Source organism: Sciurus carolinensis, chromosome 7, assembly GCF_902686445.1.
Source record: "Sciurus carolinensis chromosome 7, mSciCar1.2, whole genome shotgun sequence".
Taxonomy (NCBI): domain Eukaryota; kingdom Metazoa; phylum Chordata; class Mammalia; order Rodentia; family Sciuridae; genus Sciurus; species Sciurus carolinensis.
Genome location: NC_062219.1, coordinates 103,156,511 through 103,300,689, shown reverse-complemented (window position 1 = coordinate 103,300,689; position 144,179 = coordinate 103,156,511). Strand labels below are relative to the sequence as shown.

The window sequence follows — 144,179 nt, the reverse complement described above, 5'->3', positions numbered from 1 at the left end:
GTTGTAATCATTAAAATTGACAGTCTATCTTTGACTTTACTTGTGGATTAACTATTGTGTTCTGATGTTTTTATCATTATGGAACAGTTGACCATGTTTTCTAAGAAATCAGATAATGAAAATGAAAACAATTATAGTATCAACAAAAGTATGATCCCATCACAGAAACAGAAGACTAAAAAACTGTGGCATTGTAATAATATATGAAAGGACACATTTGGCTGTATTAGGGAAGTCAACCAAAACAGAGCATGCTGCATGGTAGGCAGAAACAAATTTGAAATCAGGCATGGGGGAGAAGTGAGTGTGAGAGCACATATGGAGACTGAATCTCACAAGCCAAGGATGAGAAAGGCAAATATTTCTAACCCAATCAAAAATACTTTTGGTTCCAGAAAGACACCAATGTTCAAAATTAACAGCTGCTGAATTAGCATGGGTGTACCACACAAACGGACATGCATAATTGTATTGCTCCTTGATTGGTCTAAAAAACTGAATAAAGTTACATTTCCTTATTCAGGAAGGGTTGCAACAAAAATGTCCTGTGGGTGAACAACAGGGCAAATTGATAATAGATGTATTGGCCCCTTATTGTGTAGAGCTGATTTTGTCACATCTCACCATCGATCATGCTTTATACAGTATATCCATTTCAAGTGCTGCATGCATTATTGCAATTTAAAATATTCCTTCTAACTTTTGGTATTTTGATTAGAAAAGTGAAATTTCAGATTGTCTTCTTGATTTCTATGAGGATTTTAATGAAACCACTGAAGTCATAAAATAAAATACTATTGATATTTTTAATACATACTATGCTTAGCTCATCTATTTGCATGTTTATCAGAGAGTGCTGGCATAAATTTTGGGAAATTGCATTCAAATCTGTAAAGTTCTTACCAAAGGAAATGGAAAGATCTTACCTGTTTAATATCCTATATATCTCGTATACAGCACTGTTAAAAAGGTGTGAAATTTCACTTACATATGATATTGACTTTTTAATGATTACTTTAATTTCCTCAAAAATGTGTGGAATTGCTTGATGAGATTTCTGACCTTATAGAAATAGATGTACCTACATGATGGCTATCATTGCTGCCCATCATGGAAAAGATGCTACAATGTTGGCTTAACATAAAGACCAAAGTATGGGAAAAGATGAATGTCCTTTGATTTGGAAACATATTGAGAATGAGAATTGAGGGAAGAATGATAGTAAAACATAAATTTACATGTTGTTTCTGCAAAACATTTTGGCGATCTTTGAAGAAGCCAGAAGGAGCCTAGAAAAGGATGGACTAACCTGAGTTGCTCATTGTCACAGATGGTTGAGACAGAAGCTCATACAATAGAAAATGATTCCTCCTTTAAGACTGCTTTGGAACTAAACAGCCCAGACAAAATAGGACTTTCTCAATTTCCTTACTAAGGCTATAATTTATTTGGAATACAACTCTGATTTCACCAGTTCAAATTACCTCTGGGCTTTAAAACCACTCTCCCTAAAAAAAAAAATGTTTAATTTATGATGACATTCACTGTGCTTTAGAGTGTTTAAAAATAATGGGCATGATAAAGACATGGATAGCCTCAATGATGGGTTTGTAATTGCAAAGGACCTGATTGACAAACAGCTATCTATTGAAGCAAGCCTGTGGATACAAAGTGGGTGGACATATTTACAGAAATGGAAACTTAATCCCAGTGTAAAACTTGCTGATGCTAGTAAGTAAGATCATAGGTCTTCCATGCTTGAACACTTTTGTTGAGGAAATATTTAGTCTTCCATAATGTCATCATGTTGAACTGACACTAGGAATCAGTGAAATGTGGTCTTGAGAAGAGTAGAGCTGTAGGTCAGAGTGAACTTCACATTTGACTGTATTCAGTTTTACCACAACATGAGAAAAGACAGATAATTTAAGGACTGTGATCAGTTCAGAGAAATTTTATTGGAAAAGGGGAAAGGCTAAAAATATTCTTCTGTATCTTGGGACAGAAAAAATATTGTTATTTGTATTAAATATAGAAAATATCTGTTTAGTCCTATTATATTCATGTTCTGTTTAGATGTTACTTTGATGTGTATATTTGTATTCATAATATCCATAGCATATTAGTATACCAATTATGTATCAAAACTAGAAATAAATTGTACATACAATGTGTATATGTATGTATATATATATATATTCATATATATATGCATAATACAGGAGATTTTAGGAGGACACCTCATATCCAAACTACAACAGATGGAGCTCAGACTAGATGTATGTATGTATATATATAAAATGTTTGTTCAGAGCATCCTTTACCGAAGAGCAGAATTTTAAATGATAAGTAGCCATATGGGATCTGAAAGAGAGAATTAAGAATCTGAAGTGGGCTTAAAAAAATCAATAAACCCCTTGCAACTTTTTGTTTTGTTTTGTTTTGTTTCTTTTTTCTTTTTTCTTTTTTTTTTTTTTTTTTTAGAATCAATCTCCCCAGAGTGCTTCTGGGAGAGCTGAGAAAAACTGAGTTTCTGAACATCTGACAATGAATCAGGCTCAGGATCCCAGAGCACTCACCAAGGTGTAAACATTCTGGGAAGACTTGCCTGATCAGTCAATCCATCAGGCGGGGCTCCTGACCTTGCACTCTCTTTCTTTGTTTCCACCTCTATACAACCTATGAAAACTTACATTACTGTTAGGTTTGGAGTTCTCAATTTGGGATCAACAAATCCAAAGGAGTCCATGATAGAAATCAGGAGATATGAAAACTTGAACCCTTAACTGAAATTTTACATTTCTTCGTTAGGAAAATAGGCAACCAACCAAAGCAGCATTAGTACCTGTATCTGTCATCAATATGAATCACAGGTATTCATATATTACAGATGTCTTAAAATATGGTTTATGTGTAGCACTACTTTGAAATCATGGTAATAATTAGACCTACCCATAGATCTGTCATCCTTAATATGTTCATAAAGAAGCACATCTATGACAGCACAAGATTTACATGTTACTAATTTGATCCCTGTATTTCAATAAAATTGGTTTCTTTTGCATTGCTATGTATTTTATTCTGTGCATTTCTCCAGAATGCCAAAGTGGTTGATATCATGTTGGAAGCTCAGTTTCTACTGTGGATCATGAATAGAAAGGCTTCCAGGCAGGCAGAAGTGAACAGACTTTGCTGCTGCCTTACTTTGTACTACAGTCTTACCATTAGCTGAAGTAGATGGCAGCTGATGACCTATGAGTTGAGAAAACATGGTCCCTTTGCCCAAGAATGATTGTTTCCACATGTCTGAGAATGTAGAATTCCCATGGTAGACAGAGTTGTTCTTTGAGGTTTAGGTGAAATGCCTTTAATAGGAATATCTTGAAGTGGTTTCCAGCTTCTGATACTTTAGTGGCAAGGTGGGAAGGATCTCAGAGCATCTAGTCTGAGCCCCATCTGTTGTGTCTCCCAAACCTCTATATTAATGCATACAGGAATATTCAGAAGTAAAATGATGAATTATGAGAACTGTAACCTAATCAGTCCATCCTCGTTTGAATGGACTGACTGGGAGGTAATTAGGCAGGAGTGGCTGGAGGTGGTGGGTCACTGGGTGGCATACCTTGGAAGGATGCATCTTCCCTGGTGCTCCACTCCTCTGCTTTCTTGATGCCAAAGGGGGAGCAACTTCCCTCTACCACAACCTTCCCCCATGGTGTGCCGCCTCATCTGGGGCCCAGAGCAACGGAGTTGGCCATCTATGAACTGAGACCTCTGAAACTGAGCCAAAATAAACTCTTCCTCCTCTAAGTTGTTCTTGTTGGGTATTTTGGACACAATGATGCAACATCTGACTAAAACACCATCTTGGTACTGAGATCCAGGGAAGTTATTTATCTAGATCACATTGTTGGAATAATGAGAGATTTCAAGAGGGTTTTATTTATTTAAAAAAAATTATGTATTTATAGATCAACCAGGGGTGATCTATTACCTTTTTAAATTTTTATTTTGAGACAGGGTCTTGCTAAGTTGCCAGGTTGGGCTCCCACTTGTGATCTTCCTGCCCAGCCTCCTGAGTAGCTGGGATTGTAGGTGAGGGCCAATGGGCTTGGGGAGGATTTTATTTTTATTCTGAAAAGAGAAAGGGAGTCTGAGGAGAGGGGGTAGGGGAGTGAGATAAGGATGGGCATAAAGGCAACGGGAAGGACATTGGCACAACTCAGAATCAAACTTGAGAATACCACTTCCTCCACACTCTAGTGTCTTGCCATCAACTCTCCCATGAATCTCTGGGGATCCCATTAGTTCCCTAGGACCAATAGACTTCTCATGAGTTAGATACAGTCACATTACTTCCCTGAAATACTTTGATGTGCAAGGACAGATTCAGTAAATTTCGCAAGATTTAATATGTATCTTAGCCTCTCTTCTTTCCTTCCTCAAATTCTGCTGTTATTCCAGCCCCACAGAATCCTAGAGCTGCTTGGGCTCCTAAAGGAAAAACCTTCCTCAAATCCCTGAAGGGCTGTGGATAAGCAAGAGGGTAAGAGTTACTGCATTCAGTCTAGAAGGCTAAATGGTGGAGTGAGATGAGTATTTACTGAGAAGCACAATTTCAAATCAATTTAAGGTTTATTCCTGGGACCGGACTATTCTGAACTAGAAAAGTTTTAAAGTGCTTTCCGGCTCTAGGATTCTTACTATTCCTCCTACATATTTAAACCCAGCAATTCCCGGTCTGAAGTGTAAAACCAGACTCTTGATCTCCCAAACACATTTTATGACCCAATAGATGATGTAATGAAATCAAACTTGGGTTCTTATTTTAGACATCTTAATCACTTCATCTCTTGAGCTTTAGCTCCTTCCACTGAAAATGGGGGCAATCTGCTAGACAGTGTATAAAATGCTTGGGTTTCATAAAGGTCCCTCGAATGATGAATGACCTTCTCTGTTAATCTTTCGCCCTCCGGGATCCTTGGGGCACCCAGGCAGGTTTCCTGCGAGTGCCTGCCAGTCTGGCAGGAGACAGCGGACTTCAACTGGAGACTCCAGGCGGGGATTTAAGCCTGGAAGACGTAGCAAATGACCGGGACCGGCCGCCGTCTGGGGTGTTACCGGAGCTCCGGGGCTGGGCTGCAACGGGCTCAGGCCAGGGAGGGAGGGGCGCAGCGCGTGCGCGAGGCAGGGAAGGCGGCGCCCGGAAGGAGCAGCTTTGGCTCGGAGTGAAGGCAGCTCGGAGGTAGGAAGGTGCTGGCGTAGAGGCTGCTTCCGGATCCCAGGTATGGCTCTTGCCAGCGTCTGGTCTTCTGCTTCTCTCTTTTCATCTACCGGGAGGGTTCAGGGCTGCAGCTCCACTGCGCATCCCACAGTGGAGATTTACCTGCCCTGGATTTTCTTGCAAAGGCACAGAAATAAAAGGGCCTTTGCTGACCGCTGCCCACATTTCCAATCCCTGCAGCAAACAAGGATGCGGAAGAGGTGGGGCGGGGCGGGGAGACTGGGAGGATTGTGTGGAGGGCGGGGTCTGCCCTCTTTGCGATGTTTTCTTTTCTCCTGGGAATTTCCTGAATTTCTGCTTTCTGGAGGCATTAAATCTCCTACCCATTCTGCCTTCTACCCTTCTGGAGCTGGGCTATTGGTTAGGGTGGTGGGATGAATTCATGGGCTCTTTCTGAATCGCTTGATAGGTCTTAACCTTCCCAGCACCACCCAGATTTCACTGGAAAATGTCATGTCCAAGGAGCCCAAGGATAGGTCATTGTTATATTATTAGCATGTGAAAATGCTTTGTATATAATAGTTTACAGAAAACCTCTTAGTTTTCCAAATTTTGGAGGACTTGGCGCTGGGAGGAAGGCATGGCCTTGTTACCTGGTTCTGTACGGCAGTGCAGTAAACCGTTTTGCTGCATTGCAGCACCCAAGATGCTTTCTGGCCTTTCACAAGTATTGAGGATGTCCTTTAAAACGGGAGCATGTGAGCTTGTGATGGGCTGCCCCGGGCCATGCCTCATCCTTTTTATGTTAACACAGCCTCTGGCTTTAATGTGTGCTTGGCTCTGCCATGGAAAAGGAGCGAGAGGGGGTGCTTATTGTTTGTCCAAATTTTTTCCTTAAGAAAAACTTTTTGCAAGGATTAGGAATTGATTTATTTTGCCTCCTTAGAATAGCACTCAGTTCACTAAGGAGATGAAGGAGCAGTTTGATTCCTGGCAATATAGCTAAATGTGGGGGTAGGGAGCAGATCAATTACAGGTTATCAGACAGAAGCTGATCATTTGACCCATTCATTCATTCTTAGCACCTACCTTGTGCAGGGCAGTGTGCTTGGTGCTGTAAAAACAAAGAAGTGAACCTGGGTTTGCCCTCAAGGAAAGAAAAGAATAGTGGCTTCCAATGCTTGGAGAGGGTGTGTGGGCAGGGAAGAGGGGGGACATGAAAAGAGGAAGAGGATCCCAACCTAAGGAACTCTACACCAGATAAATGTGAATGTGTCCCCAAGAGAGGGTCACAGGAACGGCTGGGGGATGAAGCCTTTCACATTGCTGCTTGGCTTTAGGAGAAAATTAAATCCTCAAATTACTACTACCTGATGATGAATGATCTCTCTCATGAGCTTCTGATCTGAAGTAGGAGTATTTTCCTGACTCAGAATATAAAAACAAGTTCCATTATTCCTGGCTACCTCCCTCCTTCCCCTCCACACCAGCTGCTACTGTAGCGTTCTTTGTCTCAGGGAAGAGCATCAAGGCCTGTCACCCCTACTTCTCCCAATAGTTTAAGCCAGAGACCTAGGGGCTGAGTCATTCTGACTCATCCCTGCCTCTCCCACCCCACATCCAGGCCTGTGGATTCTACCTCCTTCACCTCTCTTAAGTTCATCCGGTTCACTTCATCTAAGCCATTTTTTTAGGCCAGGTTACCATCATCAACTAAGTTCTTGCTTAGTTTACTGCGGCCATCTCTCAGCTTTACTTTAATTTATCTTCCATTGCCATTGCTGGAGTTTAAATCTGATTGTGAGACTCACTTCATTAATCACTCACTGCCCTTAGGACAGAAGGCAGACTCCCTTTGAGAGTTCCGTATTTCTTGTCAGGCCCTCTCTTTTCACAGATAATATTCATTTCTTTTTATTTTGAGATCTTGTCATGCTGTTCTCACACCAGGAAACTTTTTAAGAAATTATTTATTTTTAAACTTTTTACAGACTGCGTTTTGATTCATTGTACACAAATGAGGTACATCATTTCATTTCTATGGTTGTACACGATGTGGATTCATACCATTCGTGTAATCATACATGTACACAGGGTAATGATGTCTGTCTCATTCCACCATTTTTCATACCCCCTCCCTCTCATTTCCCTCTATGTAATCTAAAATTCCTCCATTCTTCTCTCATCCTCCAACTCCCCACCCCCATTATATATCATCATCCACTTCTCAGAGAAAACATTTGGCCTTTGGTTTTTTGGAATTGGTTTATTTCACTTAGCGTGATAATCTCCAATTCCATCCATTTATCTGAAAATGCCATAATATTATTATTCTTTATGACTGAATAATATTCCATTGTGTGTATATGCCATGGTTTCTTTATCCATTTATCTGTTGAAGGGCATCTAGGTTGGTTCCACAATCTAGCTATTGTGAATTGAGCTTCTGTAAACATTGATGTGACTACATTACTGTAGTATGCTAATTTCAAATCCTTTGTGTATAAACCGAGGCGTGGGATAACAGAGTCAAAAGGTGGTTCCATTCCAGGTTTTCTGAGGATTCTCCACACTGCTTACCAGAGTGGCTACACCAATTTGCAACTCCACCAGCAATGTACAAGTGTGCCTTTTCCCCCACATCCATGCCAACATCTATTTTTGTTTATGTTCTTGATAATAGCCATTCTAATTAGAGTAAGATGAAATCCTAGAGTTGTTTTAATTTGCATTTCTCTAATTAGTAGAGATGTTGAACACTTTTTCATTTATTTATTAATTGCCTGTGTGTCTTCTGTAAAATGTCCAGTTCCTTGGCCCATTTATTGATTGGGTTCTTTGTATTTTTGGTGTAAAGTTTTGTAAGTTTGTTATAAATTTTGGAGATTAGTGCTCTACCTGAAGTGTGTGTGGAAAAGATTTTCTCCCACTCTCTAGGCTCTCTCTTCACATTCTTGATTGTATCCCTTGCTGAGAAAGCTTTTTAGTTTGAGTTCATTCCATTTATTGATTCTTGCTTTGATTTCTTGTGCTTTGGGAGTCTTGTTGAGGAAGTGTGGTCCTAAGCCAACATGATGAAGAGTTGGGCCTACTTTGTCTTCTATTTGGTACAGGGTCTGTGGTCTGATTCCTGTGTCCTTGATCCATTTTGAGTTGAGTTTTGTGCAGGGTGAGAGATAGAGGTTTAATTTCATTTTACTGCATGAATTTCCAGTTTTCCCAGCACCATTTGTTGAACAGGCTATCTTTTCCCCATTGTATGTTTTTGTCTCCTTTGCCTAGTATGAGGTGACTGTATTTATGTGGTTTTGTCTCTGTGTCTTCTATTCTGTACCATTGGTCTGCCTGTGTATTTTGGTGCCAGTACCATGACATTTTTGTTACTATTGCTCTGTAGTACAGTTTTAATGTCGCATGTTGTGATACCTCCTGTTTCACTTTTTCTACTCAGGATTGTTTTGGCTATTCGAGGTCTCATGTTCTTCCAGATGAAGTTCATGATTGCTTTCTCTATTTCTATGAGGAATGTCATTGGGATTTTAATTGGATTTGCATTGAATCTGTATAGTGCCTTTAGTAGAATGGCCATTTTGACAATGTTAATTCTGCCTATCCAAGAACATGGGAGATCTTTCCATCTTCTAAGGTTTTCTTCAATTTCTTTCTTTAATATTCTGTAGTTTTCATTGTATAGGTCTTTCACCTCTTTTGTCAGATTAATTCCCAAGTATTTTATTTTTTTTTTTGAGGCTATTGTGAATGGAGTAGTTTTCCTAATTTCTCTTTCAGAGGATTCATCACTTATGAATAGAAATGCATTAGATTTACATGTATTGATTTTATATCCTGCTACTTTGCTGATTTCATTTATTCTAGAAGTTTTCTAGTGGAGTTTTTTGGATCTTCTAAATATAGGATCATGTCATCAGCAAATAGAGACAACTTATGTTCTTCTTTTCCTATTTGTATCCCTTTAATTATTTGATCTGTCTAATTGCTCTGGCAAGTGTTTCAAGGACGATGTTAAATAGAAGTGGTGAAAGAGGGCATCCCTATCTTTTTCCAGTTTTTAGGGGGAATGCTTTCAGTTTTTCTCCATTAAGAATGGTGTTGGCTGTGGGCTTAGCATAGATAGCCTTTACAATATTGAGGTATGTTCCTATTATTCCTATTTTTTCTAGTGTTTTAAGCATGAAGGAGTGCTGTATTTTATACACCAGGAAACTTTTGCACATGTTCCTTCTTCTGCCTGGAGCACCTCTTCATCCTACTCTCCCCAAGGTGCCATCTGGTACCTTGCATCCTCTGGGCATCTTTCTCTAGGCCCCCTAGCCGTGTCAGATGCCTGCCCTCTTAAGGTTCATTTAGCATCTCCCTCTTTTTGCTGTGCTATACTCTAGGTCCTGGAGGACTAAAGCCCTGCCTGAGGGCTTCTTATTGCTCCCAACTGCTTTGCACAAAGAAGATACTCAATAGATAGCTGTCAACTGGAAATGAGTTAAAATAGTAGTTGTGATATGGCATGAGTCATATGAAAAATTCACCCTACCTCAGTTTTCTTAGCATGCTGAAGTAGTAATGGACTTATGTACATCAAACTGGAAAATAGGTGTAAGAGTGAAAGAGAAGAATAAATATTATTAGAGCAGCTAATATTTGTTTTTAGATGTATTTTTTATTTTAATCAACCCATAGTAATTGTGCATATTTATGGGTCACAATGGAATTTCAATACATGTATAAACACATAATAATTGTATATATTATGGGTGTGGCCTTTCAGTAATTCTCACAATAACCCTGTGAGTTAGGTATTTTTATTATCCTTATTTAAAAGATGGAGAAACTGAGTCACAGAGCGATTAAGGAACATATCAGTTTTACACAGCTAATATGTAAGGGTATAAATTTAAAGCCAAATGTACATTGTAATATGTAATATGATTGGCTCCTTTCATAGTAGTAAATAGGATTGGTTGTGAGATGCTCATAGGGATGAAGAAACTGAGTCACTAGAGGGAAGACAGTGTACTCTGGTCATGACTTTAAGATTGTAGGCCAAGCACGAGATTGATCCATAATCAAAAATTCTGAAGAGCATCAGCTTTGTTTGCACACTCATCCAGCTAACTTAGTTCTCAGAGGTGTTGTTGCATAGTGGTTAGAAGTGAGACTTTCTTGAATCTGAAATCTTGGCTCTGCTCTGTGGCCTTCAGGCATTGCTTGCCTTTTCTATGCTTCAGTTTCCTTATCTGGAAAATGGGGATAATAGTGTAGCATTCAACCATAGGGTTGTGGCGATAATTACATGACATGATATATGTGAGACCTTAGGTGCAATCACATGTTAATTGCTCACAACATTATTGTTATTGCTAGTTTATACATCATTTAGTCAGCAAAGGTTTTTGAACCCAGGGCCTTCCTACCTGTCACATCCCAGTGTGCCACCTCCTGGGCACTTCTTGTAGGTGCTGAGGGCTTTTCATTGCCATCTTCTGCTCCCACGTCCCTCTGCAGACCCTCCCTCGCAGTAAGTTCTGAATGACTCTCTGAGATAAGCTCAACACTTCTTTTCTGTTCTTCTAAGTCAGTTTATTGTCAGTTAGTAGAGGGAATAAAAGACTCGCAGTGAGAAACTTTGAAAAAATACATAAGAAATCCCGCATATCACTCCTTCTATTTACAAAGCTAATTATTTTCCCCATGGAAGAAATGTAGATGTAAGAAAGTTCAGATATAAAAGCACCACCAGGATTCTTAGAATTTAAAAAAGCGTAAGAACTTCAGAGCTCCTCTCATTTGTTTCTCACACTTGGAGGACTTGGGGGAAGGAAAGAGCATGGTCTCAGGACCAACAGCCAGCAAGTGACCAGACCCACATCTCTAACCTGTGACCAGTACACTTTCTATAGCATCTTAAAGAATGGAGAAACCAGGCACCAGGGTTCATGCCTGTAATCCCGGTGACTCAGGAGACTGAGGCAGGAGGATAACAAGTTTGAGCCAGCCTCAGCAACTTAGTGAGGCCCTGAGCAACTTAGCAAGACCCTGTCTCAAAATAAAACACAGAAAGGTGTTGGGGAAGGGACTCAGTAGGTTAAGCACTCCTGGGGTTCAATTCCCAGTACCAAAAAAAAGGGTGGGCAGGGTCTCCAGGGGACTTCTCACCCCTGGATATGCTTGACTGGTGCTGTGATGCATGATAGGATGTCATTGTCATTCAGTTAACTTTGTGCCCGGCCTTCACCTTCATTTATCGTTTAGTGATTTGTCATCACTGAAGTGTGGATGTCTTTGCCACCACAGAACTGTCTAGTGATACAGCACATGTTTAAAGTGAATCTCTGGTTCAGTCACTAAGCAAACACCCATGTGCTATGCATGGGTGTCCCCCTTTTCTGTTCTGCAGTGTGGAGAGCATGGAAGGATGAATGTCTGCACAAATATGAAAGAATTGTATGATGGAGTTTCAGAAGCATTTAGAGGAAGAAGAAGCTAGAATGGTTAAGGGGTTCCAGGGTAGTTAAGGGCAGAGGTCAGGGAGAAGGTGTAGAGTGTGTTTGAGGTCCTGTAGGTGGAGGAGAGAGAGGGCATTGTAGACATTGTAGACATGGAGGTAGATTGTAGTGTTTCCCTGCATCAGGAGACCCATCTTGCAGAGTAGAAGCCTTATAACAAGTAGAAAGCCCAAAATAGCTGAGGGTATAACTTGAAGACAGGCATAGGAGAGTCAACCTCCAGTGTCCCCCAAGTATGCCAGAGAGAGAGGGTAGCAGGACAGTGGTGTGTGTTGGTAGTAGGCTTGACCCTTTAGGGACCATAGAAATTAATTTCTATGATTCTGTGGGATGCCTTTCATTTTACTATGTATTTGTTCCCCAGAACTCTTTATTTTGCATCATTTATCCCTTCTTCCTTGCTTTAGAATCACAGCCTCACCAATGGACCTGATTGGTTTTGGTTATGCAGCCCTTGTGACATTTGGAAGCATTTTAGGATATAAGCGGAGAGGTAAGACTAAAACAAATTTTTCATCAAAGGAATTTACTGGGGAAATGCTGATTTTGCTAGGCTCATCTGATGGTCTGCTAGCAAGACAAGAAATTAATGATATCTGAGAGGGAGCTGAGGACCAGGATGTCATGGAAGGGATTCACAGAGGAAAGGGTTCCGTGGGACTGAGCATGACAGAGCATGCCAACGTGGGGCTCTCACCTGCCATTATGAATTGCATAGTTAATTGATTTAACCTTCAGCGCTTACTTATTATTAAATAAAGTTTCTTGTGTTTTACATAATTGTGTCAAAAACTGAGTTATATTGCTATGAGTTGCAAAGGAAAAGATTTGTTCAGAACTAAGATATAATATCCAAAGTCACCTCTTCATCTGTATCTAAAAGAGGAAGAAGAGACCACTTGATTACTTAAAGGGTTTTCATGGAGAAAAGTGAAATGTCAAGATTTTATATTTTACTTTGTTCTAAGTAGATACATGTACAGTCATGGTGTCTTGTGTTTCTGTTTTTTATATTTTAGTGAATTTTTTAAAAATAAAGTTGTATTTCAAAGGGTGTTAAACTTGTGACATTGGTATATTTGAATTTGCGTGAAAATGCTAAATCTACACAGTTGGAAGTTAGGAACTTCCTCCCTTAGAGGTGTCTCAGAAACCACAGTCAGAAGAACAATTCTGTTTCATAGCAGAGCAGCTAGCAGATTAGAATAGATTCCCTTCTAAGATTCCTTACAGATTGTAATTCACCTTACATTTTTGTTTGTTGTTTCTCTCTGAATATGTGTATTGTAGATATCTTTGGAAGGACAAACAATGATGCCACCAAAGTGATACCTGCCAATAACTACTCGAGAGTTGATGTTTTATTAACTACTTCAGAGGAGTCAGTGTAAAACCCTGATAGTATTGTTATTGAAGAAACAATTTTTTTTTTGTCAAAGACATATCTGAAGAATTTCTATTATAGAACAGAAAAGAACATCTAAACATTTTAATTATTTATTTATTTTTGCTATCAAGAATTGAACCCAGGGTGTTTAACCACTGAACTACTTCTCAGCCCTTTTTTTATTTTGAGATAGGGTCTTCTAAGTTGCTTAAGGCCTCACTAAGTTACTGAGGCTGGCATTGAACTTGTAACCCTCCTGCTTCAGCCTCCCAAGTTGCTGGGATTACAGGTGTGCACCACTGTGCCAGTCTTAAATATTATTTTTGCTTGCCTTTTTTAGGGATGTGAAGAATTGTGTGTGTGTGTGTGTGTGTGTGTATGCAAGCACGTGTGCACATATGTGCATTTCCTGCAGTGGTTCTTATGCCTGGCTAAACATCTGAATTCCCTATGAATATTTAAAAAATAGAAATACCTCAGCTCTACCCCCATGGATTCTAATTCAACAGATTCTAAATGAAAGCAAGTTCTGTGAAGCAAGGATCTTGTGTGCCTTGATCACAGTGTCACCAGCATGACCTCCCTGCCCAATGCACAGGAAGTGTTTAGTATTTATCATGGTGTCCTGGGCTGGAGACTAGCTGGCTGGGTCAGCGCCCTGCATCTTCCCCTTTCTTGGTGTAGTCGCCTCTGATATGAATTCTGACATCTTAGGGCTTAATGATTTGTTAATTATTCAGGACAAAACCATTGCCTGGTTTGCATAGCACTTCTCTCTTTACCTCTGTGAGCTAAAAATATCTTTGGACTCATTTTCCATTATCACAACTTCATAGTAAAAATGTGCATCCAAGAGAAAAAAAAGCAGCGTGGGGAGAAGAGGACATCAAAGTGAAGTGACTGCCCAAGATCATGCAATCAGGTCAACACCAGTACTACAGTGCAGGCTTTCTTTATTCCTTCCAGGGACCCCTGACCCCTGCATTACCCTGTGTTCAGAGTTCCTCTGCCTTGTGTTTTGGGGTTCAGCATCACTGTCTCTGAAGAGGCCCATACTTAATTTGACTCTGCCCAGTTAAGATGCTCAAGTAGGAACATGTTTGAAGGTACCTGTGTTGCACCTGAGCTGACAAATGAATTCCTTTCACTTTGAGATTCTCTTTGTGAGCCCATACTTTTCTTCCTAGGTGGTGTTCCATCTTTGATTGCTGGTCTTTTTGTTGGATTTTTGGCGGGCTATGGAGCTTACCGTGTCTCCATCGACAAACGAGATGTTAAACTATCGCTGTGTAAGTATGGCACTTTCCCCCCCAGTCACAGAGCATCAAACCTTGGAGTGGCCTGCTTGATACCCTGTGCTAGGTTTACTAGAAAATATATTGTCAGGTGTTGAGTGGCTACACACTGTGTCGAGACTGAACATAACCCTTGTTCCTTTCTAGACAGACCTGATCAAAAATAATGGTACTGTACCTTGCCTTCTGACTCAGTTTTCTGTAAAACTTGTTACTAGAAATACTAGAAAAATTAAATAAGAAAAAGAAAGGAAGTGTTCCTAGGTTTTCTGCTAATTCTCCTAAATACATATTAAGAATGTTTTTTTATGTTGCTGTGAAAATGTCTAAAAAGAGACAGCCTTGTATTATTTTATTTAATTCACAAACAGTTCTGATTTTGTTCTTCCTTAGGAAAGCAGGACTGACCGCTTCTTAGCTTTTTTGTTTATTGGCCTTAGTGAAAGAATGTCCACAGAAAAAATGGAAACCTGAATATTTAAGCCCCTGGGATACTTGACTTTCTTTTGTCTAGCTGGAAAGAGAAATACAGCAAAGTTCTAGAAAACTTCACCAAGAAAATTGTCTTTATTTGATTTATTCAAAATGCCATGGCGAGTATGGAGGAAAATATAAATAAAAACAAAATTTTATTTTGTTTATATTTGAAGAAGAAAAAAGACATTAGTTGGGATTTTCTTCCCTTATTTTATTTCCTTTATTTTTTTCTTCCATTATTTTAAATACAGAGTGGGGATATTTCTAATAATGAAGATTGTGTCAGAAGCTGAATCTGTATTAGCAGGGTATAGATATATTGGACCTTTTTTTCATATACACTTAAGTAATTCTCATGTTTACTCTCAATCATATTTTATAAGAATATGTGATTTTTCTTTGAAAGCTGTTCTTAAGTTGTTTTATTGACATCCTGAAGTCTCACACAGAAACATCCTTCCCTCCCATTGGTTCAGCTCCTAACCTGATGCTTCTGCATATAATTTTATAACTTAGTCTCCAGGCATTAAATCTCCCAAATGGAATGCTACAAAGAAAACAGTCCACCTTCTAGTATTAGTTTATAATCAGATCTTTTAAAAGAAACACTGGTTATTTTCCTTACGTTTAATTAACCAGCATTTATTCAGTAGCTCCTGTGGGTTCAAGTATGTCTGTTGCCTTGTGTTTTTGAGGAAAGTTGAATAAGACATAGTCCTAGCCTTTGAGGAGTGTCCTGTGAATGGAAATTTAGGTTAGAAAAAAAATTTGAAGATATTTCAGGAATGGATCTTAACATGTTTATTTACTCAAATTTTTGATGGACTGTTTTATAAAGCATTTTAATAGAGGCCTTTATTTTTTCAAGAAATAGCAACTCAGTGCTTATACATTATAGTTGTTATATTGAAAACTTTGAAACAATATTGTTTTCCTTTTTTTTTTTTAATTTTTAAAATTTTTTTGTCCACAAGCAAGTACCGATAATGTGTTTGAAACTAGTTCATGGATTGGTTTGATTTTCAGTTACAGCTTTCTTCCTGGCCACCATAATGGGTGTGAGGTTTAAGCGTTCTAAGAAAGTAATGCCTGCTGGACTGGTTGCAGGTTTAAGGTAAGAAGAACTATTTTGAACTATACTTTCCTCTGCCATCATTTTGAAGGGCTGATTTTTGTTCAAAATCAATTTTAATTTGAAAAGTCAAAGTAGTTTCTATTACAGTGAGCATGACTGGAAAAACCTTAAACCATGGTGAAATTAGTTACTTTTTGGCACTGATGTTCACATGGGCATTCTTCCCAGCAGCACTTAGTGTCACTGTTATTTGATCACACATACACAGTTACCTTTTCTGTAATTCAGAACTAAATTCAGCCTTATTTCCCCACAAGATTCACCCTCCTAAAGTAGTAAGTTTTTTCATTCTCTTTTAGAGAATCGGACAGTGATAGTGTGATGCAGTTTATTTTGAATTTTTAAAGGGAGATTAATTTTAGTATTTTTTAAAAAGACAGGTTGAGGAGTCCCAAATTTTTTAATTTGATCTGGTAATTCTGTCCATGAGTTGAAGCATATTACCAAATAAAAATTTAGAGATAATATTTTTTCATTCCTCCTAGAAGCTGCCTAGGAGTGTTAAAAGCCATAAACATGTCCATTCCCTTCGATATGCATTTTCGCTCTTGAGAATTTATTTCAAAGAAGTGAGATGTACACAAAGATTGATTGTTCATTGAAACTTTAATTCTAATGAAAAATATGTTAAACTCAGAAATTAGGAACAGCCTAAAAATTCATAGGTAAGGAAATATTTCAATAAATATTTTGCGCATTTAATGGAGTATTGAGTAGGCATTTGTACATCATGTTTTCAAAACCTATTTATTGGCATTAGAAAATCTTGATGACATAATAAGATATAAAAATAGGATCAAAATCCACAGAGCATAATGTGACCTATTCTTTAAAATGTCTGTGTGTAAACAAAACAAGATAAGAAGGAAACACCTCTGACTATTAGTAGTGTTTTTCTCTGGGTCATAGCATAGTGAATAACTTCCATATTATTCTTTCCACTTTTCTGTAGAATTTTCTAGTGTAGCAATGTGTTATGTTTCTAGGGAGGGGAAAATTTGATTACAAAGGACTGCTTTCCAGTTATAAAAATGACGCTTGGTGTTAGAAAGAGTCAGTAGTAGGGCTTACTAACAAGAGGACAAGACCCAGATAGTGGAAAGTAGCTGAGATTGTCACAGTTGCCCCCCTCCAGTTGCTCCTTGATTATTTTTCCAAGTTGCTTTACTTTACTTGACTAGCTGTTGAAGGTTTTTGTTTCTTCCCAGATCTTTCTTTCATAAACCCTCATGACAGACTTTTGGAACAGCAAGTTCTTATTTTTCTCATTCATTCAGTGAACATTTTTATGTCCTGTCTGGGAAGTTAGAACCCAGGATGATGTGTTCTCCCTGTTCCAAGGAGAGGAGCTGGGAGAAAGCCCTAGAAGCCAAGGCTTAGTAATGTGTCTGCACATAGCATATGACCTTTCTATCTTTGCCAGGTAAAAATGACCTCCCTTTGCCTCTATTTTATTTTAATTCAGCCTCATGATGATCCTGAGACTTGTCTTACTGTTGCTGTGAGCATCCAGAAGACTGAAAACTAAATTCCTATCATTCTACTGTAATGGGCAGAGTCTATACTTTATACTTAAAAGAAAAATTTCAATATAGAATGTCGAGTCTCTTATTTTATGTCAAAAGCAAAAGTAATACTGTCTCCTCTAAGGTGAACAACAGTTTGACATTTTTTTTGTTTTTGTTTTTATTTTTAACAGCAAAAGCTTAAACTGTTTCTAATTGTCAAGCAATATTTTCATTAAAGTTGATCAATGAATCCTGATATACTCTTTTCATATGCTGTGGCTATTTTTATATATGTGGTATTGTTTTTGACAGTTCCAAATACTAATGACTTAAGTAAGTTTAAATTAAACTACAACTTACCCAATAAAGGAATTCCTTATGTAGACTTCACAGAATACTAACATAGCTGTTTGTTACTTGTGTTATATCAGAAATTTTATTTTTTTCCATTTTAATTGCTTTGCTGCCAATGTTATTTTTCCTTTAAAAGAATTCCTTTGTCAACATTCTCAAACAGAATGTATCAGTATTCAAATGAAAAAATAAAAATGTCTTAAACCAGTTTCTTTCGTTTTGGTGTCTTGATAGATTCAAATCATCTTTGACATTTAAATGTTCATTTATTAGTGAAAGGGATTGGGAAAAGGGGTTATTTAAGCCAACATTCTGTACTTCCTTAGGAACAGAACTTCTTTCTCCCTCAAACAATAATAACACTGAAAAAAAAAAGTGATATTTATTTCCCCCTCAAATCACCACCTCAAATTTGGACATGGTTATAACTTTTAATGTCCAAGGCACTTTTGGGAGACGTAAATCCCAGCCTAGACCTACTGCCGGGTAATGTGCTCTATGGGAGGTCACTCCCTGTCTCTGGGAATCAATACCTCATCCTCAAAGAGGACTTTTACTTAATGGTCAACAAGACCCCTCAGAGGCCTAAAAGCCTGCTATTTTAGTCCTGTCGGTTTCCATACCCTTTGTTTAAGTGAGGGTGTGCAGAGTCCTCAGTCCATAGCAGCAGAATAGATCTGGTTGTGTTAGGTTGGTTTCCTTTGACAGTTGACTTTCGTGTAGGTTGTTAAACTTTCAGTGACAAGGAATTCAATTAAGGAAAAAAAAAAAACCCTATTGGTTGAACCAAAAAGAAAACCTAAACAAAAGTCCTTGATATACTTTAAAAAAGAACCCCCTCCCAAATAAAATCTCATCCATTCTTATGGTGCTGAGGAGATGATTAAACACAAGCAAGGCTGGAACTCTCATAACTGAGCTACTTCTCTTTACTTCTACCTGTCAAAGATGAAGGAAAGAGCCTACAGGTTCAGATTGAAAACAGCTTCTACTCAGACTTTGATTATGACACTGATAGAGAAACTAAGTGTGAAATTGATCACAGAAATGTGTACGATAGCCATGAGGTACTTAAGTGACTCAAAGTTTTAGGAACTAGTTGAAGCTATGCAGAGTCCTGAATTGTTCCCAAAAGATGGTAGAAGTGAATGATGTTGTTATATGTGCTTCTTGTGTTCTGTTTTTTTTGTTTGTTTGTTTGTTTTTGTTTTTAAAAGAAATCCTTGACATCCATTTGCTTCCTTGTGATTTTACGTGTTTGCACATGGAGAATCCAGGAGAATTCTTTTTTTTTTTAAGAATTCTTATTTGGATCATTCTAAGTGGTGCCAGAATATTTTAGGAAAAATAGAAAAGGAGTTTTCTAATTTGTAGGCAAGTCTTAGGGAGTTTATTTCTTTATGCATTTATTTCTTTATTAACATATCTTTTTAGAATATTTTACTGGGCCTTGCTATAAATATAGTGTACAGTACTTATTGCATTGCTTAGACCTCTTTAATTATTAATACTCAGCTACTATAGTGCTCATGTTTTTGAGAAATATGCCACGTTCAAATTTGAATATGTTCTTCACCTTTCTAATGGATTCTTCATCCAGCGGAGGCTTCCTCTGGCTTCCAGGCTGGAGAAATTTGTTAATTGTGGGGATGCAGCTGATTCTGACCTTGAATTCCTAAAATGTAAAATGTCAAAATTCATGAGAGAAGAGTATAATAAAATAAACAAAGTAAAATACTGCTGATTTGTAAGGAGAAGTCCTCATTTTTCCTATGCCATAAACATATCTCATGTTCTTACATAATCTTTGAAAACATTTTAAGTGGTTGCATAAAATTCTATGCAGCAGATGTATCCTCATTTATGTAGACATTTTTTCAGGTATTAGACATTTAGGTTTTGATTTTCATTAAACACAATGGAATATTATGTATTAGAAATTTCAAAAAGCATTCAACAGATAACATTGTGTAAAAATGAGGTAGACTAAATAGCAAAACATTTATAGTGTAATATGAAGTGGAAAATTGAGGCTGCAGAATTGTCATAATTCATGTTACAAATATTTTAATTGTTTTGCATGAGTTTGGTGCTAGGAATTGAACCCAGGGCCTTGCATATGCTAGATAAGTACTCTACCAACTGAGCTACACCCCCAGCCTTCATGTTACCTGTGTTTTAAATATTTTAAAGTTTATCAAGGAAGCCACTAATGTAGCAAATTTAGAACTTGTGCTGTGGAATCAGACAGAGGTTTGAGTCAGGGTCCTGTCTCATACTAAATGTATGAAAATGAGTCTCATTTTCTGTCTACCTTGAGGATGGAATAAAATAAGGTAAAGTACATTTGATTCTTAATTCAATGCATGACATAAACAAACTTAACCAATGATTATGGTTATTGTTGAGTAATGGCCATGCTGGGATATTAAATTTTTCCCCCTACTTCTTCTAGAAAATGAAACAACTTTTTTTGAGATTCTACTACATCCCAGGATTTCTCTGAGGTTCAATCCCACAAGAAGCCTGCGTCAGATTCTCTGTGCTGGTGCAGGTGACTCTCATCTGCTTTCCCGTGTTTTGTTTTTAAATTTATCACACTGTATTGAAGGTACATGTTTTTGTCTCCCTGACTAGGTATATTTCTGGAAGGCATCTTTATATTTCTAGTACAGGTCTTGGCATAAAGAAGTTAGAAGGTTCTTAAGTGAATGACTGAATGAAAGAAAAAAAGGAGTGATATATATTCTTTCTCTGCAATTCTTGGGGACTGTGGATAGCATTACCTGTAGCAGAGGGAAGCCCAAGAGGACACTGGGTTTGCACTCTTCAGCCATTAAGATGACTTCAAGGAGCTGTATGTCAGCCCAGCTCAGCTGACTGCCCACAAGAAAGTCTTGCCCATGGTCTCTTAGTGCCTGCATGATAGTTGAGAAGGAGAAGGTAAAGGACTAAGGGCATACCTCACACATAAAGTAGTGATCTTGATTTGGTGAAAAGTCTTCTAGAAGTTGAGACCTGGTTTCTAATCTCTTCTCTGCCCCCAGGTAGCTCTATGAGCTTGAGCCAACCCCATCTGTCTTGGTGCTTCAGTTCACCTGAAAGAGGTCAGCAGCTCAAATCCTCCTGACCTGACCTTAGGAAACGGCTTGCTCCCACGCACTTTGTCTTCTTTCATCTTATTTCCCTGCATCTGCCTTGTGAACTTCTATATAAGGATTTTAGCACAGCACCCTGGCATGGTGGCTCTTCCAGAACTATCTTTGTAGCACCTCTGGGCAGTTTCCTTAGTTAGGCTGTTTTTGGAGGGAACTTTGTTTGCAGGGAGTTTTTACAAGCCTCATTTTTATAAGCGGGTTTCCTTGTAATAAGGCTGTCATTTATTAGCCACTTTGAGTTAAAATTGATCGAATACAAAATAAAAGATTAGATAGTCACCAAAGTATATTCTAGCCCCCAAACTTTACGATCTTCTGGTGCTTGGACATGCGATCAGAAGTCAGAGAGACTCGAGTACAGGGGTCAGCTTTGTTGTATGACATTGGGCAAGTCACTTTCAGCTGTTGTTGCCTCAGCTGTAAATGGGACAATCATTGTACCTCTTTTCATGGACATATGAAGATGAAACGGGTAAAGTATGTCAAATACACAGCACAGTACTTGTCTCAGTGGAGGTGAGCCATCATCATGATTAGTACTGTGGTAAGTGATATGGTCATTGTCACTATTTTGAGCCATGAGAGAAGTGTCTATGCTTTATGACACTGTATGACAAAAACTTCAGTCATGAGGAAGAATGGTGTCAGACATCCCTTCCATTGCCAATATTTATAAAATTATAAGATAAAAATCTCTTAAATTATGTGCTGATTACAAATTTATATATTAAATTGTCTTTTATATATTTCTGAAGGAAATGATGCAGAGAAAGTATAGGGTATAGAATATTTAGTTTGATCCAACTTGGAGCAAAGAGACTGAGAATTCACTAAATGTGATTAAGAGAAAAGTATGGTTTGGGAAGTTAGGGTACTTGTAATCTATGCTGAATTCTTAAGTATTAATTAAATAATCCAATCACATGATTTGATTGTGATAAATACATTAAATATATGTATTAAATCATTCTTTTAAAACTATTATTATTGAACCCAGAAAGGGTGGACTAAACCAGCATTGCCAGCAGGTTTGGAAAACTCTTTTTTTCTTTCTTTTTTTTGTTTTTGTTTTTGTTTTTATCAAAACCCTGACATTTTTAATCTTTCTCTCCTGCACTTACAAATATAATGAGTGTGCCTAGAGATGAAGAGTGTGGATAGCTAAAGAAGGTGTTAGAGATGCAGTCCAAATGTTTGCTTAAGGTATGAACTTTTCAGGCATTATTTTACAGATGCTAAAAGTAGAGACACAAGAAACAGTATTATCTGAAAACAATTTTTTAAAGTTTTGAACTGTTACATAAAATTCTGCTAACCTGATAAATTGCTCTGAGCCCTACTATTAGCCGAAAAAATAGAAATAATATTATCCTCCCCCACAATTCTTTAAGTAGTGTGGGACCACAAATCCAGTTTTAAAGTTTTATTTTACTCTAGAATTGAATCAGGTAACTGAAATTCTGTCAGCATCAGAACCATAAATAGTGCTGGAGTTATGTGTGAAATCCTTAAATAAAATTTAGAAAACCCAAGTGAGAGGAAAGCAGATTTGTTTAATGACTGCAAGTTAGGGAAGAATTTTGAGTTTTCACAAAGGATTTGGCCACCTTTCATCCAACAATAAATTTTTAGTTTAGTTAATTTTTCTTCTCCTGAACCAAGTCATAAAGCAAGACAGAAGTCTGTCATTTACCTTCTCATAGACAGGGAAGAATCTCATGGTGGCTCGCTGGAGAATGTACTCAAGATTCATCTCTTTCTCTTCAGGCAGAGAGAGTGGAAAGTACATAATCATGTCACTCAGGTCCCTCAAGCCTTCTACGCACATGTCAATCCTAGAGGAGGACGATAGTTCAAAAAATGATTTAATACACACATTTAAATATGTTTATCACAGTTGAATCATGTAATATATATTATTTAATCAATATTTAAGTATTTAGCATAGATTACAGATACCCTAACTTGCCAGGTCATATTTTTCCAGAAGAAGGGAATATCATGTTATGGACCAAAAAAATATTTCAAGTAGTGCCTCAGTTTCATCTGCCTGACTCCCAGGGTTCCTCCTGGAATATCATTCCATGAGCTAATGCCAACTGTGATACTGGAATGCTGTTCCTTTGGGATATTAAGAAAGACCAATCTTGGAGATAGGAATAACTATAGAACCAAAATGTGTAGGCAGTTTGTGTGTGTGTGTGTGTGTGTGTGATGTCAATTATATAACACTAATATTTATCACACACACACACATACATACACAAAATATTAAAATGATACCATAGTAGTAAATTGGGCAAAGATTATATTTGGTATTTGAATGTAATAATAGTGTGATCAGCATGTTAGTACACGTGATGCATATGGAGGAAGAGGTACCTACAGACCTCTATCCTCCCCAAACCTCTCCATCTGGATCAGAGGTTCTCAAACATAGACAGTAGGGCAATTTAATAGAGCACAAAACTTGCCCCGCAAGTTCCCACTTTCCTCCACCTTCATCTCCATGCCTGAATGAATGGAAAGCGGGCCTTTCCATTGGAAAAGGAACCAAGGCATAGTGAGAAGACTCCTGGTATGGGTAAAATATCTGTCTTGGTCCAAGGAGAGTCTCTCTCTCTCTCTCTTTGGTACCTTTGTGCAACTACGATTTTAATATTATTTTTAAAAATTTTTAAATGCTTAAAATTTGTTTTAATTAGTTACACCTGATAGTAAAACGCACTTTGATATATATACTGGAGTATAATTTCTCATTCTTCTGGTTATACATGATGTGGAATCCCACTGGTCATATATATGTATGCAGGGTAATAATGTCTGATTCACTTTACTATCCTTCCTATCCCCATACCTCCTCCCCTCCCTTCAATTCCCTTTACCTAGTCTAAAGTAACTCTATTCTTCCCTAGCCCCCCACCACACCACTGGTAATTAGCATCCACATATCAGAGAAAACATTTGGCTTTTGGTTTTTTGGGATTGGTTTATTTCGCTTAGTATGATATTCTCCAGCTCCATCCATTTACTGGCAAATACCATAGTTTCATTTTTCTTTTAAGACTGAGTAATATTCCATCATATATACATAGTACATTTTTTTATCCTTTCATCTGTTGAAGGTTGGTTCCATAGTTTAGCTATTGTGAATTGAGCTGCTATAAACATTGATGTGGCTGCATCTCTGTAATATGCTGATTTGTCTCTTAATCTTTGTGAAACATAGGCCTTTAGTTTTAACCCAGAATAGTAATGGGCGTCTTGAAGATGGTCTCAAATTCTTTGCTCCTCCTGCCTTTGGATTAAGTTTCATTCTCCCCTTGGATACGACTGGCCCTTGGGCACATTCTGGACCAGTGTAGAGAAGTAATGTTCTTGGATTTCCATTGGGTAGGTCATAAGAATCCTTCTGAATCCTATCTGGTTCTCTTTTATCATTTGCACTAAGGACATCCAGTTCTCTTTTTAAGAAGTCCAACCACACTGAGCACCTCCTTCTGTACATGTGAGCTAGCCACATGGGGGAGGCATGTGGGGGGAGAGAGAGACCTCAACCTGCTCTCCCAACCCAGGTGCCAGACAGGAGTGAAGTGCTGCATGAGAGACTCAGAGGACCAATCTGCTGAGCCTTGTCTACTCAGAACTGTGAGAGAGTATGCTGCAGCCATGGATTACCAGTAGGATTCCATTCTAAGCATTAGGGTTGTTGTGGGACTATGCAGTTGATTAAAGGAGTTTTAAAATCTAAACACAAGGCTTTATCTACTGATATACCAATGAAAGCATGTATAAGTAAATTATTAATTCATTTTCAATTTACAAACATTAGTTCTGTAAAATAACTACTTTGAAACTATTTTACATTAAAAAGAACCATAGCTCCTTAGAGAAATGACTGAGTCTAGCCCTGAAGCAAGAGATATGTAGGATTGATCTGAATCAACACATTTCACCAGAGAATAAAGAAGTTACCAGAGCCACTAGGGTAGGGTAAAAAATTCCCAGGAGTCACTTGGCTCCCATTGGCCAAGGGTAAAAACCATTTGAGCATAAATAAGAATAACAACTGAAATCCATTGAAACACATTAAAGATGTGTAAATTGATGAGTTCATATGCATAAAAGAATAACCACAAACAATAGGTCACTTTTGGAGGATGTCAGGGACCAAGAAGAAGTTCTCATTCTGAGAACGTCCTGACCTTTACGATAAGCAGCAACCCAGGGAACATTTTGCAGTTGCCTTGCCCTGCACAAACACCCTGCAACTGGCAACTGACAGATTCACAAGGCACGCCCCTCCCCGCTCCTGGCTGATAGTTCTGACAATATGGCGCCATGCGCCGTCCCTGCTTCTCTTCTGGGATTTCACCTTCCCGCCAGCGCTAACTTGCACCCTATCAGGAGCCCAATAGAAGAACACAGCCAACCAGCCTGCGTCTCGTCATACCCCTCATTCCCTCAGCATAAATACCCGTGTGAACAATAAAAATTTGCAGCTTGATCAGAATTTCTGTCTTGCTGTCACTCCCTGTGTCTCTTGTCCCTTCATTCCTTCTCTCTTAGGTTCGCCGTCCTCCGTTGATGTCCCGCGGGTCGGGACAGGAGGATGCATGTGAACCAGTTCATTATTTGGAAATCTGGTCAGTAAGGAGAAAGAACCAAGCATGAACTCTGTCTTCTCTATGGGAAACAGTACCTCCAAGCAACCAGGTAGTAGGTGAAGGGAGGTTTTTCTTTATGAAAGTATTCCAGATAATAAATGCAGCAGGAATAATAGCACTGAATGCTCAGAGCTATTAATATCATAAAAGATAAGTAGACATTTTGTTTGTTAGTAGAGGAACACAACAAAACCCATGAACTAGTCTTGCAAAACCCACTGGAACCTGCATCTAAATAACCTGAGTCTGATAAACCCTCTAAATCCAAGTAGCATTTTATAAAAATAGAGACAGAGGAACATGTTAAACTACACTGCAGCAATGCAGCAGCAGAAATTTAGCAGGAACTACTAGAAAGTAAGAGAATGCTTATGGTTAAGACTTAACACAAGGTCAATCTAAACATTTGTATTGCATTAAAATTTTAAATTAAGTTTCTAAATATATATTTTTGAAATGAAACAATGGCTTAATAGATGAGAAAACACATCTTAGTAAAAATGAACTCTTTGTTGTTTATGAAACAATGGTTTTCTAATTCAGTGCAATAATTTACAATTTAGGGTTGTTTTAAACTCCAGGTAAGATAAGACTATTTTGCTAGTTCGTGGATTGATCTGCCATCACCAATTGACTGGTTTGTGCATGTGAAAATTATCTAGAGTCTGGGGGGATAGCTGGTGTATTCAGAGACTGACAAGGTAGCTTCCAGGACTGTGTCCAGATTCAGTTTCACAGGGTTAGATGACTCCCCCACAAAATTTCAGTATTCTTTGGATTTACTCTTGAGTGCTACTCCCACATAGTGGAGGCAAACAAATTCATGAGAAATGACTGATTACCTCTAGTAATGACAGCTAAATATGGCATCTGAATGTTAAAGAAACTGTGTAGGGTTTGGCCATGAATTGGTAACTAGGAAGGTAAATGTTATGTAATAGGGGCTTTTATATTCTCTCTTCTGATATGTTAGATTTTTCCATGATAAAGTATTAAAAAACAAGAAGAAAAGTTTTCTATCAAGAATTACACTAAACATGGAAGCTAATAAGCCTCAATGTTAGCTTTTCATTCTATTTTAGAGTCAGAAGTGATTTCTGGGGGCTGGGATTGTGGATTGGTGGCAGAGCACTTGCCTTATGCATGTGAGGCACTGGGTTTGATCCTCAGCACTACACATAAATAAATAAATAAAACAAAGGTATTGTGTTCATCTACAACTAGAAATGTTAAAAAAAAAAAAAAAAGAAGAAGAAGAAGAAGAGGAAGAAGAAAAAGTGACTTCTGTACCAGGCTTGTTCCTTCAGGTTCCTTCCATACAAGCCATATTTTGCAGCGATGTATCTTAGAATGGCCCTGGTTTCCACCAAATTCATTCCATCAATTTCCACCATGGGGACTTGTTCATACATCAGGGTTCCACCTTGAAAAACAGAAGAGAAAGTTGAATTATGTATTGTTCTTGATAGTGGTAACTATGTTTTTCTTCTCTAAAGATGCTGCAAAATGGGACTATTATAATCAAATAATATTTATCAAAATATCTTTAGAGACTAAGTAAAAAGAAAAATATTTATGCAGTCACTTATACAAAAAAAATATGTGGAGGGCCAGACACAATGTTTAATATCCTGGAAGACATTACACACACACACACACACACACACACACGCACACACAAGCATGCTTTCTTTCCAAAGACTCCTCTTTCTAATTCCTTCGTCTCCTCTTTATGGCCACTCCACTCTTTTTACCTTTGAACTGCCACAATAATACCCTGAGTGTTAACTCAGCCTCCAGATGGGCCATTCTTGTCTACCCCTCCTTCTCTGCCTGTTTGTTTTCCTGAAGTCATGAGACTCTTTAACATATTTCCATCACTCCCTATCACTTATCAGTGAGTAAGCACAACAATTTAACCCCTGTATTACTCTCCGTAATAAAACAAACTAACAAACTAATAATAACTAGGGAGGGCAATAGTTTGATTAAACCATTAAAATGGATATTCTCTCTCTCCCCCCCCCCCCTCTCTCCTCTCTTTCTCTCTCTCTCTCTTTCTCTCAACTCTATGTGTCCATCTATCTGCCCCTGTTCCTCAGATGGGCAATAGTAAGTCTGTCCCTGCACTCTTCCCATTTAACACCTGGAGCTGGGTCAGTTCTCCTCACCAATGTCTCAGGGTGTAACTGGGAGACTGAGCCACACCAGTTACTATTGCAGAGAGAATTTAATATAAAGAAGTTAACTAGGTCCTGGAAAACTGAAAAGAAACAAAGGAGCAGTGTAGTATGGTGAAGCTGGAAACTGCAAAAAGTAGATATCCTCCCAAGAACAGGGGAATCAAAGGGAGAGAGCTGGAACATACAGTTTTCACTCCTCTCATTCAGCATAGTAAACAGAGGGGTGTGAGGTGGGGAGAGAGAGGGAGAGAGAGAGATAGATTCATAGTAATGGAGATACCATCTCATCTCTTTGATCTAATGTGACATCATAAGTAATAAGATTTTCATCTCACCTTGGATTAATTTTTCAAATTCTTCATGCGTTTCAAAAAGTTTTTCTTCAAACTAAAGAAAAAAATAAAGAATGTAAGAATACATTGTTATTAACATTTTTATTATTATTGCTGTTGATACCATGGAAAAGAGTTACATGGAAGTCAGAGGACTGGGTATGAAGTGACCCCAAAGACTCATGTGTTGAAGCCTTTTCCCAGTGGGCAACATTCAGAGGTGGGGCTTTTGGGAAGTGACAGGCCCCTTCTCTCTCTCTCTCTCTCTCTCTCTCCTTTCCAGCTGCCACAAGCCAAGCAGTTTTCCCCTGCCATGCCCTTTTGCCGTGAGGTTTCTGCCTTGGATTCAGCTGACCATAGACTGAAACTTCTGAAACCTTGAGTCAAAATAAATCTTTCCACCTTTACATTGTTTATGCAGATGTTTTGATCACAGGGATGAAAACTAACACAAGGCCTAATTACTGAGTAAAGCAATGTTTTGAGTATACCAATATATAGTTATTTTGTTGTCATTCCCAAATCCTTAAACCATAGGTAATTGAAGTGTCAGTTTACCTCATTCCTACATCTCAAATACCAGCATTAACTTGAACTCAATTTCAAAAGCAGGAAACACTGCAGTCTCCAGGGAATTCTACCATTTTTGTAAGACAACAAAGACTATAATCCCATGGATGGGGAGGCTGAGGCAATAGGATCTCAAGTTCAAAGCTAGCTCAGCAACTTAGAGAGGCCCTGTCTCAGAATAAAAAATCTAAAGGATTAAGGATGCGGCTCCATGGTTAGTGCCCCTGGGTTCAATTTCTGGTGCCAAAAAAGATACAAAAAGTCCTTATTTACTTAAAATATTATCAATATTATTATACAAATTACAGAACTCTTCCTAGAAGAATTAAAAAATATAGGTATGCTAAAATATTGTAAGTCATCCTTATTAGTCTTTCCTCTGGAAATGAGTAGACATATTCTTCAGTAGACATGTTCTTTTCCTATGACTATGTCAGCACAAATAAGGCATTCAGAAGGTAGAAGTCGGACACTTGCTACATTTAAAAAGAATCTTTGTGCAGGGGTAGAATGTGTACATATGTATGTGTCAGGGGTCTCTTTGTTCTCGTAGTTCTTTGATTTTACAAAATAAATTCTTTCTTGTTCTGCTTGATGATCCCTAGTACTAAGTACTAAGTACCTACTCTCTCCATCAGCTTCTATTCTTGGTTCAGATAGAGTTGGTGGTGTTCTCTCTTGTATTTTCATCAGTAAAAGAATCAAGAACCAAAATCCAAAAGAAACACAAAACAAAAATAAACAAAAAACAAGAAAGTAAACACTGCTGACAGCCGATATAACATTGGAACTCTTCTTCTCCAAGTTTTCATTTGATGCTCAGGAAGCCCTGAGAGGACAAGTGACTTGCGTGAAGTCCCGTGGCTAAAGAATGGAAGAACCAGGGCTAGCTTCCCTTCTTTCTAAGCCTTCTGCATTTCAGATATTGCCAGCTTGGTGACTCTGTAATTTTTATTTAAATAATCATTTCAATTTGAAGCCATATTCCACACTTGATACCAAGTCTGAGCATACAGAGAAAGACAATCAAGGTATAAAGCAAAATCCTCTTTCTTCCTTTTATTTATGTATTTATTTATTTATTAATTTATTTTGGGGGGATGTTTACTGGGAAATGAACCCAGGGGTGCTTTACCACTGTGCTACATCCCTATTCCTTTTTATTTTTTGTTTTTCCACCTGAACTTTTTTTTTTAAATGATGTATTTTCCATTTTGTGTTTTGCATAAAGTCTCTCTGGGTGGAGTGAGGGTCTGTGTTAGGCACTGTGGGGTTTCCAAAGATAAGCAAGGCACAGTCATTTTAGCAAACTGGTGTATCCAAGAGTATACTTATTAAGCTTTTGAAAGTTCGCTGTGACTCATATCGCAAAGAAAAGTTGGGCACAGAAGATGGATACTGAATGTAGAATTGTCTTCTAATTCTGACAAATTGCGATGGTGTCGACATGAATCTAAAAATCTGTGAGGAATCAGAAGGCCAAAGATAGAGATTCTTGTGGTTCAGAGAGAAGGACTGAACCATTACTGTTTTGTGAAATTTGATCTTTAGAAGGAAAAATGACAAGTTCAAGTTTTTTTAAAACTTTACTAAAAGTACTAAAAAATATTTAGTATCCCCAAAGAAGTCAGAGTGTTTTTGATAGGTAACCCTTGGCTTCACCTTGTCTCCTGTGCATGTTTTATCACGTCATATCCTTTCTTCTTGAATGTTAAAAAGCTTTATTGACCGTATCCTTTACTATTAAAAATATCATGTAGTATTATAAAGCAACAATATGTAAAATTGAAATTAAAAAAACAGTTATAAAAGAATGACCTCATCTTTCTTTTTCATCTTTATTATCCATCTGTCATCTATCCAACTGAGTTTAAAGAGAAAAATAAAGAATGAAACACAAATGGAGATGCTTAGGTAAACTTTTCCCAAAGTACACAAGTCAAAGTTTGGCAAAAACAGATATAAATGCAAAAATTTAAAAGCTAGACTTACTAAGCAGGTTGTTCAGGCAGAACTGAAGATGATGGTCCAACTGAATTTTAGCTTTATCTGTTAATGTTTTATTTTTAACAGAAGACTACCTGAATATATTACTTGTATTTTTTTAAAGACCGAAGGCCAATTATGACTAAATATTAACAATTGTTCATCCCAGGTAGCAGGGTCATGTTCATTTATAGTAGTCTTTGTATTTTGCTTAATCTTCTAAATCTTGATTTAAAATACACACACACATACACACACAAAAAAATTCCAGACAATACTTTTAGGGTTGGTGATATAGCTCAGTTGGTAGAGTGCTTCCCTTGCATGCACAAGGCCCTGGGTTCAATCCCCAGCACCAAATAGAATAAATAAATAAATAAATAAATAAATAAATAAATAAAGGTATTATCTATTTAAAAAAAAGACTTCTAGAAAAAATGAAACTTCTACAGATTTTTTTTTGCTTTATTCAAACACTACTGGATTACATGAAGTGGTACATTTCACAAAATATTCCAATTTAAACCATGTTCTGAGATGCATTCATATAAGGTGTTTTCATTTCTGGAGAACAGATGAACTCGAAACCTCTGTTAGGTCTCAGACAGAATATAGAATATCCTAGTGAAGGTCAAGTCACCAGTATTGCTTGCTAATTTTTCACTAAGTCACTGGGGGACAGGCCATAAGTTCAAAGAAAACTTGTGCCATAGTTCAAAGAAAATTTGTTCCTTCATCTGAGACCATTTAAGAGTAAATGAAAAATACTTTTTGAATGGATTCCAGAAGAGGCTAATTGCTTTATATACACAATGTGCATACAGACACAAAGATATATTTTGAAAGGGCTTTATAAACTTTAGTAAGCTACTTTTAAAATCTGTTGAGAAATTTTTAATAGTTGAAAAATTCACTGAAGTGTAGGACAGTTATAATTTTAGTAGTAAATGATAATGTTATGTCAGTACTGTTCTGTGCTTTTAAGAAAAGTACCATTTTCTTAAAATTCTTGATACAAATGTATTTACATGAATGCCACACTTGGCAGGTAATAATGGAATAAAAAGCTGTGAAGCAAAATGAGTCTCTTCCCTTTCTCCCTTTGTGCCTCCCTCCTTCATTCCTTCCTCTCACATCCTTCCTTCTTTTCTTTGTTAATTATTATAGAACACTGTAACATGTCTTTAGTATCAATAATCAATTACTACAATATTTAGGCACTTAAAGGACTAATTAATTTTTTCACAGCTCAACATTTAAAAAGCATGCGACAAAAACTGCTTTTTGTTTTCTAGCTGGGTGCAGTGGCTCAGGCCTGTAATCCTGGCAACTCAGGAAGCTGAGGCAGGAGGATTGAAAGTTTGAGGCCAGTCTCAGCCATTAGTTAGGCCCCAAATAACTTAGCAAGACTGTCTCAAAATAAAAAGAGCTGGGGATGTACTCAGTGGTGAAGCACTTCTGAGTTCAATCACGAGTACAAAAAATATATAAAATAGTTTTCTATAACTTTCCCCTAAGTAAGTGCTCAATGACCTGGAGACAAAAACAATAGCAATCAACCCAGTTATCTTACCTCCACTCCAGCTGCAGCCAACAGCCATCGGATGGACTCCATTCTACCCCTTCCGTTGAAGTAGTGAAGTATAGGCTTCCCCGCCATGCTGAAGGATTCCTGAAAATCAAGAGGGAGAGACTGAGATTCGTGTACAAAGAGAAACAGGAACATGCACAGCAGCACAAAGTTCATCAGCAAGATGTGGGTTTTACAATTTATGTTCCAGACCCAAGTTGCTCCTTAGCTCCAAGACTGCCTGTAATCTCGGTTCCTTCCTCACAAGTGGAGTTTACTTTCTCAAACTGGTGTTCTAGAGTTTTTATTGGAAAAAATAAAAAAACCTAATTAAATAATTGATTTAAAAAATAGAAAGAAGAAGATAAGTGTAATCAAGTCAGATGGATCAAAGGCATTCAGGACTAAGACTGACCAGTTTTTCTTCTTGTGCATTCTAATCTTTTCTCACTCTATTTTATACAGAGCCTCCTCCCTCCTCCTGCCCGGACAAGCCTAGGCTGGAGAAACTGAGTGAGAATGGAGGCCTGAGGAGGAAGTGGCATTTTTCATTTTCTAAATTCATTTTATCATTTTAGTCACAGCACACTCTGAAGCCCAGAACAGCATGCAAAAGGATTTTTGGTAATTGGGATTTTAAGCAAAAGAGCAGTTAGGCAAAGGATATTTTTTCATACCTTCGCATCTTTTCCCTTTGGAAAAAAATATTTTTAAGCAACACGATTCATTCTCATTTTGAAGAAATTTAAATAATGCAGAAGTATAGAAATTAAATGACCATCCCTATCACCCCAAGAAAATCAAGAGGGAGAGACTATGTGACTTGAGGGATGTGGGGGTTTGGCTTGATGGAGTGACATATTTTGGACATTCAAAGGTTGCTGGAGGTATCTTTGCAAAGGGGGTTCTGTAGTGAGGAAGAGAGTGACTTTAGGAGTAGGAGGGTCTTTGTGGTATAAAGGGGAGCTGATTTATTTTGCAGCATATCAACTGGCTCACATTCAAAACTGGCTCTTCTCCACATGAAGAACTCAGCCAAATAAATGAGGAAAGGATAGATGATAACTATTTTCAAACACAGAATGAAAAAAGTTGATCTACCAAATTACATTGCTATATTATGTGCATGTACAGACATGCAACAACAAATCCCACCATCATGTACAACTATAATGCACTAATAAAAATATGGGAAAATATCGGGGATTCCCCTGCCCGCAGGAAAGAACGCCCCGACAACATAGAGCTTTCCAAGATTCTTTATTGTTCTCTCCTCAGGGGAGCACACAAAGAATATATATAGTAAGGCAGTCAATCAGAAAGCTATACAGACAAGGCACGAGCTACATGCATGATCCCAATGTGTAAGTGTATGGGGCACGAGCAGATCATGCGCTGCACACGAGAAACAGGAGCCAATAGTTAAGTACTTCCTCATACGGCGTCAGCGCGACTCCTGCTTATCGCGTCATAAGTATGTGCCATGGACCGTATGTTGGCAAACTGCCAGCCGCCATCCTGCTTAGCCTGGGGCTAGGGGTCCCGGGTACCCTGACAGCTCCCCCTATTCTATTATTAAAAAGACAAAAGGGACCATGCCTGTCTTAGGTTGAGGGGTCGGCCAATACCCTTACCCGGCATCAAAGTCTGCAGATCATGCTGCAGCTCCTGTCTTAGGTTGGTGTATGGCCACCTCCTTCGTTACCCGTCATTGACTACCGGTCCAGCATAGATAACCAAGCATGAGGGGAGCTGCCGACTTCTAATGCAGTCATGGCTTGGCGGAAAATAATACGGTCTCGTTGTTGAGAGGCACGCAAACGTGTGATGACGCAGACAATGTAAAAGATACCAAATAGGAGTGCCCCTCCTAGAGCAGCTAATCTGGCCCATTGTTTCACAAAAGAAAAAACCGAAGAAATCCAGGAGGCAAATTCAGATACAGAAGCAATATGTACTCTAGTAGAATTCACTCGAACAATTTCCGCCCGAAGACGGGACGTAAGATTATCAAATTCAAAAGACCAAGTATTAGTAAGGTAAAGCGAAAGATTTCGAGACAAATCAGCTGCAGTACTAAGATTATCATACATTATGGGAGTTACACAGACTGCACGTAGAGAGTAAATACAAGTCCCAAAAGTTCTTGTAAAATGTCCACTTGTTCTTGCAGTAGGTCCACCCATTGGTTAACCAGCAGAATTCCAGCTTTAAGATGTTGATCAATGCTCTCTTGTGTTTGTAGGGCAGTGGCTGTATTTTCAGCTACGTTATTGAGTTCTTTTGCTGTGGGTATTGATGTAGCTAATGAAACCGCTGCTGCAGTCATGGCGGTTGCAGAGAGTGCCACTGCAGTGATTATTGCTGTGGTGATGCCAAAATCTCTTTTGTTTTTGGATAGTAGAACTGGTAGTTCTGTATCTGTAACAGAGACTGGGACTGGTAGGAAGGTAGGAATACGCATTAAGACTGCCCGTGAGAACCTAGAAGCATTCCAACATTGAGAGAGAAGTTTGGAGAATAGCAGCTTGATAAATACCCTGCTTTAAAACTTGTATACTTGGAAAATATGAATACATTTAATATACAAGGAGTGACCATTTCACAATTACCTTGACACTTTAATCTTACTAAATTTAGTTTTTAAAGAAAAATTTAGACTCTGTAACATAGTACAATACTCTTAACAGATGTTTAACCATAATTGTATAAACCCCAATTTTTAAGACTAATTGTTTTAAAGAATAAAACTTAATAGACACAAAGTTAAGAGTAAATTAGTGTTTCTAAGAAATCCTTGTTATTTTACCATGTCATTTTACCATATAGATTAAACTTTGGCTTATATCAGAACATTAGTATTTCACCTTAGGAAAACCCTTAAATAGCTTTAGCTGTTTCACATACATACAACCAACTTAGTTACACACAGACTTGTTGAAACTTGCCCTTCACTTACACACAGACTTTTTTAGCACTTACTTAGACCCTCAAGTATTTCATTATGTAACACTTTCTTATCCAGAAAGATTTTCTTCTTCACTAAATATAGTTGTATTTTTAGAACCTTTTATTTTTTCTTTTTTATGTGTTGACCCCCTTTTGTTCACATTCTGAAACAACTCTTATGAAATTTCTGAATTTAGATAAATTGCACCATTTTAACAAGATAAAATACTTTGTTGTTTATAGTACTCTAACTGAAACACAGTTGAAACCTTTAGAACCCTTTGTATATAGAATTGTACTTGTTAGGACATAACTCTTAGTAACCTTGTTTTTAGTCAAGATATTAGACAAGTGTCCTGAACAGTATTTGCTGTCTCTTTCCTGTTGAAGAAAAGTCCTAGAAACAATTGATATTAGACATTGTTTAACATCAACATTCCATTAGTTTGACCACCTAGAGACTTGCAAGTTATTTTTAAAGACATTTCACTTTTATTAGTTTACTCAATTTAAATTGAACCTTTTTAAATCACGTGAATAAATGTATTTGGATCCATTTTTAAATTTTAATTTTAGGAGCGCTCAGTTTTGATACAGACAAAACATGACATTAGACAGCACAACATACACATAACACAAAATCAAAGGCCTTGTAACTTTATAGGTGAATCTCCATTGCAATGTAACAGATGTTCAAAAACTTTAGTTGAATAAAAAATAGAACTGATCAAAAAGAAAAAAAAATCATTAACCTAGGTATGCAGGATCAAAATTATGAGCTCAAAAATACAGCATCAAAGAAAAACAAAACAAAACAAGAATCCTGGAAAATGAGTTAGTTCTGTGTAGCAACCCAGAAGTTTAAAACGGACACCTTTTTTTTTTTTTTTTTTTATCTTCAGGTTACCCCCCTTTCCCGCTGAGACTGCTGCAGCCTACATTCCAATGCAGGCCTCAGCAAGGCCAGGGAGGGGGGAGGGAGGATCACCCAGGACTTTTTAACCCTTTTTCTTCCTGGTTGAGAAATCAGGTTAGGTTTGAATGCAGAAAATCACAAAACATTATTTCTTACTACTTTTGAGGAATGGAGCTACTGAGATCTCTGCCTAGGGGGATTGGACTCGGGGGAGGACTGCTTCAAGGACACGGGTGTTCCCTCCCTAGGTGGCCATGGAGCTGCGTGGAAGGGATCAGGAGGGGGGCCTTTTTCTGTCTCTTGTGATAGTTTCTCTTGATCCAACAATCCCTCATCTAAAAACCGAGGGACTTTGTCTTCTACAGTTTTTAAAAACTTCCTAGCTGAGGAAACCTTTAAAGGTATTCCATTAGCCTTTAATAAAGCCTTTAATAGGCCTTCCATGCGAACTCTAGACACCTCAGAACCCATGATTAATTTACTGCGATCACTTTTTGTATACCAGTTTCAGTTCACTGGACCGCCTTCCGCTTGGTCCGGGTTGATTGATGGCCGCCTTTCGCGCACCACTTTCAGTTTAATGTCTCCAATGTGGACCGCTTTTCGCTTAGTCCAGGGTGTAGCCGCCTTTCGCGTGCCACTTTCACTTTAATACCTTTAATGTGGACCACTTTTCGCTTAGTCCAGGGTGTAGCCCCCTTTCGAGTGCCACTTTCACTTTAATACTTTTAATGTGGACCGCTTTTCGCTTAGTCCAGGGTGTAGCCGCCTTTCGCGTGCTACTTTCACTTTTTTTTTCCTTTTTTTTTTTTTTTTTTAACGTTTACATAGGATAATGATGTTTATTTTATTTTTCCCCTCCCCCCATCCCTCCCACCCCTCTTTTCCCTCTACACAGTCCTTCTTTCCTTCATTCTTACCGCTCTCCTTAGCCTTACTCTAAACCTAACCCTAAACCTAATGCTAGCCCCTCCCACCCCCCATTATATGTCCTCATCCGCTTATCAGCGAGATCATTCGTCCTTTAGTTTTTTGAGATTGGCTTATCTCACTTAGCATGATATTCTCCAATTTCGACCATTTGCCTACAAATGCCATAATTTTATCATTCTTCATTGCGGAGTAATATTCCATTGTATAAATATGCCACAGTTTCTTTATCCATTCATCAACTGAAGGGCATCTAGGTTGGTTCCACAATCTGGCTATGGTGAATTGAGCAGCAATGAACATTGATGTGGCTGTATCTCTGTAGTATGCTGATTTTAAGTCCTTTGGGTATAGGCCAAGGAGTGGGATAGCTGGGTCAAATGGTGTTTCCATTCCATGCTTTCTGAGGAATCTCCACACTGCTTTCCTGAGTGACTGCACTAATTTGCAACCCCACCAGCAATGTTTGAGTGTTCCTTTTTCACCACATCCTCGCCAACACCTATTGTTGCTTGTATTCTTGATAATCGCCATTCTAATTGGGGTGAGATGAAATCTTAGGGTAGTTTTGATTTGCATTTCCCTTATTACTAGGGATGTTGAACATTTTTTCATATATCTGGTGATTACTTGTACATCTTCTTCTGTGAAGTGTCTGTTCATTTCCTTAGCCCATTTGTTGATTGGATTATTTGTATTCTTCGTGTAGAGTTTTTTGAGTTCTTTATAGATTCTGGAAATTAGCGCTCTATCTGAGGTATGGTTGGCAAAGATATTCTCCCACTCTGTAGGCTCTCTCTTCACATTCTACTTTCACTTTAATACTTTTAAGGTGGACCGCTTTTCGCTTGGCTCTGTCTCCGGACTGCCTTTCGCTAGTCCACTCCGAGCAGCGTTTCGCTTGGCTCTGTCTCCGGACTGCCTTTCACTAGTCCACTCCGAGCCGCGTTTCACTTGGCTCTGTCTCCGGACTGCCTTCCGCTAGTCCAAATAGTCGCGTACCGCGAACTTTGAGGCTGCCTCCCACGTCACTCACCCTTATCCGGGTCCCGGATTTCGGCACCACTTATCGGGGATTCCCCTGCCCGCAGGAAAGAACGCCCCGACAACATAGAGCTTTCCAAGATTCTTTATTGTTCTCCCCTCAGGGGAGCACACAAAGAATATATATAGTAAGGCAGCCAATCAGAAAGCTATACAGACAAGGCACGAGCTACATGCATGATCCCAATGTGTAAGTGTATGGGGCACGAGCAGATCATGCGCTGCACACGAGAAACAGGAGCCAATAGTTAAGTACTTCCTCATACGGCGTCAGCGCGACTCCTACTTATCGTGTCATAAGTATGTGCCATGGACCGTACGTTGGCAAACTGCCAGCCGCCATCCTGCTTAGCCTGGGGCTAGGGGTCCCGGGTACCCCGACAGGAAAAAGCAAAATTCTGTATTCTATTTATTAAAAAGAAAGTTGGTCTAGGCCAATGGATTTTCAGTCCTACCAGCTGTCTGAGAGGCCTAAAACATGCCACAATTTCCTTCTCCAATCTTGCTTGTTTAATTTTGAGTCTCTCCTTCCTTAAAGAGAGAAGGTTCTTCACGATGAGAGGTTTTGGGGTGCATCTCTCTCCTCTGTGTAGTTGGTAGTCTGAGTGGTGAAGAGATGACTGACGGTGTCAAACCTTTTCTCTGGACCTTGGCAGGGGAATCAAAGGCTCCATCTGGCTTATTTGTACCATCTCAATGCTAGATGCTTGAATTCAGAAAAAGAGAGAGGAGCAGTGTTGAAGAAGGGAGAGTAGTGTTCTGGGACAGAGGATAGAGTGGAAACAGAGTGAGCCATGATTGTTAGTAGAATTTTCCAGTGCTGTGCTCAGAATGGTAGAGAATCCTGTTTCAGTCTCCTTTTGTTTTATCAAGTGTTTGTCCCTGTGCTTGTCAGTAGTAGCCTGAATTGTTGGTGAGCCATTACTACATGGAGATGTTTGGTCACGACTGTAGTTCTTCCTCACATCAGTTCCAAGTGCTGTTGCGATGGGTTGACATATTTAACTCCATGGAAATGTTATAGGCCAGGCTATATGGGCAATGACTAAATAGACTCCACTGTACCTTGAGACTCCATGTTATGTAGGAAAGGCTTCTCCCATGGGAGCGTCCCACCTCTGTACCCATCAACAGTTGCTTAGCGTGACTTGTTTGGCTATACAAAATGACGAAATGGAAATTCTTGTATAATGAAAAATTGTTCTCTTTTTTGATTCCTAGTTTCCTAAACAATGTTAACAGTGATGTCAACAGTGTTTGTTTAGACGTTAGTTACCATTCTTTAGTTTGTACCTAAGTAAGTCATTTTGACCCACTTCCCCCTCTGCTAATGATTTCAGATCCCATGATGTTAGTTTGTAATTTTGAATCATAGCAACAGACACTTATGATCGATATACTGATTTATGGTATAAAAACCCCTGCAACCCTATGGTTGGGGCTGTTCTCCCAGTAGCCATTCTTGGGGCATTGTGTGAGACAGTCAGCTGGCCAGTTTAATAAAGACTATGAAATTTGGACTTCTCAGTGGTGATCGGTCTGTTCTTAAGTTGTGCCCCGGAACACTCTTTGGGTGTTGCCCTGTTCATGCTTGCCTAAGTCATTAACGCCATTTGGCTTCAAGTCAGAGCTGGCCTAGCATTTGTGCTATCAGGGAAGACGCCTCAACCATTCCCATGTGTCAGCAAAATAATTGCTGACATACTCTTTTCAACCTTTTGCTGCAGGCTCTTTCCCTTATCTAGGGAATATTTGTAAGTTTCTTTCCCTCACATCATGTTGGTTAGCTGGTTAGTTTGCTGCATAAGTCCCTTTTCTGCTCACCATACTGATTTGAATACTGTTGGTTCAGTAAAGGAACTTAAATGCACCAGTAATTTTCAACATAAAATAATTGGCCTTTCTGCTTTGCAACTGGCTTGCCCTGGGCTTTTCTCAGCAATGCTGTTCTCATATATTATCAGTGGCTCCTCTTCTCTATCCTCTTTCCTTTATTCACCATCAGTGTCAATGAAGCAAAGACCCCGGAAAAGCAAACTTTTCCAGTTGCCACCTTTTCTCCTTGGTGATCTTCTTAAGCAATAAACTCTTCCACAAGACAGTTCACCTATAGTCTGCCCTGAGAAGTTCAACCTCTACAGAGAGGACCCCTTCATGTCATCCATCTCCTGCACAACTTAAGGCTATGCAGGTCACTGAGCCACCTACCATGCAAAGGGGAAGGTGAACTGGAAGGAAACAGAAGCAACTCTTTTCTCTGACCTCCCAGGCCAGGGAAGGCAGGATTCACTCTGCCAAGGGTCCTCTCGATATTCCCTTTCCTTTGAGGAATTGAAATTTTTATCTCTGAACCTTCCTCACACCAGTATATGAATTTTTAACATAACCATTAGTCTGAAAGGACTTTTTCTGCAGTTATTTTCTAGACTTTCCCTGCCCCTGTGCCTGGACTGATTTGAATACTTCATTTTTCTCCCTGTGCTATTCAGCCTCCCACCTTCCTGCCCCTCAGCATCTTTGGATGACTGGATCTTGTGATTCTAGCTGTCATATTTTATGGGATTGTTGTTTTTGTTGTTTTTCTGTGAAGCACATACATTGGCTGTGGGAGATGAAGAGTGTCTCAGGTGCTCCTGGCCATACTCTTTACAGTAATACTGTCTTTAAGTTTTGGTCTCATTTGCTCTTCCACAGAGAGAGAGAGAGGGAAGGAAGGAAGGAAGGAAGGAAGGAAGAGAGGGAGGGAGGGAGGGAGGAAGGCAGGCATATACTGGCTGCTCTGCAAAGCCATCTTTGCATTGTCCCAGGTCCAGCTTCCCCACCACAGACTCTAGCAGCTTTATCACCAGAGTCCCTGAATTCTAGTTTTCTTTTTAACTGGCTGCATGGGATCACTGACATGCCCCACCACGTCAGACATGGTGGACACCAGCTCAGAGATCACCACGTAGGGCTTAAAGGAGGAGGCAGAGAATGGAAGAGACACCCCCCCCAATGGAAATGCTAATGAAGAAAATGGGGAACAACAGGCTGACAGTGAGGTGGAGCAAGAGGGCGGTGAGGAAGTGAAGGAGTAGGAGGGTGATGAAGATGAGGAGGCAGCGACGGGCAAACGGGCAGTTGAAGCTGATGATGTTGGTTGGTACCAAGGAGAAGACGCACGAGGGTGACTAGACAGTGAGAGAATGAAGCAGGAATGTCGACCTCCCGTAGGCAGAGAGGGTAATGGCCTCAGAGAAGGAAAAGAGGGAATAAAACCATGCCGTCCTGGAAGGAGATGTCAGGCCTGGAGAATGTCCCGTCCTGTAACTGCTACTGACAGCTTCAACCACACTGGCTCTTCCTTAGCTACCCCTACTCCTCCCTAGCAACGGACTACCAATCTACCCTTGTCTGAAGCACTCCCTCTCCCGACTTGGACCCTCCTCTTAATTATGCACTTCTGATTGGCTTATTAAGCTGGGAGCTTGAGGAGCTTGATTGGTCCATGCCAGCATTCTCACACCACCAATCACCTGGGCCATCAGATATGCCTTTAAAAACCTCTAGACAACAGATGCCTGTTGGCATCCCTCTCTTGGAACTCATCCCTCTTCAGGATCTCTGCTTTCCTTCTCTGCCTCTAATAAATCATGTTACTTTGCTTTCACTCTTATGTCCAGGGATTTCATCTTTGAATTCCTGGGACAAACAACCCACCCATCCATGCTCTGTGTTAAAACAGCAAAAAAAATAAAAGACTGCCATGACCTATTTACCCTCCACTTCTGGTCTCAGAATGAGTGGTCACCTTGGAGTACAGAGGCCCACCTGCCTACCCTCCAGGTGCAGTGCCACCCACAAATGACATGTGCTGTCCACTGCCCCACCAAAACCGCAGCAGGAATTTGCAACAGGGAGGAAAAAAAGACCAAAACTTCCAGGGCCCTGCTCTTTTTCCTCAAAAGTACTTTAAAAAGGAAAATGTTCACAGTTTAATTTACATTTTATATTTTTGTACCAATTGTGAGGGGTCTGCCATTTTTAATGATCTCAGATGACTAAACCAGCCTTCAGAGCATTCTTTGTCCTACTTTTGATTTTACTTGTAACATGTCCATGTTGATTATAATCTCAAAAGAAAAAAAAAATCTTATAACAAAAAACAATGACAACAAAAAACTTACTCCAAACATTCCGGTAACTTTTTTGTGTATATGTACTTTAGCTGTACTATGAGTAGTTGGTTTGTATGAGGTCATTAAAAAGGCCAAAGATGAAAGGTTTCTCTTTTTTCTCCTTTTTGTCTATGAAGTTGCTGTTTGTTTTATTTTATTTTATTTTGGGCCTGTTTGACATATGTGGAAAATAAAGTTGTCCAACAATAAACCGAAATTTTATTTTGCTGAGTTGTTCTTTTTTATTTTTTTATTTTTATTTTTTATTATTTAAAAATTTTTCTAATTAGTTGTACACGACAGTAGAATGCATTTATGTATTTTGATAGATTCATAAATGGAATGTAATTTCTCATTTTTCTGGTTGTACATGTAAGGTCAGATATGGGTGACCAGATAGGAGTCGACTGAACAAGGTTTTATTGGGGTTTGGCTCTCGGGCAAGATTCACCAGTCCTCCATGGTGAAGGCCAGGGTAGAGCGCCAGGGAATCCGTGCTGTGGCCTGATGGGGTGGTGTTTTGTAGTCCGGAATTGATGGGGGAAGGCTTGAGGGTTTAGTGTTTCCCTGGGGTTGGCTGGGCACTCCATTGATTGATGGGTGGTTGAAAGACCCCACTAGCATTTATCTGCTGGTGTCTGATTAGTTGTTCTTTGGCACGTTCAAGCTGCCTGATCCCCACCCCCATCCAGTTGCTCAGATCTCCCTAATAGTACATATTGGTCATATGGAAAGCCCTATGGAGATTCCTCAGAAAACTTGGAATGGACCCACCATTTAACCCAGCTATCCCACTCCTCATTTTATACCCAAAGGACTTAAAATCAGCATAATATAGTGATGCAACCACATGTTTACAGCAACTCCACTCACAATAGTTAAACCATGGAATCAACCTAGGTACTGAGTTGTTCTAAAAAAAAAAGAAAGGAAGGAAGGAAGGAAGGAAGGAAAGGAAGGAGAGAGAGAGAGAGAGACAGAGACAGAGAGAGAGAGAGAGAGAGAGAGAGAGAGAGAGAGCTCAAAAGTATAGGACAGAAGGAAAAATCTTCAGAGACAGGTCACCTGGGTTTTGCGGAGTAGTTTTCTTCTTCCCCTTGAAGATGAAATAGGTTTTTCCACTGGTACATTTAAAGCTCCCAGCTCTGAGAGGTACCAACTCAAACCTGAACTTTTCAACTCTGGAGGGTGGGAATTTACTGTCGGCCACTGCTGGGTCTGACTGGTATTCAAAAGAATATTGGGTTATACAAAGAGGAACTAAAGTGGTCAACTTATTAACTCCATTAAACCTGTGATTGGTGATGTTTTCCTGTCATTTTACGAGACAAATATGAGTTGGGAGAGGATGTCGAAACACTTGTACAATTTTAAAATGTCACAAATGCAAGCTAATTTCCCACAAATAAAACATATGCCACCGTTTATTCATCTGTTAAATGGGAGTGGTAGTACCAATCTTGTAATTACTGAGATTTTAAAATGAGATAAAGCATATAATGTGTTTGGCCCTCAGTGAATGATGAGCAGTGGTAAATGGTTCATATCTATGGGTGGAGGGGAGGGAAAGAGACCCTGGGAGAGGGAGGAAGCTGAAAACAGCAGGCACCATCATCTTAGCAGTGGAGTAGCTGGAGCCTGGGAAGGACTCAATAGCAAAGAGATGAGCGTTCTTAGGGATCTCCAGGGATCCAAGGAACATGCAGGTGATTCACTGCCAGGCTAGGGAAGCAAGATGCCTGAAGATGGTCTTGATAGAGAAGAACTAGATGCCTGAGTTTGGTACGTATCTTTTCTGGTTGAGGTTAGGCAAAGCAGCCAAGTCATGGCAGCTATTCTTATGTATCCACTTGACTGGGCTAAGGGATGCCAAGTAGCTGGTCAGAAAACATTTTGGGGGTTCAGAAGATAGTGGATTAGAGGAAGGATGAAATTCCCAACATGACCTTAGCAACAGGCTTATAAAGCAGGAACATTGCTCCTCAGCAAGGTGGGTAATTAAGGGAACTCATTGAAATTTGATTTTTAACTGAACGGTAAAAGAAACCACAGAGACATAGAAAGTCAGAAACTTTGATCGTAATAGAAGAAATAACACATTAGAGGTGCACCGTCTTGGCTGGTGGCAGTAGTGGCAGCAGTGGCTGCTGAGGGGAGAGAGAAGTGCAAGCAGATAGAGAGGACAATGGTGTAAAAAAACAAAAAAATTAAATTGGCTTGAGAGAACCTGTGAAATAGAGAGGGACCCAGAGTCAGTGGGGGAAGTGGTTCAGAGAAATCCAAACAAAAATTGCTCAGTCCCCCAGGGCAGATAGTTCAGCTGGAACTAAGATCACTGGCATATGAAACAACCAAGGATGCAGCCTGGGAACTATCTGTAAACACAGGACAGCTGCAAGCAGTGAAAGATCAGGAACGCATAAGCAAAGATGGAGCAGTCACACATCATGACCCCCAGATTCTGCCTGAAACACAGAGACAGAATAGGAAAAAAAAAAAATTATACCTGGCCTAAACGGGCTCCAAACCAAGTGGGGAGAGCCCCCTTTGTTGCAGGTGCCCCATAATACCTGTTGGGAAGACACCTATATCAGTCACACAGGATGGTCCGCACTCTAGGGTGGATGCCTGGTCATTCACATTCATGGTGGTGAAGGTGAAATATGGGGAGGGTTAGAACCTATGCCCTACACTGGATTCTACCACAGGACCCAGAGCTCCAGATGTTCAGCAGAATCCTGCATCTCCCCAGCAACAGGGCACAACATGGTTCAAAACTTAAACACCTACCGATAGAGTTCCAAAAGTCAGTCAAGGCTAAACTCCAACTACTATAACTTCAAATTTAGAACTCTGTGTCACCCTCAATTCAGGATTTTGTTAGCATTTCTCAGTCTATCCCATTCTATACCTGGAAGACTGGGAGCTGAGGCTTACTATACGCAGCTTCAGCTCCTACCTACAGCAGCAGGCAGGTAGGTGAGGAATTTGAAGACTTTGGACTTAAAAACCCGCAGTCCATGATCCAAGGGTTACAGAGCTACAGATAAATATAAAAAAAGAAAATCCATCCCTGCCAACAATTTTGACCACCACTGCAGAAACATGTCCTTCGTTTCTCATTAAGATTTTTGCTATCTCTTCTCTTTTTCCTTCTTTTTTCCTCTCCAAATTACCCCCATTTATAAAAAATTCTTAACTCTTTTTAAATTTTAACTTTAAATTTTTTTTTATCAAACATCATTTCTTTTTTTTTTTTTTACATTTTTCCATTCTGCAAGATTTCCTGGGTGTGTATGTAGGTGTGTGTGTGATTGTGTGGATAGTTTATATATATACATATATAATTTTTGTATAAATTATTCATATAATTTTACTTTCATATTAATTGCTTTCTTCTGCCATTGTTTATTATTGGGTCTTGATTTACTTAGGTGAGGTATTATATGAGAGTTTGAGTTGTTTTATCTTACATTTGCTGGTTTGTCTGTGCCTTGCTTTTTGTCCCTCTTATGGCCCCATCTTCACTCTCTTCTCCCACTAACAGCCAATTTTTCATATTCCCTCTTCCTCTCTTATTTTTATTACTTTCAGTTAATTTTTTGTTTTTTCTTCTTTATAGCCAACATCAGCTACTTATCTCCTGCCCTTCCTCTGTTTGCTTTTTAATATATTTCAGACCTTCTCTCAAGTACCTACCCTATTTTCTCTTTAGTTAAGACTGTAACCCATTAAATAATAGAATTATGTACTTTATGAAGTTCCTACCCCATTCATGTTGTGATTATTAATACAGTGGATAATGTAGTAGATACCTGCTGTCTACTGCCTGATCTAGTTCATAGATTTTTATTGTTGGTACTGATGTTAATGACCCCACCATTCCTATATAGATTTCAATTAGTGACATAAATGTCAAAGTAGACACTCTGTGTTTATCTTATGGATGTACATCTGTTGCTAACATCAGAGCTATTCCTGGCTCCCGCTTCCTTTAGGAGAGGCTGGAAAGTGATTGGGATACTTCAAGTTCACAGAGTAGAGCTCCTGCTGCCAAGCAATACTCACAACTCAGTCAGGTAACAGTGAATCTCACCCCACACATGGATCTAGCTCCTCCTAAACCTAAACTAAAATTTAGGCTAAAATTCTACTCCAACTCGTAGAATTGGGGACAGAAAACCCCCAAACCAACAATCAGGTCCCAAGGATGAACAACTAGAGGGGGACCTCAGATCCTAGCCCTGGATATATATATATATAAAGGAGTCCCAGAACAAAAAGATAGTTTACATGAAAGGACATATATACATATAAAAGAGGAAGGGTAATCCATCTCAATTGATGAGCAAGTCCAAAAACCTCAGAAAATATGAGGAAACAGGCAAATAAATTCCCCCCATAATTCAAAATACTCCAATAAAGGATCCCACAGATATGGAAGTGGATGAAATTCAGAGAAAGATTATAAAAAATGAATTATTAAAATGTTCAATGAACTAAAAGATCTAAGTAATGAATTAAGAGAATAGATTCAATTACCTCAATAAAGAAGTAATGACATTGAAAAAAAAAAAACAATCAGAACTCCTGGAAACGAGACACAATGAATCGAATTAAAAACTCACTTGAAAGAATCACCAACAGATTAGATTATATAGAAAATAGAACTTCAGTCCTTGAAGATAGCATTTCAGATCTTGAAGACAGGATACATAAACTTGACTACTCAGTATGCAATAAAGGGGAACAAATAGAAGAACATTACCAGTATATATAAGAACTCTGGGACAACATCAGGAAGTCATTGGGATAGAAGAGAACATGGAGATAATAGGGTAAAATCATTAAGAACATTTTTCAATGAGATAGTAACAGAAAACTTTCCCCATATCAGAAATGAGATAGAGATCCATATGTAGTAGGTACACAGGACACCAAATAGACCATATCAGAAGATAAGCAGTTCAAGACACGTCATAATCAAAATGCTTAACATAGAATATAAGGAAAGAATATTCAAAGCTGCAAGAGAGAAACATTATGTCACATTTAGAGGCAAACTGACCTCATCTTAAAATCAAGGAGAACCTGGAATAAGATATTCCAAGTTCTAAAAGAAAACAATTGCTACCCAAGATTGCTATGTCCAGCAAAGTTCTACTTCATGTCTCTTTCCATGACAAGGATAAAGTAAAAGAATTCACCAGGCTGGCACTACAACAACTATTCAAAGATAAACTGCATAAGAGGAAAACAGACCCAAATGCTCTCAGATAGATGAAGATCACTAGAAGAACAACCAACTAAGTGAGAATCAAGACAGAATATATAGCAAGCAAACAAACCAAAATGGCAGGAAACAACAAACACATATCCATAATAAGGCTGAATGTAAATAGCTACAACATTCCAATTAAAAGGCATAGATTAGCAGAATGGATCAAAATATAAGATCCAACCCTATGCTGTTTGCAAGATATGCATCTCATATGCAAAAGTGCCCACAGGCTGAAGGAACAAGGATGGGGGAAAACATTCCTTATAATGGAGTCTGAAAATAAGCATGTATAGCTAGCTATTCTCATATCTGACAAAGCAGATTTCAAACAAAAATTAATCAGAAGAGACAGAGAAGGACACTATATCCTGCTAAAGGAAATAATCCAATGAGAAGATAACAACGGTAGTAAATATATATGCCCCAAATGTTAGAATACCTAATTACATAAAAATATTTCTTCACATTAAATCCAAGATAGGTCCCAATACAACAATAATGGGTGATTTCAATACACCCAAATCACCAATAGACATGTTGTCCAAACATAAAATCAATAAAGATATTTCTGACTTAAATAATACTATAAATCAAATGTACCGAATAGACATCTACAGAATATTTTACCCCAAAACAACTTAATTCATCTACTTCTCAGCAGCTTATGGAACATTGTCCATAAGGAAATGGCTATCATTTCCAAAATGGACTATAGTCTAGTTCACAGTGTAAGTCTTAGCAAGTACAGAAAGTCGATATAATCCTGTGAATCCTATCAGATCACAATAGAACAAAATTAGAAATTAACAGTAAGAAAAATGGTAGAAACCACATAAACACATGGAGATTGAAAAAATACTTTCAAATAAAGAATGAATTGGAAGATATGAGAGAAAAAAATCAAGAAATTCTTAGAAAAAATGAGAACAGAGGCACAACATCAAAATTTCTGTGACAGTATAAAAATAGTTCTAAAAGGAAAATTTCTTTTTTTAAGTTAATGTGTTTTTATTTGTCCTTTTACATATACATTACAGAAGAATGTATTTTGACATATACAAATGGAGTTTAACTTCCCATTCTTGTGGTTGTACAAGATGTGGAGTTACACTGGTTGTGCATTCATATATAAATTTAGGAAAATTATGTCTGTTTTCATTCTACTGCCTTTCTTATTTCCACCCTCCTCCATTTCCTTCATTCCCCTTTGTCTAATCCCATGAACTTCTATTCCTCCCTCCTTATTATGTGATAGCATCCACATATCAGACAGAACATTCGGCCTTTGGATTTTTGGGATTGGTTTATTTCAGTTAACATGATAGTCTCTGGTTCTATCCATTTACTAGCCAATGCCATAATTTCCTTCTTCTTTATGGATGGGTAATATTCCATTGTATATATACACGTCATTTTCTTCATCCATTTATCTGTTGAAGGTAACCTAGGTTGGTGCCTTAGCTTAGCCATTGTGGATTGAGTTGCTAAAAACTTTGATGTGGCTGCATCACTGTAGGGTCCTTTGAGTATACAATGAGGAGTGAGATAAGTGGGTCGAATGGTTGTTCCATTCCAAATTTTCTGAGGAGTCTCCATACTGCTTTCCATAGTGGTTACACCAATTGCTGTCCCACCAGCAATGTGTGAGCATTCATTTTCCCCACATCCTCACCAACAATTATTATTGCTTATATTCTTTTTTTAAATATTTTTAGTTGTCAACGGACCTTTATTTTTATTTATATGTGGTGGTGAGGATTGAACCAAGTGCCTCACACTTGCTAGGCAAGTGCTCTTCCACTGAGCCACGACCTCAGCCCTACTGCTTGTATTCTTAATAAATGCCATTCTGACTGGAGTGAGATGAAATCTTGGTGTAGTTTTAATTCGCATTTCTCTAATCACTAGAGATGTTGAACATTTTTACATTTATTTGTTGACCAATCATATTTCTTCTGTGAAGTGTCTTTTCAATTCCTTTGCCCATTTATTGATTTTTTTTTAGTGGTTTTTTGAGTTCTTTATATATTCTGGGGATTAATGCTTTATCTGAGGTGCATGTGGTAAAGATTCTTCAATTCTGGAGGTTCTCCCTTCACATCCTTGATTGTTTCCTTTGCTGTGAAGAAGCTTTTTAGTTTGATATCATCCCATTTATTGATTTTTTATTTTACTTCTTTCACTTTAGAAAGTTGAGAAAGTTGATTCCTAAGCTAACATGGTGGAGAGTTGAGACTACTTTTTCTCCTACTTGGGTCAATGGTCTCTGGTCCAATGCCTAGGTCCTTTATCCACTATGAGTTGAGCTTTGTGTAGGTTGAGGGATAGGGATTTAATTTCATTCTGCTACATATGGATTTTCAGTTTTTCCATCACCATTTGTAGAAGCGGATATCTTTTCTCCAATGTATGTTTATGGGGCCTTTTTAAAATGAGATAACTGTATTTATGTGGGTTTGTCTCTGTGTCTTCTATTCTGTTTCATTGGTCTTCATGTCTGTTTTGGTGCTAATAAAATGTATGTCATTTTTGTTACTATAGATCTGTAGTATAATTTAAGGTCTGGTATTGTGATGCTTCCTGCATTATTTTTCTCGCTAAGGATTGCTTTGGCTATTCTCTGTCTCTTATTTTTCCAAATGAATTTCATCACTGACTTTTCTATTTCTCTGAAGAATATCATTGGAATTTTAATAGGAATTGCATTGAATCTGTATAGTGCTTTTGGTAGTATGGTCATTTTGACAATATTAATTCTGCCTATCTAAGAACATGGAGATCTTTCCAACTTCTAAGGTCTTCTTCAGTTTATTTCTTTAGAGTTCAGTAGTTTTCATTGAAGAGGTCCTTCACCTCAATTGTTAGATTGATTCCCAAATATTTTATTTTTTTTTTCAAGGCTATTGTGAATGCAATAGTTTTTCTAATTTCTCTTTCAACTGATTCATCATTGATGTATAGGAATGCAGTTGATTTATGGTTGTTAATTGGTCCTTTACAGTTGGTCCTGTAAGCAGCAGGATGGTGGGGAGGAACAGAGCCAGGTGGGTTTCCACAATCAATATTCCCCTGTGTAAACCTCTCTCCAGATTTGATTTTCTCCTGGTCACTTAGGCACACTCTATGTCATGCAGTGTTGGTTTGCCAGGTCTATATTTCAGGCCAAATTTGGATTTGCCAGGAAGTGGTTTCCCTAGCTGCTGACCTCTGCACCATGGCTGCACAATGGTTCCTTCCTCTGTCCTCCACAGCCAGGAGAGAAGGGGCTTCTTTCCTGCACTAGGATATTGTGCAGCATGTCTGTCAGTTTAGTGGACAGTGTCTTTATTACTAAACTCTCCATACGCAGACATTCCTCAGGCCTCCTAAAAATGTGGGTTCCTTTAATTCCCTCCACTTTGCTCACGGAGGGACTGCTCTGGCTGGTGCCTCTTGCCATGGAAGCCGCTATGGCACTTGAGATTTCTACCTTATTTTATTATACCCAAACTTCTGAGTCCTTGATCTGCTTCGAATGTCTAGTATTAAATTTGAGTATACACCCCTCACAGTGTTTTTTTGTTGTTGTTCACTCACCTTGCTGAGAAACTGCCTATCTGCTTTCTTGGTTTCACGCTGTGGAGCAGCCAAGAAAGCAAACCTCTCTGTTCCACCATCTTCCTAAAAGGAAAATTTTTATAACTGAGTTCTTACATTAAAAAAAGAGAGAGAGAGATCCCAAATAAGAAGTGCTAATGAATTACCTCAAGGCCTTAGAAAAGGAAAAGCAAATTAATTCAAAAATCAGTGGAAGACTGGAAATTCTAAAGATTGGGGTAAAATTAAAGAAATTGAGAATAAAAAATACAAGACACAGGTTCAACACATCAAAGAGTTGGTTCTTTAAAAAGATAAATAAGATTGATAAGCCCTTAGCCAAGTTAACCAAAAGAAAGAGAGTGAAGACTGAAGTAAGCAAAATTAGTGATGAGAAAGAGATATCACCTCAATCACTTCTGAAATCCAGACGATTATTAGAAACTATTTTGAACAGTTATACTCCAACAAACTAGAAAATCTGCAAGACAGTCACAAATTTCAAGACACATAGGACGTGCCCAAATTGAACCAGAAGATATAGAAAACTTAAACAGACCAATATCAAATAATGAAATTGAAATAGCAATTAAAAGCCTTCCAAGTAAGAAAAGTCCAAGATCTGATGGATTCTGAGCTGAGTTCTACTAAGCCTTCAAAGAATATCTAGCATCTTAAATTATTTTATGAAATTTAAAGGAAGGAAAAACTCCCAAATACATTCTATGAAGCCAGTATAACTCTGATAGCAAAACCAAAGACACATCTAAGAAAAAAATTACAATCTCCCTGATAAACACAGATGCAAAAATATTTAATAAAATATTAGCAAACTGCATTTAAAAAATATGTCAGCAAGATGATACACTATGATCAAGTTTCATCCCAGGGATGCAAGTTTGGTTCAACATACATAAATCAATAAATGTGACTTACCACTTAAGAAGAATTAAGGACAAGAGTCATATGATCATCTCAATAGTTGCAGAAAAGGTTTTTGATAAAATCCAATACCAATACATGTTTAAAATGATAGAGAAGCAAGGGATAGAAGGAACCTACCTCAACATTATAAAAGCTATTTGTGACAAATCCAAAGGCAACATCATACTGAAAGGAGAAAAAGTGGCGCTCTCACCGCTTCTATTTAATATAGTTCTTGAAATACTAACCAGAGGAACTAGGCAAGAGAAGAAAATTAAAGGGATAGAAAGAGGAAAAGAAGAAGTCAAACTATCTCTATTTGCTGATGACATGATCCTCTATCTGAAAAATCCCAAAAACTCCACCAGAAGACTTGTAGATCTGATGAATGAATTCAGCAAAGTAGCAGGATACAAGATCAAGACTCATAAGAATCAATAGATTCACTACATTCTAACAGTGATTGAGCTCAGGAAAGCTATTTCATTCACATTAAAACTAAACAAACAAAGAAAACCTGGGAATTAATCTAAACAAGGAAGTGAAAGATTTCAACATTAAAAAAATGTAAAACATTGAAGAAAGAAATTGAAAAAGACCTTGAAGATGGAAAAATTTCCTATGTCCTTGGATATTAATATTTTCAAAATGTCCATACTACCAAAAGCAATATACAGATTCAATGCAGTATCCACAAAATACCAACAACGTTCTTCACGGAATTAGATAAATTCGTTTGGAAGAATAAGAGGCCCAGAATAACTAAAGCAATCCTGAGCAGAAAGAGCAATGCAGGAGGCATCACAACACCTGATCTCAGATCACACTACAGAGCTACCGTATCAAAAACAGCATGATACTAGTCATTCTTACTGGATTGAAATGATATCTCATTGTGGTTTTGATTTACAGTTCTCTGCTTATTAGTGACATTGAAGCATTTTTTTTTTCATATATCTGTTGACCATTTGTAGGTCTTCTTTTTGAAAGACAGAATTCTCAGATGCATATGTATACCTAGTCACATATATTTAGGGTGTCAACTATATTGCTATAACCTAAATAATAGTTATTTGTTTAACCAGTTACAAAGTAATAATTTAAGACTTTAAAACAGATACAAACCCTAATTCCTTTAAGACTTAGTTTCCCCAAGTAATAAAACCAAAAAATGGAAAAAAATCATCTCAATACATAAGAGCAGATCAATATCTCAGACTTTGCATCGTATCAGTACCTTAAAGTTCAAATAACTTTGTGCTAATTATAGCTGATTTAATCACAAACATAAACTTCTTGAGATTTACCTTCCACAAATCTGTGACTTAACTAAACATTCACAACTTTACATCCTTAGTTTTATCCTCTTTCATCTTTGACTTTAGACCAAGAATATTACTTTACCAGACAAAATATTTTCTCATTCAGAAACATTTTTTTACCTTCTAATTTTCCATACTAAAATATATTTGCATACTATAACTTCTTTTAACCTTTTCTAGTTTTGGACCCTTTCTTAAATTCATATTCTGAAATAGTCCTTATGAATATTTTCTGTGCATTTAATTTTCACAAAAACCTTCACCCCAGGAGAGGGTTGGACAATCCAACATATATAAAATCTATGCCATAATCTTTTTTCTCCCAGGTGGAATTCAAGGGATTGGAGCATAGGATATTTTTGAACCTGACCTGTCTTAATTATCATTATCACAATGCCAATCAACTTGAAGTGAGTTCCCCACTGTCAATAGTACACAGAGGCTCCTTTTGGGCCCTTTTCTTAAACTAAGTATATTGATATGCAATGAAGGAGACCCTTTCTAGCCTTTCCTTTAGGCTTCCTTAGGATCTCTTTGCAGAGGCTGCCAATAAAACACAGGTTTGCATTCATTTCTGTCTTTTCTTTTTTGGATGCAGTTATTTATTCTGCCAGTCTCCCCAGGCATTTAGTTTGATGGGATACTATTATAGCAAGAATTGCTTTGCCCCAGTGATGAATAGTCCCTGGCCAAATGGGGTTCCCTGTTAGATCATAAAAGGAGAGACCATTCCTGCCCCTCGGTCTTGAACTGACAGTGCTGGAAAGTACTACCACATCCTTTGAGGCCAGCAGCCTCCACCCACCAGGGGCAAAAGGGGCTGAAAGGCAGGAGAGAGGCCAGGTTCTCTTTGCCCATTTTTCTACACCTCAGGCAGCTTTTCTGGGATTATTTTCCCCTCAATTTAGGGCTAGTGTCCTTGACCACAGTGAAATGATCTGTAGCTGCCTGGGGCCAGGCTAAGAAACCCTGCGGGGAATACCAGCACTGGGTTTAAAAGATTGAAATCTTTTTTTTTTTTTTTTAACCTTTTATTCTGGTGTCCTGCTGTCCTTGCACACCAGAGGCAGTGCCTTTTGGCACCTTCAACTTAGTTCCTGACAGTTCAGACCCCTTATCATGCAACTGCATAAATGCCTTATGTACAGAATCTCTTTCATGTACTTTACCTCTGACAGAACAACATCAATGTCAAGGTTGTATAATAATGCAGAAAAACCTTTTAAGGTGCAGATTGTGTTACAGCAAACACTCTTTCTCTTAGACAGGTTTATCTCTATAGGTAGGCCATACAGTCAAGATCTCTCTGCTCAAGAGAATACTAGTAAGACCAACGCAGCATGGCCCATGTCTTTTTTTTAATTAAGTTTTAAAATTTTTTTTAGTTGTTAATGGACCTTTATTTTATTTTTTTATATGCCATGCTGAGAATTGAACCCAGTGCCTCACACATGCTGGGCAATTGCTCTACCACTGAGCCACAGCCTCAGCCCTTGGCCCATGTCTTAAAAAGCCAGTAACAGATTAAAAATAAAATTTAAAAAAGCACAGAGGAGAGAGTGCTAGCACAAAAAGACCAGGCAGGATGCAAACCTCACGAATCATCTCAGCTGTTTATTCAGAAATGAAGCTTCACCCAGGAACAGGGGATGCAGGGATGAAATGGCATCTGTGGACCCAATTCCTAGTGGAAAATGAATCATTGAACAAAGAAAGGGACTGGATTTATATAGGTTATTTTGAGGGGTGGTCTAGTGAGCACATCAGTTTTCTTCGACTATCAGAAGTTTGGAGTCAGGGATCGTGTCAGTGTGAGGGTTTAGGATTTCAACCCTCTGGGTTGAGAGTCTGTGGGTCTATCTTTGAAGTGAGTTAATGCCCTCTAGGGATTGTCACCTTGGGGGTGACGGAACACATATTCGCTCTCTGTAGTTGGCATCTGAACATCCTTTGTCTTGGGAGATGAAAACCATAGGCATATGGCCTTCGTTTTCACTCCCTTTTCCCAGGCCATATTATCTTGGGGATTTTTCATTTTCCATATCTAATAGAGAGAATCACTAAAATCAGGACTGACAAATGGGAACTTTTAAAACAGACAGACCTGCATGTACAAATTTCTTCCATTTACTTTACCTTTGACATACCAACTCCAACTGCAAGATTATACAGTAATCTAGAAAGCTATTTGAAAAAAAGATCATTACAGTAAAACATTATCTTAGACAGACTTATAGTGGTCCTTCCTTCAATTCACTTTAGCCCTGACAAACCAACTCCAATAGCAAGATTGTACAAAAAAGAAACACAGAGAGAGACAACCAAAGAGGAGACCCGAAACCATGACTGACAGATGGAAACCTTTAAATTGACCAGCCAAGATCTTTCCCAAGAGACTACCTGTAGAATCAATGAAGTACTGGCTGTTTCTTAAAAGGGGCAGTAGCGGATACAAACAAAACAACCAGAGGGAATTCCCAGACCCAAGGCCTAGGGATATGTACTCCCTAGGTTTTTGAGTCCTATTTAACTGTGACTCCTACATCAGTAGTACCACAGATGTCCCGAGAAATAGGGACCAGACATTCCCACAAAGAGGAACCAAGTGTGTGGAATCAAGGGTATCAGTGTGCACACCAGGGAACTTACCAAATGACCAAAGTTGTTGCAACTTTCCTGAATTCAGTTTCCTTTTTCTCAAAGTGGATCATAATGGAGAATCTGTATCATTTAGGGAGGAAAAGTAGGAGTTTCCTGAAGCAAAAGGAGCTTCAGCAGCTGCTGGGATGGTACCTCAGTTCTTCCCTTTACTCACAGAAATAGCTCCTCTAGTTCGGCCTGAGGCGAACTCACCATCTCCAAACTCTCCTGCAGTTGATTCTCAACAATTCAACAGCACTACAAATCCTCAGCATGGAAGTGGGGTTCTGTGGGAAGCCATTCTTATTTAGCAGAATTAGACTAGGTTGAGCCATGTGACGCACTGTCCTGACTTGTAGGAACTGCTGGGAGGCAAGTGCCACTGTGAGGGAGTGGTTCTCTGTCTCCTTCTAGAATTATCCCTTAAGAGAATGGCTCCCCTAACTTCACCTTACCCTGTCCGTCACAGAAGATGCTCCTCCCAGTCCTTGCCCCCTTTACCTGTGTGTCTATAAATAAGAGAGTTGGGTTACTCCGGGTCGAATGTTGTAAAGAACTGATATGGTCAGATCCGTCAAACCCCTTCTCTCATAAAAAAGAGTGTTGGCTCTCATGTGTTTACTGAGTAGGTAAGTTTCTTGGGTAATAGATAGAAAAACCGCCAACATCCTCCTCCAGCAGTCAACCCTTTCCTCCTCCAAGGGGATCATGGCAGAGAGGACCCCTAGGGGGTTCCTTGAAGATCCAGGCCTGCCTATTGCCAAAAGCTTGGTCCTCGTCCCCAATGCCAATCCAATAATGAGGATTTGAGAAAAAGGAAAAAGGTTTATTGCTTTGCTAGCAAATGAGAAACAGAGGACTCCTGTTCCAAAGGCTGTAATTCTGCCCATCAGCAGGAACAGGGGGCTTTAAAAGAGATGACTTAAAGGTTACATTCCTAGGGTTCTCTGTAGGAGTTGTAACTCACTTGTTAATTTGGGAGATAGTCATTTCCAAGATCTACTGGTATCATCCCCAAATATGGATTACTTCATTCCTATGATGGGTGTGTACTCAGGGACAGATAACTCTGCCTGGGATGGGGAAGAAAGGTAATACTGGTTTCCCCTGAGATTAGGTTCCCTTAAGCAGTATGAAATGTCCTTCTTTATCTCTTCTGACTAACTTTGGCTTAAAGTCCACTTTATCTGATATAAGGATGGAGACCCCTGCTTTTTTACTGAGTCCATGTGCGTGGTAGGGTTTTTCCCATCCTTTCACCTTAGTCTGTGGATGTCTTTTTCTATGAGATGAGTCTCTTGCAGGCAGCATATTGTTGGGTCTTTCTTTTTAATCCATTCTGCCAGTCTATGTCTTTTGATTCATGAGTTTAGGCCATTAACGTTCAGGGTTATTATTGAGATATGGTTTGTATTCCCAGTCATTTGGCTTATTTTTGGTTTTTAAATTGGCTTGGTTTCTCTTTTGAGAGGTTTTTCTCTAAGGTAGTTCCTCCCTTTGCTGACCTACATTGTTGTTTTTCATTTCCTCCTCATGGAATATTTTGTTGAGAACATTCTGTAGTGCAGGCTTTCTATTTGTAAATTCTTTTAATTTCTGTTTATCATGGAAGGATTTTATTTCATCTTCAAATCTGAAGGTTAGTTTTGCTGGGTATAGGATTCTTGGTTGGCAACCATGTTCTTTCAGAGCTTGAAATATGTTGTTCCAGGCCCTTCTAGCTTTTAGAATCTGGGCTGAGAAATCTGCTGATATCCATATTAGCTTCCCTCTATATGTAATCTGATGCTTTTCTCTCCCAACCTTCAAAATCCTGTCTTTATTTTGAATGTTAGGCATTTTCATTATAATGTGCCTTGGTGTGGATCTGTTGTGATTTTGTGCATTTGGTGTTCTGTAAGCCTCTTGTATGTGATTTTCCATTTCATTCTTCAGGTTTGGGAAATTTTCTGATATTATTTCATTGAATAGGTTGTTCATTCCTTTGGTTTGTATCTCTGTGCCTTCCTCAATCCTAATAATTCTTAAATTTGGTCTTTTCATGATGTCCCATAGTTCTTGGAGATTCTGTTCATGATTTCTTACCATCTTCTCTGTTTGGGCAACTTTATTTTCAATATTAAATATTTTGTCTTCATTGTCTGAGGTTCTGTCTTCCTAGTGGTCTAGACTTTTGGTGATGCTTTCCACTGAGTTTTTTGTTTGGTTTATTGTCTCCTTCATTTCAAGGATTTCCATTTGTTTTTTTTTGAGAATTTCTATCTCTTTGTTGAAATGATCTTTTGCTTCCTGCAGGTACTCTTTCAGCTTATTGGTATTATCATTCATTGTCTGCACTTGCTCTCTTATCTCATTCTTTGCTTCGTGAATCATCTTAATCATGTATAATCTGAAGTCCTTTTCTGACATTTCTTCTAACATATTGTCATTGGATTCTATTAATATAGAATCTAGATTTGTTTGGATCATTTTCTTCCCTTGTTTTTTCATGTTGTTCATGTATCTTCCCCTCTAGCAGTGCAGATCTGGGGTATTGCAGATTTCCCACTATAGGCTTATAGTGGCCCTATAGGTTTCCAAAACCCTTTCTTTAAGGGGAGATCCATATTAGCAGTGCCCAATTCAGACACTATGCAATCCTAGACCAAATAGCCCCTATGAGGACAATAACAAAATTGTCATAATAAACAGAATGAGTTCAAATATTATCTTTGGTAAAACAAACAGATTTGCAATAAGGTCTGCAGTTGCAAATGGAGGACAAAGAGGATGCAGAGGAATGTAGAATGTGGCTGTTAATGGGATAAGAAAAGATTATACAGATAATAGAAAGGGTGAGGGTGTAATCAAAAGAAATTGGATGTTAGCATGCAAAAAAGGGAGAAAGAGACTCTGAGGGAACAGGTAAACAAAAGGAAAAGAGAGCAAGAAAAGTAAAGAAAAAAAATTTTTTCTATAAGTGTAGAGAAAAAAGAAAATCTACAGTATAACAGTCATATAGTAATGAAACCTCCCAGTGTTCAGTAACCTGATGCATGAGAGGTACCTGACAATAAGCTTCAAGCCTCCAGCAGGCATCTCAGGATGGGATTTGCCCCACCTAAAGATCGGAGCTTCCAGGATATCCAAGATGGCCGTTCTGGATTCGAAATGTGTTGGCAAATGGTGAGCTGCAGCTCAGGGTGTGGACGAGGTCAGCTGGAGGTCCTGGAGGCGGGATGCGGTTGGTCAGGCATGGGTCCTGGAGGTCCAGTGTGTTTGGTGTGGTTGTGGGATCCTGGAGGCTGGGTGCAATCAGTTGGTCTGGGGTCCCGGTGATAGGGCACAGTCAGTTGGTCTGGGGGTCCTGGCGGCAGGGAGCAGTCAGTCAATGTGAGGGCCCCGGAGGCAGGGAGTGATCGGTCAGACTGAGGGATCCTGGAGACGGGGCTCAGTCAGTCGGCCAGGGGTCCTATGGGGCCTGACTGTTGTCTCAAAATGGCGGCAGCCACATGTAATCAAACCTGCAGGTACTGTAACAGTGAACTTCCAGGCAGCAGCACGCAGCTGGTGCTCCACGGGCGGTCGGCGATCAGTTTGCTGACTGTTGTCGGATGATCGGGAGGTGAACCTCGTGCGTTGGGTGATGGATAGGTGTAAGGCAGGCGATGGACAGGCGAGAGGCAGGCAAATGGCGGATGATAGGTGCCTGACAGTGAGCAATCTGCACTCAAAAAAGGCATCGATATGCTGGCAGACTGCAGGTGGTCACAGCAGACAAATGGGGTAACCAGCAGGGGATTGATAAGCAGCAAAAACTGCCTCACCAAGAAACAGATATCCTCTGCTTGAAACCAGAGTTACAGAGCGACAAGGAACGCAGCCTCCCTCTAGTCTGCCATCTTGGATTCCCCCGAAGGCATGGTTTTGAGAAGAAGGAAAAAGAAGTTTTATTGCTTTGCTAGCAAAGGAAAAACAGGGGACTCCTGTTCCTTGATTCTGCCCATCAGGGGAAACAGGGTGTTTTAAATGAGGTGACTCAAAGGCTACATTCCACGTGTTCTTCCCCTGAGATTAGGGATGGGGAGAGATTAAGGAGAAGAAGGGAGAGAGGAAGAGAAAGAAACATGTCCATTTTAAAAATAAGTTACAGTGGCAGAGCAGCAAGAGCTATATTCAAAGCATAAAGTGAACCACAGTTATATTTTCCACTGTTACAGGAGGAGAAGAGGAAGAGTTATGTAGAGAAGCCAAGATGGTAGGAGGCTGAAGTGAGGGAGATCAGATGGAAAGAGACCTGATGGACTGACAGGCTCTGATGGACTCACTGTGCAAAGACAAGGGCACACCTGGGATAAAGGGACTCCCAGAGGAATCATAAACAGAGCTCACGTGGAATAGGAGCTGAGGGGAGAGATGCAGGCACTGTGTCCTTCTTATTATGAAAGGTGATTTACCCTTCTTAGAATGCCATCCACCTCTAAGTTCTATGGCATAAGAGATTCTTCTCATGCTTCAGAACCAGGAAATCAGCTTGGAGAAGGTCAGAGGTCAGACATCATCAGACCAAGAGTCAGAATATTAGATTCATAATGGGAGATGTAGGACCTCTCTGAGGGCTGGAGGTAGATCGTCTTCAGCAGAGAGAATTTGATCATAATGCTGGAGTCGAGCTGTTCGGCATAGTAGAGAAATTCAGTGTCAGGGACCAAGAAGACGTTCTCATTCTGAGAACGTTCTGACCTTTATGATAAGCAGCAGCGCCGCTCCCCGCTCCTGGCTGATAATTCTGACAGTATGGCACCTATGGCGCTGTCTCTGCTTCTCTTCTGGGACTTCACCTTCCCGCTGGCATGAACTTCACCTTCCCGCTGGCGCGATCTTGCACCCTATCAGGAGCCCAATAGAAGAACACAGCCAACCAGCCTGCATCTCGTCATACCCCTCATTCCCTCAGCATAAATACCCGTGAGAACAATAAAAATTTGCAGCTTGATCAGAATTCCTGTCTTGCTGTCACTCCCTGTGTCTCTTGTCCCTTTCATTCCTTCTCTCTTAGGTTCGCCGTCCTGCGTTGATGTCCCGCGGGTCGGGACAATTCAGTGAGATGAATGTCAGCTCTACTCAGCCTGTCTCCCACAAGGTAGTCTTGTCTGTGGCTCTTCAATACCTGCGTAATTTGAGAGATGAGATTGTGAACATACACACAGCCAAGCTGGGTCCTCAGGTTCTACCCTATTCTCTCATTCCAACTCTCTCCCTCTGCTGCCTCCTGGACAGGTGTGGAGCTGCAGACCTTTCTCCAGGGTCCTGACTCGTGAGAGACAGTGAGAGGTGGGGCTCTGCTCCCTCTTCTCTAAAGCCCAGGGGACCTGATTCTCATTCCCACATTCCTGTGTTGTCCACACCACCCAGCCTGACAAGGTTCATGCCAAGGGCTGAACCTCTGGGGTGCCATGTTTCCATCTCCCCCACACTCTGAAGGGTGCAGTGGGAAAATCTGGGGAAGTGCTTCTCTCCTCTGCTTTCTCTCCCTAATCTCCAATGGGCAGTGGCTCCACCTTCATGGCAACACCTTTCACCTAGGACTGGAAGATCTCAGTGTCTACATTTCTCTTCTTGTTTGCTTTCCTATTTTCCTAGTCTCTCTCTTTGGGATTTGAAGTGAACTTGAGCAGGCCATATAGCCCATCTCGTAGAGTGCCTGCCTCTCATGCCAAAGACCCAGGTTCGAGTCCCCAGCCCTCTGGGATTGTGGAAATAACAAACAAATGAAGTGAACTTGAATTCATCATCTCCTTTGCTGCACTGGCTCTGGCTCCCTACTAATACATAATCTGCTACTTAAATGTCTGTGGGTGAACTGTATCAATGCTTGAAACTTTTAAATGCATAAAATAATAGTTTGATTCAATCTGGACATGTAGCTCAGTGGTAGAGTGCTTGCCTACCAAGAATGAGGCCCTGGGTTCAATCCCCAGTAACACACACATATGAAAAAGAAATTGTGACTGATGGAAAGAAGGATGGCTTAGACGACCACATAATAAGACATTAATTATGGTATCTACGTGGTGGGTATCTATAAATTTGTTAAGCATTTATTTCAACTTCTTTGGATGTATGGATTTTGTTTTTTTGTTTGTTTGGTGGGGGGAGGTACCTGGGATTGAACTCTGAAGAATATGGAAAATAGTCCCCAGGATATTTTCCCTATCTACAACTCTTCCCCCACCCACCTTGTCCCTGGTAAATTGGAGCTTTTGTCATTTAAAGGCCTAGGCCTCAGCCAGAAGGAAGGCAGGAAGGGAAAACAGGACACAAAAGAACTGGCACCTGACTGGCACTTGACTCCCCACCCTAATGGATCTGCTGACCCCAATAGAGTAAACCCCAGGAACTTTCCTCCTACCCCACCCTAATGAATCAGCTGGCTCTAATAAACCCCAGGAACTACCTTCCTGCGCCACCCAAAATGACACCTATAAAACTCAGACCCTTGACTTAGCCCTAGGTCATTTTCTGAATGAGCTTCTCCAGTGTTTGATGAACTCCTCTGCTGAATAAAGAAGAGCCTGCTGATCGCAGGTCACTTCCTGCCCTCTTTCTTTGTGCTTGCATTTTTGGTTCTCTGACTAGGAACCCACTTAAAGCTCCTTTTTGCTTGGAATTTCAGGGGCACTCAACCACTGAGCCATATCCCCAGTCCTATTTTGTATTTTATTTAGAGACAGAGTCTCACTGAGTTGCTTAGTCCTCCCAGTTGCTGAGGTTGGCTTTGTACTCGAGATTCTCCTATCACAGCCTCCCCAGCTGCTGGGATTACAGGCATGAACCACTGCACCCAGAGAGTTTTTTTATAATAAGATTTTAAGTAAAATACTACTAGTTACTAGTACTATTTAGTAAAATATCCCAGTGATATTGAAACAAAGAATAAGAAAAGTCACACATGGATACAGTATCTTTTATTGAACTGATTAAAAATAATATTTTTTGGCTAATACCCTTTCAGATGTAGACAGATAAAAGTATGGATGACTACTTGGTACAATAACAAAATGAGGCATCAAATACTATATTGTAATATACGCTGTTCATTTAAGTATGGGGCATTTTGATTTCTCAGTACTGATGAGTTGAACTGTAATGGCTGGAGAGCTTATCATCAGTGATGTGCCTTAAACTGTCAGCACCATGAGGGCCAGAGCGTGAACTTGAGGATCTCATTACTCTTAAAATCTTCATTCTTTACATTGGACCTCATGCATAAGCAATGAATTAACATTTGTTCATAGACGAATGAAAAAATGATACATTGCTCTGTAAGACAGGAGTTTAGCAATTAGTCTTTTATTTTTAAGTCTTTGGTCTTGCAATTTTTGCTTTGTTCTGTGATTTTCATTCAGCATGACTTCATATGGTTTTGATTTTGAAATATTCTTTTATCCTCAATGAGAAACCTTAGTTAAGTACTGTGTTTTTGACTTTGGAAGTTATTCTTTATTTTTGAATAATTTTCCTGAAATATCTGAGAACAACATGCTTAAATTCTATAGATTATTTTCTCTTATGGTTCCTTCATCTCCTCTTCCTCTCCATTGCTCTGCCACCTTCTCTGTGTGGATACTTCTCATCCATCCCTGAAACACTACAGTACCCTCCTGACAGGCAGCTGGTCTCTTGTCTCCTTTACACATGGCAACAGAAGATTTCCTGATGTGTTGTTTTCGTCATATTACTCTTAAGTCAGAATACTGTGGTTCTCTACATGACCTATTTCAGCTTCCAATATGCTCCGAACTTCCTATAGCCCAAGTGCTGATTATGACCATGAAATTCTGTCACTTAGAGAATTCTAATTTGAGTTTCAGTAAACTAAGATTTTATTAAACTAAAATTTTTAACTTTGGTATAACTAGTACAATCTTCTTCATAGTCTATATTTACACAATGCCTTGAGTGCCAGGGAGCTAAATTAATATGGAAGATCTTTTGGAAGTGAAGGTCAATGCCCCAGGATTGCCAGGCATGTTTTTCTGTTCCTGCCCTTTATAGACTGAATGTTTGTGTCGACCAAGTTGACATGTTGAGATACCAATCCTCCCTGTGTTGGTATTAGGAGTGGGGCCTTTGGGTGGTTATTAAGTCCTGTAGGGGGAGTGCTCATGAACAGCACAAAGGTTCTCATGAAGGGGGCTTCAGTGAACTCTCCTGGCCCTCCACCTTTGTTCTTTTGTTGTTAAGTCTTTTGAGTTCTTATAAATTCTGGATTTGAATCCTCTGTCAGAATAGCTGGTAAAACTTTTCACCCATTCTGTAGTTTGTTTCATCATTCTGTTGTTTCCTTTGCTGTGCAGAAGCTTTTTAATTTGATATAATCCCACTTTTCAATTATCATTTTTGTTTCCTGGGCTATTAGAGTCCTATTCAGGGAATCCTTGCCTGTGCCAATATCATAAATCTGCTGTTATTCTCATGGATTTGCTTTAAATGTGACTTGGTCCTTCTCTCTTGCAGGCTTTAAGGTTCTGTTTTTGGCAGTTTTTGGCTTTATTGTTCTGTTTTTGGCAGTTTAACTATTGTACATCTTAAAGAAGTTCTTTCCTAGCCATGTCCATTTGTCTGAATGTCTCCTGTACCTAGATACCTTTGTCTTTCCCAAGATTTGGGAAATGTTCTGCTATTATTTTGCTGAATTGGTTTTCTAGGCCTTCTACCTGTAGCTCCTGTCTTCTTATTTCTGATTATGCATACATTAGCTATTTTAATGATGTTCCAAAGATCTTATATATTTTGTTCATTTTCTTCTTCTTCTTCTTCTTCTTCTTTTTTTTTTTTTTCTCTATTACTGTCTGAATGTGAAAATTCCTTGCCTTTAAGCCCTGGTTTCTTTTTTCCGTCCGACCTTGTCTATTGATAAGGATTTCAACTGAGTTTTCCATTTCCATTTTCAGTTTGAGCTTCCTATTCCTAAGATATCTGTTTAGTTCTCTTTCAAAATTTCTCTTTATCAAATTGATGCCCTACATTGCTTTCTTTAATTCATTCAACTCTTCCTTTGTGTTCTCTTGGAATTCATTGAGCTGTTTAAAAATCATTCCTGTTCAGCATCAGAGGGCAGAGTCAGTAAATTGCTGATTTTAGAGAGAAGTGCATTGGGCTCTACTCCATGTCTCAGTCTATATTTCCCACTGAACAGATCTCTTAGTGGATTTGTATCAAAGTTGTCCCCCTCAATTCAAGATTCTCACAAGCTGACCACCTCCAATGGCAGAGCAGTGGAATGGCTGTGGAGTCCCATAAATGGGAAAATGCATGTATTTTTAACTCCCTGAGCAGTACAAACTCTTTCAACACAGAGATTCCTAGGAAGAAAATTGTTTTTATTATATTGAGAAGGATGCTTGGGTTACTTAAAAGAATTTTTAAAATGTGATTTTATATATTTTGTCATTCTAACAAGGTAAAGTGTGTGGTTGTACTTTATGACTTTCTGTTTTCCTCAAGACAAAATCTCAACTTGTTTCCATGGACTTTAACGTCTTTACTCCAAACCCTGAGCCCTGTTCCCTGATCTCCCCTCAGGGTCACTCTTCCCTGTCTCAAGCTTTAATACTCCACTGAGAGCAGCTGTGTTCTCTTTCCTTAAATACTTGACGTTTGGCCTCTCTTCTTTGCTATTGATTGTACTGATTTCTGTCTGGATCCACCCTGCTGACCAGTGGTGGTGCCACCCCCTCACTAATTGTCCCTCCTGCACATCTCACCTCAGATATGACTCCTCTCCTTGAGAAACCTTGTCTCACCCACAGATCCCAGAAGAGGTCTCCTGATGGTGCCCTCCCAGCATTTACTCATGGTGAGCAGGTGAAGTTCTGTCCACACAGAAGACTGTTTTTAAGTCCTAACCCTGACTACCTTTCAATGTGACCTTAACTGGAAAAAGGGTTCCTGCAGAAATAATCCAGGTGAGGTCATACTGTATTAGGGCAGTCCCTAATCCAACCGCTGGTGTGCTCATAAGATGGGGGTGATTTGGACAGACAACACACAGAGGGAGAATGTCCTGTGACTGTGGAGACAGAGATTAGAGGGTTGCAACAAAAAATCAAAAACTCTAAGAATGGCCAGCACCTATGAGATACTAAAAGAGGCTAATAAGGATCCTTTCCTAAAACCTTCAGAGAGACCATAGAATAGCCCATACCTTAAATTCAGACTTAGCTCCAGAAATGTGAGGGAATTAATTTTCATTATTTTAAACCTACAAGTTTGAAGGATTTCCTTGTAGCAGATTTAGGAATGTGATACACATGGTATGTATGAGTTCATATTAGAATTCTCATTTTTGTTTCTCTCACTTGAGTAACCTCCATGGGGACAGTGTATCTGGCTTATTCATCATTATTTACTAGCTCCCAGAGCACAGAATGTTCCATGTTAGATATAAATATGTAGATTGCATAATTGAACAAAAGATTGATAACTTGAAGGAAAATGATTATTTACAAAAATTTATTGATTTTGTTGAGAAAGAAAGCAAAACACAAAAGGGAAAGACCATTTTTGCATAGATCAGAATATGAGATGAAAATTTCTACTTAATTTTCTTTGACATAGTATATGACAAATGTTATATGACAATTTTTGAATATATCCTCTTTTTTATTTAAATTCAAGGAGATGTCCTAGGAAGTGATCATGATTTTGGACTTGACCAAAACCAAATAGACTACATTGCAAAGAAGTCTGCATAGCTCATTTCTAACTGAATTAGTACATAAACTTTGGAAAATCTTTTTAGATTCACAATAATCTGTATCAACATTTAGGCAAAACATTTCATTTTTGCAAAAATATAGACTATTTGTCTTGAATGTCCAGCCTTATTTAACCAAAACTCTTCTTTAATTCTTCAACAAATTTCTCGTCTTCAAAAGGCTTTCTCTGGCTGCCAGGCTGCAGAAACTTCTTCACTGTGGGTAGGTTGCTGATTCTGGTTTTCAGGGCCTGCAATGCAAAAGAACACAGCCTCAGGGTGGAGCCCAAACCAACTCCCATTAATTCAACCAGGAAATCTGCACCCCTCCTTGATAAAGACCAACTGAATCCCTTCATCAGCACAGCATGCTGTCTGGGAAATAGACAACCAATGAGAATAAAGATAAGAGTTAGAAAATAAAGCTCTATAGTAATTTCCTCAACTTCTCTTTAAAAACTGTATTCAGTTCCAGCCATCCTCTCTTCTGCCTTACACTTTAACTCTGTAGATTCGTTGCTATTGTATGATATAAAGAAAAACATCATGCCTGTCACATGTGGGTACAAAGAAGCACTCAAACAGGTGAGCTGAAGATACAGGGAAACTGAGTTAGAAATGATGATAGAAATAGACTGGAAAATGCAGGTGGCAGTCACTACAAATGGTCACACTGAGAGATAAAGATGGGACTTATGGAGTGGGTAGGGCGTGAGGGAGGGAGGTGTGCAGAAAGAAATATGATGTCTGTGGGTAGGAACCCAAACTGAGGGAAGAGATCAGATAGAAAGAGATTTGTATGGATAGACTCAGTGTGCAAAGACAAGGGCATATATGGGATATAGGGGATTCCAGAGAAACCATGATCAGAACCCAAATGGAATAGGGACCTGTGAGAAAGCTGGGCCCTGGGTATTTCTCATTAGACAAAGAAAAATTTACTTCTTGGGGTAGCATCCACCTCACATTTCCTTGTATAAGATGCTTTTCATTATTCAGAACCAGAGCTTAGAAAATCTTTTTTAGAGATCAGGTGAGAGAGGGTAAAGTCTGCGATGACAGAAAATCAGAACACCACCAGTCCTGGTGTTCAAATATTAGATTCAAGATGGGAGGTGTAGGCCTCTCTGACGGCTTGAGAGAGATCACCTTCAGCAGAGGGAAGTTGGCCAGAACGCTGGGGTCAAGCTCTTCTGTGTGGTAGAGAAGTTCAGTGAGGTGAATGTCGGCCTTGCTCAGCCTGTTCCCAACAAGGTAGTCTTGTCCGTGGCTCTTTAGCACCTGCAGAGTGGGAGGAGTCAGATCATGACCACACATAGCCAGGCCCGGGCCCCAGGTTGTCCCTGAGGCTCTCAGCCCAACTATCCCCATGTACTGCCCTCGGGGAAGGCATGGAGCTGCCCAGATGATCTTTCTCAAGGTCCCTGACTCCTGAGGGAGGGTAAAAAGTGGGGCTCTGTTCCTTCTTCTGCTCAAGCCCAGGGACCCTCCCACCCTGACCTGCATCTTCCTCACGCACCAAGGGCTGCACCATGTTTCTCTCTGCCCCACACCCTACAAGAGAAGAGCCCTGAAATTTGAGGATGTTCCTCTCCACTTTGTTCTATTTGTAACCTCCCAGGGGTAACTCTTCTATCTACAGGACAACACTTTCACACAGAAGCACATCATCTCAGTGTTTCCGTTTCTCCTCTCGTCTACTTTTTTGATGTTCTTCTGGTTCTATCTCTGGGATTTAATTACACTTCAATTTGTCACCTATCTTCTGACATTGGATCTGACCCTTAACATTATGTATAACCTGTGTGTGGAATTATCTAAGGATGAACTGAACTGATGTCCAGAACTTATTTTGAAATACATGAAAAATGATATTTTATTTGTGGAGAAAGAAATAGAGAAATGGATACATACGATAAAGCCAGCATCCGAGGGTATAAATTCTTCTCTTTGGAGTTTAATGAATCTTTGTCTTTTTTACCTATCAGTGTTTATGGATATATAAGGATATATAAGAGTTTGATAAAAATTTTCTGGGTAATATATGATTTGTTAAAATATCCCAGTAATACTGAGATCATGATGAATTAAGAGAAAATAACATACGGCACTTACTAATAAAAGATAGTATTTTGCCAAACATGCTATCAGACTATGTGTACAAAAAGTACAAATCTTTGATTGGTTCAAAACAAAACAATAACAAAACAATAAGATCAAATTCATAATGTCATTTGCACAATTCATTTATGTTCAAGGGACTCTTGGGTTTCATGGTATGAATGACTTTAAGTTATAATGGCTGGAAAGCTTGTCATGAGGTGATGTGCCCTAAACCATCAGCTCCACAAGGACCAGGAGGGTAAATTGGAGGGTTTTATCACACTTAAATTCTTACCTCCTTGCCTGGGATCTACATGCAAGAAATGATTTAACATTTATTGAATGAATGAATGACAGAATGATATAGTACTCTGAAAGTGGGAATTAAGCAGTTAGTCTTTGTTTATAAGTTTACTGTATCAATTATGATCAATTTTGTTTTATAATTTTTGTTCAGCATGATTTCAGGTAATTTTTATCTTGAAATAGTATTTTTTTCTTTTTTATAATAACTTTATTTTATTTATTCTGTGGTACTGAGGAATGAAACCAATGCCTCACACTTACTAGGCAAGTGTTCTACCACTAAACCAGAACTCCAGCCCACTAGGTTATTTTTATTTTCCTTACCACATATTCCATCTGGATTTTATCATTTTGCATTCTCATGAGCAAGATGCAAGAATGGGTATTACTAAAAGCCTTGCCAAAACAATACACTGTCATAGTTTTAAATGTTTGCCCATTAATAGGTGAATGGTAGCATATAAGTTAGTGATAATTGATGTATCTCTTATTCTGAGTGAGGTTAAAAATCTTTTGTTATATTTAATTATCAATTAAAAATTTTTTTTATTTTTACAGAGAGCATTTTGATTCATTCTACACAAATGGGGTACAACTTTTCATTTCTATGATTGCACATAATATAGATTCATACCATTTGTGTAATCATATGTTTACATAGGGTAACGATGTCTGTCTCATTCCACCATTTTTCATACCCTCCTCCCTCTCATTTCCCTCTATGTAATCTAAAATTCCTCCATTCTTCTCTCATCCTCCAACCCCCCACCCCCATTATATATCATCATCCACTTATCAGGGAAAACATTCGGCCTTTGGTTTTTTGGAATTGGCTTATTTCACTTAGCATGATAATCTCCAATTCCATCCTTTTATCTGAAAATGCCATAATATTATTCTTCTTTATGACTGAATAATATTCCATTGTGTATATATACCATGGTTTCTTTATCCATTTATCTGTTGAAGGGCATCTAGGTTGGTTCCACAATCTAGCTATTGTGAATTGAGCTTCTGTAAACATTGATGTGACTGCGTTACTGCAGTATGCTAATTTTAAGTCTGTGTATAAACCGAGGAGTGAGATAACAGGGTCAAAAGGTGGCTCCATTCCATGTTTTCTGAGGATTCGCCACACTGCTTACCAGAGTGGCTACACCAATTTGCAATTCCACCAGCAATGTACAAGTGTGCCTTTTCCCCCGCATCCACGCCAACATCTATTATTGTTTGTGTTCTTGATAATAGCCATTCTAATTGGAGTAAGATGAAATCTTAGAGTTGTTTTAATTTGCATTTCTCTAATTACTGGAGATGTTGAACACTTTTTCATTTATTTATTAATTGCCTGTATATCTTCTTCTGTAAAGTGTCTGTCCAGTTCCTTGGTCCATTTATTGATTGGGTTCTTTGTAGTTTTGGTGTAAAGTTTTGTAAGTTCTTTATAAATTTTGGAGATTAGTGCTCTATCTGAAGTGCATGTGGAAAAGATTTTCTCCCACTCTGTAGGCTCTCTTTTCAAATTCTTGATTGTATCCATTGCTGAGAAAAAGCTTTTAGTTTGAATCCATCCCATTTATTGATTATTGCTTTGATTTCTTGTGCTTTGGGAGTCTTGTTAAGGAAGTCTGGTCCTAAGCCAACATGATGAATATTTGGGCCTACTTTGTCTTCTATTTGGTGCAGGATCTCTGGTCTAATTCTTTAGTCCTTGATCCATTTTGAATTGAGTTTTGTGCAGGGTGAGAGATAGAGATTTAATTTCATTTTACTGCATATGGATTTCTAGTTTTTCTAGCACCATTTGTTGAAGAGGGTCTTTTCTCCATTGTATGTTTTTGTCTCCTTTGCCTAGTATGAGGTGACTGTATTTATGTGGTTTTGTCTCTGTGTCTTCTATTCTGTACCATTGGTCTGCCTGTCTATTTTGGTGTCAATACCACACCATTTTTGTTACTATTGCTCTGTAGTATAGTAGAAGGCCTGGTATTGAGATACCTCCTGCTTCACTTTTTCTGCTCAGGATTGTTTTGGTTATTCGAGGTCTCTTGTTCTTCCAGATGAAGTTCATGATTGCTTTCTCTAGTTCTATGAGGAATGTCATTGAGATTTTAATTGGATTTGCATTGAATCTGTATAGTGCCTTTGGTAGAATGGCCATTTTGACAATATTAATTTTGCTTATCCAAGAATACAGGAGATCTTTTCATCTTTGAAGGTTTTCTTCAATTTCTTTCTTTAGTTTTCTATAGTTTTCATTGTAGAGGTCTTTCACCTCTTTTGTTAGATTGATTCCCAAGTATTTTTTTTTTGAGGCTACTGTGAATGGAGTGGTTTTCCTAATTTCTCTTTCAGTGGATTCATCACTTATGAATAGAAATGCATTAGATTTATGTGTATTGATTTTATATCCTGTTACTTTGCTGAATTCATTTATTAGTTTTAGAAGTTTTCTAGTGGAGTTTTTTGGATTCTCTAAATATAGAATCATGTCATTGGCAAATAGTGATAACTTGAGTTCTTCTTTTCTCATTCATATCCCTTTAATTATTTGGTCTGTCTAATTGCTCTGGCTAGTGTTTCAAGGGCTATGTTGAATAAAAATGGTGAAAGAGGGCATCCCTGTCTTGTTCCAGTTTTTAGGGGGAAGGCTTTCAGTTTTTCTCCATTTAGAATGATGTTGGCCATGGGCTTAGCATAGTTAGCCTTTACAGTGTTCAGGTATGTTCCTACTATTACTATTTTTTTTTTTTTTTTTAGTGTTTTAAGCATAAAGGGGTGCTGTATTTTATCAAATGCTTTCTCAGCATCTATTGAAATAATCATATGATTCTTAATTTTAAGTCTATTGATGTGATTAATTACATTTACTGATTTCCAGATATTGAACCAAACTTGCATCCCTGGGATGAACCCCATTTGATCATGGTGCACTATCTTTTTAATGTTTTTGTATGCAATTTGCCAGAATTTTGTTAAGTATTTTTGCATCTATGTTCATCAGGGATATTAGTCTAAAGTTTTCTTTCCTTGTTGTATCTTTATCTGGGTTTGGTATCAGAGTGATACTAGCTTCATAGAATGAGTTTGAAAGGGTTCCCTTCTTTTCTCTTTCCTGGAATACTTTGAGGAGTATTGGTATTAGTTCTTCTTTAAAAGTCTTGTAGAATTCGGCTGAGAATCCATCTGGTCCTGGGCTTTTCTTGGTTGGTAGGCTTTTGATGGCTTCTTCTATTTTGGTGCTTGAAATTGATTTGTTTAAATTGTGTATGTCTTTCTGGTTCAGTTTGGGAGGATCATATGTCTAAAAATTTGTCAATGTCTTTGAAATTTTCTATTTTGTTGGAGTATAGATTTTCAAAGTAGCTTCTAATTATATTGTGTATTCAATGGTGTCTCTTGTGATCTTTCCTTTTTCATCACGAATTCTATTCTGTACTATTGGTTTACCTGCCTATTTTGGTGCCAATACCATGCCGTTTTCGTTAGAATGGCTCTGTAGTATAGTTTAAGTCTGGTATTGTGATGACTCCTGCTTCACTCTTCTTGCTAAAGATGGCTTTGGCTATTGGGTCTGTTATTTTTCCAAATGAATTTCATGATTGCTTTCTGTAGTTTTCATTGTAGAGGTCCTTCACCTCTTTTGTTAGGTTGATTCCCAAGTTTATTTTTTTTGAGGCTATTGTAAATGGGGTAGGTTTCTTAATTTCTCAGAGGATTCATCATTGATGTATTGAAATGCATTAGATTTATGGGTGTTGATTTTATATCCTGCTAGTTTGCTGAAATCATTTATTAGTTTTAGAAGTTTTCTAGTGGAATTTTTTGGATCCTCTAAATATAGAATCATGTCATTGGTAAATAGTTTTGAGTTCTTCTTTTCCATTTTCCTTTGTTTAATTGCTCTGGCTAGAGTTTCAAGGACTATGTTGAATAGAAGTGGTGAAAGAGGGTATCTCTGTCTTATTCCAGTTTTTCAAGGGAATGCTTTCAATTTTTCTCCATTTAGAATGATGTTGGCCTTGGTTCAGCGTTTATGGCTTTTATGATGTTGAGGTATGTTCCTACTATCCCTAGTTTTTCTAGTGTTTTGAACATGAAGGGGACTATATTTTGTCACATGCTTTTTCTGCTTATATTGAGAAAATCATGTGATTATTGACTTTAAGTCTACTGATGTGATGAATTATGTTTATTAATTTTTGTATGGTGAACCAACCCTTCACCCTGAGATGAACCCTACTCCATCATGGCGCACTATCTTTTTAACATGTTTTTGTATTTGATTTTCCAGTATTTTATTAAGAATTTTTTTGTCTATGTTCATCAGGGATATTGGTCTGAAGTTTTCTTTCCTTGATGTATCTTTGTCTGGTTTTGGTATCAGGGTAATAGTAGCCTCATATAATGAATTTGGAGGGGTTCCTTCCTTTTCTATTTCATGGAATACTTTGAGGAGTATTGGTTTTAGTTCTTCTTTGAAGTTCTTGTAGAACTCAGCTGAAAATCTGTCTGGTCCTGGACTTTTCTTGGTTGGTAGACTTTTGATGGTATCTTCTATTTCATTACTGGAAATTGATTTGTTTAAATTGTGTATGTCCTTTTGATTCAGTTTGGATAGATCATATGTCTCTAGAAATTTGTCAATGTCTTTGAAATATTCTATTTTGTTGGATTACAAGTTTACAAAATAGTTTCTGATTATCTTCTGTATTTTAATAGTGTCTGTTGTGATATTTCCTTTTTCAGCATGAATTTTAGTTATTTGAGTTTTCTCTCTCCTCTTCATTAGTGTGGCTAAGGGTTTATCAATTTTATTTCTTTTTCAAAGAAGCAACTTTTTGTTTTGTCCATTTTTCAATTGTTTCTTTTGTTTCAGATTCATTGATTTCAGCTCTGATTTTAATTATTTCCTGTCTTCTACTACTTTTTAGTGCTGATTTATTCTTCTTTTTTCTAGAGCTTTAAAATGTAATGTTAGGTCATTTATTTGTTTACTTTTATTTTCTTAAAAAATGAGGTCAATGCAATGAACTTTCCATTTAGCACTGCCTTCATAATGTCCCAGAGATTTTGATATGTTGTAATGGTATTCTCCTTTATCTCTAAGAATTTTTTTATCTCCTCCCTGATGTCTTCTGCTATCCATTCATCATTTTATAGCATATTGTTTAGTCTTCAGGTGTTGGAGTAGTTTCTATTTTTTATTTTATCATTGACTTCTAATTTCATTCCATTAAGATCTGATAGAATGCAGGGTAGTATCTCTATTTTTTTGTATTTGCTAAGAGTTGCTTTGAGGCATAACACACGGTCTATTTTAGAGAAGGATCCATGTGCTGCTGAGAAAAAAAGTGTATTTGCTCATTGATGGATGGAATATTCTATATATGTCTGTTAAGCTGAAGTTATTGATTGTGTTATTGGGTTCTATAGTTTCTTTGTTTAGTTTTTGTTTGGAAGATCTTCAGTGGTGATAGCAGTGTGTTAAAGTCACTCAGTATTATTGTGTTGTTGTCTATTTGATTCCTAAAATTGAGAAGGGTTTGTTTGATATACATAGATGCTCCATTGTTTGGGGCATAAATATTTATGATAGTTATGTATTGTTGATGTATGATTGCCTTAAGCAGTATGAAATATCCTTCTTCATCCCTTAAAACTCTGGCTTGAAGTCCACTTTATCTGATATAAGGATGGAAACCCCTGCTTTTTTATGCAGTCCATGAGAGTGATATTTTTTTTCCCATCCTTTCACTTTTAGTCTGTGGAAGTCTTTTCCTATGAGATGGGTCTCTTGAAGGCAGCATATTGTTGGGTCTTTTTTATAAATCCAATCTTCCAATCTTTGTCTTTTGATTAATGAGTGTAGATCATTAACAAGAGTTATTACTGAGATATTATTTGTATTCCAGGTCATTTTGTTTTATTTTTGGTTTTTAAATTGACTTAGTTTCTCCTTTGATTGGCCTTTCCTTTAGTGTAGATCCTCCCTTTTCTCTCTTTCATTGTTGTTTTTCATTTTCTCCTCATGGGATATTTTGCTGAGAATGTTTGTTAGTGCAGACTTTCTAATTGTAAATTCTTTTAACTTTATTTTTCATGGAAGGTTTTTATTTCATCATTAGATCTAAAACTTAATTTTGCTGGATATAAGATTCTTGGTTGGCATCCATTTTCTTTCAGAGCTTGGTATATATTGTTCCAGGGCCTCCTTAGCTTTGAGGGGCTGGGGCAAGAAATCTGCCGATATCCAAACTAGTCTCTCTGCGGCCTTTAAAATTCTATCCTTATTTTGTATGCTAGGCATTTTCATTATAATGTGCCTTGGTGTGGATCTGTTGTAGTTTTGTACATTTGGTGTCCCATAAGCATCTTGTATTTGATTTTCCATTTCATTCTTCAGGTTAGGGAAATTTTCTGGTATTATTTCATTGAAAAGATTGTGCATTCCTTTGGTTTGTATCTCTGTGCCTTCCTCTATCCTGATAATTCTTAAATTTGGTCTTTTCATGTTATCCCATAATTCTTGGAGGTTCTGTTCATGGTTTCTTACCATTGTCGCTGTATGGCCCACTTTATTTTCAAGATTATATATTTTGTCTTCATTGCCTGAGGTTCTATCTTCCAAGTGATCTAGTCTATTGGTGATGCTTTCCACTGATTTTTAAAATTTGGTTTATTGTTTCCTTCATTTCAAGGATTTCTGTTTTTTTTTTTTTCAGATTCTCTCATATCCCTTTATTGAAGTGATCTTTTGTTGCCTATATTTACTCTCTTATATCATCCTTTACTTTGGAGATCATTTTAACTATGTATATCTGAACTCTTTCTCTGACATTTCTTCTGTGCTATCAATGGATTCTATTATTGTGGCATCTTGATTTGTTTGAGGAGCTTTCTTCCCTTGTTTTTTCATGTTGTTTGCATGTCTTCCCCTCTAGCACTGAAGATCTGAGGTATCACAGCTTCTACACTAAAGATTTAGAGTGTCCCTGCAGGTTTCCAATATCTTGCCTTTAAGGGGGAGATCAATATTAACAGCACCCAATGCAAACAATATGCAGCCTTAAACCAAATAGCCCCTATTAAGACATTTAGAGTTTTGTCACAATAAACAGAAATGATGTGTTTGATTATTATCTACAATATAAACAGTAGGTTTGCAATAGGGTCTTTGGTTTCTAAAGGACAAAGAGAGAGGCTGGAGGGGGAAGTGTAGGATGTGATGGTTATGAGGTAGGAGGTGAGAGTATAGAGGTATTAGATTATAGGAAGTGTGAAAGAGGAATCAACAGAAGTTGGCTGTTAGTAGGAGAAAAGAGAAAAAGAGACTCTCAGGTGTAGTCAAGCCTTCAGGGACCTTGGTGATGTTCTTCCAGGTCCTGGCTGTTGTCCCCAGAAGGAAGTGGCCATCTCTAGTTAGCGGCAGTGGCAGTGTCAAACCTGTAGGTACCTTGATGTTGGGCTTCCAGGCCCTGGGCAGTGTTCCATGACAGAAGCTGCCCCAGTTAATGATGGTGGTGGTGGCAGCTGAAGTAACCCAAGATGGCAGCAGAGATGTCCCAGGATGGAGGCAAACTCTTTCAGGGATGGGGCTGCGAGGGCGAGCTGTGTGGAGGCATTGGGCAGCCTGTTTGGAGATGCAGCACTGTGGCAAGTGTTGTGGCAGGTAGTTGTCTCCAGGCCCTGTTCCATGTCTAATGTGGGGGCTACCACGTGGAGGGGTCTGCTGAGTCCCAAGATGGAGGCGAGCCTAGGGAGCCATGAGTTGGTAGATGGGGAGCTGCTGCAGCGTGTCCCTCCCTGTGGGCATGGTTGGTTCCTCTGTGCAGCATGGTGGGGTGGGACCAAAAAGAATTCTTAGATAGGTATATAATGATGGAGCTCAATTTCCTCCCTTTTGTGCAACTTTCCTCAAAAATTTGAGAGTCACAGTCCTAAATTTTGTAGATTATTTTCTGTTACAGTCCCTTCATCTCCTCTTCCTCTCCATCCCTCTGCCACCATGCCTATGTGAATACCTCTCATCCATCCCTGAAACACTACAGTACCCTCCTGATGGGCAGCTGGTCTCATGTCTCCTTACACATGGCAACAGATTTTCTGATATGTTGCTCTCATCATGTTGCTCTTGAGTCAGAAGACTTTGGTGCTTTGCACTACGTAGTCCAACCTCCAATGTGCTAAGATCTTCCCATAGCCCAAGCACTAACTCTGACCCTGAAATTCTGTCACATAAAAAATTCTAGATTGTATTATAGTAAAACAAAACTTTCTGAAAAATTTAACCTTAGTATAACTAGTGCAATGTTTGTTCAGAGTCTATGTTTGCACAATGTCTTGAGTGGCAAAGTGCTAAAGCAGCATGAAAGCAGGATTTTTGGAAGTTAAGGTCAATGACCAAGGAATCCCAGGCACTGTTTTTCTCCTGCTTCTGTTATGGAATGAATGTCTGTGTCCCCAAATTCATACGTTGAGATCCCAACACTCAATGTGATACTTTTAATAGCTGAGGACTTCGGAATGTAATAAAGTCCTATACAAAGAGCTCTCAGGAATGTCATTGGTGCTTTTATAATGGGAACTTGAGAGCTCCCTTGACCCATCTGCCATGTGAGGACGTAGCCAGAGGTCAGTCAGTCATGAACTAAGAAGCAGAGCTTGCCAGGTACCAATCATCCAGGGCCTTGATTTGATACTTCTCAACCTCCAGAACTATGAGAAATAAACATTTTTTTTTCCTTTTGGGGGTTTTATTGTATGTTTGTTTGTTTTGAGACAAGGTCTCACTATGTTGGTCAAACTGAACTCTAACTTGAGATGCTCCAGTTTCAACCTCCCAAGGAGATGGGACTACAGTCATGCACCTTCACATCTAGCAAAGATCTGTTGCATAAACCACCATTCACCTTATGTGCCACCATTCACACAGCAGCTCTAAGTGGTAAGACATCCTGTTGGGATTAAGACACCCGCTAAACTCTTAGTGCCCTCCAAGGGAAAACAGCTTCCATTTACCTTTTCAAAGGCAGGAAAATAACGGTTTCTCGATTTCTCTTTGATCTGAGTAAGGCTTTCATCTTTGTCCCCAGGTGGAAGGAACGGGTAATGAAGAATTATTTCATTCAAATCTGCCACACCTTCTGAATACATATCAATTCTGAAAACAAAACACAATAAAATACTTTGTCAAGTACCTCTTGCCCCATATTTTATAATTTAAAAATCTAAGAGAATATAGCATCAGGTGGAAGCAAAATAATTCACTTCCAGTGGACACCTTCCATAAGCCAGTTACTTATAGAACAAACTAAGGGTGGACATTTGTCTAAAATATGTTATACACATGATCAAACATGGGAAGAAATATCACTATTGACTTCTCAGACACAGTCTTGAGAAGACTTAGTGTCTGTAACCACTGGTACTATAAACAAGGGTTCTTCCTTGGCTGTGGTATGTTCTGCAAAACTTAGTGTGATTCCAGTAGCTAAACCCCTGCCTCCTGTGTAAGCTAAAGACAGTCCCTGGCCCAGCCTCTCAAAAAAGTCCCTCCCTCTCTCTCATCCTATTATACAGTTCAGGCTCACTTTTGTGTTCAATGTCATAAGTCTCCCAATTATTTCCCATAAGTCATGTTCCCTAACCCTTTCCATGTACTGTTGCCCAATGCTAATCATGTTTGCATTGCTTGGGACCCCACCCAAGACATACCCTGACTTGGTGCAATTCTTTATATGGTTATAGTAAGTGCACATTATAAGAGAGTTTTATTTCTTTTGCTTCAAACAGGCTTGCCAAAATTATTTTTTAAATAGCAGCTTTATTGACAAATGTTCACACCATAATTGTCATCCAATTAAAGTTACTATTCAGTGATTTTTTTTAGTACATTCACAGAATTCCACAAATATCAGCACTCTCCAGTTCCAGAACATTTTTACCAGGCTGAGTGAATTACAAAAACATGTATTCCACACCTTCCTCCAGCTCCAGAAAACCACCAATCTACTTTCTGTCCCTCTGCACATGAGTGTTCTGCACATTCATACTAAAGAAACCACACAATATGTGGCCTCCTGCATCTGGTTTCTTTTATGTGACATGATGCTGTCAAGGTTCATCCACATTGACACATGCATCAGTACTTCATCTCCTTGCACAGCAAAAGTATTCCATTGTATGACTAGAGAACCTTCCTTCATCCCTTCATCTGTTGCATGTTTAGTTTATTTCCACTTGTTGGGTATTATGAATAATGCAGCTATGAACATTTGTGCACAAATACTACTCAGGATGCATTTGTATTCCTCTTGGGTATATTCCTAGTACTGGAATTGCTGGGTTATTGGTAACTCTTTTTAACTTTTTGAGGAACTTTCCAGAGTCCATACAAGACTTTATTTTCAATAAAGCAGTTCCAGTTCAGGAGGGAGGAGACCTAAACCCCAGTGCTGAATCAGTTGTGCTTCTTGAAGTCTACATGAAATGTTTTGGGTCACTCTCGAGTCTTGACACCAGACTCTGCTAACCCTCATCAAGTTGACCCATCTGTAGAAGAAGAGGGGAGCTTAGGTTCCTGGCCATCAGTCTTATACTTTCTGGAACTGGAAAATCAGGTGCTTTAGATCCTTCTTTTACCAGGCCTTCGAGTCTAGCCACTCAAACCCTTCCCTGTCCCAAGCTACTGCATAGAATTTACCCTCTAAAGCCTAAGCAAATGGAATCAGGATTACACCACATTCCTGATTTCACAGTTCCTCAGGATTTGCAAGCCTCCATGAACAGCATCCTGTTCTACATGACACTGCCCTGAATCCAGGCCAAGCTTACTCTTCTGCATCTCCACAATACTCGCCCATTTTGACTCAGTGTTAATGCCCAGGTTCAGCCTGGTGCTCGTCATAGTTTGCCTGCCATAGTTTATCTCACTCAAAGAAGGACATCAAATCTTTCCATGTTATCTGTTGATGTAAGGATAGAAAATATACCGTACAGGGCTCTCTCCTTTACATCCTTCCCGTAGAGGTTGTATTTGGTGGCAATGTAGTTGAGAATGGCTCTGGTCTGCACCAGCTTCATGCCGTCAATCTCCACCATGGGCACCTGCTGGAACATCAAACTTCCATCTTGTGGAAGGAGATAATGAACAGAATGAAACCTCTATAGATCAGATGTGTTCACAATGTAAAACAGTGGTGAAAATGACTGAAGATACAAAAGGAAAAAAATTATCCATTGGTAAATTTTCCAGTAAGATAACACTTTATTTTTAGTTTTTTGTTTCTTTTTTACCCATCTTCTCTTCTTTTAATCTATTATTTCACTGATGTTTTAATTTCCCATCCATCTAGGTACACTGTGTTTCCCTGAATATTTGTGTGGTTAGCTCATGTATGTGGATATTTTAGGAAAAAAATGGGACCCTGTGATAGGGCAGAAGCCATTTGCATTCAAAATAGGAATTTCCCACAGTCTCATGGTGTTCATGACATCAAGGCCAGTTCAGAGAGATTTCTAAGTAGGCCCCTCTGTGTGCTTTCCAATGACAGCATTGGACAGTGTGTGCAGGCTATCCCTGTGTTCTTCACCCCACAGCTGGCAGCCCTTCCTGTTCTTCTCCCTCTCATTGTCTCAGCTGGACTTCCACATGATTCAGCACAGTCACATTAACAACCCTACAAAAAAGCTGAAGGAATTGCCTTATCAAACCCCTTAAAAGAAAGATCTGAAGTTAATCGCTGGAATCGTTTCTGCTCCTGTCATCTAGTGAATGCCCCCGAGTATTCTTGGATGGGGAGGGAAGTGTGGACTCCTGAGCTGATTGAAGCTCAATCATGGTGCAGAAAGCAGGAGAAAACAAGGAGAGGAATTTACAGGACCTGGGGAGTCATTCCTTAGCAAATACTCACACAATGGGTCTCGCCCTTTTTAACACTGAGAGTTGCCAACTCTTACATTTTTACCACTTTCTGCCCTTGCACCATCAGCACTACTATCCTTACAAACACACAGAAATGGTCTAGTATTTAAATCATCTTCTAGGAACCCTCTTAAGAGGCATTCACACATGTGTTCTTACCTTTTATTAACTTTTTCATGTCTTTTTGGGTTTTCACTAAGTTTTCTTCAAACTGGAAAGCAGAAACAGTAAATGAGTCTTTATTAGCATTCCATAGTATTGTATGCTGTTCAAATAGGATGGCTTCTTTCTCTACATAATATGAAGGGGGTAAGAGTTTTTAGCTTGGCAGTTATACCAACCACCTGATGATTGCTACTTGTAATTTGTTTTAGATCCATAAAAAAGGCATAGGAAAGAAAAAAGTAAAAAAGAAATGGAATCAGTCACAAAAACAGCTATTATTTCTTGTAGCTCACTTCACCTCCATTCTATGTCCATGAATAGGTCATAATTTGGAAGGAATCTCTCATTGGAAAAAAGACACTGAAAATCTTTTCATGTTATAGAGTTGTAAAATCTCAAGAAACCTGTCTCCAAGATCAGAACAAGGTCTTGTGCTTCTGCAGCATTAGATATGCCATAGACCAATAACCACCTGACATCCTGCCTCTGTCAAGTCTCTGCTATAATTAACATCACCACAGTCCCAGGAACCCCGTCATTGGTGAAACGGGTTCTAGTGTTTCTATAGCTTTCAAAATTGCCTCTTCTGGAAAATGTGGGGCACATTAGGATAAAAATCCCAATTTTAGGAAATAATTAGAATCCCCAAACTAATATTTTTTTCTCTAAAAATTTTGGTTTCTGATATGACTGTGTATGTTGAATGTCACTTCATTAACGACCCGCCATCTTGATCTTGGACGATCTTGGACACTTTACTGACTTTCCTTGTGCTTCAGTATCCTAGTTTATAAAATGGGCTTACCATTTTTTTTGTTTGTTTGTTTTGTTTTTTAATAAACTGGCCTATGTTTTGGTTGATTTGTGGAGTAAGTCACTAAGGACTACAAAGGACTTAAAAAAGTACCAAGTGTCTATTAAGTGCTTAATAAATCTAAGTCATCATTTGGATTTTGAAAGAGCTGCTATTTTACCATATGATCCTTTTAAAAAACTTTTAGCTCTTCTAATATAGATGAAAATGTACTTTATTTGTGATCTGCACCCTGTAAGGCTTAAATTTAAGCCTTATCTTGAGACAAGTCACTTAGGCTTGATATTTTTATTTTATCAGAAACTCTGAGCAGTAGCTAATATGTAATACAAATATGACAATCTGTTTTTTTAATACAGTGAAATTAGTTTAATAGGCAGAATCTGTCAACTTACAGTCCATGGAAGCAGTCATCATGATATCTGGATTTTGATGTTAATATGACTTGGTTCCAACAGTGGCTCCATCTTATATTAGCTGTGTGATCTGGGGATAATCACTTAACATTTTTAGGCCTCATTTAGCTCATCTGTAAAATGATGTTGTAGTATTGTCTTAAACAGAATATTGTAGTGTTTTCAAAACACATAATATAGACCTGACCCATATAAACCAAATAATAAAGAGTACTGGTGTTTGCAGTGGTTAATGTACTTTAATAGACTTCTTGATGGTGAAAGTCCAAATTTGGGGGTTTTCTAAAATGCTTTGTGGCATACTTTCATGTGGATCTATATAATCATATAGAATCATATTACAGAGACAGTGAGGAGGTGTGGGACAGCAATTTATCATCCAGTTCAAGGAAAACATAGAGTTGATGGGTAGTCATGGCAGGTGAACAAGGTGGACTGGGGTGGGGAGTGTGATGTTGACTATGAGGCTGATGGGAATGAATGGGGCTGCAATGAACAGCTTCTGGGTACAGAGAGTCCAGAAGGCCTGAGCAAGGATCTCTAACCAGTCCTGGCCCACTACTCTCTTCAGTCATCTGGGATAGAGAAAAGGAAGCTGTGCACTGTTGGCATCACCCCTTCCTCCCCTCCTGTACTTCCTCCTCCCCAGAGGGTTGGAACACATCTCTGGGACCAAAAGGTGGTACCTGGAAGATGGTGAAACCAGAGGGCTCCTTTACAGGAAGATACAACCTAGGATGACATTCAGTTTTTATTTCTTGTATCCTTGTTTCTTCAAGAAATTGAGAAAGGATAAGGTTAAAGTCCACAAGCTCTTAGAAGAATGGAGAAAGTGTCATCCCGAGACTTTGGTAACATATTGCTATGAAGTTGAAGGAATGCCCTAGAAATTCCTCTAAAGGGACATGACTGCACCCTGAAACCCTTGCTATCTGCTGCCACCTGAAGACAAGATTTCCTGATTTTATCCAGGACTTTCTCCCCAGGAAATCCCTGGTGCAGTTACTGGTTCCTCTACTCTGGACTACATCTTCTCAGTGTTGCCTCTAGAGGACAGCACTTAGCTGAGTCACAGAGAAACCTACCAGGGTTCTGCTTAAATACTAGGAAAAATGGTCTTTTAACCCTTCAAGATGCTTGATCTTGTCCCTTATGGATACACAGGTTGCCAGAAAGCAGGGCCTTGTCTGCTGTATTCATTGTGTATCCCTGGAACCTAATGCAGGACCTGGTTCTTAATAAGTACCCCACAAAATTATTGCTGAGTGAATGTGTTCCACGGTTAACTGGCAGTTGTTACTGTCTCCTGTCCATCCTTCATTTGTGGTATGTATTTTCACTTTAAATGCATTCCTTTTTCTTATATTGTACATTTAAATTCTATTATTATAGAAATTTCTGATATGCATAAAATAAACAGAAAATTTTAACATTGCTCCTTATACCTTTCAACATTTACCAATTTAAGCCAACAAGTTTTCATTTATTCACCTACCTACTGTCCTTCTATTAAATAATTTGGGAAAAAATTCAAGCTATCATACACAGTCAAGTACCACATAACAGTGTTTTGTTCAACCATGGACTGCTTATAGAAAGTAGTGTGATAGGATTATAACAAAACTGAACATTTCCTGTAATTTAGTGAATGCACAGCGAAATAATAAAAAACTATGGAAGAAAAAGAAATTCACAGGGAAGGGTTGAGTAGAAGTTTTGAGGCCTCAACAAACTCCTTTAAAAACTGAAAAGATGAACTCTCAATATGGGAAAGTTTTCATTAATAGAGAATAATTTTCATGGTATATCTGTTTCAAGCAAGTTTGTATGATGGAAAAAAGAAGTTAACCAAGCAAGGCACCATGAATATATTTCTGCACAGTGATACCTCCTTAGGAAGAGCATCAGGCAGGTCCTTAATGGCTAGTTACGGTGATCATAGGAGGTAACAGATCCCTGCATGTTACTGCTCTCGAAACCTTCCAATGGGACAAGATGCGGAGATGGAAGACAGTGATATTGATGATCCTAAAACTGGGTATATCTTGGCTAATGTGTGCATCTGTCTTAGTTTTTAACAAAAAAAAAATTTAAGTTAAAATAAAAATATTAAAATTTAAGAGGGAAAAAGCTTATAAAGATATAAAAAAATTTAGAGCTGTACAATATGTTTGTGTTTTAAACTTATTACAAGACTCAAAAGTTTGAAAAATTAAAATTTATAAGTAAAAATTACAGTACACTAAAGTTAATTTATTATTGAGGAAGGAAAAAATTAATACATATTATGTAATCTATATGTACAGCAGTGATAAAGTCTATAGTAGTGTACATTATGGGGAAGCTCTGGGTGGAATGGGAACTGTGGTAGTCTTCAAGCCAAAATTAATCAGAAGAGATAAAGTTACTTCATAATGGTAAGGAAAAATCAAACAAGAAGATATAACAATAGTAAATATTTATGCCCCAAATACGGGTGCACCTAGTTACATAAAACAAACACTACTCAACAAAAAGGCTGATAGGCCCCAATGCGATAATAGCGGGTGACTTCAAAAAGCCTTTCCCACTAGTAGATAGGTCATTCAGATATAAATTTTTTTTTAAATGCTACAGACTTAAACTATACTATTAATCAAATGAACTTATGAGACATCCACAGAATATTTCATCCAATAACGGATGAATACATTTTCTTTTCAGTTAGTCATGGAACTTTCTCCAAAATAAATTATATTTTAGACTACAAAGCAAGTATAAAAGTGCTGAAATAATTTCTTGCATTTTTTCAAATCATAATGATTGAAATTAGAAATCAACAACGAGAAGAACTACAGAGTACAAACACACAGAGGGATTGAACAGTACACTTTTGAATGATGAGTGGGTCATTTAAGATATCAGAAGAGAAATTTTAAAGTTCTTAGAATTGAGCATAATAAAATACAACATATCAAAGTCTCTGGACACACTGAAGGCAGATCTAAGAGAAAAATTTACAACTATGAGTGCCTACAAAAAAATCAGAAAGATCCCAAATAAATAACTTAATAACATCTCTCAAGGTCTTAAAAAATAATACCAAACCATTCTCAAAACCAGTAGAAGGAAAGAAATAATAAAGATCAGATCTGAAATTCCTGTAAGAGAGAATAAAACAATAGAAGGATCAATGAAGCAAAGAGTTGGTTCTTTGAGAAGATAAACTAGATTGATAAACCCCTAGTCAAAATAACCAAAAGAAAGACTCAAATTAATTCAATTATATATAAAAAGGAGATATTAAAGTGGACACCACTGAAATCCAGAGGATCTTTAGATACTAATTTATTGGAGTATGTTTTCATCTAAAGATGAAATAAATTAGAAAATCTAGAAGAAATGGATAAATTTCTAGACAAATATAATTTACCAAAATTGAACTAAGACTATATAGAAAACCTAAACATACCAAATAACAAGCAATGAAATTGAAACAGTAATAAAAAAAACCCTTCCAACAAATGAAAGTCCATAGCTGAATTTTAAAAAGAACCTTTCAAAAAGAACTAACACCAATGCTCCTAATAATACTACATAAAATGAAAGTAAGGTAATACATCCAAACTCTCATCTACAAAGCCAGTATAGCTCTCATACCAAATCCAGATAGAAATTCCAAAGGAAAAAAACAATACACCAATAACCTTGATGAACACAGATGCAAAAATACTTGATATTATCAAATCATATTCAACAATACATTAAAAAGATTTTACATCATAAGCAAGTTGGTTCCATTCCAATGATTCAAGGATGGCTCAGTATAATCAAATTAATAAACATAATACAGCACATAAATAGAATCAAGGACAAAAACCACATGATAATCTCAATAGATACAGAAAAAACTTCCGACAAAATTAAATATTCACTCATTATAAAAGTCCTGAAGTAATTAGGAACAGAGGGAACATACCTTAACATCATAAAGGCTACATAAAATGAAAACAAAACCAACATCATACTGAATGGGAAAAAGTTGAAAGTATTTCCTCTTTAAAGCAGGGACAAGACAAGGATGTCCACTCTGACCATTCCTATTCAACATAATACTTGAAACTTTAGACACAGCGAATAATAAAGAGAAAAAAATTAAAGGGATACAAATGGGAAAGGAAGAAGTCAAATTATTTCCTTTGCAGATGCTACAATTCCATTCTTAGAAAATTCTAAAAGCTTCACCAAAGGACTTCTATACCTGATAAATAAATTAAGTAAAGAAGGCAAATACAAAATCAATAGCTTTTTGTATACACCAATAATGAATCTGCTTAGAAATAAATCAGGAAGACAATTCCATAAACAGTAGCTCAAAAAATATAAAATTCTTAGAAATAAATCCAACCAAAAAGGTGAAACACCTCTGTAAGGAAAATTACAGAACACTGACAAAAGAAATGAAAGAAGACAAAATAAGATGGAAAGACATCCCATATTTATGGATAGGCAGAATTACTATTGTTAAAATGGCCATGCCACCAAAAGCAATCTAATCTATAGGTTCAAGACTATACCTATCAAGATGCCAATGATATTCTTCTCAGAACTAGGAAAAGCAATACTAAAACTGGATGGAAGAACAAAAGGCCCAGAATAGCCAAAGCAATTCTGAGAAAAAAAAAGTAAGGCTGGGATATCACAATACCCAATTTCAAATTATACTAGGGTCATAGTAACAAAAGTATTTTGGTATTGATATGAAATAGACACATAGACCGATGGAACAGATAGAAGACACAGACAAAGTTAAAGTCATCAGGTTATTGACAAAGGTGCCAAAAATTTACATGGGAAAAAAAATAAACTTTTAAACAAATAGAGCTGGGAAAACTGAATATCCATATGTAAAAACAAATAATAATATCTTGTACCTTTCAAAAAAGTCAATCACAAATGAATCAAAGACCTAGGAATAAGAAAATTTGCCTAGATGTGAACATAAGGACAACACATCAACATATAGGCATAGGCAGCTACTTCCTCATTAGTAATCCTATAGCTCAAAAAATAATACCAATAATCAATAAATGGGATAACATCAAACTAAAAATTTTCAGCACTGAAAATTAACAGTGTAAAGAGAGAATCTATAGAATAGGACAGAATCTTTGCCAGCTACTCTTCTGATAGAGGATTAATATCTGGACTACATAAAGAACTATAAGAACAAAGACCTCAGCACACACACACACACATGCACACACACACACACACTATATATGTGCATATATATATATATACATATACACACGTGTAATATATAGTACATATTCAATAAATAGGCAAATGAACTAAATAGACACTTCTCAAGAGAAGAACAAATGACCAACAATTATGTGAAAAAAATGTTCAACATTTCTAGCCATCAGGAAAAATGCAAATCAAAATTACACTGGTATTTCATCTCACACCAGTTAGAATGGCAATCATCAAGAGTACAAATAATAAATGTTGGCAAGTTTCCAGAGAAAAAGACTCCTATACACTCTTGGTGGGAACGTAAATTAGTGAAGTCACTATAGAAATCAGAATGCAGGTTCCTCAAAACACTAACAATTGAAGCACCATATGACCCAACTACACAATTTCTTTGTATTTAATCACAAGATCTCTATTGCTTCTGTTGTTAGATCTTTTGATGCTTCATTCCAACAACCCCCTTCATGGGCACACCCTCAGTGACATAACTCCTTCCACTAGGCTCCACCTCTAAACAATTCCATTACCTCCCAATAGCACCATGGGTTAGGGACCAACCTTTAAAAAATGGGCCTCTGGGAACATTACACATACAAATTATAGCAGTAGGTAGTGTCCTGGGCCTTCACTTTCACTCACCACTCACTCACTGACTCACTCGGAGCAATTACCAGACTTGCAAATTCTAGGCCTGGTAGAGTGCTGCATATAGATGTCTCATAGTTCATCTTTTGTACCATGTTTACTGTGCCTCTTTTATGTTTAGATACACAGATGCTTATCATTGTGCTACAATCGCCTACAGTATTCAGTACAGTATCAAGCCACACAGGCATGTGGCTAAGCAACAACAGGTCACACAATATAGCTGAGGGATGTAGTAGGCTACAGCCCCTGGTTCTGTGTTGGTACACTCTATAATGTTTGTACAACAAAACTGCCTAAAGACACGTTTCTCAGATGGTGTCTCCCTTGTTAAGGACACATGACTATGTTTCCTTCTTAAACAGTTTGATTAGTTTCTCTAAAATATAGGAACAATGTTTAAAAATAACTACATTATCCCACCAAAAACATTAATAATAATTTAATGCCATCAAATAATCAATATTTATGGTTCTAATTTTGAATATATACATAATTGTTTTACAGTTTTTTAAACCCAAGTCAAAAAACCATCACAAATTGTGATGTTTCTTAAATTATTTTTAATGTTTATGCTCTTTGATGAGAGGAAATATTAACAACTAGATCAAGTCTGTGAAGCTCTTAATAATTGGCAATTTTTATTTAAGGCACAATTCTGGATAGTTCATTCAGTAAGAAACATATGTAGCTTATATGAGAAAACTTTCTGATTCAGAAAATTTTCAGCCCAAATTAATACGTCCTAATTCAGAACCTACCTCCACTCCAGCTGCAGCCAAGAGCCAACGAATAGACTCCATTCTGCCCCGTGAATTGAAGTAGTAAAGCACAGGCTTGGCCATCACAATTGCTGTGTCTTGATTTCTCTAAACATGAATGAAATCATAATATCAAAAATGTACTTTAAGATGTATGATAGAATAGTACCAGTTATACTGAAGAAGTATCTGCTTGCTTTATGGCAGGTTTGGAGAAGTTCCTGGAATGTATTCCTTGATCCAGTGTGTTACCCTCAGATTGCACCAAACCAGGCTGATGACCACATTGGTTAAAATGTGACTGTTCTTGGCAGGTTCAAAGATCACAGTGGATAGCAGTAATTCCTGAATCTTAATGGGTGGAGGAAGAGCTAGAGAACTAAAACCGAATGAAGAATGAAATCTATCACATTATGCTATGTCTAGATATGAATATACCTCAATGAATTTCTTATAAAAATATACAACTATAATGCACTAATTAAAATAAAAATAAAATAATAGAGGGGAGAGTAGAGTAGAGTGGGGCAGGAGGAACATAGGGAAAGGGGAGTTACTGGAGAATGAGATTGATCAAATTATGTAATGCACATGTACAATTATGGCACAATGAATCTCACTGTTAGATATAACTATAATGCACCAATAAAAATTATTGAAAATCTAATCATCTTACCACAATACTAATCTCTTTTGATACATTGTATTGCTAATATTCACAATAGCTTTAGGCACCAGTTGGTTTTATTCTCATTTTTCAGTTAATGAAACTAAACATCATGGAATTGAAATGCAATGCCACAGTCACACCAAAGTCACCAGGGGCCATGGAAAATCACAACGTGAAACAAAAACAAGGAGGGACTAGAACCACACAGGTCAAGGCCTCGAGAACTTGCCAGGGCTCTGAAATCAGAGGACACCACCAACAGCTAGGACCAGGAGGAGCAAAGTCACTGTTCAGTCCTTGGGCAGTTAGGCTGCATTGCATCAAAAGTAGAAATCAGGCATCAGGATTTGTGTACTGGGAGCTCAAAAGGTTCAGGTTCCTCCCACGGACACAGTTTGCTGATTCCTTACTTCTCTGGAACTCCATGAAATACTCTACAGCTTGTATTTTGCTGTGTGGTCTAGCAGGAGGGATGGCACTATATTCACTTGACAGTAAATGAAGTGGAGCTGACATTCCTTCAGTGCCAGTCATACGCTGGGCACTCCATACATTTATCTTCAGTTTAACCTAAAAAGAGTAAATACTCAGAAAGCTTACTGTGCATATTTTGAAAATCACTAACAGAAAATCGAACCTAGACTTTGGTTTTGAACAGAGATGAGGTTGACCTCCTGGTCCATCACTTCATCTGGACAAGTTCCTCTAGAAACCACACTATCCCCAACTGTAAAATGATCATATTCTATGAAGTCCCCTGAAGATGTACTAAAGTTATTTTAGGCTGTTAACATAAACATTTTTAATTTCAGGCCCTCACAGCAGAGTCAGAACTGGGGAAAAATAATATAGGAGTCAACTAGAGTTGAGGGAGTCATGCTTAAATGCATATTGTAAAACAGGAAAAGCCAAAGTTCAGAAGATGGTTGAAAATTTTTCAAAAAGCAGATTTTAGAATTAAAAACCAAACCTCTTGCAATTCTTACTAAGAACAGATCACTATTTCAAGAAAACCCTACTGCTTTAAACATAGAGAACTTAATTTTGTTTTCAGGGTAGTATATGAATGCCTAACTTTTAGACAAACCTATAAAAATTTCCTTTTAATTATAGTCAACTTCATCTCATACAACTTTTCTTTAATAAGATTTGTCCTTTACAAACCTCCCATGACTTGCTTAAATCTTTAGTTTTATATTTTATGTATATTTTTCATCCTGGAGTACTCCAGCCATTCCACTTTCAGATAAAAATTTTACTCTATCACAAAATTCCTTCATGGACAAAAACAACAAAAAATTCTTTCTCTATTTTGAAGTTTCTATACCAGAAATATATCCTCATATTTTTAACATTCTTTGCATCTTTCCCCACTACTTACTAGTTTCTTTCTGTTTTTTATTCCTTTTATTAAATTTACTTAAAATCTCTGAATTTAGACAAACGTTGTCTTTTCAATGAAAGAAAGTATTCTATGCCTTTTTATCACACAACTTATTTTTTATTCTTTGCATAGAGAATTGCATGTTTATTAGACTTTTTAATTTTTAATAACCTTAAATTTTAGTGAAAACTAGTAAGCATTGAGAATTGTCCTATATCAGCATTTACCATTTTTATAACTTCTAGAAAGATGTTTTCTCAATTTCTTATGATTATTAATAGATTTATATATTTAACTTTTCTACACCATGTAGAAACCAGATGTCAAAATAAATGAACTGAGCTTTATAATTAGTTATCAATGTTTCTGTATTTTAACTTATTTAGAGTGACTCAGACATTTTATAAATATCTGTAAAAGAGTATAAGATTTTAACTCACTAAAAGATTTTGATACATATTATATAATTATTATTTTGAAATAGTTGGTTTTTAAACTTCTATTCCTTCTATATCATATTTAATTTACTTAATTTTAATAATAGTTTGAATTGTTTATAAAGAACAAGGCTAGTTATTATCTTAGATCTTAGTCATTATTTTATTTATTTATTGTTTTAAAGCAAAACTGAGCTAAATTTGACTCAGTCAGTCTTGTCTTTTTTTTGGGGGGGGGGGTACAGGGAGTAAAACCCAGGGCTGCTTAACCACTGAGACACAACTTCAGCCCCTTTTATTTTGAGACAGAGTCTCGCTAAGTTGCTTAGGGTTGTACTAAGTTGCTGAGACTGGTCTCAAACTTTTAATCCTCCTGCCTCAGCCTCCTAAGTCACAAGGATTATAGGTATGCACCACCTTACCTGGTTTTAGCCAACCTTGTCTTAACCAAGGCCTCTGAGACATCAGACATAGTACCTTTCCCAATCCCTCCTTCTTCAAAGTCAAACTGTGTCCCAAGCACCCATATGACTCTCAGAACAGCAATGTAACAGGGCCCACCCAATCTGGTTCTTCAATTTATACACTGGGTACAGAAGCTAGGACAGAAAACAGGCAGCTGTGAATACCCCTGTGACCCCTTCCACAATGGCCAGCAGGTGGAACCTGAACTTTGCCTTGTAACTGGTGGCCCAGGAGTTTTAGACACACACACATTTTTACCATGGCCACCTGCCTAGACCTTAGAATCCAGAGGCTTAAAACTGAAGACACAGTTCACAATAAGAAATGGACAAGGCTTTGGGGAGCCAGTAGCCAGCCCTTATAGCTTTAACTCACAAGTCAAGCAAGCATCAGAAATGTCAAAGAAGCAATTGTTTTAAGGTCTTACCTAGCAGAGACAATGTAATCTGTTTTACTGGTAGATTCAAGCAAAAATATCCATTAGATTTAAATGCTGACAATTTTGAACATATTTTTATTTTATTTTACTAAATATTTAAAAGCTAGCTTTATTTACCAAAGATTTATTAACTCTTATGACCAAAAGTTATTTGGATTAATTGCTACATATGAATTTTAAGAGGATAATTTTTTGTATTATGTGCTGAATTAATTTTCTTAGATTAATTAAAATACAGCTTTTATAACTCAGTGGTTGAAAAAAGTCATTTATAAAATATGCATGGACAGAATATTTGTCCATGGACAAATACATGGACAGAAATGGATTTTATAGTTTTTGTCTGTGAAGCTTATGGTCATGTCTAGGTCCCACAATTTAAAATGTGTAAATTGGGTTTGGCAAATGAAACACATTAAGGTTAAGAAAGGACTTTTAAGACTTTATTTGCTCAAATTTTAAATAGTGAAAGGAGTGTCAAGGGAGCTTTTAGAAGCATGTTTTAGTTTCTCTTTTGTTTTGTTTTTGCGCACCCGGTTATGTTTTAGCTCAGTTGAGAAAGCAGGAAGCAAAACAACCAGAACAAGTTTCTTACCTTTCTTTCTTGAGCCAAAGGAATCTTCTGAGAAAGGGGATTTAGAGAATGTCTAGCTAAATTTTCTGGTGTTTATATTTGAAGGACAGGAGAGGAAGCCAGCTGCCAGAAATAGAAGCGAGAAAGCAAGAGAGAGGGAGAGAGTGTCCCGGTGTGGGTGAGAGCGCCCCAGTGTGGCGAGAGAGCTGTCACAGAATTTTTTTTTTTAATTGAGATGGTTGCTAGGCAACCTGAGAATTACTTTCCCTAAGGGAAGCCATAGCTGATTTGCTAGTTCATTTTCTTTTCTTTCTTTTTTTTTTTTAAATGCCAGTTTATTTTATTTGGTTTTACTTTGCTTTACCAATGGAAAGCACACATAGATCAATTCGGAGGTGTCAAAAGATCCCCAAGTTGTTTCAAATCATGCAGTCTGTAGTCATCTGTGATAGGAGCCACAAGAAACTGATACACTTTCCCACCTACTCCCCCACTTGCATGGGATTATTTCAAAACAAATGACAGACACCACATCACTTTGCATATGCTAGCATTCATGTCTAACTCGACAGGATTCTTTCTAAACATAATCACACTATTCTCCTACCATGCCAAAATTTTATAATTCCTTAAGTTCAGCAACTATTTAGCATTCAAATTTTTCCAGTTGTTCCATAAGGATTTCTTTACAATTGGATTATTTGCATTAGGATCCAAGCAAGGTCCACATAAGGCATTTGAGTGACAAGAATAAATATATTTAGTAGATGTGACCAAATGAACACAAAGAGTCAGGCAGAAGGTGTGGGGATGTGTGAGGAGTTCTCCAAGCCCAGCATGAGGAGGCACCAGGTGTGCAGGCACTGGAAGGAACAAAGGTGACCTAGAACAGAGGATGGCTCTGTTCTGTTCTTCATTATTTCCCCATCTCCTAAAACTAACTCTGAAGAATCCATAGTAGACCTATAGCTCTTCAAAACCACAGAATAAAAAAACATTTTTATTATCATGAGTAAAATGGTTCCAAATGAAAGAAAATTTCATCATCCCATTACTCAGTAAAGTATCAAAAACCATCAAGAACTATTTTTCCTGTGCGTACCTGAAACTATCACACTTGACTCTGTGACAGACTAAATCACAGATAAAATAGGACAGTTTCTGGACAAGATCAAACAGGCCACATAATCTACTTTCTTCTCTTGTATTTAAGTTTTTGGGGGTACTAGGGATTTACCCCAGGGACAGTTTACCACTGAGCCACATCCCCAGTCCTTTTTAAATTTTTTTTGTTTTGAAACAGGGTCTCACTAACTTGCTTTGGGCTGCACCATGTCTCCATCTGCCCCACACTTTTAAAAGGAGCACTCTGGAAATTTCAGAGTGTTCTTCTGTCTTCTTCTTCTTCTCCTCCTGCCCTCCACCCTCCTCCTTCTTCTTCCTCTCCCTGTCCAGTCTCCTTTGGGCAGTGACTACCTTCATGGCAGCACACTTCTCCCATGAGTATACATTTCAGTGTCTGTTTCTCTTCTTTTCTGCTTTCCTCATTTTCTAGGATATCTTTGTGGGGTCTGAAGTAAATCTGACTGAACTTGAACTCATCATCCAATTTATAACATTGGCTTTGGCTCCAAACCTAAATGGTGGTATATTCTTCATATTGAAGTATCCAGGGAGAATCTGCACTGTTGTCTACAATTTATTTTGGAAAGTATGAAAAAATGTTCGATTGAGGGAGAGAGTGGTAGAAAGATGGACACATAAGGTAAAACTGACATAATTAGTGATCAATTTTGCCACCTCTTTGTGTTGGATAGCTATAGGTTAAACATTTCTTTCAAATTTTATGAATGTGTGAAATTTGCATAATGAAATTTTGGGAAAATATGTAATATTTATTACAACTTTTACCTTTTAATATATTATGGAAATCATAAACAGTAAAAGGAAAAACTCACGTGGCATCACCTCCTAAAGATAAACTAATGTTACAACATTTTGGCAAACACCCTTTCAAGCTATACATAGGAAACCATGGAGAGCCATTTGGCACAAAGATGGAATACCATATCAAATGCTACTTTTAATTTGTACTGTTCATTTATGTTATCACGAGGCTCTGACTGTCTAGAGAGCTTGTTATCATGTGACATGACCTAACACTCAGCACAAGGAGAGTGAATCTAAGGATCTGGTTAGCTTCACACTCTTCAATCCTTTCATAGGGCAGAGTAAGCAGTGAATTAGCAGTTGCTTAATGAATGAAGGAAAAATCTAATGTTTCATAAAGATGGGTGTGGAGGTGTTAATCCTTTAATTTATTTGTTAGTTTCCTATAAATCTTATAATAATTTTTGGGTCATGATTTTTATAAGCATAAGTTCAGGAAGCTTTGATCTTGAAATGTTCTCCTTACCCACAAAGGAAATCTGTCTTTAGAAAGTCCTAAGTATGTAATGAAAGAACTTTATATCCTTATTTTTCATGGCTTTTCTCCAAAGTCTGGAAGCCATGTCCCCAATACTTGTAGATTATTTTTTCTTAGCATCTCTTCATCTATTCTCTCCCTCTGTCTCCCACTAGCACCATCCCTGATTAGATACTTCTCATCCATCCCTGAAACTCTGCAATCCCTGATGGTCCCCTGCTCTCTTATCTCTACACAGATGGTGTTAGAACATTTCATGATGTATTGCTTTCATCATTTCCCACTAGAATCAAAATGGTGCTTTGAGATATCTGGTTTAATGTCTAGCGTAGGTCTCAAAGATTTCCATATCCTATGTTCTTATTGTGACCATGAAATTCAGTCAAACACAGAATTCTAGACTGGAGTCTGGTTTCTGATTTAACTTCTTTGATATGTTTGCAGTGATGTTGTCTATGCTACTGGGTTGCTGTGAGGATTAAATAAGATGAAATAAATAATTGAAATAATTCAAATAAATTAGTTTGTTTTCTTCTCATTTTTTATGTCTCATTTTACAGTTCCCTCCTCAGAGGGATTGCCTCACCATCCATGTAGAGGTCTCACTTGTCCTCCACTACTCTGTCATAGTCCTTGTTTAAATTTCTTCACATTCTGATCAAAACTGTAATTATTGTGATATTTAATCACCCCTTCTTTCCTTCTTCCTTCCTTCTTTTTCTGTCTCTTCTTACTAAAACGTGTATTCCATGAGGTTAAAGGAATACACATAGTCCATCTTTTTGATCATTGTACCCTGCACCAATGCACCTACACATAGATTAAGATTCAAATACTATTTCCTGCATCAATGAATAGATAGAAAGGTCTTGGCCTCCAATTCAGAGGAACTCGACTCTACACTGACTAAACCCTTGATCACCTATGTGACCCCAGAATAAATCTTAACCTCTCTGGACCCCAGTGCATTGATCTATAAAGTGAGGTGAAGATGGCCCCCAAATTTTGATGCTTGCTTCTTCAATTTTTTTGTTTCCTTACAATAATGCTGGAACAACCACCATTAAGGGCAACCTCAGAAGGAAGTTTGGATGGGTCTTGAGAAAGAACAGCAGAATAGTGTAGAACAGAGCATGTGCATCCCAAATGCATGGGGCCTGGCCTCCTCCTGTAATTCATAATAGCCTCCCTCCTGTGGTGTGGGGGTTTCTCCATGAAATTTTCCCACTCTGTTCAACAGCTTCCAGTATTAGACTGACAAAAGGATCACTGGGAGACAGGAAAACAGAATGGGAAGAAGCACCATGTCTGGAAGGGACCCTTACTGGAATGTGCAGGGTTGGTAGAGTTGACCAGTGAAGGTGTCATGAGGGAAGAGACTGACAGACCAGCAGAGGTCTATAGGGAATATATCTCAAGAAAAGAAGGAAAGGAATGTCACAAGTGTGGAATACTGGTGGCGCCATCCTGGAGGATGATCCAAGCTCCCTGCCAGATGGTGCCTCTGCTTCTCAGTGTCAGATTCTGGAAACTTTTCACAGCTTTTATCACAAGGCTGCGCCCTGGAGAGGGGAGGGCCATTGTTGGTGTTAGGGGCAGTTGTGGCTCGTCGATAGCTCCCAGAAAAACGCTCCGCAGACACGAGATTGGACGATTCACGTCTGCTGGGGGGAAAAGAAGGGAAGAAAAAAGAAAGATGGCCGTGGCCTCTCCCAAATATTGGAATCTTGGGCTTGGAGGAACCAATAGCATGTTAGGAAGTAATGTGGGAGGCAGGAAGATGGCGATAGCGTAAGCTGGAAATTCCTGTAACATAAGAGGCGGGCAGAATGCAGACTGATAGGTGATGGGGAGGCCGGATTCCTTACAGTTGGTAACTTGTTATTTATTTTGTGAAAGTTCTGACTTTTTGAAATGAAGCAGGATTGAGTGGATTAGTGTAGCATGATGTTGACAAAGAAGGTAGATGAATCACTAAATTAAGAAGTAAGTCACAAGAAGATAGGAGCCCTGAAAAGACAGAGGGTGGGAGGCTCTGGGAGAAAGTTGCTAATGGAAAGGGAGATTGGCTTAAATTCACAGGGAAGAGGTCAGAGAATTCAGACTTAGAAAGTTCTAGAACTACTACAGCAATTAGTTTCTTGTGGTTTGGATCTGGAATGCCCTCTAAAGTCTCATGTGTTCAGAGGTGGGGCTTTGGGAAATTATTCAGTCATGAAGGCTGTAACCTCATCAGGGGATTAATCCATCCATGGCTGCCTGGACTGCTGACTGGGAAGTGGTACCTAGTTGGAGGGAGCAGGTTACCAGCAGTGCGCCTGGAAAGGTGTATCTTCTCTTCAGTTCCATTCACTTTCTCTGCTTCTCAGCTGCTATGAGCTGAGCAGCTTTCCTCTACCATTCCCTTCCACTGGCAATGAAGCCAGCTGAACATGAACTGAATCCTCTGAAACCATGAGCCAAAATAAATCTTTCCTTCTCTAAGTTGTTTTTGTCAGATATCTCGGTCATAGCCATGAAAAGCTGACTAACACGTAGTTCGTTGGTTCAGAAATAAAAGTTCAAAATTTAAGACAGAGAAAGTAGAGCTAGAATGTAGACTACTTGAATTTTGGAACTAAAATTAGAGAAAAAAAAATAGTCAAAGGAAAAACCAACCAGAGATAGAGATTTTTTTCCCCCCTGATTGGTTTTATAGCAGTTGTTAGTTTATTCTGAGGCAAGGGGATGAATGTGGCCAAGAGGGTTAGGACAGTACAGACCTAATCCTATCTGTAAATAAAAGTAAGCATGTCAGAGAAGACAGAGGCAGTCAAAGCAGGATGGAGAACAGAGGAATGCATTGAAGAATAACTGTATACTTTTAAAATCTGCAGTTTTTAAAATTTGCCTTTATTAGTTTTATTACCAGATTTGGGAATATAATTGACTTACAATAAAGTACACATAATTTAAGAGTAAAATTGGATCATACCTATGAATTCATCACCCCAATCAAGATGGTGAACATATCCAAGTCCTTATGCCCTTTTGGAATCAATTCCTCCTGCACTGCCCTATACCACTGATCTGATTTTTGTCACAAAAGACTAGTTTGCATTTTCTAGAATTTTAAATAAGTTTTAAGGACTGCTATTACGTACTCCTTTTTTGTCTGATTCAAACAAGGAGCTGAGTTTCAGTCACAGCAGTTGAGCTTCAGCCAATCACAGTCAAAAATTAAGACCATGAACCTATAAGGCAAATTTATCATTATGTGGTGCCTTATAAGGCAAAGGCCAACTGCAGCCAATCAGGTTGTGTCTATATGTCACTTTTCTGTTTATAAGTAAAATCTATACATGGGGGGAGGGCATTCTACTCATCTTTGTTATGGGGTGCTGTCAGGTTCTAGATCCCTTCTGTTGCTCAAACTAACGAACTAACTGTTTAATGTAACAGGTCTCAGGTTTTCTGTTAACAGTTTCCTGTGGACACTGTAATGGATTGTCACAAACTGGGTGGCCTAAACTATAGAAAATTTTTTCTCTCATGTTCTAGAGGTCAGAAGTCTGAAACAAAGGTGTGGGCAATTTTATTCCCCTCTGCAGACTCTGAGGGAGAAGCCACTCTGTGCCTCTCTCCCAGCTTCTCATGGCAGTCCTTGGTGTTCCCGGGCTTGTGGCTGCATCAGGACAGTCTTAAGGGAATGGACAGTGGAAAAGGAAGCAAAGAGGAATCAAAGGGATGAGGGAAGAGAATGAGGAATAAGAAAAGGAGGTGGGATAAACCAGAAAGTGTTATGGCAAGTGAGGAGAATTTTCCACCTCAGCCTCTACTGATGCAATTTTTAGTTGCTTTTTGGCAGTTTATTCTAACATAAATTAAAGTTTGATAAGAAAAATGGTCTCTGTTGCAGAAAACTGCCCAGGCTACTCCAAGTCCGTGTAGCTGTCACTCCACCTCTGAGCACCAGAGGGCGCACTATCCAGTACAGAGTGACCTCCCTGGGGCTGGAAGGACTGCAGTTCTAGGTACACCGCCTCCGCGGTCCTCAGGAGACCTTCCCCAGATGAAACTGAGCCCAGCCTTCTTAACCTTCCTCCTGGCCACATCACAGATAGAGCCCAATGTCCCATACCTCTGCCCTCTTTGGGAGCAGAACTTCTGGAAAAGGTGCTCAGTAGCTTCGGTCTTCATTTCCTCACTTCTCATTTCTCCTCAACCCACTCTAGTCAGGCTTCTGTCCCTGCACCTCCACTGCTGCTGACCTGTCCCGGTCACCAGCGGCCTCCAAGTTCCCAATTTAATCTTCCCTCTTCAGTGCTCACACTCGTTCGTCTCTTGGATTCTTGAGGCCATGCTGTCCTGAGTACCCTGGACTCCACTGTGGCCGCCTCCTCAGTCTCCTTAGCTGGCCCCGCTCATCTTCCCTTCTCCTCCCCCACTGCCCTCCCCGCTCCCCCAGGTCATCGCCTCAGTCTGTCGCCATCTTTGGGAGTTTGGCCTCCAATGTTAGGTTTCAGAAGACCTTTTAGTTTCTGTCTTGCTCTTAGATTAATTATTCTGGGGGAAATTAGCTGATGTGTCTGTCACAAGGACACTCCGGAGCCCTAAAGAAGAATAGCCTTGTCAAGGAACTGAGATCTGTTGCCACCTTCCAGGAAGGAACTGAGGACTCAGCCAACAGCTGAGTGAGTGGGCCATGTCTGAACTGGATCCCCCCATCCCAACAATTAACTCTTCAGATGAGGACTGCCCCTGTCCATAACTATAACCTGACTGCAACCTCCTGAGACATCCTGAATCCCCCATTAAGTTGCTCCCAGATTCCTGCTTTCCATTCACAAATTGTGAGCATAATAAATGTTTGTTGCTTTAAGCCACTAAACTTGGTGGTAATCTCTGCAACAATAGATAGCTCGCACACCCTTGCCCGCCTCTCTGACCTCATCTTTAAGTGCTTCTTCTCCATGCTCCCTCAACACTGACCTACCTTCCTCCTGTGCCCGAAACACACCAGACTTGTTCCTGACCAAGTTCCCTGCCTTCATCTTCCTTCTGGCTGAGGTGGTCTTACCCTGGATCTTCACATGTTAGCTTCTTCCTCTCATTCAGGACTTGTTTTTATATGGCAGCCTCTAGGCCCAAACCAATTTAAGGAACAAAATGGGCAATCAGTAAACATTGATTAAGTAAAATAATGAATGAAATCAGGTAGAAAACATTTAGTAGAAACATAATCTTTGAGAAAGTTCTACCAATTTCTGTGGTTAAAGTCTGAACATTTTTCTATGAGGTATCCTTTGTTGGTTGTTGACTTAGAATGTTGCAACTGAAAGTTCCCAAGAACAGATACAGTCAAACATAGTTATAGAATTCAGAGGAAAGGTGGACAAAGATTGTGAGCTAGTTTAAAGGTCGGATGGATCAAAGTCAAAGTGGTGCTGATTCATTCTGACCCATCTAAGTAGCTCTACTTGGCAGAACATTGCTAGGCAGAACACTGGTGATACCCGTTTGTTCTTCAAGAGTATTTTGGAAAACTGACAGGTTAACATATATAATTCCTCAAATCTTGAACTAAATCCCTAATTTAGTTAGATAAGTTAATATGCACTTTCACCTCAAATAATCATACATATAGTCTCTCCTTGAAAATTGTAGTTGGGGGCTGGGGTTGTGGTTCAGTGGTAGAGGACTTGCCTAGCATGTGTGAGGTACTGGTTTGATTCTTGGTACCACAAATGAATGAGTAAAATAAAGGTCTATCAATATCTAAAAAAGTATTACAAAAAAAGAAAATGGTGGATGATATAAAGACTAAAAACCAAATGTTAATTTCTTTATATTTCTATATCACAGACTATCAGGAGAAAATTAAAAATATTTAACATTTGTTATGATAAATACAATATATAAATATGCATATGTACCATAAATTAAAAATATATTTCTTCTTATTTTCTAATTAATGTAAATGATGTGTCAGATAAAGATGGATAAAGTTGTGGAGCAAATCAGTCATAAATCATTGTCAAATTTCCAGTCAATTTGTGATTTTATAAACTGTCCCTGTAATCTGGGCTGTTTGGGTTGATAGTGGTACCTCCCTCTCCAAAGGTCATTAGGCCCTGTGGGTGTGGCCCTCCCTGAAGGTGTGATTCTTAGTGTGTTCCTGGATTCCTCTACTGATTTCTGCACTTGGCATTGAGGAATGGGGAGGTAGAGTCTTCTCACTGTTGCCAGCTTCTGAGTTCTGCAGTCCCCTCTGGAAGTGTCTTAATCCTACCCCTATTTTTATAAACAGGCATTTCATTCTACTTTCTTTAGCACCAACCCCTTCTATTCTCTTTTTTATTTACTTCTTTATTTTTATTTTTTGTTACTGAGAATTGAACCCAGTTTTGCCCTATTGCAAGGCTCTACCCACCCCTTCACTTTTAACTTTTTATTTTGAGACAGGATCTCACTAAGTTACCCAGTCTGAACTTACACTTGTGATCCTCCTGCTTCAACCTCCCAAGTAGCTGGGATTACAAGTGTGTACCACCATATCTGACTTCAGCCACTCTTTTTGATTGTTTCTTTGACTTTTTGCAGGGACGCTCCCTTGGCCCCAGGTGACATGTTGATTTGTAATTCCTTTTATGCAAATTTTTTTCCTGGTGATTTATTATGTACTCCTCAATCAAAACTCAAATAAGAGCAATCAGATAAATCTTAGGAAATTAATTCCAAGGTAAAAAGAAATTCTAAATATATGGTATAAGCTAGGAAGTGCTGGATCTGATGAGTTTAAAAATCATTGTTCTAGAGTGAGTTAGTCAGTTTCCCTTTCTATAACAAAAGTACCTGAGATTATCAACTTAAAAGAGGAAAGTTTTATTTTGGCTCATAGCTTTAGGTGTTTCAGTCAATGTTCATTTGACCTTGTTGCTTTTGATCCTGTGGTGGCTAAGTATATCATGGCTGGCTGGAGCATGCGACAGGAAAACTGTTCACCTTATATTGGCCAGGAAGAAGAGAGCTAAGGTAGGTAGTGGGAGGGGGATGAGACTAGCTTCCCACAATCCCCTTCAAAGTCACACCTCCAGGGAGGTCAAATCTCCCTCTTAAAGATTTCCACTACCTTTTAGTAGTGCTGAGCTGAGGAATAGACCTTAAGACACAGTTTTGAGGGACATTCCAGACTTAAAATGTAGAATTTTGCCTCAGACCTCCAAAAGCTCATGTACATCACAAATGCAAAATACATTTGTTCTATCCCAAGGCAGATTGAGAAGCATTTAACAAAGGCCTCCCTTAATTCCCTGAGGAGTCTCCAGGTGAGAGGAAGTAGGTAAATGTGCAAAGGGAACTGGGAACCCTTTAGGAAGCTGTCTTGGAACAGTTTGGTTGGGCTCAGTTGACCTAACATTAAATAGACATTACAAAAGGAGTTCCAGGTCACCCTCTGCCCTATCACAACCATCTGTGGGGAAGCTCACACTATGAAAATGGCTAGCTGGAACTAAGCCCCAAATTCGGTTCCCTAGATCCTATGGGCTTGCCAGAGGACAAATAATTATATATCTCAATCTATAGTTTGAAATTCTAGACCTGAAAAGGAAACCTCCTCTTCCTTCCCCTTGTGGAGGGCATGTGAATGCTTCTGTTTAGGTGGACAGATGGTGACCAGCATTTTGACCAAAATTCAGGTCAGGGAGTCTGTGAGACAACAGGGACAGTGTGTGTGGATGGCAGCAGAAAACCATTGAGATTTTCAGATATTAATCTCTGTGCTACCTGATTCCTTGAATGGAGTAAGCCCCTAGGCTATTGCATTTAATGTGGTATTTAAAATAGTTAATTGGGCGGCCACTAGGTTGAGAGAGCTCCAGAGAGTCTTATGTAGGTAAACAGAAACCCAACTTATCAGGAAGGCCATGTGCCAGGGAAATATTAACTTGAGATTATCTGATAAGAAACTGCCTTTTGACATCTAATATGTGGTTTCCACTTTAACCAACCAAATGTTTTCCTTCTTTTGCTTCCATAATTACCTTAAAAAGATTTTCTTTCACATCTCCTGGGTGGTGGTCTAATCATTTCTGGTTTGTTAATGCCAGATTCATGAATTTCTGTCTACTGAAATAAACCTGTTAAAATTTTAATGGGTCTAAACTTATCTTTAAACATGAGTAAGAGACTCCCAGTGGGGGAAGAATGTCTTTGTTCTGAGTTACTTTAAAGAACATTTTTTAAATGTGATTTTATGTCACTTTGGCAAGATAAGGAATGTGGTTGTACTTTATGACTTTCTATTTTTCTCAAGACAAAATCTCAACTTGTTTCCATGGACTTTAAAGTCTTTACTCCAAACCCTGAGCCCTGTTCCCTGATCTCCCCTCAGGGCCACTCTTCCCTGTCTTAAGTTTTAATGCTCCACTGAAAGCAGCTATGTTCTCTTTCCTTAAATACTTGACGTTTGGCCTCTCTTCTTTGCTATTGATTGTACTGATCTCTGTCTGGATTCACCTCTGCTGGCCAGTGGTGGTGCCACCCCCTCACTAATTGTCCCTCCTGCACATCTCACCTCAGATATGACTCCTCTCTTTGAGAAACCGTGTCTCACCCACAGATCCCAGAAGAGGTCTCCTGATGGTGCCTTCCCAGCACTAAATCATGGTGAGCAGGTGAAGTTCTGTCCACACAGAAGGCTGTGTTTAAGTCCTAACCCTGACTACCTTTCAGTGTGACCTTATCTGGAAAAAGGGTTTCTGCAGAAATAATCCAGGTGAGGTCATACCGGATTAGAGTGGCTCCTAATTTAATTGCTGGTGTGCTCATAAGATGGGGGTGATTTGGACAGGCAACACACACTGGGAGAATGTCCTGTGACCATGCAGGCAGACATGAGTGTTGTGACAAAAAAAAAAAAAAAAAAGGAGAAACTCCAAGAATGTCCGGCACCTGTCAGATACTAGGAAGAGGCTAAGAAGGATCCGTCCCTGACTTAGCTACAGAACTGTGAAAGAATGAATTTCCATTATTTAAAAACTACCAAGTTTGTAGGGATTTCTTTTTTTTTTTCTTTCTTTTTTTTTTTTTTTTTAAATAACACTACACTCCTTCACTGGTAATGGAAGTACCTTATAACAAAAGTATTCCCAATTCCTCCTTCCTATAACATTAACACCATTCTTTTCACTTATTAGTAAGCTATAATGAAATACGTTGGTGCTCTTATTATTTTGAACAGTTATCATTTAGACCAAATAAGAAATATTTTTATTGTATCTTTTTTTAAAATTTATTTTTATTGTAAACAAATGGGATGCATGTTGTTTCTGTTTGTACATGGAGTAACAGCTTACCATTTGCGTAATCATACATTCACACAAGGTAATGATGTTTGATTCATTCTGTTATTTTTTCCTTCCCCCCCACCCTTCCCACCCCTCTTTCCCCTCTATACAGTCCCTCCTTCCTCCATTCTTGCCCCCCTCCCACCCCCCATTATGTGTCATCATCCGCTTATCAGTGAGATAATTTGTCTTTTGGATTTTTGAGATTGGCTTATCTCACTTAGCATGAAGTTCTCCAATTTCATCCATTTGCCTGCAAATACCATAATTTTATTATTCTTTATAGCTGAGTAATATTCCATTGTATATATATACCACAGTTTTGTAGGAATTTCTTGTAGCAGCCTTAGGAATGTGATACACTTGGTATATATGATTTTAGATTAGGTTTATCTATTTTTTGTTTGTTTCTCTCACTAAAACCATTGTCATGAGTGTAGAGAATGTATCAGATTTTTTCATCATTGATTATCCAGCTCCAAGAACATGGAATATTTCATACTAGACATAAATATATAGGTTGAATAACTGAACAGGGGAAAAGTCAAAAGAAAATGATTCTTTATAGGTTTGTTTTTGTGTGTTTTGGTGAGAAAGGTAGCAATATATAAAAGGAAAAATATTTTTGCACAAGCCTGAGCATCAGATGAAAATTTCAACTTTTCTTTGAGATAGTATATAACAGATGTTATAAGGCAATTTTTTTTTATAGTTCAGAGACTAAGAAACTTTCTCTGATCTGTTTAATTTAAAGAGATATCTCAGGAGATGATCATGATTATAAAGTTGACCAATACTAAATAGACTGCATTGCAAAGAAGTTTGCATAGCTCATTTCTAACTGAATAACGCCTAAATTTTGGGAAACTCTGTTAGCCTCATATTAATCACAATCAACATTTGGATAAAGCACAATATTGTATGTGCTCTATCTCCAGGTCTACCTTATTTAACTGAAAATCTTCTTTACTGATTCCAAGCATTTTTCATCCTCTAAAGGCTTCCTCTGGCTGCCAGGCTGCAGAAACTTCTTCACTGTGGGCAGGTTGCTGATTCTGGTTTTCAGGGCCTGCAATGAACAAGAACACAGCCTCAGGGTGGAGCCCAAACCAACTCCCATTAACACAACCAGGAAGTCTGCACCCCTCCTTAATGAAGAACAACTGAATCCCTCCATCAGCATAGCATGCTGTCTGGGAAACAGACAACCAATGAGAATAAAGATAAGAGCTAGAGAAAAAAGCTCAATAACAATTTCCCCAACTTCTCTTTAAAACTGTATTCAGATCCAGCCATCCTCTCTTCCGCCTTACACTTTTAATCCTGTAGCTGCTTTGCTATTGTATGATATAAGGAAAAACACCGTGCCTGTCACATGTGGGTGCAGAGAAGCACTCAAACAGGTGAACTGAAGATATGGGGAAACTGAGTTAGAAACGATGATAGAAATAAAACGGCAAATGCAGGTGGCAGTCACTACAAATGGTCACACTGAGAGATAAAGATGGGACTTGTGGAGTGGGGAGGAGGTAAGGAAGGGAGGTTTGCAGAGAGAACCTGAGGAAATCATGATCAGAACCCAAATGGGAGAGGGGTCTGTGAAGAGAAAGCTGGGCCCTGGGTTTTACTTATTATACAAAGCCATATATACTTCTTAGAGTAGCATTCGCCTCACATTTCCTTGCATAACAAGATTCTTTTCATTCCTCAGAACCAGGGCCTTAGAAATCTTTTGGAGGCCAGGGGTAGGGGTGAAGCCTGGAGATGGCCAGAAGTCAGAACACCACCAGCCCCATGTTTAAATATGAGATTCATGATGGGAGGTGTAGGCCTCTCTGACGGCTTGAGAGAGATCACCTTCAGCAGAGGGAAGTTGGCCAGAACGCTGGGGTCAAGCTCTTCTGTGCGGTAGAGAAGTTCAGTGAGGTGAATGTCGGCCTTGCTCAGCCTGTTCCCAACAAGGTAGTCTTGTCCATGGCTCTTTAGCACCTGCAGAGTGGGAGGAGTCAGATCATGACCACACATAGCCAGGCCCGGGCCCCAGGTTGTCCCTGAGCCTCTCAGCCCAACTCTGTTGGTCTGCTGCCTCCTGGGCAGTGTGGAGCTGCAGACCTTTCTGCAGGTCCCTGACTCATGAATGAGAGTGTGGGGCTCAGCTCCCTCCTCTGTTAAATCCTGGGTGACCCTTTCATTCTCACCCTCGCATTCCTGCATCACTCACACCGCCCACCATAACCAGCATCTTCTGCCTGTGCCAAGGGCATAACATTTGCTGTGCCATGTTTCCACCTGCCCTACACTCTAAATGGCACAGCAGGTAATTTCAAGAGGTTCCTCTCTTGTCTGCTCTCTCTTTCTCTGCAATCACTTGTAGACAGTGTCTCATTTAATAAGCACCGCTTTCTCTGTGAATACATCATTTCAGTGCCTCTGTTTTTCCTCAAGTCTGATTTCTTACTTTCCTGGTTATGTGTCTAGGATCTAAAGTGAACTTGAATCATCACAACTTTTGTGACATTGGCTTTAACCATGATGGTCTAATCGGTATGCCGAATTATTTAAGGATGAACTGCACTCATGTTTGAATCTTACTATGAAATGGGAAAAGTAAAATGTTTTGTGGAGACAGGAGTGGAAAGATGAACACATGATAAAGTGACATCATAAGATGTAAATTCTGTTATCTCAGAGATGGGTATCTATGGATTCTTCACACTTTCTTTCAATTTATATGCATGTATGAGAGTTTTCACAAAAGAATTTTGGGGTAATATGTGATATTTGTTTAAATATCTCAGCAATATTGAAATAATGAAGAAAATAGAAAAAAAAACCATGGCACTACCAATTAAAGAAAATATTTTGTCAACCACCTTATCAGATTAAGTATATATAGAGAAGTAGGAATAATTGCCTGGTATAAGAACAAAACACAGCATCAAATTTATGCTACAATTTATTTTTTTTTAATTTTTTTAATTTTTTTTATTTTGTGAAATAGGTTTTATTTTATTTTATTTTTTATTTATTTATTTTTTATTATTGTAAACAAATGGGATACATGTTGTTTCTCTGTACATGGCATAAAGGCATACCATTTGTGTAATCATAAATTTACATAGGGTAATGTCGTTTGATTCATTCTGTTATTTTTTCCCTTCCCCCCACCCCTCCCACCCCTCTTTTCCCTCTATACACTCCTTCCTTCCTCCATTCTTGCCCCCCTCCCTAACCCTAACTCTAACCCTAACACTAACCCCTCCCACCCCCCATTATGTGTCATCATCTATGCTACAATTTACAGCATTCTTTTATCTTTACCTCCAGTGTGCTTAGAACTTCCCACAGCCCAAGTGCTACTTCTGCACCATGAAATTCTGTACATAAAGAATTCTAGTTTGAGTCCCAGTAAATTTACACTTTTAACTTTGGTCACTAGAGCAAGCCTTCATCACAGTCTATCTTCACACAATGCCTCAAGTGCCAGAGTACTAAAGGAGCATGAAAGAAGGCCCTCTGGAAGTGAAAGTCAATGTCCAAGAATACCAGGCACTGATTTTCTCCTGTTTCTGTTATGGGAAGAATGTCTTTGTCCCCTCAGACTCATATGTGGTGATCCCGACACTCAATATGATGCTGTTAGGTGGGACTTTTGGGTCATAATTAGGTCCTGTGGGAAGAGCTCTCAAGAATGGCACTAGTGCTGTTATAATGAGACCTTAGAACCATTTGCCATAGGAAGACATAGTCAAAAGTCAGCCATTCATGAACCAAGAAGCGAGGCTTGCCAGATACCAATCCACCACTTCCTTGATCTGGTACTTCTCAGTCTCCAGAACTATGAGAAATGCATATCTATTGTTTAAACCTTCCAGACAATGGCATTATTCATAGAGCAGTCCTAAGTGCTAAGATAACCTGTTGGGACTAAGATGTCCTCTAAACTCTAAGCCACCCTCTAAACTGTCACTGTGCTGTATTCATGAACTGCATCCTGTTCTATGATTCTTCCCTCATTTCCATGGGACTCTCCCATCAATAGGTAAGCCTTACCCAGATAAAGAGAAAGTCAGTGTTTGTGCCCGGCCAGGCTGATGCTGCTCATGATCCCCTTGCCATGGTCCATCTCACTCAAGGTATAACCTAAACCCTTCCCATGTTAATATAAGAATAGAAACAAACTATACAGTGTTCTTTCCTTTATGTCCTTCCCATAGAGGTTGTATCTGGTGGCAGTACAGATGAGAATGGTTCTGGGCTGCCCCCACTTCATCCCATCCATCTTCAGTTTAGAGGGCACCCCAAAGGTGAAATAGCTTCCACTTACCTTCTCAAAGGCAGGAAAATAACGGTTTCTCGATTTATCTTTGATCTGGGTAAGGCTTCCATCTTTATCCCCAGGTGGAAGGTATGGGTAATAAAGAACTATTTCATTCAAATCTGCCACACCTTCTGAATACATATCAATTCTGAAAGCAAAATACAAGCGCTCTGTCAAATGCCTCTGTCCCAGATTTTATAGTCTTGAAATCCATGAAAATAGAGCACCAGATAGTAGTCAAAGTAATTCGCCTTCAGTAGGGACCCTTCAAAATCCAGTTAAAATTTTCTGAGTTTTATTTATAGATTAACATTTATTTCTTAGAGCAACCTACAGGGAAGACATGTCTAAATTTTTGTTATACACATGACCACATACAGTTCCAAAGAGTATCACTGGGCCATCACAAGTTATTGTCTTTAGAGAACTTGATGTCTGTAAACATTGATAGTACAATAGGGTTTGCTGTCTCTGCTGTGCTTTGTTCTGGACACAAACACACTATGATTTCTATTGCTAAACTCCTGTTTCCTAGGTAAACGCAAGACAGAGTCCCTGCCCCAGCTTCTCAGACAAGTCCCTCTCTTGCTCTTATTATACAGCTCAGGATAATTTTCATGTTCAATTTTAGAAATAGAGTTCTCCTAATTATTTCCCATAAATCATGTTCCCTAACCCTTTCCATGTACTGTTGCCTGATGCTAATCATGATGGCATTTCTTGGGGTCCCCACCTAAGACTTGGAAATTCCTTGTATGGTTATAGTAAGGGCACAATATAAGAGAACTTCATTTCTTTTGTTTCAAACAGGCTTGCCAAAATTATTTTTTTAAATAGCAACTTTATTGACAAATGTTCACACCATAATTGTCATCCAATTAAAGTTACTATTCTGTGATTTTTTTTTTAGTACATTCACAGAATTCTGCAAACATCAACACTCTCCAGTTCCAGAACATTTTTACCAGGCTGAGTGAATTACAAAAACATGTATACCACCCCTCCCTCCAGCTCCAGAAAACCACTAATCTACGTTCTGTCCCTCTGCACATGAGTGTTCTGCACATTCATACTAAAGAAACCACACAATATGTGGCCTCCTGCATCTGGTTTCTTTTATGTGACATGATGCTGTCAAGGTTCATCCACATTGCCACATGCATCAGTACTTCATCTCCTTGCACAGCAAAAGTATTCTACTGTATGACCGGAGAACCTTCCTTCATCCCTTCATTGTTGCATGTTTAGTTTATTTCCACTTATTGGGTATTATGAATAATGCAGCTATGAACATTTGTGCACAAATACTACTCAGGATGCATTTGTATTCCTCTTGGGTATAGCTCTAATATTAGAATTGCTGGGTTATTGGTAGCTCTTTTTAACTTTTTGAGGAACTTTCCAGAGTCCATACAAGATTTTATTTTCAATAAAGCAGTTTCAGTTCCGGAGGGAGGAGACCTAAACCCCAGTGCTGAATCAGTTGTGCTTCTTGAAGTCTACATGAAATGTTTTGGGTCACTCTTGTGTCTTGACACCAGACTCTGCTAACCCTCATCAAGTTGACCCATCTGTAGAAGAAGAGGGGAGCTTAGGTTCCTGGCCATCGGTCTTATGCTTTCTGGAACTGGAAAATCAGGTGCTTTCGATCCTTCTTTTACCAGGCCTTCGAGTCTGCCACTCAAACCCTTCCCTGTCCCGAGCTACTGCATAGTATTTACCCTCTAAAGCCTAAGCAAATGGAATCAGGATTACACCACATTCCTGATTTCACAGTTCCTCAGGATTTGCAAGCCTCCATGAACAGCATCCTGTTCTACATGACACTGCCCTGAATCCAGGCCAAGCTTACTCTTCTGCATCTCCACAATACTCGCCCATTTTGACTCAGTGTTAATGCCCAGGTTCAGCCTGGTGCTCATCATAGTTTGCCTGCCATAGTTTATCTCACTCAAAGAAGGACATCAAATCTTTCCATGTTATCTGTTGATGTAAGAATAGAAAATATACCGTACAGGGCTCTCTCCTTTACATCCTTCCCGTAGAGGTTGTATTTGGTGGCAATGTAGTTGAGAATGGCTCTGGTCTGCACCAGCTTCATGCCGTCAATCTCCACCATGGGCACCTGCTGGAACATCAAACTTCCATCTTGTGGAAGGAGACAATGAACAGATGAAACCTCTATAGATCAGATGTGTTCACAATGTAAAACAGTGGTGAAAATGACTGAAGATACAAAAGGAAAAAAATTATCCATTGGTAAATTTTCCAGTAAGATACCACTTTATTTTTAGTTTTTTTGTTTCTTCTTTTTCTTATCAACTTCTTTACTTTCAGCCTATTGTTTCACAGCTGTTTTAATTTCCCATCCATCCATATACATTGTGTGTCCCTGAGTATTTGTGTGTTTCATGGATATTTTAGGAAGAAGGTAGAGAGCCTGCAACAGGGCAGGAGCCAATTGCATTCAACGTCTGAAGAAGGCAAGGAGAGGGCCCTGGAGATTGTTCCTTAGCAAGTACTCACAAAGGTCTCACCCTTTTTAGCCCCCAGAGTTGCCAGATCTTACATTTTAACCACTCTCTACCTCTCTTCCGTCAGCACTACCATCCTTACAAATACACAAGTGTTATGTGATGTTTCAGTCTTCTCCTAGGAACACCCTTAAGAGGTATTAAGATATTTCTTACCTTTTCTTAAATTTTCCAAGTCTTCTCGTGTTTTCAGAAATTTCTCTTCAAACTGGAGAGAAGAAACAGTAAATGAGTCCTGATAAGTTCACTCAATAGTCTTGCATGCTTTTCAGTTTGAATCACTCCTATCTATGTTTAATATGAAGCAGGTCAGATTTTTGAGATTGGACATAGACACCAAAGAGTCTGGTCATGGCTATCTGGAAATTTATATTACATCTATCATGAAAAATGCATGGGTCACAAGCCTGAAAAGTGCTTGATCCCATCCATCATAGATATCATAGATGTGTTGGCTGCTTGAGGAGAGGGACCTCATCTGTCTAGTTCACGTGTATCTCCAAGAACTGGTACAAAACCTGGCTCTTTATAGGTGCCCCACAAAATTATTGCTGAATAAATATGTTCCATGGTTAACAGGCTATTACTATCTCCTCCAGTCCACCTCACAATTATGGTGTGTATTTTCAGTATAATTGCATTTACTTTCTTATAGGATAGAATTTAGATCTTTTTTAATGGAAATTTCTCACATGCGTAAATATAAACTGAGTATTTTGTTGCTCCTTTAGCCCTCACCAATTTCAGCAATTGTCTACTGATGCCAACAGGCTTTCATCTATGTACCACCCACTCTTCTTCTCTGGTAATAATTTAAAGGAAATCCCATCAAGATTTCATGCACAGTCATGTGCTACATAACAATGTTTCAGTCAATCACTGACTATGTACACAAAGGTGGCGCTGTAAGACAAGAAAAGAACTGACAATTTCCTATTGATTAGTGAATATGTAGCTCAAGAAGAGGCAAAGAAATAGAAAACTACAGAAGAAAAGGAAGAATACCTAAGAAAATTCACAGTGAAGCAGTTAGTAGAAGGCTTTGTAGACTTCCTAAGCTCCTTCAAAATGTCAAAAACATGAAGGCTGCAGATGTAGCTTGGTGGTAGAGCATTTGCCTATCACACTCATGGCCCTGGGTTCAATACCCAGTACTGTAAAAACAAACAAACAAAACAATGTTATGACCACTGAGAAGAGCCTGTATTAAAAATAATTATTTTTTAAAAGTTGAAAATATAAACTCCAAATAACAAGGTTTTCATTAATAGAGAGGAATTTTCATGGTATATTATCTACTTCCAAGCAAATCTATATATATATAATGAGAAAAAGCAAACCAAGCAAGTCGCCATGCACTTATTTCTGCGCAGCGATGTCTCCTCAGGACAATTACCAGGTAGGTCCTTAGTAGTTAGTCTAGAAGAAGGCACTGTGATCATAGGAGGTGACAGATCCATGCATATTACTGCCTCTAAAATTCTCTAGTGGGACATGATGGGGAGGTAGAAAACAGTGATATTGATGATTCTGAACCTGTGTTTGCTTCTTAACTTGTTAACAAAAGAATTTTAAAAATAAAATTAAATAAAAATAAAAAATGGAAAAAGTTTAGAGGACAAGGAATAAAAATATTTTACACAGCTGTATAATATGTTTGCATTTTAAGTATTATTAGGAAATAGTCAAAAAGTTGAAAAATTAGAAGTTTGTAAAGTAAAAACTTTACCGTAAACTGAGTTTATTTTTGAGAAAGGGAAACGTTTCAATAAATGAGTGCCGCCTATGTGTACAGAAGTCTACAGTAGTGTGCACTGTGTTAAATCAGCTTTTCATTATTCTAAGAAATACCTAAGAGAATCAACATGTAAAGAGGGACAGGTTAATTTGGGTTGTCACAACTTCAGAGGTTTGGGTCTATGGTTGTTTGGCACTGTTACTTTGTGACAAGGAAGAACATCATGGTAGGCAGCATGTGGTGGAGCAAACTGCTGGCTTCACGGTTGTCAGGAAGTGAAAAGACACAGGGGCTGCGTTCCACAATCCCCTTCAAAAGCACACCCTCAGCAACATAACTCCTCCCACTAGGCCCCACCTCGAAATAATTCCACTATATTCTAAGGGTGCCTCAGCCTAGGGATACACTTTTAAAATATGGGCATTTGTCAACTTTTCACATACAAATTATAGCATTCAGTAGTGCACTGGGCCTTCACTTTCACTCACCACTCACTTACTGACTCACTCAGAGCAATTACCAGACTTGCAGACTCTAGGCCTGGTAGAGTGTTGCATATAGATGCCTCATAGTTCATCTTTTGTACCATGTTTACTGTACCTCTTTTATGTTTAGATACACAGGTGCTTATCATTGTGTTACAATCATCTACAGTATTCAGTACGGTATCATGCGACACAGGTGTGTGGCTGAGCAACAACAGATCACACAATATTGCCGAGGGATGTAGTAGGCTACAGCCCCTGGTTTTGTTGGAACACTCTACAATGTTTGCACAACAAAACTGCCTAAAGACACGTTTCTCAGACTGTGTCCCCATTGTTAAGGACACATGATTGTGTTTCATTCTTAAATAGTTCAATTAGTTTTTCAAAAATACAGGAACTATGTAAAAAATAACTATGTTATCCCACCAAAAACATTAATAATAATTTACTATCACCAATATTCAATCAATAATCATGTTTCTAATTTTTATAAATTTCATAAATTATGTTCTATAGTTTGTTTAAACCCAAATCCAAATAAGGTCTACAAATTGTGATATATTTCTTACATTAATGTCTATCCTCTTTGATGAAAATACTGACAATTTATTTGCTTAAGTCTGTGAGTCTCTTAATAACTGGTAGTTTTGTTGAAGGCAAAACTCTTGACTTGGTATTCAGTTAAAAACCTCACCTAGCCTATGTGAGAAAAGTATCTATTACAGTAAATATTAGATCCAACTTAAAATTATCTAACTCAGAACATACCTCTACTCCAGCTCCAGCCAAGAGCCACCGGATGGACTCCATTCTGCCCCGTCCATCAAAGTAGTGAAGAATGGGTTTCCTGGCCATAACAGCAGTGTCTGGGTTTTCCTAAATGTGAGTGAATGGATGAAACTGTTACTATGGCAAAACCTAAACAAACCCTAGCTTCAGTTGTTCTTAGTTGGCCTAAAAAAAATCACTAATTTTGGAATTCACACAGTCAGGCTATACATTATTAGTCTCATATTATTTTTGCTAGTAGAAGAAACCTCTGACTGAGGCCATCTAAGGGGTTTGAAAACTGTTCTCCAGAGAATGTTATCACCCCCTGTCCTCCAGGGGAAAGATACTTTTCTCTATCTCCCCCATTCTCTGGGGGAAAGTTACTGTGTGTATCCTAATAATTAATTTCAGAATTACCTATTCCTGGGAAAAGTAACTGAAAAGATAAGAAAAAAGACTTTCTAATCAGCAAATTTTCTTTAGAGTTACAGAACCCAGAACATCCTGTGACCTATGCTAACAGCAACCCTGCATCAGAAAAGCAGGCCACCGCAAGTCTGTAACTGCCCTGGCACCCACCTCTGGGCTGCAGTCCCCACAACTCCCAGTACAAGCCTCGCACTTGTAATCCTATGCAAGATGGTCTTTGTTGGCTGTAGCCTCTGCCTTCTTTGATTTGCTGCCTTTCCAATAAATCTTTTTCTTTTCCCCAGCAACTTTTCCTTGAGTCGTTGGCCTTTTCCCATGGATTCAAGGTTTCAAGACCATCATATCAAAAAGAGGTACTTTAAGATGTTTGGTAGAAAAGCACCAGTTATACTCAAGAAGGATCTGCCTTCTTTGTGGCAGGGTCACAGAAGTTCTTGGACTGTATTCCTCGGTCCAACGGGTTACCCATCAGCAGCCAACCTCAGACTGCACTAAACCTGTCTCAGGTCCCCATTGGTTAAAATATAACTGTTCTTGGCAGGCTCATTGGTCACAGTGCATGGTAGTGAATGGTAGTGGGAAGAGAAAGAACTAGAAAACTAAAATTTATTGAAAACTGCCTATGTCTCACCCCAATACAAATCTCTTTTGATACATTATGTTTTGAATATTCACATAGCTTTGGGCACCAATTGTTTTTAATCTCTACTTTTCAGTTAGTGAAACTGAACATCATGGAAGTGAAATGCAATGTCCACAGTCACACCAGAGTCACCAGGGGCCATGGAAAATCATAATGTGAAACAAAAACAAGGAGGGTCTAGAACCACACAGATGAAGGCCTTGAGAACTTGTCAGGGCTCTGAAATCAGAGGACACCAACAACAACTAGGACCAGGAGCGAAGTCACTATTCAGTCCTTGGGCAGTTAGGCTGCGTTGCATCAAAAGTAGAAATCAGGCCTCAGGATTTGTGCACTGGTAGCTCACAAGGCCCAGGTTCCTCCCACGGACACAGCTTGCTGATTCCTTAATTCTCTGGAACTCCATGCTGTACTCTACAGCTTGTATTTTTCTGTGTGGTCTAGCAGAAGGGATGGCACTACATTCACTTGACAGTAAATGGAGTGGAGCTGACATTCCTTCAGTGCCAGCCATACACTGGGTACTCCATACATTATCTTCAGTTTAAACTAAAAATAATAAATCTTCAGGGAACTTCATAGAATATGATCATTTTACAGTTGGGGATAGTGTGAATTTCTTTTTTTTTTTCTTCTTCTTTTTTTTTTTTTTTTGCGGTGCTGGAGATCGAACCCAGGGTCTTGTGCTTGCAAGGCGAGCACTCTACTGACTGAGCTATCTCCCCAGCCTGATAGTGTGAATTTCTAAAGGAACTTGCCCGAATGAAGAGATGAACCAGGAGGTCAAACTCATCTCTGTTTAAAACCAAAGTCTAGGTTTGATTTTCTGTTAATGATTTTCAAAATATGCACAGTAATCCCTCTATAGATTGTGAAATCTACTAATTTTATAAACGAGATAGAAAGGAACAGCAAATATCAGAGTGCAGAAGTGTTTGGAAAGCGTTTCACTTCAGTTATGTGGGTGCAGTGTGCAGAGGAGCGTGCACATGTGAATGCCCGGGTGGCCATTGCAAGTGGTACGATACACACCAATGGCATCCAGTGAAGGACCTCTGATGGCCCTTGCTGTATCTCAGGCTGCCTTGAAGGTAGAGGGCACAGTGAAGAATCAGAGAATGAAAATCAGTGGCTCCTGGGACTGAGGTGACATCACTATTATGAGTGTGAATACAATCACACAATACTCACTAAGCACAGGAGTCCCAATGAGAGGGGAAAACAGTTACATTTAATCTGAAGTTCTACTACAAAACATTCTGTCTTCTTGCAAAGTTTTGTCTTTGAGTTTAATGCAAAAATATACTTGTCTTTGCCATTAGATGTATTTCTGAAAAATTATGTGTGATTGGATTTTAGGCATCAAAATGTTTTAAATACCCACATTTTAAAATGTGGCGTCCGTGCGCGTGCGCACACACACACACACAAACACATACACACAATCCTAACCTTTATGAAGTATAAAATCCTTTAGAAACACTGACTCATCTCTCACTCAGTCTGTTAGGAAGTCCACTGTACTTTCTTTTGAGGGAAATGAAGGAGGCATGTTCAGCAGATGAGAAGGGAGAGTGAAACTCACACCAGGTGCCAGGTGTGTTCAGGTGCTCAGGATGAGCGTTCAGAGTCACAATTCAAATCCTCACATTGGGCTTTTCTCAGCTCTTGACTAAGGATCCTGTTACACAGGGAAATGAGTTTTACCTTACATAAGGCTCTATCATGATGCTCTTTGTTGTAAGTGACTTTCTCCAGCTTCGGAATGTAAGGCTTCCAAAGACTAGGGCAAGGCTGGGACAAAGGTCACCATGAGGCTTTGCTAGGTGCACAGAAAGTGGGACCAAGAGAGACTGGATGACTTGCTGGGTTCACATCCAGTTTCATCACTCATGGTCAATGCTGAGTTGTGAGTGTCCCCTCTGCAAGCACCTGAGGACGGCGCCTGGTGTCCTACTGCAGAGGAGCATGCTGAAGCCACTTTCCTGCTCACACACTAAGTGTTGGGTTGTTTGAACTCCTCTGGTTCCTGGTCAGGGTTTCTCCACTCTAATATGGAACCCTCGTCTCCCTCTATGCTTCTATCTGAGGGCCTTTCCATATCTTTCCAACCAGAATCCTATAGCCACCTGAAAGTAAGAAGGGGAGGGAGCTAGAGGATACAGAATTCATGAGCAACTTTTCAGAGGTTTTGTGGCAACAACAACAACAACAACAACAACAACAACAAAAGATAAAAGTATCCCTTGCTTTCTCTTGACAATCCAAATCTGAGTGAATTGAATACTGAAATAAGTATATTTGCCCCATGAAGAAAATGGGTTTTGAAAGAAATATAATCTACACCAATTCCAGTAGTAAGTTAAAGGAATTATATCTGTGAGGTGGTTTTAGAATCATGGGGACACAAGTAATATTAGCTATTTCTCTAGAAGCTAAAAGAAAGGCTTGCAGAGAAATTACAACTCCTTCCATTTAGAAGTATGTGGACTGGTGGACTGGTTAGTCTTTAATTCTCAATTTTCTCCACTGAAAACAGAGATGGTTATATCTACCTTTGAGGGCTATTGAGAAATTGCAATGAAATAGCATATACACACTCAAAATAAGGATTCAGTAAATGGATATCCACCATTGCTCCAGTTCCTGAGAGATGAGTGTGCACCGAACACATGGGGTAGCCCATGAATCCTTTGTCTTTCCATCCATCCAACCACTCACCATCCATCATTTATTATCCATCTTCTATCTGTCTCTCTATCTCTATCTCTGTTTTGTCCATAGAACTCTAGAGCAGTTTCCACATATCAAGAGATGATGATGGCTATAGGGAGCAAGTTACCAGTCTGACTTGGTCTCTGTCCTGAAGGGTTTTAAATTAGTCAGGCACACAGCATTGTAAACACCTGACAGATTGGAATGAGTCTACTTAACGAGTTTCTGGTAATTCCAACCCAAGAATCGTGACTTCTGCTAGCCCAGAAAGTCAGAACAAGGGAAAAATCTTACCAGTCTCTGAGAACTAAGTACCCTGCCCTTTCTACTTATGCAGACTGTTGGGTACAGGTTAGCATCTCTAGCTCTCTACTGAATGGATTTTGCATCCCAAATGTCTGCTTCCTACTCTTTAAACTAGGGTCACATCTTGTTTTCCTCCAGACCTTCTCTCTGCAGCCCACGCAACACGTTTTTCTTCATTGTCCTTTCAGTATCTTCTCCCAGAGGTGCTGCACTATGTCCTGTGAATTCTAGTAGACCCTGGTTTCTCTGACACCAGATTTCCAGAGACTTTCCCTGAAACTCAGTCTCTCCTTTATAGAAACTTTCCTTCTTCTCAATATTAACATTATTGCAGGGCATAGCTGAATTTTAAATTCCAATTCTAAAGACTCATACATTCCAGCTAAGTGTTCATGTGCTTTTAAAAACTAGTTACACGCTCCAGTGATTGTCTGGGTTTTGCATGGAGACTTCTGAGTGTTAGCACTTGGGAAGTCATGTCTCCCAGTGATCCTCAGCTGGGGGGTGCTGCTTCCCCAGTACTGAGGATGGTGGGCAATGTCTGGAGAGGTTTTATTTTTTTGTTTGGTTTGTTTGGCTGTCACAACCTGAGAGTTTGGAAAGTGCTACAGCATCAGCTGGGGTGTGGCCAGGAGGCCTCTAAATATTCTATAATGAAAAGGACAGTCCCACACAGAAAGATTTACATGGGTCTAACAGGAAGTCCTGCCAAAGATGAGAAAACCTGCCTTAGCCATTCTCCTTTTTTGTCATGAGATGGTGAACCCCAGAGAAAAGGTGAGACTTTCCATCTGGTTAATTAATAGCAAGTCCAAAATGGCATCTCATTTTCCCAACCATACAATTTTTTTTAAAATTTTAGATGTGAATATACCTTTATTTTATTCATTTATTTTTATTTGGTGCTGGGAATCAAACGCAGTGCCTCACACATGCTAGGCAAGTGCTCTACCACTGAGTCACAACCCCAGCCCCCAAACTATTTTTATGATAGAATATCTCAATGCTGAATTTTCAGTCTACATAGTATTACAGTATCACAATTCCAATAATTGGGTGTTGACTATCTCTAGAGAAAAAAACTTTGGCATAAATCCCACAGTCCTGCCTCTTCACTGGTCATAACCTCAGTTTGTCTAAACTACTGCCTTTTCTCTTTTCTCCTCCTCATGAATTTTTCTCATACCATGAAACTCTCCTGCTCTGGTTTCCCAAATTCTAACTTTACATTTCTGTAAAGATGTATCCAACAAAAGCTGATTTAATAATTCTTGAACCATCATCTAAGCACATCAAGGATACATAATGTGAGTGTAAAACAGGATTTTGTTTGTATTAAGGACACATTTTAAAGTATTTTTTTGTGGTATCTAAAAGGGAGGATGTGAGGAAATGTAGGAAAATTGATTAGATTGTAACTTACCTTGTTGAAGGCTGCTCCCTCTTAGCTCCACTACAGAGTTCCTGATATATTTATTTATTTATTTATTTATTTATTTATTTATTTATTTATTTCATTTGAATAACTCCTTCTTATTGAAGGGAGAAGAGACCAGTGGCAAAAGTCACTCCCACAATATTTAAGAGCCACAATCTCCCCATGGGAGATTGGGGGAAAAAATGCCCAGTCATTCTGATATCACAAAACAACTGGTTAATATTTTCCTTTTCAAGGTTGCAGGCAGAAATTTGAAGAAAACATTTCAGACAGATATTTTTTTTTTCTCTCTCTCTCTCCCTCCCTACCTCCCTGCCTGTTTCCCTTACCCCCTGGGGACTGGCTTTTTCAAGAAACTTTGTGCTGGGCTTTCTTGAATGGAATGCATGTATTAAGGCAGATGAAAAACCTCTATTTTGAGCTTTGCTAGGATGTGGCTGTGTGGGTTGAATGGCACCTTTTAAAATGTGCTTTCATTTTCTAATATTTTACATTTTAATCTCTTTATTATGAAAATTTCTGACATGCATGAAAATAAAGAGCAGAATATCATATTGTTCTTTGTACCCCTCACTTAGCTTCAAGAATCTTTGATATATATGCCCATCCACTCTCCTCTTGTAATAATTTAAAGGAAATTCCACATGTCATATATATTTCATTCTTAACTACTTCAATGTGTTTCTCTAAAGCATAGAAACTATTTTTTTAAATTACAAAACATTGTCATATCATTATAACCTAAAATACTAATAGTAAGTCTTTAATGTCATCAATTATTCAATATTCGTTTTATTTTCTCCTTTTCTTCTTCTTCTTTTTTAATGTTACCGGAGATTGAACCCAGAGGTGCTCTAACGGATCTACATCTCTAGCCCTCACCTTCCCATTTTTTTTTTTTTTTTTTTTTTAATCTTTGAGACAGGGTCTTGCTGAATTGCCAGACTGGGCTCAAACTTACAATCCTCCTGCCTCAGGCTCTGGAGTCTCTGGAATTACAGAAGTGTACTACTATACCCAGCTTCATATTTCTAATTATTACATGAATGCTACAAATTTGTTTTTACAGTTTGTTTAAATCAAAATCCAAATGAAGTCCACAAATTGTGATTAGTTTTTTAAATTTATTTTAATGTTTATGCTGTTTCATGAGAAGAAATCTTAACAATTTTTAGGTCTGATCTATTAATCTCTTTATTCAAACAGGCAATTTTTTTAAGGTAACAAATTTTAAGAGGTCTCTCAGTAAGAAACATCTTCTGACTGATGCAAGAAAAGCATTTAATACAGGTTCATTGTAAGATTGCCTAACTCAAAACTTGACCTCCACTCCAATTGCTTCCTAGAGAGCCACCAGATGGATTCCATTCTGCCCACTGGATTGCAGTAGTGAAACTTGGGTTTCCCTGTTGTAATGTACAAAGCTGCTCCCCCAGCCCTTTCCTTTGCAGCCATTTCCCTGCCTCCCAACTACTGTCAGTCTGTGAACATCCTAGCTAGCTATTGGTTCATCAGTCAGCTTGCAAGTATCCTTCTCCGCTATTGGTTCCCTGTTAGCCTGGCAGAATTCAACTGCTTAAGGGTAGATACCCGCCATCTTTTCTCATGCTTCTCTCTCTCCTACTCAATTTCTCTATCCTCTTCGATTTTCTACTCTCTCTAGTGCGCACTCTTTCTTGTTCCCTTTCTTTCCCTCTCACTTTCTCTCTTACCTTGCAGGGAGACACTTTGTTTGCTTAATAAACTCCCTTATGTGATTTCCCGTGTCCGGCGTGGTTTTTGTGGGATTCCTTACACCTGTCATGATAGCAGTCCCTATAAGCGTGAATGAACAAATGAAGTCATGATAGCAAAAATGAACTTTATAATGTTGACCAGCACCATCTGCCTTCTGCACCTGTTGTGACTAATGACATATTAACTCAGGCTGACTCCTTACTCCCTGGCGAGTGAGCAAAATGAAGGCTCAAAGGCAGTTTCAAAGGTTCATGACGATAAACTGGACCGCCGTCAGGGATTGGTTAACAACAGTTCCTCCAACGTGATCAGCTCCTGCTTGCCATATAGTCCTATGGGACTCTCACCTGCGTGAACCCCCTCCCTTACTGACCTTTAAGCTGATTGGTTCCCGCCTAGCCCCTACATAAAAGCTGTGTGACTTCCTCAATAAACTAGTTCCTGCTGTGACTGGTCTCCCTGATGCATCTGATTGTCCTCCGCCTGGAGGCTGGGTGCCGGCGGTCAGTCGGCCCTACCTTTCCTGGTCTGGCCTTGTTGGGGAGTGTCCCCTTCCCTTGTCGCTGGTTGGGAAGAGCAAGGGGGCTTAAAACCCTGACATGCACCTACTGAAGAGCCATCTGCCTTCTTTACGGCAGTGTTGGAGGACTTCCTGGATTGTCTCTCTTTGTCCAAATTGTTACTCATTAGTAGCACCCTCACACTGCAGCAATCCCGTCTCATTGTTAGGGGCTGACTTCAAATATCCTGATCAAACTTAGGCCATTTTGTTCAGATACCCCACCTTATGTGAAGTTGGCCCCCTCCCGAATGGTGCCCACATCTGCCCCCCTTGCCTCCTAGCCACAGTGCCTGCTTTAACAGTACCGGTGTATAAAGACATGTCTCTTCTTCTTCCTCCCTTTTGAAAATGTAATTTCTGAAAACATAACTGTTTTTGATATACAACCTGGTAATTTTCCACTTTTATGAAATGTATCTTGTGATTATGATTATGATTCTTCTGTCCCCACCTTTTTGTGGTTTTTAGCTTTACAAGACTGTCCTTACCTTCATTTGGGGTCAAGATGTGACAAAAGATTTAGATCTCTGTGTCTTGGCTGCTGGCGATAAAGGTTCCACGTTCTGTTTTTATGTTGACCTGGTGAATTATTTAGAACACGCCACAACATCATCTCCCCAAGCGTGACTGTTTTGGGCTAGTTAATAGTTGAGAAACTGTGGGAGTTAGTGGGAAAAGGAATAATTAGAAAAATAATATTTGTTTAAAATGATCCTACTGCAATACTATCCCTTTTTATTTATTTATTTTTTCCTTTTTTTTAATTGGTCTAAATTATTTGTACATAATGGTACATTTTATTGTGGTATATTCATATATATGTAAAAATGTAATTTGATCCATTTCACTCCTCTATGCCTCCCCCTCCTCATTCTCCCCCCACCCCCCACCCGCCACTGGTTCCCTTCCTGTACCCAAAATGCTTCCCTTCTATTTTCGATCCTTGTACCTGATGCCAATTCAATAAGGAGGACACGGTTTTGAAAAAAAGGAAAAAGAAGTTTTATTGCTTTGCTAACAAAGGAGAAACACAAGAGACTCCTGTCCCAAAGGCTGTGATTCTCCCCATCAGGAGGAACAGGGGGCTTTTAAAGGAGCTCTTCAAAGGCTATAATCCAGGGGTGCCCCAGATGGTGTGTTAACTTTCACTTGTTAATGTGAGAGATACTCACTTCCTAGATCCTCGGGCAGATATCTCCTTGCTGTGGAGAACAGATAACTCAGGTAATCTTGTTTTTTACTTCCAGGTTAGGGAGGGGGAGGGGGAGAAGAGGAAAAGGAAACATGTCCCTTTTAAAAATAAGCCTCAGAGCTATATTCAAAAGGTGAAGTGGGCCACAGTTACATCAAGGCTTTTCCCCCTCTAGCTTCTATATATCAGAGAAAACATGGTACTCTTCCCTTTGAATCTGACTTACTTCAACCAAAATTATGGTGTCTGGTTCCACCAATTTTCCTGCAGATGGCACAATTTCATTCTTTCTTATGGATGAATGAAACTCCATTGTGTGTGTGTGTGTGTGTGTATTTTTTTCTTTATTCATCTGTTGATGTACACCTAGGCTGATTCCATAACTTGGCTATTGTCAATTATGCTGCAATAAACATGGGTATGCATGTATCTCTAAAGTATGCTGACTTTTTGGATAATTCTTTTGTATAAATATCTAGGAGTGGTATAACTGGATCATATAGAAGTTCTACCTTTAACTTTTTTTAAAAAAGATTTATTTATTTATTTATTTTTAGGAAACTCCTTACTAATTTCCATAGTGGCTGTACCAATTTATATTCTCACCAACAATGTCAACAGTGTGTAAGAATTCTTTTTGCCCACATAGTTGCCAGCATTTATTACTATTTGTATTCTTGATGGTCACCAAGTTTAGATTTCAGTCAGTCTGAGCCTTGTCCACTAGTCTTAATGCCATTTTCCCCACCAGGGAAAAATCATTCAGGGACAACATAAAGTATCTCTAAGACTTGGAGGTACCAACAAAGTAGTTAATGTGGCATAAGGGCAAAGTCAAGAAGCTATTGAAACCAGGATGTATAATTGGAATGGATTGGTTCATTTTGTAGATTGGTATTCTGAGCTTCCTGAGGATTCCTTACTAAAATGAATTCTGAGAGTAACTAATTTAGGAGCAGTACCTTGAATTTAAATACCATCATGTCCAAGAGTATGTCTCAGGTCCTGACCCACAGCTCACAGGGGAGCAATCACAGAAGGCTGCTATTCCTCAAAGAACAGCCAGCCTAGTGTTAGCCATAAGCTACTATGAAGTCTTTTCACCCTGGGAAGAGGGTCTCTCTCTTTCTACAAAAGTCAAGTAGAACATTCTAAGTGAGGCAGCTGAGATGTTTTGTGTGCAAGCCTGTGGGTTGCATTTCTCCAGGGAGTTTAGTGAAAGGGTCACTGGTAAAGACAGTTAGCAGAGTTTAAACAATAGTGACTCAGGAGACTGCAGGTTGGCCCAAGTCCCAAATCGATACTACTCCATTTTTGTTTTTTTCACCTTGACACTAACAGTCGCTTAGAGCAATAATCATTTGATCCATCAAGAAAAGAGCAAAGGTGTCCTTACTCATCCTCTTGCTGGAATGTGAAAAAAAGTTTACAGGTAACTTTATTATGACAAGGATATTAACCTAATAAATATACCTGTTACAACACAGAGCACTGTAAAAGCTGTTTTTACATTAGCACCCTATATGACTTTATTGCTACAAATTCCAGCTAGTCAACAAACCTTCTAGAATTTTCTGTCTCAGCTTTGGGTCTTGCAGACACTAATAAAAGCCTTAAGTTAATTAACAAAATAAGGAAAATGGAAAGACAAAGGACAACCCAGGAAGGTAAAAAAAAAAAAAAAAAAAACATTAAATCGTTATTAAAAAGTAAGGCCAAGGGAAATTAGGAAAACTATCCCATTCAAAATAACCTCAAAAACAAAAACAAAAAACCTTGGGAATCAATCTAACAAAAGAGGTAAAAGATCTCTACAATAAAAACTACAGAATACTAAAAAAAGATATTGAAGAAGACCTTAGAAGATGGAAAGGTCTCCTATGTTCTTAGATAGGCAAAATTAATTTTGTTAAAATGGCCATACTATCAAAAGTATTATACATATTTAATGCAATTCCTATTAAATCTCAATGACTTCCATAGAACTAGAAAAAGCAATCATGAAATTCATTGGGAAAAATAAGAGACCCAGAATAGCCAAAACAATCCTTAGCAACAAGAGTGAAGCAGGAGGCATCACAATACCAGATCTTAAACTATACTACAGAGCAATAATAACAAAAATGGCATGGTATAGGCACCAAAATAGACATGTAGACCAATGGTATAAAATAAAAGACACAGAGACAAACCCTCATAAATATGGTTATCTCATTCTTGACAAAGGCACCAAAAACATACATTGGAGAAAAGATAGCCTATTCAACAAGTGGTGCTGGGAAAACTGGAAATTCATATGAAACTAAACATCTATCTCTCACCCTGCACAAAAATCAACTTAAAGTGGCCCCAAGACTTAGGCACTAGAAGAGAGACATAATAAAAGAAAAAGTAGACCTGAATCTTCATCATGATGTCTTAGAACCTGACATCCTTAACAAGACTCCTAAACCACAGAGGTAAAATTAAGAATCAATAAATGAAATGGATTCAAACTAAAAAGCTTCTTCTCAGCAAAGGAAACAATCAATAACATGAAGAGAGAATCTACAGAATGGGAGAAAATCTTCACCACACACACCTCAGATAGAGCACTAATCTCTAGGATGTATAAGGAACTCAAAAAACACCAAAAAAACAAAATGAAAACAAAAACAAATAAATGGGCTAAAAAAACCTAACAGACACTTTACAGAAGAAACACAATCAACAAACATATGAAAAAATGTTCGTCATCTCTAGCATTTATAGAAATACAAATCAAAACTAAGATTTCATCTCACTCCTTTCAGAATAGCAATTATCATGAATACAAGCAATAATAAGTGTTGGTAAGGATGTGGGGGAAAAGGTACACTCATACATTGCTGGTGGGACTCCAAATCAGTGCAACCATTTTGGAAAGTAGTGTGAAGATTCCTTAGAAAACCTGGAATGGAACCACCATTTGATCCAGCTATCTTACTCCTCAGCATATACCCAAAGGACTTAAAATCAGCATATTACAGTGACACAGTCACATCAATGTTTATAGCAGCTCAAGTCACAATTGCTAAACTATGAAACCAAGCTAGATGTCTTTCAACAGATGAATGGATAAAGAAAATGTGGTACATATACACAATGGACTATTATTCAGCCTTAAGAAGAATGAAATTATGGCGTTTGCAGGTAAATGGATGGAATTAGAGAATATCATGCTAAGTGAAATAAGCCAATCCCCAAAATCCAAAGGCCGAAGGCTTTCTCTGATAAACAGATGCTGATCCATAATGGGGGGAGTAGGGAAAAATGAAGGAACTTTGGATTGTGCAGAGGGGAGTGAGGCAAGGGGTGGGGCACTGGGGATGGGAAGGATAGTAGAATGAGATAGACATTTTTACCCTTTACACATGTATGATTACACTACTGGTGTGACTCAGCACCATGTACAGCCAGAGGAATGAGAAGTTATGTTCCATTTGTGTACAAAGCATCAAAATGCATTCTACTCTCATGTGTAACCAATTAGAACAAATAAAAAATTAATAAAGAAAGAAGGCAAATTAAGAAGACATCGATGGACTTGAAACAAAGGTCTTAATATAATACTATCAAAGAGAGCTTCAGTTGACCTCCAACTTTAAAGGCTTTCAACCAAGTTTGTTCTATTTATTCCAGTTTGGATAAATTTTAAGTCAGGAAGCAGAAATTGTAAGGATGTAACCTAGAGTGGACTGAGAATAAAATCTACCTAGTCAAGAACAGAGAGATGACATTTATGTGGGGCCAATTAGGATTGCAAGCCAGGAAGATACAGACTAAGTCTTGAAAATGTGCTCTGAGTTTTACAAAATGGTGTCTATATTTACTTGTTCATGAAGAATTGTGACTGGGGCTGGCAAAATTAAACTGTTTTGTAAGGAAGGGATTAGTTGCATTCTCCATCTCTGGGTAGTTTAGGGGAAGAGGTCACTTGTGCAGAAGGTCAGCAGAGTTTAACCAACAATTACTGGGGAAACCGTGAGTTGGCCCAGTCCAAAGATCAGCTTGTATCAAAAGGGCGGCACAGTTCAAAGTTCCAGCAGGGGACATGTCTGAGAGGTGATTAAGAATGGCCTCTCAACTCCATTGGAGAGTCCGAACCAAGGCTACTTTTTTTGTTTTTTTCACCTTGACACTAACAATTGCTTAGAGCAATAATCAGTCAGGTTCATCAAGAGATTGTCTTTACTCAATCTCTGGCTGGAAAGTGATAAAAGTTTGTAGGTAACTTTGTCACAGTTACAAAATTTCTTTTCAATAATTTAAAATCTTAAACTCATATTTATAATTAAGTAAAAGATACTTATTAAATGTTTGAGTCATTTCTAAGTAAATTAAAAGAATGGAACATTTACTTCGGCATCTTGGTTTATTATTTGACAGGGGTGGGGGTTGTGGCTACTGCAGGATTGAACCCAGGAGCAATTTTACCACTGAGCTATATCCTTAGGTATATCCTCACTTATTTTTTTATTTTTTATTTTGAGACAGGATCTCTCTACGTTGCAGAGGCTGGGCACGAATTTGTGATATTCTTACCTCAGCCTCCCAAGTGGCTGGATGCACTATGGTGCCCCAGGGTTGGGGGAGGTCATTTTGTTTTTATATAGATTACAGAAAACTGAATGTACTTAGGTGTATTGATAAACATGAAATAAATCTTGTTAGGAGGAAGCACATATTTCTAGAAATTATAAAATGCTGCTAGTCTTCAGAATGCTGGTTCACAATTGCAAATGATTAAAATTCAAATTAATATATGTAATTACAGCTAGAGATAATAAGAGAAATAGGAAAATAAGATGCCTTTTTGGTAAGGAAAGTTGTGGGGAAGGCATGGGGATGTGGGTTTTCATTGTTGTTGGTAGGATAAAGAGCAATTCTGTCTTGTTTGAAAGTTGTTTCAGAATGAATGAAGCAAAGAAGGACTGATTGGATAGTACTGGAATTGTTAAGACATGCATTGCGAATGAACTCCATAAGGGCAACCCAAGTCAGACTGCCTATGACAACTTATTTAATAAACAGTTTTTGCAACTTCACTGTAGAAACAAAATTCATGCAAAAGTGAAGGTAGATCCAGTGTTAAGCCGGGGCATATGGAGAGCCTGGGTGGCTACCTGGTCTTTCCTGAGTTTTTAAATCTTCCATTATAGAAAGTTCTGCACTTCCCAGTACATTATGGAGTAGACATAATGATACAAACTATGGAAAAATATCATCGTGGCAACTCTTCTAAAATTGCTGTGTAGAGAATGATTTTGGTCAACTGCCATATTCAATGCATGTTCTGTGGTCATATGAAAACTTACTTGTGAAGGAAGGGCAATGTTAACACAGCAGCACAAGATTATTAGAAAAATGTTCTCTCTTGAGGCATTCCTGGAGAAACCTCCAGGAATAGAGGAGTTCCTGTCACTGACAAGTTATAAAACAGTTGAATAGGTATTCCAAACCAACAGCGTTGGGCAATACTAAGTCAATCAACTTTGCTTTGGTCAAAGGTAATGCAGACTGTTGGCCATCAGATTCCTTCCCAGTAGAAAACATACATTGTCCCTTAATGAAACAATTACTAGGAGACCTGTACCCCTAATAACAGAACTTCATATATCTTCTCCTTTCCTAAACTCTTGATTTGACTAAATGCTGCAAGTTTTTGATGCATTACACCAAGGCATATTTACAGCAGGTAAAATAAATTTTCCTGATCAAAAACCAAGGACAATAAAACTATTCACACTCTCAAACCTGGAGCCTGGGTCTTTTTTTCTTTTCAATGTTTTTATTTGTTATTTTTAGATATACAGGACTGTAGAGTGTATTTTGACATATGATATATACATGAAATATAACATTCTAATGAGGATTTCATTCTTGTGGTCATATACAATGTGGAATTTCATTGGTGGTTTATTCACATATGAATGAAGGAAAGTTATGTCTGATTCATTCTACTGTCTTTCCTTTACTCATCCTCTTTCCCTTCCCTTCATTGCCCTTTGTCTAATTCACTGAACTTCTATTCTTCCTTCCTCCCCCTTATTGTGTGTTAGCATCTGCTATATCAGAGAGAACATTCTACTTTTGGTTTTTTGAAATTGTCTTGTTTCACTTAGCATGGTAGTCTCTAGATCCATTCATTTACAGGCAAAAGTCATAAAGTTGGTTCCATAACTTAGCTATTGTGAACTGAGCTGCTATAAACACTGATGTGACTGCCTCACTGACGTATGCTAATTTTAAGTCCTTTGGGTACATATCAGAGGCTGGGTCTTCTGAAGATGACTTCAGAGAAAGATAACCCATGAACCCATTAGGAAGGACCAGACTAAATTCTCACCACCCACATTGCAGTAAAGCTTCAAGGTTTGGAACGGAGGTGCCATCTCACAACTCATAGGCTCCTTGCCAACCTCTTAATCTGTACACTTGTTGAAGATTATAAGATAAAGCTAACTAGGGAAGTTTCACTTCAGAAGCAGAGAGCATCCTAGATGTGGACAACTCTCCCAAGATCATGGATCAAAGATTTCACTGCCACCATGAAACCCTTTCCTCTCTTACTTGCTTATGACTACCTCTTAACCCCATAGGATAATGTTGTAATTAGAATTTCACTATTAATAGCTTCTGTGGGTAACTTGATGAAATACTGGTTCTGTCATGCCAAACCTAGACCTTTATGTGACCTAAGGGATCCTTTAGTTCACTCAGTGGTTAACTTTAGCAATATCCCCAGTGCAACTGTTCTTCTAGTTACACTAGAGGTGCAGTTTCTAGAACCACTTGTTCTCACTTCCAGTTTTAATCTAATTTGCTCACAGGATGCAAGAACCTGAACCAGTGAGTACTTACTCAACACAGGTTGACAGCAGAAACCCAAGTGCAGTTTCTTGCAAACTGACTTTGGTGCCAGGCTACTATAGCTCTTTTAACCTGTCATGACTTATTTGTGGAGGATTTTGTGACCGACCTTATGTATGGGCAAATTTCTGCCTCGATGGAGAGAAAATGAAGGGCCAATGAAGACTAGAAATTTTAAAGATAACTTGTTTCATAATTGGTCAAAAATAGAATATTGGTCCATGCTTCTTAATCCACATCATAAGTTAGAGAGAACATGGCCAGGAAGTTTTAGCCCTTTTGGATGGGCGCCATTGGTTAGGTTCTTTTGAAACATGGGTTGGAATAAATAAAATGAGGCAATTATTAGAAATTTATCACTCACTCTAAACTCTGTAGCACATCTTAGCAGACTATCTCAAAGACAATGGTTACACATAGACATCTTTAAATTTTTTTGCTAAAGTTGTACTAGATAATTACCCTAGATTACATACTGGCTAAATAGCAAGAAATCTGTACAGTTGCTAAGACTTTTTGTTGCATAAGGAGATATATGTCAGGTATTGTAGGGACTCAATTGTAAAAATTTGTAACAGGCTGCTTGGTGAAAGTGAGTGGATTCCTTACTGGATCACTCTCTTTGTTCTATTCAACTTTAGTTGGTTTGCTTAGTAGGGAGTCTGGCTAGGGGGATTCTCCTAACTCTCAGCATTACCCTGTGGTAGTTGTGATAATAATCTCCCTGGTGAACTGTGTTCTCTCAAAAGTTTTAAATGTTTCCATATAGTCACTCAAAGAATGTCAAATGGTCTCTCTTGAACTAAAATAATGAAAATTCAAAGAAATGTGAGATTATGAGGAACTTATAACCTGTGAAAGACATGTTAAGACTTAGTTACCAAAATGATGGTAACTAAGATTAACACTAATGCCCTAAATCTTAACTAGGTGATAGCCTGACCCAAAAGGGGGTACTATTAAATAAAATTATGGGAAGCCATTGATTTGGACTAAACTCTTTCCCTGGTCCCAACAGAACAGACCAAACCAAAATTGAGTCAGTCATGCTAAAGGTCATATATTTTAAAAAACAAAACTTAAGGAAGCAAATATATCTCAGATAGTTTTTCCAGAAAACAGGATATTCTAGTTTGACTGAGTCTGCATAATAATGAAGTGTCCTCTGCTTTTAACCTTATTATAACCTAAAGACACTCAGTTTTTTAGTGTCGGCCTCCTTGTTCTCATCTGTTATTGACCAGGGGGCGCTGAGACTAAACAAGACTTGTGAATTTCATACTTAGACCAAGTAAGTTCATTTACTGTGGTGATAGAGAATGACATACAACTCCAAAGTTACTAAGAGATATATTGGTAAGTGTCCAGTCCTTGATAAACACTGCTTCATCTATCAACATAGCAAAGAACCACAGAATGAAAATTAACTCTAATACTGAATGTGACTAATTGTAGCTTGAGTGTAATTAAAACCACATAGGACCTGTTACCAATAACTTCCCCAAATCTTGGGTTCTCTTTCCCCACAGCAGAGCCAAAAATGACACTGGAGAACAATCAGACAAAGTGACTAGCCTTAATTCAAAGGACAAATGAATGGTACAGGCAGGAGTGGGACAAAACCGGGAGTCTCTACTTTCAAAGCAAGTCTCCTCCTTCTCCAGAGCAAACAAAAGGAGTAAGATTATATAGATCCATAGGGTGGGGAGGTATGTTGGCTAATTTTTAATCACTGTGACCAAAATGCCTGAAAAGAACAACTTAGAGGAAGAAGTTTGTTTTGTGCTCATGGTTCCAAAGGTCTCACTCAGTTCATGGTTGATTGACTCCATTGCTCTGGGACTGAGGTGAGGTCAAACATCATAGTGAATCTCTCTCACGGAGGGAAGATGCTCAGCTCATGGAAACCTTGAAGAAGAAGGAAAATGAAGGAACTTTGGATGGTGTAGAGGAAAATGGGGAGAGAGGGGGTGGGGGAAGGAAAGACGGTGGACTGAGACAGACATCATTACCCTGTGTACATGTATGATTACACGAATGGTGTGAATCTACATCATGCACAACCATAGAAATGAAAAGTTATACCCCATTTGTGTACAATGAATCAAAATGCAGTCTGTAAAAATAAAAATTTAAATAAAAAAAGAAGGAAAAAGAGGAGGAGAAGAAGAGAGAAGTCAGAAATAAGGTAGTTTCCAGGGGCACACTTATAGTGACCTACCTCCTTCAGCCACACCTACCTGCTTACAATTCCCACCTAGTGGGCCATTCAAATTAATTTTTTTTAATTTGTTCTAATTACTTATACATGATAGCAGCATACATTTTGACACACTGTACACAAATGAAGCACGACTTCTCATTCCTTTGGTTGTACACAATGTACCGTCACACCAGTCATGCCATCGTACGTGTACATAGGGTAATAATAATGTTCATCTCATTTCACCATCCTATCCCCTCTCCCTCACTCCCCTCTGCCCAACCCAAAGCTCCTCCATTCTTCCATAGCACCCCCATTCAAATTATTAATCCATAAAATGGATTAATCCACTAATGGTATTATAGCTCCTATGATATAAGCACTACCTAAAAGCACCACATCTGAACCCCACTTCTGCATTGGGGTCCTGCTTTGATAACATGGGATTTTTTTTTTTTTTGGGTGCTGGGGATTGAACCCAAGGCCTTGTGTTTACAAGGCAAGCACTCTACCTACTGAGCTATCTCCCCAGCCCCAACATGGGATTTTTGAGAAAACATTCCAGACCCAAACTATCATAGGGGAGACCAGAGGGCAGACAAGTAGGTAGAATACTCATGACTTCTCCAGGAAGATGCCACTTTTGTCTCCGAGTCTCTTTCTTCCCTCCTTGCCTGACCAGATGTGTTTTCTTCATGGGGTTGTCATAGAAATTGTGAACTGTCATGGCATTAGCAGGTAGGAGTTTTACGGTGGAGGTGCATCAACACGAAGGTTTGAGAGCAAACATCAGTCAGGATGGAGTCAAACAAGCTTAGCCTGGTTTATCTTCCCAAAGCCCAACATCCTACTTGTAGACTCCCTGGTCATATATCTTGCTTTTCTCTAGTATCCAGATGAGTCCCATATCTCCTACACAGATTAGTCATCCTCAGTAAATGTGATGATCACTCAGGAGTGCTTGAGGTAGGAATAAGGGAAACAGATGTCAAGGACAGAAGAAGGGAAACTGGAGGAACGTGGAAGTGGCTGGTAACATACTCCTGGTTTATTTCCACTCCTCATTCTTGAGGATTGCTGAAAGATGATGATCAGTCTCATGAGTCTGCTTCAATCTGATCACAGTAGCAACAGAATCAAGGGACCCTACAGAGAAGTAAAAATATATTAATTTGGATGGCCCTCTTCCTGAGTAAGTCCTGATCCTTGAAGGCTGCTTTTTCTGACACAGGATATCAATTTTAGTGTTTTCTGGATGCACAGAAATCTTTTACTGACTGTTCCAAGGAGACATAAGGGCTTGATCATTTTTCAGAAGACACCGATTGGAAGCCTCTCATGATCACCATTTTCATATAGAATCATTATAACTTAAAAGATATTAATTTAATCAGTATATTAAAATGCAGGGTCTAAAGAATAGAAGAAAAGTACTACCAGCCAGGCGTGGTGGCGCATGCCTATAATCCCAGCAACTCGGGAGACTGAGGCGGGGAGGATTGCAAGTCCAAAGTCAGGTCAGCAACCTAGCAAGGCACTAAGCAACTCAATGAGACCCTGTCTCTAAAAAAAATATAAAAAGAGCTGGGAATGTGGCTTGGTGGTTAAGTGCTCCTGGGTTCAATCCCTGGTACCAAAAAAAAAAAAAAGAAAAAGAAAAGAAAAGAAAAGAAAAAAGAAGATTACCAATTATCCAACTATTGTACATGTAAAATTCTCCAATTTATTCATGATTCTAATACTAATATACTCTCCTATGGAATTTCACAAGAGTTGATCTACTGGGTAAATATCCTCGGGAACAAACTGTAACTGGTCTCCCTAACACATGGCTTACATAAAGTCACTCAAACTTAATCCACTTTTATATCTAACTCATCCCCAAAAGATCTATTCTGCCAAAGAGAACACAAAGGAGGAATGAGAGCATTCAGAGTTGGCTACTAGTACTTACCAAGTTCTTTTATGCCTTATTTCTGTTTTTCCTCAAGATTTTATTTAACACCCAAATGACTAGAACTCTTGTCTTTTCAGATATCAACTGGGTTATTTTGTGCAAAAGGAAGTTTTTAACAAATCTTCCCAATATGAAGCCATTTTTATAGCCTCAGTCGGTCTTCAGTTGATTAAAGAGAAATGAGCAATTCTATCTTATTATTAAACATCACAAAAGACAAGCCCTAGCTAAGAAAGTACCTTATTTTGGTTAAGTTTTAACAATTAGAGTTCAGGTGACTCTCATAAGTGGTTAATTATTGAAATTACTTCTACAAATGAGAAATCCTTTTTTTCCCCCTTAGTGGAAGGGAAATGAGAAGGAAGAGACAATGGAAAAAAGTCACAAGCTGCTGGACAGGGCACGTAAAGCTATGCATTCAAGAAAAGATTTCGGTCACTTTTTCACAACATGGTTTTTATTTTCTTGTGTATTTTACTAAGCCTATATATCAAAATAAATTTGATTAAACATTCATCTTCAAGTCTCATAAATATATGCAATTATAATTATAAAGTCTTTAAATTTGCACATGTTCATAAACTAACATAATACACAAACTCATGAAAGTCTCTTGTTATACAGCTAATTGTGCCTAAATCTGCCATTATCTACCTAAATATTCCATGAAGCCACAAAGGTACTGTAACTTTTGAAATTTTTCTAAGTTTTAAAGGGGAGGGGAAAAGATTAGCAACAATTTCATAAAACAGAAGAGAATCAGTCCCTTACTTTCTCTTACTTTTTGTGTCAGTTGTTTCAAAAACAGAAGCAGACATTGTAAACTCATGGCCCACAAACAAGGGAAGCAAACCTCGGGATCAGCGAGCTTTCCTTCATTCTATAGCAAAGTCAATCAATCAGGCACAGGAGAGCCCATTTTCTGGGTATGAAGATGGCCCCCGGATTACAGAGGGAGTCTGAGTTTTGTAGTTTCATTGGAGACTGTAGACATGCAGTTTGACAAGTAGGGGTTAGTTGTACAGGCTAAAACTTTAACTTAAGAAGGTAGTTGTAAAAAGGTTGAAACTCATCGTTATCTGGAGAGATAAGAGTCCAGATCCCAAGGGATGAGTACTCGAATCTTGCCCATTGCTTTTCTTTCTCTGGAATTCATTGTTTCCCAGAGTTTGCATATTTGCTGTGCCTCCATTTAGGACTAATTTGCAGTGGGGGAAAGTCAAAGTCCAGGGCCCAGCATTCAGTATCTGCCCCTTTCCTTCAGGGCCTATTGTTATTAGGGAAGGATTTACTAGGAGGTTTAATGTTTGGCTAATTTCCCTTCCTCCACCCAGGCCACACTGTTCCTCCGTTTTTTGGGGGGAACTGTCTTGTAGCAATATTATTTTCCATAACCCTTCAGACATGAGGTTTTCTATGTATTGTCCAAGAACTTGATTTTCTAATTTTAACCTCAGATTTTCTTCTTTAACTGCGTCTACTCTTGCAGAGAGATCTCCAAGTGTGTGTTGGAATTCCAACACATGATTAACAATACACCATGATTTTTCCTCCAGTCCCACCTGATTTGCAGCATCAACTCTATGCAGGACAGCACTCATCATAATGGGCAATAAACTTTTTAGGTTTTAGGTGCAAAATTCTTGGTGAATGATCTTCTGTGTGAGGCACCAGGAGCAGGTGGAATTGGCAGGACTCCTCAGGTTGGAAAACCTGGACCAACAGACCCAGTTTTGTCTTTTCTTTTTCCATTTTGAAAAAACAATCAGTCATTTAAATTTGGGACAAAAATCTCATTTTACCCCACAAAATTACTTTTATCCAAAAATATTCTCCAACATATATCTTCATACTTTTTATATCTCTTTTTCCTACTAGCTGGTTCTTTTTCTTTTTTTTCCCCCAACTTTTTAAAAGTTTTTGAAACAATTCTTACAAAACTTTTGAGTTTAGACAAATAACTTCTTCTTAAACTAAGACACAGTACTTGGTTTTGTATAGTCTTCTTCATCAAAGCATTACTTAACTCTATATGCCTTCTTTGCATATAGAATTACAAGTTAGAATGTTAGCTTTTAGTAAACCTGTATTTTAATTAAGACCAAGGAAGAACACAATCATCAACTGTTTTGTTATATACCAACAATTTATGAAAAAAAATATTTACTAGGCGTTTCATCAAGAATTAGAAAACTGTGTTTGTCATCTAATTTATGTGGGTTTGTCTCTGTGTTTTCTATTCTGTGTGGGGTTTTCTCTGTGTTTTCTATTTTATTCCATTCATCTATGTGTTTGTTTTTATGCCAGTACCATGAACAGCTATTGTTGGCATGAAAGTCAACATATCAGACAAGCATAATTAACATTTTAAGGTCTTTCTTTGTTGTTGTTAAAAAATTCCTAAAAGTTATTGTACTTACTATCAAAAAGACAGCAAGATGCAAACCTCACCACATCTCAGCTCTGTATTCAGGGGTTACCCGTGGACCCACTCTCCTGGTGGAAAATGAACCACTGAACAAAAAAAGAAAAAAGAAAAGCTAAAGAAAGGGACTGAGTTTATATAGATTATTTGGAGGGGTGGTCTAGTGAACATTCAGGAATGTGAGCTTTTTTGGTCAAGGTCTGTGGGAAGGTTCTGAAGAGGATTTACTTTGGAGGTGATAATGCCTCCTAGAGACTGTTTCTTTTGAGGATGATAAAACCTAGTAACAGAAATTGTAACATAAACATTTATCAGAGATAAATATAATCTTGATTGGCTAGCAACCTATGCAAAAACATGTTAATGATTTTAAAGACATCTTTACTTTTATCTTACCAAACTTAACTGATTTGTCAAATTTATATGAACTAAAGACATTCAGGCTAATGTAACAGCTTAAATTTATGTGAATGTTCACCAATTCTTAGGTTTCTTAGGTCTATTTAAATAGCATTTCTTGGGTTTTATCATGTAAACACATCATATAACATGTACCTAAAGGTAGCACATGTAAACATACACACATATAACCTTTATACTAAAAATTTTACTCCTAAGGCAGAATATTATAACAAAACAAATTCAGTTTATAAAAAGAAATTTGAATCCAATTACATTTATGACAAAGAAACAATTTAAGAACTCCTAAATTTTAAGATTCTTATTAACAAGTCTTATGTAAGCCTTAGAACCAAATTTTTAGTCAAAGCCATTTGGATTTTTTAGGCTATGTTGTTCTAAAAAGGGTCCTTGTTTTGGTGAATTGCCATAAAATTGAACATAGGAGATACCTTCCCATCTTTTCAACCTTAGGGTCTAGCCATCATATGGTTCTATAACTTGTAGAATCATATTCTGGCCACTAAAGAGGTGCTAAGTAATTTGCACAGAGACAATAGGAATAATGACTTGAGGACATCTTAGGGATTTGCAGGACCACACCTTTGCAGGCTCAAGGATATAGAAGAGAAAATCGCTTTGAGAAAAGATCCTGGAGGCCCCTTGCTTGCAAGGGAGAACTAGGAAGTTGTTTCACTGTTTTCAGCTGCCCAGGCGTTTAGAAGCTGCTGCAGCCTTGATCCAAGGAGCCCAGCTAATGCACTGGCTGTAGCAGACCTTAGCATTATCCCCACAGTGCTGAATCAGCTGGAATTCAGGACGCAGAAGTTAAGAGGTCATGGAGGCTTCCACAAAGATTTCAAAGGAAGGCTTAGGAGGCCAGTGTAGCAGAGTTAGAGTCCCTGTGGGCTGCTCCTGAGAGAGTGATGTGTGAAGCTGTGAAGGTGAAGTCGTAGTTAGAATGGAGACCCCAGGAATTCAGAAATGTCCATAACATGGACCATCTGCTGAGGAAAGCTGCTGGCTTCAAAGAAAACGAGGAAAAGAGAGAGGCCATGAAGGCTGCAACTGACAAGGCCAAAGGAGTAGGGCTGTTCATGCCCTTTGGAGAGCCCATCTCATCACCATGTGTTCTAAATGCTGTTTGTGGAGTTACCATTTGCCTGACTGCATTTTCATCATATTTTGATTCCATTTCTTCTTTCTGTGCCCCTTTTCCTCCATCTGGGAATGGGAATGTTTACTCTGTGCCATTGTATATTGAATATATGCAACTTGCTTTTGGTCTTCACAGGGACTTATAGCCATGAATTTGCCTAGAGTCTAAGATGAAATTCTAGGCTTGAACTTTTGAGCAATGTTGAAACTGCTAAGACTACAGAGATTCTTGGAGATGAACTGAGTGCATTTTGTATTGTGAGATGGATAAGAGCTTTGGGGAGCCAGGAGCAAAGTATTTTGGTTTGGACATGAAGTGTCTCCCAAAACTACTCAAAGCTAAAATGATTGAACTGTGAAAAGTGTAATCTAATCAGTCCATCCTAGTTTACAGGTACTGACTCAGTGGTAACTGTAGGCAGGTGGGGCATGTTTGGAGAATGTAGGTCACTAGGGGCATGTCATAGAAGGGTTCAGCTTCCTTGTGGCCCCTTCTCCCACCCCCTCTGTTTTCTCACCGCATTGAATGGATTAATACTCCTTCATTCCACCATGATATTCTATCTCATTTTGGACCCAGAGCAATGGAGTTGGCCCACCATGAACTAAATCTGTAAAACTCTGAGCTCTAATAAACTTCCTCCTCTCAGTTGTAGTTGTCAGATATTTTGGTCACAGCAATGAAAGGCTGACTAACACAATGGCATTCCACACACTTATCTTCAGTTTCTCCTACAATAATGGCCTAAGGTAAATTTTATTATTATTTTACAGCTGAGGATATTGAAGTTTTTAGAGTAACTTTAAGGGGTGGGCCAGTCATTCAAATTCACTTTTATTCCAAACAAAAGTCTTGATTTTATTTTCCATGTTATTGGTTTTCAAAATATATGTAGCAAATTTTCAGTGAATCATAAAATACAATAATTTTTTAAAGGAAGAGAACAAAAATATCAGAGTGCATTATATGTGGAAAGTGTAGGTACATGTTCTGTGTATGAATATGTGCACATGTGTACACTCATTTAGGCATTGAAGATTAAAAGAAATTTATTTTCTGGTCCAGGCAAGAAAATTTGATAACCTTGTTCTGTTCCAAGAGGCATGGGATGTGGATCATAGTATTGCACCAAAAAATGTAACCCAGTGGCTCTATCAAAGGACCTAACTAGTTTAACCACGGGTGCAAATAGAAAGACACAAGGCTCATTGAAAGTAGGAGTCCCAAAGCTAGGACTCAGGGAGACCTGGTTAGATTTCCTCCCCAAATTGTATGCTATTTAGACAACATTCAATTTTTTCTTGCAAATGTTTGATGAGGTGAACAAAAACATATTTCTACTCAGTTAATGAAGTTACTTCTGAAAAAAATATGTATGATTGAATTTTAGACATAAAAATGTTTTAAATACACACATTTTAAAATGTGAAACTCAAAATCTAACTTAAAAGTTATGATTTTTAACTTAAAGTTCATTCAAAAGTTAGATTTTTGGGAAATCCTTTAGAAAGATACTGAACCAACTCTCATTCTGTTAGGAAGTCCACTGTACTTTCTTATGAGGAAAATGAAGGAGGCATGTTCAGCAGATGAGAAGGGAGAGTGAAACTCACACCAGGTGCCAGGTGTGTTCAGGTGCTCAGGATGAGCGTTCAGAGTCACAATTCAGATCCTCACATTGGGCTTTCCTCAGTTCTTGACTAAGGATCCTGTTACACAGGGAAATGAATTTTACCTTACATAAGGGTCTATCACGATGCTCTTTTTTGTAAGTGACTTTCTCCAGTTTCTGAATGTGAGGCTTCCAAAGACCAGGGCAAGGCTAGGACAAAGGTCACCATGAGGCTTTGCTAGGATCACAGAAAGTGGGACCAAGAAACACTAGATGACTTGCTGGAGTCACACCCAGGTTCCTCATTCATAATCAGTGCCGAGTTGTGAGTGTCCCCTCTGCAAGCACCTGAGGACGGCGCCTGGTGTCCTACTGCAGAGGAGCACCCTTAAGTTGAAGCAGGATGTCCACTTTCCTGCTCACACACTGTGAGTGTTGGGTTGTTTGAACTCCGTGGTGCCTGGTCAGTCTTCTCCACTCCCACTCCAATGTGAAACCCTCCCCACCCTCTATGCTTCTTTCTGAGGATGTGTTTCATATTTCCCCAGAGTCCTATAACCACCTAAAGGTAGGGAGGGGAAGGAGACAGGAAACATCAGATTCATGAGTTCCTTTCTGTGAGCAGCTTTTCAAGTTTTCGTAGGAAAAAAAATTAATAAAAGTGTCCCTGACTTTACATTGACAATAAAAAAACTGAGTGAATTTAGGACTAGGAAAAAATACATATGTACAAGATACACAGGTGTGTGTGTGTGTGTGTGTGTGTGTGTGTGTGTTTACCTCTGTGAGAAAATGGGCTGGGTGCTGGTGTTGTGGCTCAGTGGTAGAGTGCTCGCCTAACACGTGTGAGGTACTGGGTTTGATCCTCAGCACCATGTAAAAATAAATAAATAAATAAATAAATGTACTGTGTCCATCAACAACTAAATCTATATCTAAAAAAGAATAGAAAGTAAAATGGGCTGGTCTTGAAAGGAATTTAATCTGTGATAATTCCAGTGTAAATTAAAGCAGTTATGAGTCCAAGCTTATTTCATTAGGAGAAAGAAGACTTAGACATAAACTTCAACTCCTTCTGTTAGAAAAGATGCAAATTTGAGAAGGTTGTTCAAATTCTGAGCTCAAACTCTCTTCTGAAAATAAAGAGAAACAGATATTTTCTTTGAAGGGCTATCGAGAAAAGATTTAAATAAGATAATGGACATAAAATTCCTAAAAGTGTTTCAGCAAATGGGAGTTCCCTCCTATCCCAAGGTCTGAGCATGGATTAGAGGTCATACACCTTGGTAACACATGAGTCCTCTTTCTTCCATATGTGTCTCTGTCCAACTTTCTATCTGTAAATACATCTCTAATCTCATCTAGCTCTGGTAGGAATGAGATTCATATGTATTTGGACTTTTCTCCAATAGGTCAAATAATGACTCTTTTTAAAATAAGCTCCTGTGCAGACAGGCCAATGCCATTCACTAATCATTCAACCTGTATTAAGAGAAAATCATCAGTGAAGGTACAGGAAGGCCTGTCTCATCATGAACACTGCCTTGGTTGGCACCAGAACTGCATCAGATTCCTGGTTCCCGACCCTTACACTGTGCTCCCAAAGGGCCTTCGCCCTCAGTCAAGATCTCCATTGCTGCTCACCCCTGCGTCAGGTGCTCTGAACCATTCCCACTCCAAGTCCTGTTGTATGGGTTCCATCCCTGTATTGGGAGACCCACTGTCTCTCTCTAATTAAAGTCTAGGTCATGGGTCTCCTTGAACACTCAATGAAAGTGATCACTTGTCTCCATTGTTCCTTACCTGGAAACACAGACATTTTGCTGGTCCTTCTATAAGTCCTTATTTATGATTTATGTGTAAATATGTTTCATTTTTTTGGAGAGTTTCATTAAACTTCCTAACATTCATTGAGCAGTTTCTACCTGTCAACCAATAATGAAGGCTGGTAGGGACATTAGCCTGATTTGGGGACCTAAAAGGGGCTTAAAACTAATCATAGCCACAGGTTGATGGACACCTGGCACAGCAGAATGTGCCCTGCAGCGATTTCCCTTTATGGGTTCCTAGGATTTCCACCAAGGGTCATGATTCTCCTAACCAAGCTAGTCAGAGCCTGAAAAAGGCTGCCAGGCTCAGAGAACCAAGGACCTGTCCCCTTCTGTCCACAGGTGGGTCCTACCTGCTAAGATAGCATCTCAATTTCCAGACACAGGGGATATTGTACCCCTCAAACATGTGCCCCTTCCCCTTCAAATTAGAATTACATCTTATCCTCACTCTCAGTATCATCTTGCAATGTGATTTTTGACAGCTCCAAAATCTGGATCCAGAAAAGAGCATCTCACTGAAACTGTTGGTCTCTTATTTTTAATAACTTTTTCCACCAATATTAACTTTATTCCAGGGCACTGTTAATGCTTATATTCTAATTTACAATGATGAGTGATTTTAGATTTTTTTTTAAAACTGCATATATGCTCCAGTGATTATCTAGTTTTCTGATCCAGACTTCTGAGTTTTAGTGCTCGAGAAGTCCTGTCATCCAGTGAGTCTTGACCAAGGCTGATTTTGGCCTTTACCCCAGATGTCATGCAGCAATGACACTGACACAATGGTGACAGTTTGGGTTGTCACCACTTGGGGATCACAAAGTACTACAGCATCAGGGTGGGTAGAGGTTTGGGTTGGATCTAAATATACTGCGATGAACAGGACAAACCCACAAAGAATTACCCAGTCCATAAGTATAATTTTGTCAAGGCTGAGAATCTCTGCCTTAGTCATTTTCTAAGTTTGCCATAAATGATTGAACACCAGAGGGAAAATGTGACTTGTCACCTACCTAATTAGTGGCAAAAAAATCTACCTCTCCTGATATTCAGACTACTTCATTCTTATTCAAATAAATATTAATTTTGAATGCATACGTATATGCATATTTGTGTCCTTAATGAATTGTGAAGTCCCAGACAGTAGAAAATACCAGTTGTCTGGTATTTGTAGCAAGCATTTTCACATAGTTGTATTACATTGTCACTGGATTTTGAATACTTCAATAGGGGTGCAAGATATTTTTAAAAATGTTTGTGAGCCCAGATTTCTGTAATTTCTCCCTTCGATCTTTCTTCATGAAAAGGAGTACTACAGAGGCATTAAATAATAGAATTGTGATATGGAATCAATGAGTCTGGATTTTCAGACACAATTTTCTGCAAATTAAACAGATTTAATGAAGAAGTGGGCTGTCCCACTGAGGGTACACAGGACTGAGGAAGAGAACCGGGAACAAATAGGCCTATGTTGAACTTGGCCAAGAGCAGGGATTAACAAATACTTGTTAACCTGAGACTATGACAATTCACAAGGAGATAATTACTGTGCTTCATTTTGTGAAGTCATAAATCCAGGTCATTCTTCAGTATAAATCCAAATGTCCTACAGATTTAGATTCACCTGCAAGTTCAGAGCTATTGCATGTCATATCACACAGTGGTTAGATTGTGTTTAATAGGCCTACGCAGCTTCTTTCTCAACAGGAGGCATAGGTTTGTGAAGCAATTGAGTTCCTGGAACTATGCAGATGTATGTCACTTTCACGGATCCACTGAGGATTCCAAGTCTGTGATCTTGACAAATTTCAATTCACAGCAATGTTGTGACTACTTCTACAAAGAGAGCAACTTAGGCATGAGCTCCTCTACTCCCT

The 144,179-nt window shown here is 38.6% G+C and overlaps 5 protein-coding genes and 1 pseudogene across 15 annotated transcripts in view; 2 read left to right on the top strand and 4 right to left on the bottom strand.

Moving 5' to 3' along the window:
• The window catches only part of Tmem14a (transmembrane protein 14A), a 20,902-nt gene extending 2,793 nt beyond the window's left edge, over positions 1-18,109 (top strand). The window contains exons 1-5 of one of the 2 annotated variants that reach the window (XM_047558627.1): positions 5,157-5,285; positions 12,153-12,238; positions 14,320-14,421; positions 15,931-16,018; positions 17,505-18,109. In XM_047558627.1, the coding sequence (XP_047414583.1) occupies positions 12,169-12,238; positions 14,320-14,421; positions 15,931-16,018; positions 17,505-17,544 (300 nt within the window). In that variant the 5' untranslated portion in view covers positions 5,157-5,285; positions 12,153-12,168 and the 3' untranslated portion in view covers positions 17,545-18,109. Of the gene's footprint in view, positions 1-5,156; positions 5,286-12,152; positions 12,239-14,319; positions 14,422-15,930; positions 16,019-17,504 lie in introns of those variants that run through there. The other variant, XM_047558626.1, reaches the window with a different exon arrangement.
• A 1,131-nt stretch (positions 18,110-19,240) lies between these two features.
• On the bottom strand, positions 19,241-32,777 carry LOC124988839 (glutathione S-transferase-like). 4 transcript variants are annotated; one of them, XM_047558622.1, is made up of 7 exons: positions 32,565-32,777; positions 32,371-32,469; positions 28,245-28,296; positions 27,017-27,149; positions 22,753-22,894; positions 20,688-20,819; positions 19,241-19,576 (listed from the first exon to the last, which is right to left on the bottom strand). In XM_047558622.1, exons 2-7 carry the CDS (start codon positions 32,455-32,457, stop codon positions 19,406-19,408), a joined length of 717 nt encoding a protein of 238 aa, XP_047414578.1. In that variant the 5' UTR covers positions 32,458-32,469; positions 32,565-32,777; the 3' UTR covers positions 19,241-19,405. The 4 variants fall into 4 exon arrangements, with proteins under 4 accessions (XP_047414578.1, XP_047414579.1, XP_047414580.1 ...); XM_047558623.1 differs by having other exon boundaries at positions 32,581-32,777; XM_047558624.1 differs by lacking the exon at positions 28,245-28,296 and having other exon boundaries at positions 32,371-32,468.
• Positions 32,778-38,822: 6,045 nt separating this feature from the next.
• Positions 38,823-40,291, top strand: LOC124989282 (etoposide-induced protein 2.4-like; annotated as a pseudogene).
• A 26,293-nt stretch (positions 40,292-66,584) lies between these two features.
• On the bottom strand, positions 66,585-93,371 carry LOC124988873 (glutathione S-transferase alpha-3-like). 4 transcript variants are annotated; one of them, XM_047558683.1, is made up of 8 exons: positions 93,215-93,353; positions 89,225-89,332; positions 82,557-82,690; positions 81,342-81,393; positions 80,256-80,388; positions 78,278-78,419; positions 76,713-77,083; positions 67,996-68,128 (listed from the first exon to the last, which is right to left on the bottom strand). In XM_047558683.1, exons 4-8 carry the CDS (start codon positions 81,358-81,360, stop codon positions 68,122-68,124), a joined length of 672 nt encoding a protein of 223 aa, XP_047414639.1. In that variant the 5' UTR covers positions 81,361-81,393; positions 82,557-82,690; positions 89,225-89,332; positions 93,215-93,353; the 3' UTR covers positions 67,996-68,121. The 4 variants fall into 4 exon arrangements, with proteins under 4 accessions (XP_047414641.1, XP_047414639.1, XP_047414638.1 ...); XM_047558685.1 differs by lacking the exons at positions 76,713-77,083; positions 82,557-82,690 and adding an exon at positions 66,585-67,098 and having other exon boundaries at positions 67,997-68,128; positions 93,215-93,369; XM_047558682.1 differs by lacking the exon at positions 82,557-82,690 and having other exon boundaries at positions 93,215-93,371.
• An 11,776-nt stretch (positions 93,372-105,147) lies between these two features.
• Positions 105,148-120,387, bottom strand: LOC124989702 (glutathione S-transferase alpha-3). 4 transcript variants are annotated; one of them, XM_047559671.1, is made up of 7 exons: positions 120,319-120,387; positions 114,800-114,907; positions 111,962-112,013; positions 111,287-111,419; positions 109,278-109,419; positions 106,808-106,939; positions 105,148-106,019 (listed from the first exon to the last, which is right to left on the bottom strand). In XM_047559671.1, exons 2-7 carry the CDS (start codon positions 114,884-114,886, stop codon positions 105,900-105,902), a joined length of 666 nt encoding a protein of 221 aa, XP_047415627.1. In that variant the 5' UTR covers positions 114,887-114,907; positions 120,319-120,387; the 3' UTR covers positions 105,148-105,899. The 4 variants fall into 4 exon arrangements, with proteins under 4 accessions (XP_047415627.1, XP_047415630.1, XP_047415628.1 ...); XM_047559674.1 differs by lacking the exon at positions 120,319-120,387 and adding an exon at positions 115,425-115,669; XM_047559672.1 differs by lacking the exon at positions 120,319-120,387 and adding an exon at positions 115,382-115,668.
• A 15,255-nt stretch (positions 120,388-135,642) lies between these two features.
• Positions 135,643-136,479, bottom strand: LOC124989581 (short coiled-coil protein B-like). The gene is made up of 2 exons (XM_047559462.1): positions 136,275-136,479; positions 135,643-135,689 (listed from the first exon to the last, which is right to left on the bottom strand). Exons 1-2 carry the CDS (start codon positions 136,477-136,479, stop codon positions 135,643-135,645), a joined length of 252 nt encoding a protein of 83 aa, XP_047415418.1.
• Positions 136,480-144,179: the final 7,700 nt, after the last annotated feature.

Bases quoted from the DNA above. Each gene is read 5' to 3' on its own strand.
- LOC124989581 (XM_047559462.1), bottom strand. From the start codon at position 136,479: ATGATGAGTGCTGTCCTGCATAGAGTTGATGCTGCAAATCAGGTGGGA. The intron at 135,690-136,274 runs AAGGGTTATGGA...AGTTTACAATGT, and splicing joins CATAGAAAACCTCATGTCTG to CTGCTTCTGTTTTTGAAACA.
- LOC124988839 (XM_047558622.1), bottom strand. From the start codon at position 32,457: ATGGCGGGGAAGCCTATACTTCACTACTTCAACGGAAGGGGTAGAATG. The intron at 22,895-27,016 runs GTACAGAAGTCA...GTCCTCCTCTAG, and splicing joins AACCTGAAGGAACAAGCCTG to GATTGACATGTGCGTAGAAG. The intron at 19,577-20,687 runs GTAATGCTATCC...TTTACATTTTAG, and splicing joins TGGGCTTCCCTCTGCTACAG to GAATTCAAGGTCAGAATCAG.
- LOC124988873 (XM_047558682.1), bottom strand. From the start codon at position 89,308: ATGGCCAAGCCTGTGCTTTACTACTTCAATTCACGGGGCAGAATGGAG. The intron at 81,394-89,224 runs GTAGGTTCTGAA...TCTGCTTTCCAG, and splicing joins TGGCTGCAGCTGGAGTGGAG to TTTGAAGAAAACTTAGTGAA. The intron at 78,420-80,255 runs GTACGGTATATT...TTTTGTTTTCAG, and splicing joins GATGTAAAGGAGAGAGCCCT to AATTGATATGTATTCAGAAG.
- LOC124989702 (XM_047559671.1), bottom strand. From the start codon at position 114,886: ATGGCCAGGAAACCCATTCTTCACTACTTTGATGGACGGGGCAGAATG. The intron at 109,420-111,286 runs GTACGGTATATT...TTTTGCTTTCAG, and splicing joins GATGTAAAGGAGAGAGCCCT to AATTGATATGTATTCAGAAG. The intron at 106,940-109,277 runs GTAAGTGGAAGC...CCCACTCTGCAG, and splicing joins ATTTTCCTGCCTTTGAGAAG to GTGCTAAAGAGCCATGGACA.